General features: G+C 37.1%; 3 protein-coding genes and 2 gene segments (V, D, J or C); 4 read left to right on the top strand and 1 right to left on the bottom strand.

Moving 5' to 3' along the window:
* Nucleotides 1-974: 974 nt before the first annotated feature.
* otulinb (OTU deubiquitinase with linear linkage specificity b) lies at nucleotides 975-8,771 on the bottom strand. The gene is made up of 9 exons (XM_036596959.1): nucleotides 8,633-8,771; nucleotides 8,143-8,340; nucleotides 7,268-7,468; nucleotides 7,089-7,159; nucleotides 5,851-5,966; nucleotides 5,630-5,776; nucleotides 5,349-5,471; nucleotides 3,581-3,850; nucleotides 975-1,611 (listed from the first exon to the last, which is right to left on the bottom strand). The coding sequence occupies exons 2-9, from the start codon at nucleotides 8,295-8,297 to the stop codon at nucleotides 1,345-1,347; spliced, it is 1,350 nt and encodes a 449-aa protein (XP_036452852.1). The 5' UTR covers nucleotides 8,298-8,340; nucleotides 8,633-8,771; the 3' UTR covers nucleotides 975-1,344.
* A 7,824-nt stretch (nucleotides 8,772-16,595) lies between these two features.
* amph (amphiphysin) lies at nucleotides 16,596-69,856 on the top strand. 3 transcript variants are annotated; one of them, XM_036597090.1, is made up of 26 exons: nucleotides 16,596-16,776; nucleotides 28,465-28,545; nucleotides 34,357-34,411; nucleotides 34,511-34,605; nucleotides 40,513-40,608; nucleotides 40,776-40,883; nucleotides 41,024-41,109; nucleotides 49,455-49,530; nucleotides 52,180-52,262; nucleotides 53,226-53,364; nucleotides 54,194-54,316; nucleotides 54,431-54,532; nucleotides 54,740-54,763; nucleotides 55,000-55,020; nucleotides 55,269-55,436; nucleotides 57,795-57,827; nucleotides 58,498-58,539; nucleotides 59,859-60,059; nucleotides 60,423-60,476; nucleotides 61,040-61,090; nucleotides 61,357-61,407; nucleotides 62,472-62,513; nucleotides 65,337-65,687; nucleotides 66,059-66,235; nucleotides 67,253-67,354; nucleotides 68,619-69,856. In XM_036597090.1, exons 1-26 carry the CDS (start codon nucleotides 16,708-16,710, stop codon nucleotides 68,721-68,723), a joined length of 2,535 nt encoding a protein of 844 aa, XP_036452983.1. In that variant the 5' UTR covers nucleotides 16,596-16,707; the 3' UTR covers nucleotides 68,724-69,856. The 3 variants fall into 3 exon arrangements, with proteins under 3 accessions (XP_036452983.1, XP_036452984.1, XP_036452985.1); XM_036597091.1 differs by lacking the exon at nucleotides 57,795-57,827; XM_036597092.1 differs by lacking the exons at nucleotides 57,795-57,827; nucleotides 65,337-65,687 and having other exon boundaries at nucleotides 16,598-16,776.
* Nucleotides 69,857-72,937: 3,081 nt separating this feature from the next.
* LOC118825371 lies at nucleotides 72,938-88,901 on the top strand. The gene is made up of 7 exons (XM_036595958.1): nucleotides 72,938-73,169; nucleotides 73,261-73,676; nucleotides 78,527-78,848; nucleotides 81,947-81,979; nucleotides 85,719-86,027; nucleotides 87,810-87,932; nucleotides 88,581-88,901. The coding sequence occupies exons 1-7, from the start codon at nucleotides 73,124-73,126 to the stop codon at nucleotides 88,751-88,753; spliced, it is 1,422 nt and encodes a 473-aa protein (XP_036451851.1). The 5' UTR covers nucleotides 72,938-73,123; the 3' UTR covers nucleotides 88,754-88,901.
* Nucleotides 88,902-97,456: 8,555 nt separating this feature from the next.
* Nucleotides 97,457-110,129, top strand: LOC118826672. The segment is given in 4 exon segments: nucleotides 97,457-97,504; nucleotides 97,588-97,887; nucleotides 107,011-107,052; nucleotides 109,882-110,129. Coding segments are annotated over 4 exon segments (513 nt in total).
* Nucleotides 110,130-118,340: 8,211 nt separating this feature from the next.
* LOC118825370 lies at nucleotides 118,341-118,859 on the top strand. The segment is given in 2 exon segments: nucleotides 118,341-118,408; nucleotides 118,501-118,859. Coding segments are annotated over 2 exon segments (402 nt in total).
* Nucleotides 118,860-121,896: the final 3,037 nt, after the last annotated feature.

Below are 121,896 nucleotides of genomic sequence, written 5' to 3'. Positions count from 1 at the left end.
ACATTATTTAGATTATAATAAATATTGTCATACTCCCAGCTCTACTTAGAGGACACGAACGCTTTGCGCCAACTTATACACAAAAATAAACTGGGCTTGGTTTTCTGCGTTTTCGGTGCTCAGCTTCTCTCTGTGTTTCTGTAAACACACACACGCCCTCTGGTGGACGAGACCTGCTATGACGTTCTTGTGATACGAACGCTCAATCACAAGGCTGAGGATAATGATTAGGTTATGCCTGATACTGTTTCTTTACTGATTTACATACAGCCCATGATCAGAGTGAAAGTGCAGAAGGCTGGCGCTGTCCTTTACAGATCTTTGGTATATTTACACGTTTTTCTGCCTGATCTGGCAATCATTATCAAATATTTGAAGATTATGTAAATAATAGCCTCCGCAATTTAGCATGGCTGAAAAGTCCCTCATTTAAGCTGCTGTATTGCTGTATGCGGAGAACACCACATGCGGTACAAATGAACATTACAATTCAGACAGTTCTGGTCCTAAAATCTGATTGGCTGAGCCGCGTTCAAAGCCGTTGTAAAATACTCTACTAAGAAACAACATGAAAAATCCTTGTGCTGTTACGACTCTAATACTGCTCGCATTGGCCACCGAGTGTACTAATGAAGTAAAAACCCGGTTTTGTTTTTAACTGGGGAGATGACCTGTTACCTTAGCTAACGCCTCCTTCAGCTTTTGATTTCACTCAGGTTATACGAAAGTAAAAATGAAACTGAACCTGGCGTTTATCAGCTCTCCGTGCTGGCATCACGTCATCAACCGTGGTAACTGCCTTGGTTGAAAGTTCATCAACACCAAATCTTTACAAACACACATAGCAGCATAGCATATTTCCTAAAAAGTGAACCTAAGTCACATTTGCAAAAGAAATACATGACAATCGGAAAAGCTCTGCTTTACCGTTTAATTGGTACATACCAACAGTCATTGCCCTTAAAATGTACAAGTTTTAAAGCAGAATTGTTTTAGGTTTGACCATTTAATTTTTAAAATTCCCATTTCTTTCCATCCATATATATATATATTTTTTCAATGATTTTGTCATTTGTTTAGAAGAAAGTGGACCCTGAATTGTGCGCCAGCATTCATTTATAACTGTGAGACAACTGTGCAAGAAAGTGCTTAATAATAAACTGCCCCTGTTTCAGTCAAATAAACAACAGAATCTGAATGAAAACCACAAACAATGAAAAAGTAAACAGAAAATATTTTAAACATTAACTGCACATGGACGGCATTAAACATTATACAGTTCCCCTGGGCAAATTATCAGATAAAACTGCGCCTGAGAACATCTGTCAATGTATCCAGCTTTCTTTACAGATGTGTAACGTGTCTTTTTTGGGCGTGGCCATCTGAGGGGAGGTTCCATATAGGTCTGCCTGATGTGTCAAATTTGGATGTGTCATGTTTGGATACAAGTACGTTATAGTGCCTGTCATCTTCTGTGATAAGATTAAGGCAAGGCCAGTTTTTTTTGTGGTCATCTGGATAGTATGTGATAAACTCTTCAGTGTCAGTCTTGTAGAGGCGATAGACCTGGATTGTCTGTTGTAGAGAATACCCAAGCAGAAACATCTCCACCTGTATTAGACAGAAAAAGAGACAATGCTTTATCATCTTCACCCAACACAATGCACTGGTGGCTAATCTGCAAAAATCTAGAAATTATATGCAGGCAAACTATCGCTTGATCTCCTGTTGCTCGCTCATTCTGTGTCTGAACAAGTTTTGTAGTTTTTCCATTTATGCATTAACTTGTTTTCTTGCAAAAAAAAGACAATGAAACCCACAACAACAACAAAAATGGAACATATGGCCGTATGTGAAGTTGCTTGGTAGTACATGAAGTTTATAAAAAGGGCTAGGATGGATGCATGGAATTGCTCCACGGGCAATATCTTGCTCAGTATTTATTTCAGAAAGCCACATGACAGCTAATTGGGCCTTCTATTGGGCATCCTTAAGAGACTTTGCAAAAGAACTTTTACAGTAATACATGTACATGTACAACAATGTTCTCACACAGTCATATGCAAAAGTAAAATTACATTATTTTTATTTTATTAATGAAAATAAGTTACACATCCCCTACAGAGAACATGCTCAAATATGACATTTTTCTGCAAATTTTAGAGTACATTTTCTATTTATTTGCTCAGTTTAACATATCGGAAAAAAACAACAACAAAGAAATAAATAAATTGTGCCACAATGTTTGACTGTTTTCCCCCCCAATATGTTAAATTCAGCGAATAAACAGTAATTCTGCAGTAAAATGTGCCGAAGTGTATTCTTTGTAGAGAATGTGTAACATGTCATTTGACCAGAGGTGTTCATACGACAATACATGTCTTGATTTGATAACACATAGGTGACATATGTGATGTTGCTGAGATGGACTGGGGTAAAATTGATTATATGTATACTTCTGTACTACTGTCCAAATTTTATTACAGGAAAGGAACAGAATATTACAGGTAGTTTGTCACTGCTCATCTTTGAAGTTATATTTTAGGGTTTTTTTTTAGCCATACATTCCTGACAGAGATCAAAGATTATTTTGAGTTTATCTATTTGAGTATTGTGATGTTTACTGAATTTACCTCTTTGTCAAGAAAGACATATAAAGTTTGTCATACAATCACTGATTAAGTGCTAAATTTGTAAATACTTTTAAAGACATTCTTTCTAATTCCCTGCTTACAGAATAGTTCCTCATGCTTTAGTAGAGTCCTTGGGTAAGACTCCTAACAGTACCTTCACCTACCTGTGTAAAATGATCAAACTGTAAGTCACTCTGGATAAGAGCGTCTGCCAAATGCCATAAATGTAGGTGTAATTGCAAATTAAATGTGTACAGAGATTTAAGGATTATTCCACTATAAAGTTGTTTAAAGGAAATTATGCCAGAATCCTGCACTTACAATCAAAATCAATAATCAATCATTTTGAAATCATATGAATAATTGCTGTTATTTAATTCAATTGTTAATTTAATTGTTATTTAATAAACAATAACTCACAGTGTAGATTGAAATTCCATAACCTTCTATAAGATAGGTGCCTGAAGGTATCCTAGAATGTTTTAATTAATATTTCAACATGAAATTATTAACGGATAATAATATACAGTAATAATCTATTTACAGTCGTTTCAGTTATCTGCTTCGAGATTTCATCTCCACTTTTCAAATACAAGGCATTCTTGATGTTAATTTTTAGAATCATCAGAATCATCTACAGCTTTGTTAATCGTTCTGAGCACACCTGAACACAAACTAAATTCATTTTTACAGCTTCATACAAATTAGCTAACAGTAGTAGCATCTTGTTAGAATCATGTACTGCAAAAACTAGTTTTATGTTACAGAAAACAGTGATTCCCAGCTTTTGGTGATTCTAAGTAAAACTGAATGGTAATGTATTAATAGGGAGTTTTCCACAGAGGATGGCAGATCTGCACTGAAACATAACTCAAAACTTACCGCTAATATAAAATATACTGATGGTACAGTTCTTTTCTGTACCCAAGTGTAGATGGAGTTCTCACCTGTTCCAGTCCACCACTGAAGCCCACGTGTCTGAGATGATTGGTAAAGAAGCTTCTAGGGCACTTGGAGGTGTCTCTGGCGAAGAGGAGCCAGCAGAACTCAGGAACCTGTAAACCCTTCTCCATGTCTAGGTGAAGCTGGACAGCTGTTCTCAGCATCAGGAACTTCAGGGCCTCCAGCAGCTCATATTCCTCTCTTTTACCTACAAACACCTGCTGACTAATATGCTCCCTCTCTGCTGGACTCGCACACTGCACTGCCTCCTGCCACTGAAGTCGAGATGGTTGAAATAAGATTTTTTTTTTGGCCAGGAATCATGATTATTTTCCTTTAAGCGCAGTGACACATTAAAAACATAACATATGCATGTTGTAAATTTATATAAAAAATTCTCAATCATAGTTCATTGAAATAGAGAAGATCTGTCCAACATGCAAATTCTAAGCTTTCTATTGATACTGTAGTTATGCTTTCAAAGGGGAATTAAACAGATTTAAAAAACAATCTACGTAATGAAATAGTTAAGATGTAGACAAAGTCAGGGTGGTTTGATGTGAAATGGGCCATTCTTGAGAAACTTAGAGTCAAAGTTTTTCACAGCGATGGTGATGGGTATGGAAGCATATCAGCATCAAAATTAAAATGAAAACGTAATATGTAAAATGGCAATGTATTTGGTTGAAAGTGAGGCTGGACTTAGAGATTCCTGTTGTTGCCATGCAAGGATATCTTTTACAAAGTGAGAATCAAAGGTGGATATATTGCTCTGCCATCACCTCACCCGCTGATGCACTACATGAATTCTGAAGGGCTGCAGAATTAAGCTAGCTAAAAGCTATTGTTAATGCTAGCTAACGCTACATTCCCAAACAGGTTCCTCATCTGTTGTTTTTATCAGCTGGCTAATATGATCCAGCTCACTGTGACACACACATGTCTATGTGTTCCAGTACAATTACAACTAAATCATTTTATGAGTACACTTTAGGTAACAGATAAAGTGGAAGACAGAAATGTATCCTCATCTGATGCTCACTATGTAAGATAGAAAATAGCCCTCGATGCTAGATTAAGCTCTATCTTCCGCATCTGTATCCAATGGTCGGCTGATTAAAAAAGAAAAATCTCATTTGATTAAAAAACCATCACAAAATGATACACTGCTCTGTTTTGCTCCATCTTCTAAAGAAAGATCAGCCGCCATGTCTTCAGACAAAGCCTTATTGCAGTTATTGCATAGCCACGTTAAGCATAAATATGCAGTTCTGGAAATACATTTTAATTTAAATAAGGCTGCTCATAAAGCATCTAAATTTTTGTGTAAATGAAATATCAATACAAGTTTACCTAATGGCAAATAAAAATCACAGCATGGAATGTGAGTTATTTTGAGCTCAACATTGCATATATGAGCAGGAAATTTAAATATAAACATACAGAGTAAATATAATAGTAAAATATTTACATATTACATTTTCATTTTAAATTTGATACTGATATGCTTCCATAGATAGGAACCAGATGTCTGAAAGGTTTAAGGCCTCTAGAAGCTCCCTACTTTCCATACAGAAAGTTATTACACAACACAGTTTTGAATATTTTGATTGATACACAGTGATCAACTGTAAGTAAGCAGTGCAGTAAGCAAACTCACAGTGGCCTTAAAGTAAATACAGATCCTTTTTTTCACCCGTTGATATTAGTGCTGTGAAAAACCCTTGTATTAGCTGTGCTGAAAGCGGATAATGATGTACAGATGAAAGTTACCCTCTCTCTTAACCGCTTCAGACAGCATTCCAGCTGCTCTACTGCTCCTCCTTCGTTTTTGCAATCAAGTGGAAATCTCCACTGTTTTATTAAATCCAGCTCAGACTGCATTTGTTTTGGCCACTAGGAGAGAAAAGTAGAAATACACATAAGGAACTATGTAATATAATAGCAGCCAACACACACACACACACACACACACACACATTATATATATATATATATATATATATATATGTGGTAGTTTTAAGGTTACTGAAAAAAAAACGATGGGGTCAAACCTGACTCATATCAGGGTCTTGGAGCCAGGCCGGGAGCTTTTCAGATTGGCTGAGGATCTGGAAGAGGGTTGCCCTCAGAGCACAATAGTTATCACCTCTCACTCTGCGCAGACTCTCAAAAAATCTCTGAGCTACTGCCTCATAGCCCTAAAAGCAATGGCATAGAGGAGTATTGTGCTGCAAAGAAAGACATACGACAAAGACTGCAGTGGAAATCTTACCTTTTTTATTAGGCGACTTTTGAAGGTGTTGCCTTTCCACTCTCTCTCACTGTAGGGGAGCAGACTCTCAGGAGCAGCCACACTGTTCTGGTCCTCTAAATTAGGCGCCGAGGGCGCTGAATAAAATAACTAGTGTTCAAAAGTTTGAAATCACAATGCAAATGTTTGGATTCAATGGTTTTGTTGCAGGCAAGTGTACAAAATGATTCTAATATGATTCTACTGTTCTGCAACTTCATAGGTTTCAACTCATTTGTATGAAGCTGTAAAAATGTAATTAAACTGTACATGTTTCCAGAATAAACAGAGCTCTATATGAGTTGGTAATGGCTGAGAAAGCTGTAAAACACTGAGAATGAAGTTATAATAAATTTAACACTTAGAATATCTTATGATTGAAAAGTGGTGATCAAATCTTAGGCTGATAACTTATCAAGATCATTACAGTATATCATTTTTCATTTAATGTCACCTTGGTGTTTCTAAAAAACATGAAACATGTATTTTACTAAAACTAATGACTGAATATTCAATTTGTCCCTAAAAAAACAATCACAACACTACCAAAACTTTACCAAATGTTTTGGTAGTGACATTTTAACTTGTTTTTAGCACAACTAGCCAGTACATGACTAGCAAACACAGCTTTGAAATAAAATAATAAAATACTAATATTTTTCATTAGAACACAAAAACTAAAATGCTCTAAAATGCAGGGGCGTGGCTAAAATAAGCTCTACCTATGGACTAAAACTGTGTTTCGGTAGTGACATGAAATAGTGGAACAGCATTTTTTTATTTAAAAATTAAACTTATAATTCTAAATCTTTAAATTTCACTTTAAACAAATTAAAAAAGACAGCCACCTACTAATGCTGATTTTGTATATATTTAGCTTATTACTATCTCAATGAATGTCTTGAATTTAAATATTTCACAACATAATCCTTGTAAAGTCTTAATACTTGATTGTTGTAAACAGTTTTTTTTTTCACTGTGGGTCAGCAGTCTGCATTAATTCAGTATCTATATCTGACGATAATACAAGCTCCAACGAACTGTATTGCAGCAACAGAAAGTACTGGCTATGGTTAACTCTTTTCTTATGTTCAAGATTTCAGCTGGTTTGCTAGCTGAAATAGCGCCTGACTAAGAAACATCTTCATCACGCAAAAGACCAAACAGCTGAGCATTACTTGTACATATTCTGATTTCCTGAGCATGATAAACGCTCATACCTGCATATGACTGTTGCTTCTCTTGCCTTTCTTGTTCTATTTCCTCTGCTCCCCTGTACAGGTCCACCTCACTGTGAAGGGATTGACAGAATGCTGTCAAACTGCAGGATGTTTAAAGAACACAATGCTGCATAAATACTTGTTTATTTCACAAGACAAACATTCCAAACTTGTAGTACCTGTTTTCATCCTCAGCATCTGATACCCTTGTTGGACACTGCTGGCGTAGCTGGCGATTGTGACCTGAAAGCTTGGCTTCTTCTGTCTCAGACGTTGACTGCGTGTCGGAGGTCACCCCTCTGGCTTCCCCATGTTTAGGATGACTGGGATTCAGCTGACCTGCAGCTTTTACTGTTTGATTGGGATTCTCCAGAGCTGATCTAGGGGAGACGAGGTGCATGATGAGCATAATTCACTTAATGACATGGTGATGGAACTATGTTAAAGGGGCATTCCGGTGTGTGTGTGTGGGAGAGGGAGGAAGGACAGGAAGATGTGAGCTGGGTAACGAACAAGCTGTTAGAGAAAACTCTGCATATGTATAGCATAGTTGTGGCCAACTTAACCATTAGGCTAAACAGCCAATTACAAACACACACATGCACAGCTCAAGAACTCCTCTATCCTGAAATACAAGCCTGTAAAAACAAAAAAATAGAAATAAAAAATAGAAATAAAAGCTTGTTCTCACACCCAGTATTGTTTTAAATGTTTTAAATTTTTCAGAATTGTGAATTGTGCTTTTACAATTGTGTATTTTACTATTTGTTTAAAGGAGAGGTTAGTTAGATTTCTGTTTACACATTAAAAATAAGAGACAGCACTTTTGTCACATCCAGTCAGAGGCACACTTTTTGATAATAATTTAGCGCTTCTCATATCGCCATTGTGATATCCAAGAGCTTTATCGAGCGGTATCGTATGTCAGTATCATACAGCCCGACTCTGGCGACTGCTGCAGCACTGCTGTATGAGACAAGATAGCATGTTTACAACAGATGGTTAATTTTTTATTTTGGCTGAAATGTGCCCCTTTAAGGTAGTGTACACTTACCCTTGAACCTTTTTAGATTTTTTGCTCTGACTTTGACCACTGGACTCAGGACTGGGGTTCACAGTCTCCCGGGTTGCTTTGGCTTTGTTAGGCTTGTGATTTTGATTTTGTATTTGTGCACCTTTCCCTTTCCCACCTGACCGAGCGGGTCGCATGGTGAAAGTGCTCAGGGAGTCCCCTCCTTCATAGGTGACACACCTGGACAGGCAGAAAAGAAACGCGGGACTTCACAATAAGCACTAATTACTAAATAAATGATGCGCATTCAAAAACGTTTAAACTCCGTTTTCGGCAGTTAGCTGTACTTCCGCGAGCTATCAAGCTAAGGTAACTGATAAGCTTTACACAGCCAGCTAACGTAAGTAGCTAACTAACTTAGCTGTTTATGTAATGTTCGCCAGATAAATGGAACAAGTAAAGGTACGCAGTGTATCAGTATAACTAAGCCTCTAAGATAAGGGTATAATTCATTTTTTAAACGTTTATTTACCTGTTGACTGGCCACGAAACCAAATTGTCAACAAAGGTTAGCGACGAGCTGATAATCTTCAGCTTCCTGTTATGTGGGCATGCTGGGAATCGGAGTTCTCTAAGCGTCTGCTGGCCACACTTAGCACCTTTAGCTCTTACTCTCGCGCATTTTACTCAGTTATTTCATACAGCCAAGGAAAATAAAGGTAGATGACAAGTTCATGAAGTACGAGGGCATGAGTAAAAATCTTACTAATGATTTAGGCTGTGTGATATTCATGCTTTATCCCAGAGCTGGGCAATATGGCATAAATATAGAATACTTAAAGAAAATTTCATGATACACAATATTTCTTTTTTTCAGATTTTTGATCAGCTGGAACAGAGAAAAAAGAATCAGAAGTGCTACATTTAGAAAATTATTTCAACAACTGTGAGCACAATGATTTTCATTAAATATTTGGCATACTGTGTTGCAATAATTTAGTTAAACGGAACTAATTTTGCTCTCTTTATAATGAAACTGTTGGTCTGTGTTCTACAAGTACTGATGATATATGCAATATGTTCAGAAAAGCATATTGTACTGTATTGTGACATAACTAATCACAATAACAATACATATATTGTCGTATTGCCCAGCCTTATTTATCCACTTCTACAGTAGCCTCATGAAAGCCATGTGTTATTTGAGCATAAATACCTTTTTGCTGTTTCCAATGAACAAGTTTTGGGAGACCTTTGGTCAGATTCTTGATTTGTTTCCACCTTTACAGTTTTTCCATCACACTCAAGGCTCCTCACTTGGCATCGGTGCAGATCTTCTTCACTGTCTACATTGCCTGATGCAGTAATACAGAAGTTTCCCATTCCCACCTTCTGTCTTCATCTGCTGCTTACAAATACAGAACGGTCTGTCTTGTGTTTTTCAAGTTACCTGTAATCTCTTTCTTAGCAAATTAAGGCTAAGGTTTTTTAAAGTCTGCATCAGTTTATTTAACTCAGCCTTCAGCATTTGCTTGCTGTCAACTAATGTTTGTCTGCTGTGACAAACATCAGTTGACTGTGTCAATTTATAAACTTGCCTGGATAAAAATAGACGCTTGTGGCATTCGACTAGTTCCCTGAGCTGAGAATGTCATTCATTTTTTGTCCACTAGCTGGCAGGATTTTACCAAAAGGAAATGAAGAAAGAAAGAAAAACGCCAAGCCAGTTACTCTTCAACACATTTTGAAGCATTTTCATTGCTACAGTGATAATTAAAGCAGGTTCACAGCAAAATTTCCAGTGTTTAATTAACACTCAGTTGGACACATATAAACTGTAAGTGTTACTGTAAAAACACAGCTAAAGATTTACTGAACAAATATGTCCCGTATAGAAGCAGTACTGATCACCATTAAGTCTATGACCAGAAACTATATATTGCTTTCAGTGGTGTGAAATTAGATCCAACTAAAAGGATCCAGACCTGACTGTACCTTCTGAACTGACCAATCGGATCTCAAGATTGGCAATACAACTAGCAACTCAGATCACAAGATTGACAATATATTAAGCCAATCAGATAGCAATATTGACAGTACAACTAGCCAGTCAGATCCCAAGATGGATCAAAATTTTGGCACCTTGTATTGACATGGTTGTGCAAATGAATGTTGTGGAAATTGAGAGAAATATTGAGGGTATTATTAAGAGCAAATGATTCTTGGTCTAATTAAACTAAATTGAATCAATTCAGTAAACACTAAAAAGGCCTCAGCCAAAACATGTACAAACAAGCTTAAATAAAGTTATATTTATACTGTAGGAGAGACCAGGGGTACCTGTAACACTTTATGTCTTAGCACTAATAAATAAAAAGGGTTGGTTTTTCTGGACAGGGAAGTCTAGTCTGGCAGGGAAGTCTAGTCCTGGACTATTTGAATTGAGATCTCCATTTTGAATGGAGATTCTCCACTGAAAGGAACATGTAGTCCAGAAAAGGAATATGTAATCTCTGTCTGGGAAACTGACGCAAAAAGTCTTGGTGCTAAATCTTGGAAATTTTCAAGACGAACCCACATTTTAACCCACTAATTTTAAATTCTCTAAATGATGGCTGTTTTGGCTGTTTTAAGTATGTTTGGGTATACAGCAGAAAAAAATAAATAGAGTGGAACACACTACATTTTTTTTTATCTTACCCTTCTGTACCTTGTTCTTTAGTTCTGAACAGCAAGCTTAGCAGGTGGAGCTCATGTGAAGAGATAGAGAGGAATTTAAAACTAGCACAATCCATAGTGTGTTTTAAGATGAAGTGAATTTCAATCACATGATTTGAATAAAAATAAGCAGTTCCATGGAGTGCTTCACTGGTAAACAGAGAGAGATTGAAGTGATGACAACATTACATCATGCTGACAGGCAAAAAACCTGTTGGCATAGTGCAATTGCCTAACTGTGATGATACCGTGATGATGTCACATTTATTTACTAGTTTCTGGAGACTGGATTCTCATATTCTTTATGTTAGCATTTAAAATATACACTCATTTCTTGGTCTGTATGTAATAATGTTATAGTGTATGCAATTAATGAGACAAAGGACCAGTCCTACTATGATTAAGACAACTATATCCATTTCAAATGGAGACACATAATGTCTTTTAAATGTTTCAAATCAAACAGATTCATTTAATACATGTTCTTTAGATCATGATTACCATCTTACCCTGGCATTTAGAGTGGCCAGTCCTTCAGGAACCCTCCTGCCAGCCACTGAGACATAATTACAGTGTTCTGAGTTGCTCAGAACGGTCTACAAAATGGACGGTCAGAAAGGGAAGGACTGGAGAGATAATATAAATTTAAAAGAAGTGATCCTAAAATATTTTAAAATGTGCCACACTGACAGTGAAAGTGAGACACAGCACTGTCAGTCTAAGAGAAAAGTTGGCAATTTTGATAGTTGTGAGGTAGTAAGTGTGGAAATAGAGACATTTAACAAATGGCTTTTAAAATCAACACAAACCCCTCCATTTTTGCCATAAAAAGTTAAAAGTGTCGTACTATAGAGCTGACATGTCCCTGACCTCATTGCTACCTCCTTCTGCCTGTAATAGAAAAAAATCAGCACTTAGTATACTGAATTGAAGTTGGCTACATCTAATAACAGCAGAGCGTTTACATTTTCTTCAGGAGCACTCTGCTCAGCAGAGGTTTCCTGATGCTGGACTGCTAGGTGCTAGGTGTGCTAGGTTGAGAATAAGGATTAGAACTAGGCTCAGACTCTGGTTCAGTCTTAACAATTTCTGGGCCACCTATCCACCCATCATGGTCAATAGCAAGAACCTGATAGGTCTGGATTAACAACAGACATCCAGTAATGTGGTGCCCAATGTTCAGGAATACTATGGTGCATTGGCCACACAAAGTACTGTTGAGTAATTTAACACAGCATAACTAAGATTAAAATTTAGAAATGTATGAAAAACACAATTTCTATGAAACGATATAACCCAAAAACTAAGACGAGAAGACCACACACTGAATTTCGAATGTCAAAAAAGCATAAAATTTAATAAGAAAATGTTTTTTTCTGGATTACAAGAACATGAAAAGAAAACATAATAAAAAGAATGGACAAAAATAGAGAAAAACAATCTCAACAGATTATCACGTCCAAACAAACATAACCTCACACGCAAAGGCTAAACTGAGAGAAAAGCTTACAGAAAATCACCAGGCTAAAACTAAGAGGACAGAGAGAGCGAGAGAGAAAGTGATGGGGGTGAGAGCACCTACAGGTGTCTTCCCCATCTAACACAGACTTTATAAGCAGTTATAGCTTTATGCAAATTACACGTAAAAAAAATAGACAGTCAATTGCTGATTCATCATTACAAATCACAACTACTATAATGCACAAACAAAACTGTGTCATTGGTGAGATTCAGTCAACAAAGATGGTATCCCTCATATGCATCTTAAACACATCAGCAAGAGTTACTTTCAGTCAGGCCCAAGGCCTTGAAAGTTCCTGAATGGTCATCTTTCACCCAGTTATACTATGACGGAAATACCCAGTTCCATGTGCACCATTGTCCACCGCCATGTCTGATAGGATAGATTGGAGATGGGCATAAGCAAGTCCTTGTCTTATATCACAGCATCTCTCTCAAGGAGCATGGTCACAGGCCTCACAGAGACACGAAAGCAAAAGAACTATTATTTATAGGTGTAAGAAATTTGTAAGCAAAATATTCTACAAAAAAGAGCCAAATTTGATTATGCAAGATAATCTACAACCCTTCAGTATGTTATATAAGAACAAATAAAGAAGCCCTGTCTAGAACATGCTTAACTCAGCACTACTAGATGCTGAATTGGTGAAGTGCTCAGAGTTTACTCAAGACAGAATGAACAGATCCTCACATCAGCTTTACAGCGTCCATCAAGCTACAAGGCAAGGCCAGCTTAAGCTGAATAAATGCAGAATGGCACTGTTCTCAATGTGTAATATGTTCTTATACAAACCTCAATTCTAAAAAAGTTGGGACAGTAAGTGAAAAGGTAATAAAAACAGAAAACAGTGATTAGCAAATCCTGTTTGACCTGTATTAAATTGAAACCAGTACAAAAAACTTGACCAGTCTAGCACTCACACTCTCTGATTTTGCAGCTGTGCTTTTGTAACATGTGCAGAACATGGCTTAGCATTGTGTTTTTGTTATAAGCATTTTTGTTCCTGAAAAACACATTATCTGGATATGTTGATCCAAAATGTGTGTATATCTTTCAGTGTAAATGTTGCCTTTATAGATGTGCAATTGACCCATGTCATGGGTACTACTAAACTCCCATTCCATGACACTGACTTTTGAACTTTACACTTGTAACAGTGGACAGTCCTTTTCGTCTTAAGCCTGGAGAACACAATGGCCATCATTTCTATAAAAATTGGAAAGGCTGACTCTACTTTTACCTTAGCAAGTGTAACCCTATGTGTTGACTTGTTGGGGCTCTAGAAAAAAAAAAAGGTCCCCACAAAAAGGGCCTTTTACCTCAGCAGTGCATGCAAAGAAGTTGTTGGTGAGACTCCACCATTAGTGCAAGACCACCCTAAACACATAGCACAGCCTGGCATAAATCAACTGTTGTATACACAAGTACAAGTAAGACATCGCACAGCTATACCCATGACTGGTGTCATGTTAATAATATTGAATTTATACTGCTGAAATATTTGGAGGTGAATATTTCTTTAAAAGATGCCTTTCCAAGAGGAGCATACAGACCTGCAGTGTCTACTTTAAGGTGTGTCAGATAAGCCTCAAGTGCACATATGTGAAATTTGGAACTGTGTATATTTTTATTGTTTATTATTTGGATGTGTCTAGTGGATTATTTGGATGTGTCTTTGCACGCTGACCCAGAGCTGCATGCCAAAGTCTTGTATGTCGTGTTTTGTATCTGTATGTACACTTTTTGTACTATTTATCTAATTATAGTTTTTATTTTGTGCACCTTCGTAAAGCCAAAGACAAATTTCCAGAAATGGACAATAAAGTCTATTCTATTCTATTCTATTCTATTCTATTCTATTCTACATGGTCCCTGAACCTCAGCCCTCCAATCATGACTGCAGATGCCTTTAGCAGACAACATAAGAAGTCTTTTTTAAAAGGGAACTCTAACTTAAATTCATAACAATGACATTTGAGATGGAGCCATCTGAATAGAAGAAGATACAGTGGTGCATTTCATTTCACTTGCTTTTGTTTAAATGTAACACCCAATGTGTTTGAATTGGTCCATAGATTAGGTTAATGGAATGATATAGCCTCAAGTGGAACCCAATAAACTCCAGTGATATCGTTGCTGTGCTCCGAGGGCTTTTGACATAACTGAGGCAAAATGAAAATAGATATAGCAAAACAAGCAGAGTAATGCAATATCAAACATGAGAATAATGCATGCAGCTTTGAAGAAAGACTAAAGAAACAAAAGGCCTACATAAAAAATACTATGAAGAAAGAAGAATGATTAACAACTTTAAGTATAAAGTACAAAATGTCTTTACATTTTGTAAAAAGTGTGTGACTAACTGAGGAACTGTTCAATAATGAAACACCTCTGTCTTCATGATCAGACAGAGCATTATAAATGCTCTCGCACTGCACAGCTATTTTCACAGTGCGTGCACAGAGATATCCAAAGGATAATCTGAGAAGTGCAATGACACGAGTAAGATAGACAGAATCACTTAAGAGGTGGAACGTTGCAAGCTTGAATCAACCCCAAGTAGGTTAGCTTCAGAGGACACGTTGCTATGGTGATACAACTGGCTTGCATTATGGCATGCTGCATATCAGTAAGATGGCTGACTCTGGCTGCATGCTGGAATATTTGACCAAAGTTGTGCACGGTCTGGGCATGTCTGGCATAACACAGTTGAATTTTTTTTAGCAAATACACAAAATGTGGTTAACTAGCATCCACACTAATGACATAATGCCATAAAGGACATTCTCATGATTTATTTAAAATGTATTTTTTAAAGAATAATTTACTTTCTATCTATAATTTGGGTAACAGGGCTAAAAGTAAGCATGTCCATCATTATTACAATATTACTGAAAATAAAGAAAAATAAATTAGAGAACTCTTCTTTACATGATTTTTAGAAACTATGGATAATGCAAATTCCTGTTCAACATTTTGTTGAATATTCTGGATATTTAAATGTGTGAATATTCAGGTGACAGGGTTGAGTGAATGTTGTGGGACACAAAATTTCAAAAAACCTTACTGCCCCTTTCCCACAATCATTTTGCAGCCATGGACACAAGCAAACAAACTGGATCCTGACCTAAAAAGCTTCAGTATCCTTCTAAAAAGCTCCATGGCCAGAGACATAGTAATATGTGAGTAAATACTGGTGATGCATTTTAAAGATGAAGACAGTGTAGACCCCAGAAGGACTTTAGGAAAGATGCCAAGTTGACTAATTTTCTTCTGAATAGGTAAGCATTGAGCTTCTGTTAAGATAGCTATCCTTAACTCATTTATCACGGGTAATAGTAGGGATGAGAATTTTAAGTAATCTCAACATTGGAGTACTCACGTTCATACTGTGTGGTCCGTGTGCAGCCGGGTTACCAAGGCAAATGAGGCTGAAGTTTGCTGCCTGTTTACCAGCTTCTTGTTAGAACTTTCCTCTTCCACCTTAAATGGTGCAGCAATTACATTCTGGTACCTTAGGTTTGAATGAGAAAATTCAAACAAGAAGCTAGCGAATAGGCTGAGGTGCCAGAATGTAACTGCTGCACCATTTAAGGTGGAACAGGCAAATTCAAACAAAAAGCTGGTGAAGCTGACTTGTGTGTGTGTGTGTGTGTGTGTGTGTGTGAATCGCATTAGGAATCCATCAAATGCACTTAGAATTAGCCACTGGTCACCTGTTTACATTGTAATATCAACCCATTAAAAAGCCAAAACACGTTACAAACCCATCAGGAACCAATAGGAACACTTAATGGTTTCTATGGGTTTTTTCAGCTGGGATCCCAGTCATAGCGTCCATAAATCTCCTAATACTCTCAATACTCTTACACTAACCAACCTGTAAGCGCAGGTTTCTCCAATTAATTTGTATTTCTGTGTTGTCATTTAATTTTATTTGCGAACTGACATTCACAGTGGCTACTGTAACGGTTGCTTATCGTGATGCGTGGCCCTTTTACTGTAAGCTATGGCAGCCTGGTTGTAACGCCTCAGCCAGGCCAGAATAGCAGCAGCTCAGAGTGTGAGTCACTGGCAGCTACGAGCCTGAGCCGAGCTGAGCCGAGCCGAGCCGAGCCATACTCAGGCTTAAAGGGTGAGACGGACAGGGTTTGTCAAAACAAGCATTTTGGACAAAATAAGGCTTCAGTATCGTGTGTGTTTTATGATTGAGCGATAGCGCATTTGTGTCATTTAGCGAAATATGTCAGGAAAACGACGAGGGTTCATGTTGCATCCGGGTCCTGTCGCTTTAAGAGAGACTCCGCCCTCCCCCGCTTCGCCTTGGAGGTGCTGAAAACGCTCGGCTCGCTTCAGTACCAGCAGCCATGGCCGAAATAAAGACGGGGATTTTCGCCAAAAACGTCCAAAAGAGGCTCAGTCGGGCTCAAGAGAAGGTAACGGCATATTTCTTAAATGCTTCCTAGGCGTGTCTTGCTCGCTGGGAATTTCTCGGACAGGATAAGACAGCAGCTTTTATTTTCTCTGTCAGGAGGAGCTGTCAGGAAAGATGCTCTGGTAGGTTTAGGCGGAGCAGGTACAGCTTATGGTCGATGGTCATGAAAAAATTCTCATTCGACATGAAAACTGAGCTTTTTTCGCTGTGAACTGTGCCTTTGCGCGCACACAATGTGTTTTATGCCATGCTTATGCTTCTTCGTTTCGTGACCAAATAAATGTCTTCACATCTCCTGACAGTTGCAGTGTCAGCCTGCAATCTTCTCTAGCACTGCCAATGGAAAGATACAGATGTAAGGGTGCTTCATGGCAAGATTCCCTCACAAAGCTGAGCCATGTTAGGAAAAATCATACATTGGATAGCGTTTTTTAATTTCAGATGGCAAGTAGGATATCCTGAGGGCAGAAAGCTGACCCCAGTATGATTTCAGGGCACGTACGTAACAGCTTCAGCTGGGTATTATAGCATGTCAGGGAATGAATTGACACGGTAAACGGGGCTGGTGGACCCAGCAAGGCTGTTGCAATCCAAGCCAAAAGCCCTTATTTATTAATGCTGCTCTTCACCATTTGCTTAAAGATGCAGCTCGATACTGAAAGCTGTGCTTCAGAGCTGTATTATTCCTGCAAGGTCAGAGGAAGGGGAAGAGGAGGGGATCCCCTCGCCTATGCAGTGGTAGTGGTTGCTCATGGGTTTGTCATCCATTTGTAAATGCCCGGGCCTGGCTTGTCTCGTATGGTTGTAAAAATACTCTACAATTTATATTTAGAATGACCTATAAATAGTAGAGGAAATCGTCTAGGTGTATTCTGTTAGGATGGGACGTTGGGCCTGCCATCACTCTTTCTCTATATTTGGTTGTATCCTAGAATTCTGTGGTGGCCTTGCTGTTTTTTTTCCCAGCCCAGGTTACTGCCCAATAGGTTTTGAGATCCAGTAGCCGTCAAGCAAAGACAAGACAGTGCTGGTGTTCCCCACATGGTCCGAGCGTCATGTAAGAGGATTGCTTTTCTTTTAATATCCACGGTCCTCCCCAGCAGAGCAGGCAGAGTGAAGTGACAGGCTCGCCATGGCTGTTGTGCATTGTAGACGGGTACAGACAGTCAGCACAGTTTATTTTCCACCGCAGGGGTGGTAATGGTTTTATGTGAGCACATAAGATTAATGCCACATTCGCAACCATGACCTAGAACTCTGGGATGCTTTATCTGAGGCGTGAATTAATCTGTCTTTTTGAGCAGCTTCTTGATACTGATTCACTCTGATACATCACAATCATTACATCTCTCGGGGGAGCTGATTGACTATGTATTATTCGTCTGATGGTTCAGTCAGGGTTTGGGCAGTTCAGCAATATTTGGTTTATCTAAGAGGCCTAGGTTCCCATGATCACTATAAAATAACTGCAAATGAATGAGTTTGGAGTAGGGCTGCACAACATGCACTGATACTGTAAAAGGGTGCAAAAATAAAAATGATCCTGTAACAAATCACTGAATTAAGGCTGAACGATTTGGGGAAAATATCTAATAACGATTTTAAGAGATTTAATTTCAGTTATCCTCTATAAATGAGGCCTTTTTTGCCACAAAGACCAGCATATCCATTTTTTGTACTTGAGGCTTGAATGTTGAATGTAGTGTGACAAACTGCCAGTTCACAAGCCCTATGTTATAGGTTATATATCCCCTAAATAAAACTTGTTCAGACAATACTGAAGAATGTAGGATTTAGCTAGAGTTGCACTTTTCAAATTGTGATTTCGATATACAAACAATTAATTGTTTAGCCCTACACTGAATGAAACATTAACACAGGCCAATTTTTCAGCATGTCACATATTTTTTCAGTATATTGGAAGGTATATTGCAGTTGCAATATGTTAATTTTGACTCCATCTGTCATAGTATTTATTGCAAAAATTGCTAAAGTTTTTCCCCATCATTCAGCTCTAAGTTTCTACGCATAGTGCAGGCATGCAGTTCATCCTCATTGGAATGCCAAGTCTTGTGCCACGACAGATAATATGATAAGAGCTGTAAGAAATCTCTTTATCTGACCTCCAGCTGTGACAAAGTACATTCCATTCAAGAGGAAGCACTCAATTTGTCAGCAGTTTCCAACAATTTTACATCGCAAGGTTGTAACCGTGTTAATTTTACTGTATCACAGGAGCTGCATTTGAGAAAACAGCAGCATTTAAGATCTTTGGAATAATAATGAGTCACTAGTGATGTCAATCAGGCTAAATTTAGCAGAAATTCATGAAAATTGACTCAGCCTTTAAACCACCTCATTGTGTTTTGCATGGCGGATACAGGCTGCTCACAGAACACGAGACAACATGCATAATTAACACTTCATTTTGCCACTATTCCCTGTGGTGAGAATCAATGAATGCTTTTTATATTTTCAGCCAAAACCAACCATGTCTTTGTATTACACTTTTAGAAAAAGTGCTGTAGTGAGAATTGAAGCCGCTCCTCGGCGTGGATTAGACAGAAGGGCTCTGCAGTGGCCTATCTTCTTTTGGGGCCCAAGCACCGTTAATATTTCATAGGCTGGCTGCCTGTGCTGCACTGTGTCTCCAGGCAGTTGGACATAAGGTTAATGCCAGGCTGACATGTGGAAAGCAGCATTTCTGTTGAGTTCAACGCAACTTCTTCCTCAGGATTTAGAATTTTGAGACGTTTGTGGTTTCATATGAACTTACGGGCTAAAAAATCTACTTTTTTAAAGTTTGCCTGTTTATAAGGCTAATATAGCTGAGAAGTAATGGAAACTTTTCCCCAATTAGCGTCATGCAAACTGCATGACTGAACCATCACACACTTGCCTTAAATCATGTCAAGTTGTTAAGTAATCTCAAACATACTGTTAGCTATATGTGATCCAGAAAACAGTTTAAATTGCTGGCTTACATAAGTGTAAAAATAATTTCTGCATCTCAGAATAATCTCTGGTGTGTTGACCTCAAGCAGAATTCCAATAATCAAAAAGGGAGAAATCTGCCCTCATGGAATGCAGTCTTCAAGGATTTGTTTTCCATTTAGTTTCCCCCATAGGCTTTCTCAGGTCACTGAGCTTGCTAGTTGCTGTTTTTGTTAATATGGAAAATAATTCCATGACTGAAATGCATGAGTGCTGATTTCTCTTATTTTTTGATACCGTTATCTGTAAAAATGGACAAAAGTGTAAAACAAACTCAAGATGGCTGCCACTACTTTATTTATCTATGCAGTGTACTTTTGTCCTTTTTTTATAGGCACCAAACATGCCTTGGCTGATCAGCTATATTTGAGATAAGAGCTCAGTTTCATTTTGCTCAGTTATTGCTTTAAGAGCAAAGTGCTTCTCCAAGCGTATTTGTATATATTTCTTTTGTACTTTTGTATGTATTTCTTGGATTTAGAGAAATGTATCAGATTATGTATGTGTACGATAATAGTAGTGCATAATCTGTTTCGAATATTATCTTATGCCTGCTGAGATAATGACTTTACAATCTATTGATGCTTGCCATGTCCCCTGCAGATAGACATGTGTGACAGTGTGTGAAAGAGAGGCAGATACACAGATGGAATACGACTGTTAGCCTGCAGCTCTAGCTATGTTATTCCTGTTGTTTGTGTGTGTGTGACATTCATATCCACAGAGTGTGACGTGGTTTTATTGTACGCAACGCTTAAGGAAACACTTGTTAAGCACACTGAGCATTGTGTGTGTGTGTGTAGTGGCTGTTCAGTAATAGGAACACATTTTAATGATACAGTACTGTTCAAAAGTCAGAGGCCATTAAGTTCAAGTTAGTCATTTTTCAGTGTCAGGAAAAAAGCAGAAAACATGTATTTAACAGAAAATTACACAGAAGCCTTAACAACTAAATGTAACTTTTATTTTCAGTATTTAGTGCCCACTTATTACCCTTATTACAGCTTACATTCTGCTCAGAACACTTGCTTTCAGTTTTTCAAAGAAATCTGCAGGGATATTTTTCTGCACCACAGTTCAGTCTTAGAAGTTGGTTGCATTTTCTGCTTCTCATAATCCGAGTAACCCAAACACATATTGAAGTCTGGGCTCAAGGGTGGCCAGTCCTTTGTTCTGAACATACCAGCAGCTTCTTTTTTTCTTTGTAAGGGCTTTTTGACAGCTACTCATCCTTTCAGACTCATAGTGTTGAGTTGTCTTCTCACAGTGGAAGGATGGACAGAAACTCCTGTGGATTTTTTCAGATCTGATGCAGAGGAGCTGAGTGGAGATTGATTTTCTCCTCTCTCTCAAGATGAAAGTTTTAAGTACCGTTTTTTCTGATGGTGACATTATTAGTGGTCTGTGAATTCTGGCATGGTTGTTATGAGTCATTTTCTTTATAGCTTTTAATCATTTCTTGAACTTTTTTTTTTATAAACTCCTGTTTTCCTTCAACTTTCCCCTTCATTGTGTAAATTGATTATCTTATATTGAATCTCCTCAAGTAGCTCCTGAAAAATTTACTTTTTGCTTTGACTGGAAATTAAATGAGCAAAGGGTGGTCTCTGACTTTTGCTCACTACTGTATGTGTGATATCTGTGTAATGATGCCTATTCAGATTAATGACTGCAAGACTGTACCTGTACTGTATGCTGTACCAAACCTCAGGCAGGTTTGTCTTTTTAGAATGTGTGTAGTTTGGTTGGTAACTCCAGCTTGGTATAATTTTGATAATTTCGACAATAAAATTACATAAAATACAAGCAACGCTGAAATAAGGGTGGGTAATGTAATAATATCTTTTTCCTATTGTGATAAATGATGTCACAATACATATTTCAGAGTATATTGTTGGTATAATCAGTAATTCTTATGCTTTTACATGTCGGCAAATGGATAATCCATTGTTTACAATAGAGTTGCATCTGAAAACATTCCGCAGACTGCAACCAAAAAACAACAAAAAAAAAAGTCTGTCGAGAGTAAAATTTTCCTTACTTTTGCCATTGACTGCAGTGGTTGAATAAACTAGATGTTGATTTTTTGGGAGCCATAGATGCCAGATGTCTCGTTGTTGAATTTCAGACGAACCCAGTATTATTCAACAAAAAATAAAAGAATGCAGAGCGCCATTCTGTCTTTTTCCACCATGAATAAACAATCTACCCTCTCATAATCATCCATATTTGCTGGTAACGCAGTCAACATGTCCATCTTTATGTGGCTTCATGTCACTGTCAGGCAAGTACAGCTATGAGGTGCAGAATGGCTTTTGTTTCAAACATGTGAATGCTCAACAGGAGCATGTGTCATAAAAAAGACAGATTTAGATCAATTGTAGAGATCCTGTAAATAACCAGTGTATCTCGTAAGTGCATAAAATGCAATGAAACAAGTAACTGATTGGATATCCGATTAATTTACTTATTACCAGTTGTTAGATTTTTCAAATCAAAACTCCTGTTACTTCTTAAATAGCTTTCCAATAAATATTTTTCATAGCTAATATTTTTCACAGACTTTTTAAACATTTGTCTGTTTAATGGTTTGTCTGTTCTCAGTTGTTGGCAAACAAAATAAAATTTTATGATGTGTACTGTGTATGGTGAACAGGTGTTCAGTTGTCATAATATTATAGTTTTCCCATATCGGCCAAACCTCGGTCTGAATAGTACATTCTGCATATCCTAAATATCTTTAAGAATCAAGATACAATGAAGCTACAAGGCTTATTTCCAGAGTGGTCCTTAGTTTTGTAGCTTTTTGTGTGTGGGAGCTATTGCACAGCAGGATCAGCAGTGTTAAATTAACACCTACAGTGTTTACAGAAGAGCCTTGTAACAATATAGTGTGAGCCGAAGACCAGTTTAACACTCTAGGTGCTCATTTTAGCACTGCTGAATTTCACTGGCAGGCAGATATTCAAGACACATTTGCAAACAGACCTCTCTGTGCTTTAGCATTAGATTTGAGCGTTAGTATCTCTTGAAGGCAAGATATGTTGAGATGTTCATGAAATATGTGAAAGGTTTGATTATTTAAACTAGATCTGCATCATATGGACAAAATACCATATTGCAATTATACCATGTTGATATATCTACTGATGTTATAGAAACACATCAGTTAAGGCTTCACTTGACATGGTTAAAGGAATTCTCCAGCATTTTTAAACCTAATCTCTGTCTGCAGTATCTATAAAAATGATTATATTAGGCTTCTGCACTGGCCCATTGGCTTCTATTATAAATGTGTTTCAAGTCAACAGGTTTTTTGTTTGCTTAGTACTATTGTTAAAATTATTTGTCCATGATAATTGACTGTAGGGCAGTAGTTAAGACCACCTTTGTCGAGTCAAAGAATCAAACTTGAAAAAAACTCAAAACAAGACACACAAAAATAACTTTTCATCATTCAAATCATAATAAAATATCTCCTCTTCTACTTATAAACACAAATGTGGTATGAATTGCAAGTTTAGAGTAGTTCTACATTTAGTCAGGTCAGATGTGGGGACATTTTCTCAGTGTTTCCAAAGACAATCGTGCATGAGTGCCCTTAGTTTCTTGGCATTCATTGCCCACTCTGAATGACTCCAGCCAATACCAGTGCCAGCTGGCTAAATCAAACACAAACAGAGGCAGTGATTTGGTTTTGAGTTGCTTGAGTACGGGTCAGTGTTCATTGGTGATAGTTAAAAAAAATACTGTAACACTTCATTTGAACCCTGCTACATAGCATTGACATAACCATATCATAAACATGGCATAGCAGATGTCATATGCTGTCATGAGTTGCCACAACAGATTATATTCAGTAATATATCAGTGTCATGTTACCATTACCGCTGTCATGACAGACATCACAATGTTTGATGCCATGATAGCTAACTAGAGTATGTACCCAGCAAAAAGTAGTATGTGACACAAGCTGTCATGTCATCAAACATTATGGCATCTGTCACAGCTCAAGTCAGCATATGACATCTTCCATGACATGTTTACGGAATGGTTATGCCAGTGTTATGTTGCAGGGTTCAAGCAAACTGTTACGGAACATACAAATGAATCTAATTTTTGTAAAATGTAGTTGGTATCAGTCAAGACTGAAGACTACATTTGGTAAAACAAATGGCTGAGACCGAGACAAGTCCGTTACAAATATGATGGAGTCCAAGTCAGAGACAATAGAAAAAATGTCTGGGGTCTGAGACCAGACACAAGTACTGCAGCAGTAATAGACCCTACACTACAGCTGTAGCAGATGGAGATTAGGTTGAAAAATGCTGGAGTAATCCTTTAAAGATTGGCCTTATTTGGATTCAGATTATTTATGTTTGTTGGATCACATGAATGCCTTCAGTCATTGATATACACAAAAAAGTCATCTTGAATGTTTGAGATTGGTTGGGATGGTCACAGCACACAGTAAAAAACACTGTGATAACAGTTAACAAATGGTATATTATGTAGCCCCGACTGAGTAATTTACTGACAGTAGTTTACTGTGTATTTACAGGATTCATACTGTACTACACAATAAACACCCCTGTATTTCTAATGTAAAGACCATATGTGAACCTGTCTGAGGGTCCTCGGTTTTGCTGCTTTATTTAGTACAACATGTAAAGATGTAGACAAACAGGACAAATTTATCTAGCTAGCTTCTGCTAGCAAATGCTTGAACGTTCATGCATACTGTTGCATAGTAAAGAGAATGATTGTGATATTTGTCAGAACAAACTAGGACTATATATCAATCATACCATGGAGTGCACATCACATTGCAGCAGTTACTGCACTAATACCATTTATTAAAATCACAAAGCTGCCAGTAACCAAAAATCTTATAATTGTAACAACAGAATGAGCTTGTTAACTGAAACACAAAACACCATCATGCTATGAATACCAAGACATGCGTTCAAGAAATGCATTCAGACATAATTTTGTGGTAGGAATAACATATAAAAACAACAAATCCATATGAGCGAAACTTTAGCTGAAAAAGATAAAGGAAATTAAAAACTAACTAAACCACAATGAATGTTGGGATGCTCCTCCCCCTTGCTCAAGACTGCACAAAGTACAGACCACTTTCCCAATAAACTCTGCAAATAACAGCTAATTACAGTGAAATCCATCATTTTAACCTCTCAAACATGAAACTTGACCTGAATACAGTAGATTTACATCAGTTCTTTACTGTGTATCCTTGACAGGAGCATTTGACAGATTTTTATGAATGCCTTAGAATATCAGAACCCACAGATGCCACAGAATCTGCATCATTCACTGTGATGGCAGCAGTTGTCTTCTTTGTGGCAGCCATTTTCATGTGTTAGTCAGAGTGGGAGGAGGGGGAATGGTCTTGTAACTAGGGTCATCGTCTTGGCTGAGGGACATAACAGACTGGAAAGCCTGATTTCCGCCTCCCTTTTGTGTGTCTATGTGTCATGCTCTACAGAGAGTGTATCATCTCAGCCACCTTACTCTCCAGTGGAGTGCTTCCCTGATACCAATTCAATGTTCCACTGAGTCAGACTGAGTGTGATGGGGTTAGTATCGAGCTTTTGCATCCTGGTCGCTGTATATTTTCACACCTCACAACATCAGTCAACAAACAGCATTTTTACACCAGCCCATTCATTAGTGTCAGGAGGGGAAGGACATGCTGTGTCTAAGGATGTGTAATCTAACAGAACTGATTCTATGGTTGAGCTCATGAGAGGTAGAAAGCCTCCATTGGCTGGGCGTTTGGTATCTCAGACATTCTCTCGAATAGGATGGAATATATTGTGCTTTAATTATTATTGTACTATTGGCCTCTGCAATACTGATATTATCAGGCTGCAATGTGCAAATGAGCCCTCAAACCAATCACAGTTTGTTTTTTAATGTGTGCAGTTCTAAATGAGTGTTTCCGTGGGTGAATATACCATGTAACAGTATAAAAACATGTCAGTGAAGCCTTCAGGGTTAAAGGAATGGTTTGGCAGAAAATCAGACTACACAATTTTCCTCTCACTCCAGATGTCAATCAGCCAAGATGTGTTTGGTGTTCAAATTTAGCTTTTGTAGTTTAGCGTTGGAGCTACGAGACTAACAAACCAAATCCAGACCGTGCAGACTTGTCAGTGTGGTTTAAGATGCAGTACGATTTACTGTAAACTATAAAAATGAACAGAACTCCACTGCATAGCCAAAAGCCATTTTAGACAACAGGTGTTGTGCCGAATTCTAACTCTCTCCAGAGTCTGACTCCCCTTTGCGTGGGCACACGTTACACAGGCTAATTGACTCCAGATTAGATGTGTGATTTATGTTGTTTTGTTTTTAAATATACATCTTTTTACTGACATTCATGATTAACAGAATATACAGAAACAACATAATCCGTAGCATCTGTATGCCTGTGTGACGTGCATACACACGACAGGCAGTCAAAAAATATTGTCTAAATGGTGAAGCTTTGTTCATTATTATAGTTCACAGTAGGTCATGCTGTCCTCAACCACACTGACAAGTCTGTATGTCTTTAATTAGACCTGGATGTGGTTTTAATGGATTGAGAAAAGTTAGGATGCATTTTAAAGGATTTGAGTGTCTTTTGACTTCTAGTGTTTGTTAGCAACACTAGCTTTGTAGCTCCAAGTATAACAAACAAAGAAGCAAAATTTGGACACCAAATTTCAACTGCATCTGGGATAATGGAAAATTGCGTACAATTATTTTTTTGCCGTGCCGCTCCTTTAAAGAAACACTAGCATTTTTCAATCTATTCTCTATCTTCTGCATCTGTAAACACACTTATAATAGAAGCCACTGAGCAGCTGCTTCAGCACTGGCCAGCTGGCATCTATTATAAATATTTCTTAACCGATTTTCTTTTCTTTTAGCCAGCACTGGGAGACGGGTCAGAATTATTGTTTGTGGTTATTCACTGTGTGCAGCAAATAGAGATTAAGCAAGTGAGAATCTTGACCAGTCACAACACGTTGTTCATGTAATTCAATGAAAGTACATTGTTTTGATCAAAATAATGCAGGCAACTCTTTAATGTTCACAAAAGTTGTATAATTTAGTATAATTGCAGTAGTAGTATTTTGGCCATATCAAGCAGCCCTACAGTAGAACCCAACAGTTTGGCCCAGTCCCATTTCTTATTTTTACCTCTACCCTTTTTTTTTTTTGGTTTTAAGTGTCACCTTGCCCTGAGTTACAAGGGATAATGGTTGAAATCTTTCCCTATGAAAAGGGATAACCCTCAAATAAAAAAGAACATTATTAACAGGCTACTAGCTGTGCTCTGTAGGCAACCCTTCCGGTCTGCAGTGATGGCAGAGGAGGGTAAAGTTCAGCACCTCGCTGCTGGGCTTTGGTTACATTTAGGGCATCATATGCCTTCATGGAGGGGTGCGATAATTATTTATTAGTCAGCTGTTCACCAGCTTCTTGTTCGTATTTACACGTTTCACCTTAAACCATTTAAGCTAACTAACTACCGAGACATCATAGTACTAGCGTTTTTTTATGCTTGTTATGAAGAAAAGGACCAAAATCCATTGAAACGACACTAAACTAAGATAATACAATGGTTATTGTGAATGTTAGCAGAGAAAATACTCAGCTTTCCTTTTCTTTCTCATAACACTCCTTCGCCTCTGAAAAATCTCTGTTTGAAGGGCCAGATAGCCCTTACACTTTGTCCTACCTCTCTATCTCAACAAAAATCATCACACCCTACCCCCTAGGCGTGAGCACACAAAACAGAGTTTTGCAATAAAACTGCCAAACTAGGACAAATATGGGCTCCACCCACATGTATTATAAATATATGTTACATTACATAACTATACAGAACTACACTATAGGACAAAAAATGCTTACGTTAAATATTTAATGAACTATAATCGGCCTTTAACCATTTAAAAGATTATTATTAAGTTATTAACCTGATTTATTGTTCAGTAACTACTATCAGTCATTCACTAACTCTGTGAGGCTAAGATATACAGTACGTAGTTGTGAGAGTGAGGAAATGGAGCCACGTGTGGGCTCTTAGGGTTTATGGGGTTAGCATTGTTCTTATTTAAATTACCTATGTGTTGTGTATAAACTAACCATTTGCTTATTTAATTATGATGTAGTGTTATTATGTAGTGATAGTGCACAAGTCAAGTCAAGGATTTCTCAGCTCTGCTATCCCTTAACCATTCAACTGTTTCTTTTATATTATTGCTTAGAGGGCTGGCTGGTGCAAAAGCAGTAAAGCACACTTTCTAAGAGGATTTACTCCACGTGTCATTGGCTCTCTGCCATATGCTTTTTGTTTTCTCTCCAGTGATTCACTTTCCTATGAGACACCAGCTACTATGCTATTTGTTTTTAGGACAAAATGATTTAATGCAGTCATTTCAAAACCTATATTTATTTTCTCTTCACTGTAATATATTTACTTGTCCTTGTGTGCTTTGCGGTGGAGGTGATGATCCTAAGGCCATTTGTCAAATGTTCTGGACGCTATCAGCTTTATTGTGGATGACAGGGACATAACAGACACTGGTTTAATAGAACATTAAAGCATTACCTTGTTGTCGTGAAGTAGTGTCAGTTTATTAGTGTAGTGATTGATGTTCTCTCCTTCTTCCAGGTGCTGCAGAAGTTGGGGAAGGCTGACGAGACGAAAGATGAGCAGTTTGAACAGTGTGTGCAGAACTTCAAACGACAGGAGGTACAGCTCATATCCAAACATATACAGTGTTTCCTGCAGATTTGAAATGTACTTTGGCACTGGGTGGGGGGAGACACTGGCTCTAAAGCATCAACAAACAACAAAATTTATAACAGTAACTTTTTTTATGATTGATTTTTTGACTGATTGCACTCGGCTGTTACAAAAACAAACAGGTTTTCATTTACAAGACCATGTCCATTTCATACAAATATTAAAATACTTTTTTGATTAATTTATATATCTGTGCCTTCTTTTAGCGTGCGTGATGTATTTTTCACCTGTGAAGGTGCATACTATGAAGTAAATGCATCTAAAAAAATACATGGTCTTATCTGTTGAGTGCCTCAGTTTTTATCTGGCATTTTTGTTAGTACTGTCAAAGATGTTGATTGAGATCCATTTCTGAGCCTTTTTGTTCCAATAGGGTGCCCTACAGCCTACCAGCTGTTTTTATACACTCTGCAGGACAAGAACAGACAATAGCAGTTTTATGACTGGCACTTCTCTGACACTGTAAATTTGGACACATCTGGGTACCTGATGTATGAGTCTCTCATCCTTGTGAAGCTTCAAATTTTTTTTAAATGGGTAGAAATATGATATATGTTTAACAATTTGATATGCAATGTACTTGTATCCCTTTAAAATGTTGGGAACCTTAATCTGCATTTTCTTTCGATCTAAATCTTGTAGGTGAACAATATACATGTACAAACCATGTCTAATGAATTCTGGTCCAGTGGCCATTAACTTACCAATATATTTTGCCGAACGTGCTCCCTTTCCCTAAACTTGGGTAAAACTTCTGCAATCCTTATACTCACCAATCACTAGGCTGATGTGGCATGTCCTGCCCACACCATAGGAAGGGAGGTCTAAAATGCAATGTAGTGCTTGTTTCACTTATTTCTCCCTGCTCATGCAATTTATATACTTCAGTATGAGTGGCATAGCAGGCTGTGAGAGTTGGACTAAGGGATGTCAGTCAGCTGTGCTTGTTTGAATAATAGGCCATGTCCAGGCATTTCAGCATATTTTAAGCTGTGTTTATTGTATTTCTGTGGGCCAGCATGTCAATTCCTTACTCTCATAACTGCATAACTTGCATATTAGTTTCATAGTGTGTAATGAATAATAAGCCTGGTTCTGTAGTTGTTTGTGGGGTAATGCTGAGTTAATGTTTCAATACATTGATCTTAATTTTAAATGGGAAATATTCTTAAATTCTGTTAACTCATGTGTTAACTTTAAATGCACAGTAACATCTTCCCCATCCTCAAAATAAGTGTGTAATGTGTAAATGCTCATCAGAAAATAAGATGAGCATACATGGAGCCATGTCTTTTCAGGTGCAGCCATATTCCTGCTTCTTTTCTCTTCACTCTGAAAGCTTTCCAAATGGCTCTGCTGTAGCTTTGACACAGCATTAGTGCCACACTGCTCAGTTAACGACGCCAGGGATAAGATTCTCTCTCAGTGCCACATGGGAAGATTAAAGAGGCAGTTTGAACCCAACACATGTTCATCATATTCATATACAGTACTGTGCGAAAGTCAGAGATCCACCTGTTCATTTATTTAATTTCAAATCTAAACTGCCATTTGGTACAGGTTATTCAGTTTTCAGTGTCAGCAGAAAACATATATTTACTAGAAAATGACATAGAAGCCTCAACAACTCAATATTATATATATATTTTTTTTCAGGATTTCTTGTATCCACTTTTTGCTTTTATTACAGCTCCTATTCTTTTCATGAGACTTGTTTTTTAAATAAATCTGCAGGGATATTTTTTCCACACTACAAAATTCAGTTTTAGAAGTTGACTGCATTTCATGCATCTTACAATCCAAGTAGTCCCAAACGCATTCAGTCTGAGCTCTGACCATCTATTTCCTTTTCACAATAAAGGCTTCTTGAAAGCCACACGTCCTTTGAGACTCATAGCGTTAAGTTATCTTCTCACAGTGGAAGGTTGAACACAACCATTTGTGGATTTTTTCAGATCAGAAGAAAGAGCGGAGCTTGATTTTCTCCTGAAAACCTTTGTTTATCTGATGGTGGTAGTTTTGGTGTTCTACCAGGTCTTGCATGATTGTTCAGAGTTCCATTTTCTCTATATCTTTTAATCATTTTTTGAACTCCAGTTTTGTAAACACCTGTTTTCTCACTTATTGCACTTCATTCAAGTGGTTATTTTATATCTAATCTTAACAATATATTCTGAAGAATGAATTGCTTGTACTTAATGGCTGTTTTGAGTGGAAATCAAACTAATGAAGGCTGGTCTTACACTTTTGCACAGTGCTATATGTAAGGGTGGCTGAACTGTAGCCTCACATAGAGCCTTGTATAGTCTTTTACTAAGAACTCATAAATTTCAAGATGTGGAAAAATGTGATTCATTTTGATTCAAAGAGGTAAAGAAATGAGGAAAGAGAAGGAAAGAGAAAGTGTGTTTCTTGGTGATGGTGTATATGGTGGAGAAAATGCAGCAGTCTAATCCCGCCTTCTCCACCTGTCCTCACTAATCCTGATTAGAGTGCTTTATGCACCAGCCTGCTAGGGCTTAGAGCAAAATGTCTCCTCTCCTCTCCTGTTCTCCACTCCATTATGAATCACTGTCCTTCATTGTGCACTGTTGCTGAGTCCTCCGCAGTCCCTGCCACTGCTGCATCCTGTACAAAATCAGGATGAAGGAGACCAAGCCTAAAATCTGCTGAGTCAGAGTCTGTCACTGCTGCTGCTGCCACTGCTGCAAGAGGATCCCTGTCGCAGCCAAAAACACGTCCTACGCGCCAGCTAGTGCACCAGCCTGGCTCACACTAAATACCCCCCAGTGAAGCAGCAACCACCCACACTTTTAGAACAGCCTAGAAGAACAGAGATAGGCTAAGCCACACTGATGTGGATGAAAAAAAAACAGTGTAGATGGAATGTTGTGAAAGTTTGCTGTCATGATATCAGTGACCAAAATGATCATAGTTTTCAATGTTATCAAGTCCCAGGGAACACTATAAAATATTAAAAATGTGTGTATGATACTAAAATTAGGTGTAAAATTAAGCTTCCAGCAGCACTTGAATGAAAAGGACAGTACACAAATATAATAAAACATGGCCAGGCATGGCTAATGTTCTGATGAGCTCACCTGATTGACAGCCCTTAGTCCAACACTCAGTCTGCTATGTTACTGAAGCAGAACTAAACACAAACAGAAAGAAATGAATGAAATGGACTTTACATATCGTCACTGTCTGAACAAAACCTTGTATCTCCATTTTTGTTTTTGTTTTTTTATATTTTACTATTTTAATGATTGAATTTGAAAATAGGCCTTTACACTGTGTTAAAATTTCATAGAAAAGCTCTAAAATTACTTGGAAAAAATATTTTCCATTAACTTCTATTCAAAGTTATAAAGTTTTTTTCCTTCCTCTGTAAAGTTACCATTTTGGAGGTTTGAGGGTTTAACCTACTTAGGAACAGAACATGGATTTAGGTTTCCTGGGGCTTTAAGAATCACTAATACACCTTGTTGTTTCATCACAGGTATCATATATTTTTAACACCAAAAATCAAATACAAAAGATAAGAAAACAACTCCATCTGCCCTGTTTTTTACAAACTAGCAAGTTAGTAAACACCTAACACATATTGTTCTGCCTCCATTGTTCTGATACGTGCTTTGCAGGGAGGCTGTAGGCTACTTACTTCTGCTGTGACTTGTTAAAAAGATGACAGTAATACGCGGTTATTGGAGATATTTGCAATAGTGTGATTATCACTGGGTTTTATATTGCAGGGTATCATTAAACCTGGTAACTGTCTCATCCCCACTCCCCAGTACAATCACACTCAATCGAGTTTCCCATTAACATGCACTGGAAATAAGAATGCATTTTCCTTCCTTAATGTGATGCGTTTCAGAATGAAACAGGATATTTGGGCAAAAAAAAAATTATAATCATATATTATAGTAATGATATTACTGATATTACTGCTGACATTGGGAGAGAGGACAAAATCATGGTAGTATGCAGGAGGAATAGGAGCAGGGAAAAACATGCTATGATATTATTGGTTAATATAATTTTTGCCTGCCTGTGTTGCATGGTAACATAATCAAGTGTCAGAGGGTGTTTAGAGGGGCCAAAAGTCGTTGTACTTGAATCAGAGATTACAGAGAAGCTATATTGTCTTTTATATGCTACAATCTCAGAGAAAAAGGTACTAAACTGCCACAGTAGTGGTACCCTCAAGAGTATGCCTTTAGTATTTTTAGTTAGGGAACAGAATTGTACCATATTTCATTGCAGTACTTTTTAAGTTGCATTGAGCACATAGACCTTGTCTCGAGCCAGATTTTTATTTTCTTGTTCTGTTTTAAAATAAAAGGTTATGAAAAAGCACAAAAATGCCCCTTATTCCTCGGAAAAACTTATTTAAGGCACACAGTTGGACCTTAAGAGCATTGTTGTACCTTTGAGGATACATCTACATTGTTTGTATCTTGTTCAACAGAAGTGTAACCTGTACAGTCCCCTTTTATTCTGACAGTGTATGGTGTGATGCGGTGTACTTGTAGCATAGACTAAGAAAGTGCTAATACTATCCAAATGACACTACAGCGTTTAGACACTACAGCATTTAGACTAACATTAGACCTAAGAAATCAAGCTTGGAGGTGATAGAACAAGTAATTTGTCCTAAAATGACAAAGAATTTTTCCTGCAAACCTCCACAAACACCTGACACACCACAGGTGCTTAGTACATTTCCTATAATAGTAGCTGTCACCACTTTCAGAATATAATAACACACAGAACATAACAATCAGTGTTGAGAAAGCTTCCTAAAAATATAACAAGCTGAGCTACCAGTTACTCCACAGAAACGGGGAAAATTGTCTTCTGACTTTGCAAGGTAGGAAATGCCAGGAATGAAACCTTGTTAGCAACTGTAACCAAGGGAGTGGGGCTTAGCGAAGGGTCAGATCCAATCAGACGACTCAGAATGCATGACTTGATTGATTAAAATATATGTTTTTATGTAATGTACACGGAATTGAAACAGTATAGTTTGTCAGCGCTACCCCACATTATTCACTGAACATGTAGTTGATTTGATGCTGTGATAGTAGAGACACTACTATCAGGCTACTGGAAAATATAGTTAAACTAATAGCTTAACTACTTGTAGGGATGCTACTGCACAGCACTAATTTCAATCTACCATTTTTGAGCTTTTATGTATGATACATAAAGCTGTCATTATGGATGAGTGTATCATTTTGACTCTTCAATACATTTTTGACTGTGCTACGAATCAAACATTGTATTTCACCACAAAAACCCTCCATGCAAAATGTTTAGCATCTGAATTTAATGACTGCCTTTTACAGCGCAGTGTTCTTGTTAGGGCCTCTTGCTGTGGAAGCAACAGTTCAGCACCAGGGACAGCAATCATTCACTGACTTGCTGTCATCATGCTGGCAAGCAAGCACTTCAATTTCCCATGCAGTCCAAAGTCGCCAGAGGCTGTCTAATCGTAAACCTGGATGTTGACATTCATTTGGTGGATAAAATCAACTGACTGCACAGTTTTAATGTTATTCTCTCAGGCTTTCATTATTGAATCGGTAGCTCCGAATGTAAGTCACTCAAGTGCTTGTTAATAAAAATGCAGTCTGTTGGTGCCAAATTTGATAAGCAGCATGGCTTCTGTCCACTGCTTGACAAGTCATATGTAATTATTGATCTGCAGGTGCTTTGTGTTCTGAGGCTCATTTTCTTTTGTCTCCACAGTCAGAGGGTGCCAGGCTACAGAGAGAGATGAAGGCTTATATAGCAGCTGTGAAAGGTGACTCATCCTAACACACACACATACACATGCAGCTGAATATGCTGGAGTGATGGGTGGGAGGGGTTTAGCTGACTCCTCTCTGTGTTAATACTGCAGGAATGCAGCAGGCCTCCATGAATCTGACAGAATCGCTCCATGAAGTCTATGAGCCTGACTGGCATGGCAAGGATGATGTTATGTCCATTGGAAAGGTTAGTGTCATTTCAGTTGTTAAAACTATCAGTACAGTTGGAAATGTTGGGGGCTGTATTTTGCATCTTTGTTGTATTTTCTTTTTTATGATAATGTTTATGTGGTTTATATACTCAAAACAGTTATTGTTCATTCTTACATCACTATCTTTCAGCATCTCTTTATCTCTTACTATTAAACTTGATGGTTTTGTTGCTGATACGTTGCATACTGATATATGTAAATGGCCTCGGAACTTGGCTGCCCTGTATTGTGCCTCATTCAAAAAGTAACTGTTAGAGGTGGGCAACATTGCAAAAATTCACAAAACACGACATGTTTATGCCACGTTAAGAAGATAATTTCAACAATTATGAATCCAATGATTTAACATTTTACGTACCATTCTGCACTAAATTCAATTTTTTAATGATTCAATGATTCCTTGAAATTACATATTAAGGCTTATTATTCAGTAAATACGGGGACTTCAGTACAAACTCGCTGAGCTATTCTTAGGTTATAGAAGTGTGTAATAAAACTTCGGGCCCACCCATGGGCCCTGGCCATTTAAGGGTTTAAACAGGATTAATTGTGCTCTCTTTGTAATCAAACATGCAGTTGATAAGTAGTGTTGATATCCGCAACATGTTTAGAAAAGCATATTGTCGAATAACAATAAACGTTGTCATATTGTACAGCCCTATTAACAGTTATTATCATTGAAATTCTCAGAGATGTCAGTCACTTGCTTCAAATGTTTGAGTCCTTGCAGTGATACATGTGCCTCCTGACAGCCAGGAACAGCACAACGTTTAATCGTTTTCCCCACATCTTTACAGTCAGGAACTTTTACACAGACTCTCCTTATCACTTCAACGTGAATGGGTGGGACTAACCTGTTATAGGCTGAATGGCAGTGAAATGGAAATATGCTTATGGTTTTGACATCCTTATTTATATTAAGTGCCATCAAGTCAATTCTGACTCCTGGCAACCATATCAGTAGTGTTTCTCCAGAATAACTCATCTTCTTTTTGGGTCCTGCGGCTACTGGCTTGTTTTTGACATCACAACCATCATGAATTCAAAGCAGGTTGTTTTTGCAGGTTAGTTTTCATATATAGACTGTAATGGTCTAGGCAATGTACAGCTACTTTTGGAACTTTAATAAAGTTTGCATCAGCCTCTTTTTCAAAATGGCAAAGAAAACAATCTGTTTTTCTACGACACAAGCCCTTTAAATCAACACTTAATGCGCAGTAAGTGCATTTGCTGGCAGTGGATACCACACAGTTGGAAGTGATAGAGAGAAATGTCTTGGTCCCTGAGAAAGGCTTTGCTAACTAGTCAGCCACATCTCAGATATTGGTGTCAACTTACTGGGCCATGAGAAACCTGCCTGTGAATGACTTGAGGGAGGCCCTTAGGCTTTGCATTTCAAACGTGCCTAAGAAAAGGAGCTGCCGAAAGATCAAGGTGAGGCGCTATTGAATTTCCCCATGCACGTTGTGTATGCACAAGGACTTAGTCATCCGCTGAGAGAAAATTGCATGCTTGTTCTTAATGTAGCCTGAGATCTACATTCTTCTGGAAAAAAGTGAGAAAACATCTCTAGTGTTAGTTTTAAGCCAAAAATAGAGCTGTTCAGAGAAGAGTAGGCAGGCTTGGCAGGCTTGCCTCGGTCAATAGAGGACAGGACGATTTGTTCTTTCTGCCTGAGCCAAAGCCTTAATGTTGTGGCTTTCAGTGAAATGCAGGTAAGGTCACTGAGTCATAAAAGACGCTATAGTGTGAGAATGACTTGTGCATCACCGATAGGGGTGTCAGCAGAGTGGGCTCAAAGGGATTCATGCCCGTTGGTTTAATCCAACCACATACTGGGATTTTAATAGCATATATTATAGCCCGCAGCTTCAGTAAGCTGTTCTCCAGCACAGAATATAGTGCAACGTGACATTGCTTTGCTTCACACTGAAAACATAATGCATTGAATTTACTTGATTCAAATGTCTGAATTAATTCAACATAACTAAAACATAATATAAAAATAATATAAATATAAATATAATATAAAAATCAACAGATTTATTGCTAAAAAATAAAGTAAATGACAAAATTTATTGATTAGGGATGTATCAATCCAGCCTTTCCTCTTCTAGTACCAATTACAATATCTGAATATCTGCCAATGAAAAGTAACATTTTTGATGCCAGAGCTTGTATTTTATAGCAAAGCACAAAAACACAGTACTATCTAATTGTGACATTTTCTATTATTTTGTTCTTGAAGGCTCATAAATCTGTGCTGTTCAAATTTTACAATATTACAAATATTACAACCATGCCTAACAAACAGTATCTCTTATTAGGCCGATATCCGATCTGCTCTCAAGTACTCAGATAACAGTTAAAGGTGCCACAATTCAAATATTGAAATCACTATTCAGATGTTTGTGATGTACGCTTTAGTGAAATACTTATTTTATGTGTTTACAGTACTTTAAAAAGTTTGCTCGTATTTGGGAGAAGGTATATAGACTGTTTTGCCACATCATTAAGTATACCTCCTTGTATCTCCACTCATTGTCCAATTTATCAGCTCCACTTACCATATAGGTACACTTTCTAGTTGTACAATTGCAGACTGTAGTCTGTCTGTTTCTCTGCATACATTATTATTATATACATGATGTTTTTCAATGGTCAGGACCCCCACAGAGCAGATACATAAGAGTGGAGACAAGTCAGAGACAACAGCTCATCTGTTTGCTCCTCACTTTGTGTTAATCATCCTTTAATCCTTCTTCAGTGGTCATAGAACCCTGCCCACAGAATACTGTTGGCTGGATATTTTTGGGTTGGTGGACTATTCTCAGTCCAGCAGTGAAAATGAAGTGTTTAAAAATTCCAGCAGCACTGCGCTGTGTCTGATCCACTAACACACACTAACATACCATCACACACACTAAAACACCACCACCACGTCAGTGTCACTGCAGCACTTTGAATGATACCCCTGCTCTGTGGTGGTCCTGTGGCGGTCCTGACCATTGAAGAATAGGGTGAAAGGGGTCTTTTGAACCTGCAATGTGTACGTAAATATATATATATATATATATATATATCAACACTGACTTCAGCATATAGTTTGAATGTGGACGTGGCGCATGATGTTATTCATTGCGAAACATTTTAACAATATAATTGGCTTCTCATCTACAGAAAGTTGAGAAAAGCTCAGCCTTTGGATGCTCTCTCCATGTGCTTGGTGTCACTCTTGCTCCCATAATCCCCAATGCACAACTGCCGTCTGTCTCCATAGAAATGAATGAGAAATGAATCGAAAATCATCTTGCATTACTGTATGCAAATGCAGCATTAAGGGTGTTACTGAGAAGGCAGAGATAGTGTGACATTATTGCTAATGTGGCTAAATATGTTCTTCTAGCTGGTGTTAGCTAGGTCCAGAAACAGTCGATATATATTTCTCTGATAAACTAACATATTGGTACATGACACACCTAGAAGAAAAAAGTTTTTTCAGTTTTTACTGTTTTTTTTTTCCATTCATTGTTCATCTTTACAGATCCTCCAATATCAAATTTAGTTGTAATGTACAAGAATAATCTGATCTGTTTAATATACATCAGGTCAGTGTAATGATAATTGTTGATGCAATAATGTGGAAATGATGTACACGTTGGGATCAAGTAAATTCAATGTACTACTTATCCCAAAATCAGCTCACAAATGAGACTGATTGTATTATTCAGTGATAGTTTGATTTGCATGCACAAATCTGTAATTATGGGATGAAAATAAACTGTTGGGAAGAGGTCAATGCACTGATAATCCTGGAAAAATCAAACTATGCCATCTCTCCCTCTGTCTGCTAACCCCCAGATGATGCTGATGGAAGCAGACAGCTATTGATAGCGTCTGTTGAAACGTGTTCTCTTAAGAGCTCAGATATGACTAAGCACTGCCCTCCGAGTATTCTGCTTTCATTTACCCAAAGCATCATCATTTTTGTTATTTGCGTCTGTAATATTTGCTTTCAAGCCCCTGAGGAGGAGTAGAGTGGATGCTGTATTCAAAGCCTTATTTTCAACAATCCTTGCTTATGTAAAAGAAGTGTAATTAAATGTTGATTTTATTGTTTTGTGAGTCATACATCCCACACCACTAGTAGTTTAGGCTAAAAAACAAGGGGAAACAATCAAGTTCTGGAAAAAAGCTTGATTAAGGTTGGCAGTTTCTTTAATGCTGACTGCTAGGCAGAATAGGCTGAAATCATTCTGGGTATTGACATTCAATATTTTTATGGTACCAACAGAATTACTTAAATACTACTGAGTACTGAATAATTCCATGTCATTCAATATCAAGTTTCAGTACCATAATAGTCAGTCTTATCAGCATTTGTGAGCCAATATGAGCCGATAGACATGAAAATTGCAAAAAAAAGTTAAAAATCTGTTCATTGGGATCAGTAAATACTCCCACGTATTCTCGTTTAGGCCTGGACAATATCTAAAAATAATTAGTATGATATTTTCTGGTAAAATATCACAATTATTGATAATATCACAAAAAATACATGTGGTCTGCGGCAGCTATAACCTGCTTTTCTTACATTAACTGTTTTAATGCAAATCTTTAATAAAACTCATATATTAAATAATATGATACTGAGTAGCCCAACGTCTTTTGAGACCTGCGTCATCTGTCATTATAATAAACCTACTCTCGTTTCTGGTTTAAGCTTTCTGTTTGTAAAAAAAATGGTACCAGAAAAGTCCTATTTCAAGCATGGTACCTTTTCTTTTGTGATACTGAAACCTTCAGTATTACTGATACTGGTACTGATGCCAATCTGATATTTTTTCTTCGAAGACCACTAAAATGAACTAATTGAACTAAAATGTTTAATTGAAGCACATGTCTTGGCCATCTAAAAGTACCATGCTCAAACTACTCAAACACTCTACCACCATACAGCAAGAAATGCATAACCATGAACATGTCCTGTACAAAACCCCAATCAAACTAGGAAAATAAGCAGGAACATCATTTACAGTGCAAATATGTGGATGACTATTTAAAATAAAGGAATTATAATTCTGGTACAGTAGTATAATAGCTACTTGTTATTCTTCTATTAACATCATTCATGGCTACTGTAATGTTCTTTCTTGAACTCAATTCCAAGCATATGGACCAAATGCACTCATACATTTCTCAAGAGATACTTTTTAGTGTGCCTTCTCTCATAGCATCTCTGTGAGCTCTGCTGTGCTACTGCTGACTGCCCTGCGTTAAGGCAAATCATGCAACAGATTATTAAGTGAGAAATTAATCCAGCGAGTATAGACACATGGAAGAGATATATATGTTCACATTACAACTACTATGGGTCTTGGCAAATACTGATACTGATCTAATCTTTCTTCTTTAAAAACTATTATGCTTTCAAATAAGTTATTATTAACTGAATCACTTCACTTCAGATGAAGATCTAAAAGTAGACTATTATGATTAAACTACCCAAACACTCTACTAACCCACAGGAAAAACTACACAACTAACAATGTCACATCTCACAGCTTGGACCTGTGCTATTTCAGGATAGATTTCTTACAGGTTTGGATCGGATCATTTTTTTCTTGCATTTTTTTCTTGTCTTTTTTTTGGCATGATACCAGTACCTGGTATTGGATTGGTGCCATCTCTAGCTACAAGTAATTCTGTGATAGATTTGTCTTATAGAATTGGACTTATTCATTCTTTTCTCTACTATCTGATAAAGTATTTTCTTTAGGCGTCGGACTCAAACTGATACTGGGTATTAAAATGGTGCCATCACTAATCGTTTCTTTTAAAATGGTTTTCACTCAAAAGCAGCACTCTTCACTCTCCTCTAGAACTGTGATGAATTATGGGAAGACTTCCATCAGAAGCTGGTGGACTCCACAATTATCGCACTGGACACATATTTGGCCCAGTTCCCTGATATCAAGGTATCCTGTAATTATTATAATGTTTTATAGTTCATGTTTAGTTAATATTAGATTCTCCACATTAGCTCTGTGGTCAAAGGAGAACTGTATAGCTAATCTCTGCTGCTTAGCAGAGGCCAACTAGAATGGTATGGCAAAGGTCTAATAATGTTCTTTCTTTTTTCTAGGTTCGAGTAGCAAAGCGAAGCAGAAAGTTAATTGACTATGACAGTGCACGGCACCATCTCGAGACCCTGCAGACTTCCACTGTGAGGAATGAAAAAAAGATTGCAAAGGTACAGAAGAACATGCTTGATTCACTTTACAGTCTATATGGTGGATTGAAGTTAGTATTGTATTCAAAGCACACAACTTGAATGAATGTGTGGAGCTTGCAGTGTTCTCTCCTGAAACCACAAACTTTGTTTTCACACAGGCAGAGGAAGACTTGAAAAAAGCCCAGAAGGTGTTTGATGATCTGAACGTGGATCTTCAGGATGAGCTGCCCACTCTTTGGGACAGGTGAGTCATCAGTGCAGAAAGCTGTCAAGCTGTAATAGCTGTAGTAATAACTAATAATAAGTAATAAGTCATAGTTGAAGGCTGTGTGTGTTATTTAGTGGTTTACTGCTAATGCTTTTTGTTTGTAGTTTTATCTTTATTGTCTGCCTAGGAGAAAATTGCTTTGCAGACAATCTAAAAGTTATAAGACATAAAAACTCTCCTTTTAATTTGGCTGTAGATGACAAAAATTACTAGTAATAAAAATGCCTATATATAATTTACCAACCGTTAGTGTACTTAAATAGATCCTTATTATTGATTAGCATGATTTCAATGTGAATAAGAGAATGTTTCATTCTGTTACCCTTATCTATTGGAGAAGGCTGTTTGGGGCAGATTTACTAACATTTTCCACCATCACAAATCCTGTTTTAGAATTAACATGTAGCTGCTGCGATTTACTAAATAGGCACATCGACTCTTTAGCGCATATAATAATATCAAAGGGATTGTTGCTGCTCTTTTGCGCTTTTGCCTCATTACATATACAAAATGCTTGGTGGTGGAGGAGTGATTATTATAATGAAGCACCCACTCTGGTTTACCAAGACTGATGCGCTATTTAACGCCTGTAAAAAACGTAATTTTTTTTGCACTTTGGTATTTTTTTTTATAAAAATGTCATATGTTCCTTTATGTAGGCCTGCCATATTTAATTATTTTTGATTTGATGAAGGAAATAAAAAAACTAAAAATCATTGTAGTAAAACAATTTAAAAAAGTATGTATTTTACAATACTGATTAAATGGTCTTAGGAGTAGTGCCTAAAGAATAATTTCAGAGTCATCTTTTCCTGCCCATGCAATAATTTAGACACAATTGTTGGAGTCCAGTCAACTCACTACTTGTTTTGACGATTCCTTGAAGAATTTTGTTCTGATCTGTCATTAATGATTTCCTCCAAGATACTTATTGTTATTTATCACACGCTCTACCCTTGTTGACTGTCACTATGTCCTTGGTTTTAGTAACATGAAGCTTTAAAATTAGCTTTCTCAACATGGATTAGTCTCAGCAACAGGACCATGACAATTTTCATTGTTCTGAAGAAGATTTATAATACCATTTGCACAATTTATAACGTCCTTGTATATACTATGACCCTTGTTTGTGTACAAAGTAAAAAGGAGGGGAGAGAGAGGACATCCCTGGGGATCCGGTACAAGAGACAAGACAATGAGTAGTTTAGCCTCAGTCTGTGAATGATTTGTTCAAAAATCAATAATTCCACCCAACTAATTAAATCCAGTGACCTTAATTGCCAGCTTTTTCTCTAGACGTGGCTGAATAGTAAGTGACCAAAAGTCATGTGTGGGTTTTATGTCCTTCCAGATAAATATTTACATCAGCTCCTAGCCAGCACTGCATGATGATTTTCCTGCTCAGACACGTATGATTCAACTCAGCAGTGTCAGTGGTTTAATGTGAAATGGTTCATGATAGAGAAACATACTATTTTCTGTACAGTGGTAGTAATAAGAACCAGGGGTCGCAATGTCTACAACAAGAATATGGTCGTTTTATTTCCTATTCAAAATGACTGGTGAACCCACACCTGTCTTTTCAGTGTTTATATATAATTCTGATGATGGTAAAATAGTGGTAAATCTGAAACATATACTTTCTTTGGGGGCTATTTTGCATTGTGATGACCTGCATGTATTCCTCCACCATGAATGAATTTTATGAAATGTGTTTTTGGCCAAAAGTATATCACAAAACTTGTCTAAGGCATCAGATGGGTAACTCTGTGAAGAAGCTTTTAGAGGTAAAAACTCATTGGACATCTTGTTCCTGTCATCACCGCTGAGAACCATTCTGACTCGATACGTTTCTCTAGAACAAAAGATTACACATCAAACCACTCTGAATGACTTTGTCTACACCTTAACCATTTAATATGCAAAAATATTGAAAATCGTTGAAATTTCTGTTTTAAAAAGTAAACAAAATGTCTATCTTAAAATCAGTGAGTTCATTGAACATCAGCAGTGAGTTAACAGAACAATAATCTGACTGTGGATCACATTCTGTTAAGCTACTTTGTAAAATTCAATAAAAGTAAAAATTTGAGGCAGCCTGGTTGCTTAATTTTTATGGTAACACTATCCTGCTGTTAGATCTAACAGTAACATTAATTAAAACTGTAGCTGTGAAATTATAATTGGCTTGCATAAGAAGCTCTAACAGGTATTAGTCATACTAACATAGAGTCTGACATTGAGATCATATTTATTTGAAAAAGCAGATTTCAGCAGACAGACTGAAAATGGGTTGATATAATTCTGCTTTCGCTGCTCTATTATTAATAGTTTGTCTCTCTCATCATTCCATAAGACAAAAGATAAAAAGACTTAATTAAGCTGGAATGAAAGACACAAGCATGCTGAGTGTTATCTGCTCTACATGCTGCAGAGATAAAGCTTGTGTGCCATGCATGAGATTCTGCATGGTAAAGAAACAAAGGGAAAAAAGAAAGAAAAGCAGACATTCATTTGCATTTGGACAGGAGCACCCAACACTAGCACTTTAACCCATTGTTCTTTTTTACTGCAGCTGTCTTATATTACATTAAAAAGGCTCAATCAATAATTAGCTGTGTGTGTCTTATGTAACAGAAGCTTCAGTGCATTGCCCCCGAGGGGATTCCCATCCTGGCTATGACGAGGACATGATGATTTAACAGTCAGATCCTCCAACAGCGTGCTGCTACTGTCAATAATATTGAACTCATTTGGCCAGTTGTTCTCTCGGGAGTTCAGTACAGTAAGAGTAACTCCCGAGAGTCCCAGCAGTTAGCTGTGTGACATGGCAGCTGTGCACTCATGGCACCATCACAGTAGCAGAGGACAGGTAGGATGCTGAGATATGCTGATGTATGCTGGTCTGGCCTGTTAACATCAAATCGCTGTAGCAGGAGATTGTTTTTCTGCTGCTGTTTGTTATGTATGTATTCTTGTGTATGCTGACAGGCATGTTAGTGGTTTGTAGCAGTACTGAGTTGTTCTATCAGTCTTTTTAATGATCCATGGAAACCATATGGCTTGATGTTTTAGAAGCCGTGGATTAGGGCTGGATGATATGGACAAAGTACCATATTACGTGAGTGATGTGGCTCGCGATCAGGGCACAGAGCCGTTTCTGTTTCTGATTTCTTTATACTAAATAAACTGATATGCAAATTTTGGCAAATTTTTATTAGCCATTTTTAATATCAAGCTCACACTGTGTGAACACAACACATTAGTTAATTTCTAGTACTGTTATTAGCCAAATTTGAAATATAAACAACTTTATTTGCCTTTTAGTGCTTCAAACTGGCATTTTAAATTTGTTGCGTGTTTAAATTGCATGAATTTAATAAAATGCCATATTGAAAGTAAGAAGCAGTGAGAAGTAAGATGTGGCTGTTTAGCACAATTAGGCATACGTAATTAAGGTACCGTATTTTAGTACAGGTGTAGCATTCCCTCTCACACAATGCTAGCAAGCTTGGGAGATGAAGGCTAGCATGTGCTTCCTCCGAGACACGTTAAGCGCCACCACATCTTGACACTGCCGCAAAAGCGTTCTCATTGGATAACTCAACACACTTGGATGAAAATGCTAATTGCTAATTCTGTTATGTCAGCTAATAGACGCCCATGTTGGCTGGCATTGTGCTGAGTGATGGGGGGGTAGATGGAGGGCCCCCCTACCAACCCAGGGAGAGCGAATCTAGTTACGCTGTCTTGCAATCCCGGTGTAACGAAAATAGTTGATGCTGTCAAAAGTTGACGTGAGATTCTTGTCAGATCAGCTTCTCACGTGTAGAACTGTGAATGTTAAAAGTTATTGCTGAAGAAATTGACACTGTACGTCTGTTTAGGGTAGCAATCTTTTATTTAATTCAGCAATAAAAGGTACAAAACTGGTGTACCTTAAAAACCAGCAGCTCTGTGCCTTTTCACTCAGTGAAATGTCTTATTACTGTATATTAACTTTGCTTTACTAGGTTACTACAAAACATGGGCACCTTAATGTGATTCAGAAGTCTGAAGGAACTTAGTGAAACTAGGCTGACTATGATAGCTGAAGTTAGAAGTTATATATATTTCTCTCTTCTCAGTGTTATATCGACAAGCCAACATGTTTCCACATCGTCCACTGAGTAGAAAACAGTTTACCTTGTGTAGAAGACGATGACTGCCTCTCATCAAACCTTAAAACTGTTCCAGCATTAGCTCATGTCCTGATTTAATGGAAAAGTGGCTAAAAGATCTCCTTTCACTTTTAAATGACTGAGGCAGTTAAAAAAAAAAAGTTTATAAACCTCTGTCTGCTTTGTTATTCTACCGAATTTGTTGAGTATTTGGTTGATTCTCAGTGGTTGAATGTAAACTGTACCTAAATAAGTTAACCTCATACAATGCCAGGCTTATTACATGCAAAGGCTTATTATCCTGTAACTACAGGGACTTCAATGGAAACTGATTGAGCTATTCTTAGGTAATAGAAGTTTGTAATAAACTTTGGGACCGCTGGCAGGCCTTGGCCATTTAAGGGGTTATTTGAGTGGTCTTTTTTTTGGTTCTGTGACAGCTAGCTAATTCTTTCCCCGAAGATAGGGGTATCCAATCTTATCTGCAAAGGACCGGTGTGGTTGCAGGTTTTCACTGTAAACAAGCTGGAGCACACCTGACTCCACTTGTTTAATCAGTTGGTCTTAGTCTTCAAACATCTCATCAGATGATCTCCTGCTTTGTTGTAGTGAAATCTTCAGCTACACCGGCCCTTTGTGAATAAGACTGGACACCCCTGCCTTAGGATAACGTCTTCCTCCCCAGCCTTAACAGAGCGTAATTAGACACATTGCTACACAGGCTAGCACTGAATTTTTATGTAAGTTTAGACATATGTACACTGTGCATGCACAAACCTCTACTGAATGAGTCAACTTTTGAAAGCATTTGACCGCATCTCTTTTTGTTACACCGGCCAAAGATGACTATGGCATCGCTGCGGATTAAACTTGCGATCACACCACAATAGGGCCAGCACCAAGGTGCCACTCATTAGTTCAAAAAAGTAGCAAATTAGTTGTTTTTGATTGGAAGTTTGGAGCAAAAATCTGCCTATTTTCTTCTTGGTCAAGTCCGATCACACATTCCTACCTGTAATGTATTGCAGTTATTCTTAATGTTGCTTAATGTGAAATGGGTAAACATAGACCTGCATTATTTTGCATGATTTTGAATATTAATCATTGTTAGATCACCTGAACAGCTTTAATCTTCAAAACATCTGAGGTTGGTCAAAAATGCTCATAGCACACAGTAAAACTGTTAGGGGGCTCATTTGCATTTTGCTGTATTGCAAAAGCCAAAACAATGATTATATATAGCAAATTAAATGTTATGCAGTCCTACTGTAGATGGACATGATGTATGCTTGTAAGTGAAACTGGAACTGTCAAAGTCACAAGAATAAGAGTATGTGTGCATTGCAGATAATGGACTGGTCTGTGTTTTTGGACCCACATTGTTCTGTACTACACTGTCTAATAAATTATATCTTGCGTGTTACTGATTTGTGAAAGAAATATCTCTTCACAATGAAATTAGCAGGCTGCAAAACTGCACAAAGGTACACTCTGTAAAATGTGGGTAATGATGTGGCTGTGCTGTGAGTCACTAGAGCTTATCCTGCAGTTAAACTGTAAAACAGCAGAGGTTCAGCTATATGATACAGCCCTAGTTCCACAGTGCTGTACAGAACTATTGCACAGTATAGCAGTGTATGGAAGTAACACAGTAATGGGGACTGAGGTCTTACACATATTTTATGCACAGTTACAGCTACACAGGATCTAAATGATGTGATTGGTGAGTAGTTATCATTGTTGGGGCTAATGCAGTGTGAAGTAACTCCTTACAGTGATGTCTTTATTTTGTCCCGTGACAAGGTAGGGTAACATTTAAATTCTTGTAATCACATTAGAGCTTTACTCATGTCTGTAAGACAACAACATTAACAATATATTATACAGTAATAATATATTTACAATATATAACGTAAACTCAACAAGCAACCTATTGAAGCATCTACTCTTGCAGATATAAAACTTATGGATAATGATCACTGTGCTGAATAGAGAGTTTAATCCTCACCTATGCAGACAAGATTTTCTTTCAGAAACAAGAAAGGTTTTAATTCAAGGCTGCTGTTTTTGGACTGTTTCTAGTGGTTAGTTTTTGGGTTTAAAATAGCATTGGCAATTAATAAATTTAATTAAGCATAACTGACTAAATGTCTTTACTGTGATTGGCTATTTCTTTCTAAATAATGTACTGAAAGAACTACTGGGTTTTCTTATGCACTTTCCAGTTGTAACAGTATCTGAGTAACTTAGAAATAATGTAGTGAGTAGTAAGATTATTTCTTTCAGGTAGTAATCAGTAAAGCAATCTCATTATATTTTGAATGAAGTACTAAGTAATTTGTAATGGATTACTTTTTGCCCGTCAAAAGTTTGGGGGAAGCTTGATTTCTTTTGAAAGTTGAATTTAGTTGCAGATATTTTTTGAAATATTTAACCAACATACCTGCTAAAACATAAAACAGCTAATTACTACATTCAATTTCATGTTCATCGCAGTGTTGCTAGAATAACTGGACAGTTTTCTGTTGTTACAAGGGCATTTTGAAAATCCTTTGACCTAAAGGTGATTTAAACAGCTGGAAGCTTTGAGTGCTGATGAGTGCAGACATCATAACAAGGGTCTGAAATGTGTGGATTTTGTCCTTAGTCCCAAGGCAAAATTGTCATAAACCCTGTCACCTATACTGTCACAAATATTTACTTATACATATATTTGCATAAACTCTACTCTATATATTGTGAGTTATTGAAAACAACTTAAATCAAATAAAACATGCAAATTTGTAATAAAACATTTTGAAAATCTAAGTGTCTCTCGCCTTTTAATGTATGTGTAATATTATAATATTATAGTGATGCACCAGTATCACTGTCTCTGGTATGCGGTCTGATATGCACAGTTATTAGTATTTAAGACACTAGTATGGAAAAAATGTGTTTGCACTGATGTTTGGAATCTTTCTGTGTAGTTTAGTAGGTTGCTGTGCTGGGAAGCATGTTTAATAAGTGATGGGTTTTGGTAAGTGCAGCATTTGTGTCAGCCGTATGCTGAGTACAGTGCTGAGCTGATCACGTCTGGCTGCTCACTAAAGGAGCAGCAGTCTGATTACATAATCTATCCAATCATGAGTGGCCTTACAGTGCCTCTAACCCTGCTCAGTCCTGTTTAGACCTAAGCAGTGTATAGTATCAGCTCTCTCCACTTTTAGCTTCACAGTCTAATTTTTAACCACTTAAACTTTAGGCTTTTTTTCATTTACTAATCTTAAAGTCCCAGGGAATGGAATGTAAAATATTATATAATTTTTATGATACTAAAATTGAATGTTACATTAAACATCCTGAAATGTTTTCATGAAAAAACAAGATAGAACTAGAACTAGAACAATCTGAGAGGAATGATTTTGGTAGTTTTTAGCCTGCCTAGTGTGATCATTTGTATACGTCCATATATATACCATTCATCTTGAAATGTTCACACAGTATAAACAGGAGCTGAAAAAGTGCCACTTCTTTGAGCTCTTTGAGCAGTGCCGTAGGTGAACCACTTTTGGTGTCCTAAAGCAGTGCTTCTCAGACTGGTCCTCAGGGACCCCCAGATGGTCTGCATTTTTGCTCTATGCCTGTGTTTTGCAAGTTAGAGTGGAGCAAAAATCTGGACTATTTTGAGATTTTTGACTGTGAAGAACCATTTAAAGGTTTAAAGATTCACACAAGGTAAAGGGATCTTCCTAGAACCTGTACATTATATGGAGGTTCTATAAACTTTAAAAAGGTTCTTAACACTCACAAGTGTCACATATCACATTTATAAGAGTTTAAGTGTGTATGACCTGTAACAAGGCTATGTTTTCTTTAACAGAGCTTTTTTGTGCATTAATATTTCACTTCATTACTTTTCTGTAATATTTTTGTCACCCCAAATGTGCACTTTAAAACAGAAGAGGTGTTTCCTTAACTTAAATTCTAGCATTGGGTGATCATGTGGTGTGTTATTTATGCAGTCTTACTGGATAAGATAAGACAAGACAAGATCAATTCAAGAAAAGTCTTTTATTTGCTAATGTATCATCTACAATGATGGATGTATTCTAATGGACATGTGATAACAAACATGAGTGCTTCATGTGTTCTAACAGACTTCTCCTCATGTCTTTGCAGTCGAGTGGGGTTTTATGTGGACACCTTCAAGAGTGTCAGCAGCCTGGAAGCCAAATTCCACAGGGAAATCTCCTTTGTAAGTCACTCTGCCACTTTCTGTCACTCTTGTTAAAAAAACTTGACCCTTAAATCAGTAACTTTATAGAGGAAAAAAACGTAGAAATGTAACCTGGATGGTTTATTTTTCAAAGTTTCCGTTAAACCATTTATCTTGAAAGGTTCACGCAATGTAAGCTAGTGTTTTCAAATCGTGTAAAACAATTAGGAACTAGAACCCAGGAACTAGAATATTGGCCATATTCTTGCTTGCAGGCAGACACTGTGTTATGTGGCAAGCTTGCTGCTGAATGACCTACAGTGATCACAGTATATCAGTGAGCCCAGGGCAGATATTATGGCCTATTTAACTCCCTAACAGTTCTGCACATCTGCTAAAATCTCTATGAAAGATAGACAGACATGCTTCAGAACAGCACATGTACTGTACGTGTACATATAACTGTCTGCAGATTATCCATTTGTCTATTTTGAAATATGACTCTGAATCCTTTATATGTACATAATATCATATGTAATATTCCCCCTGTAAAGCTGTTTATTAACATATCAGATTAAAAAAAACTGAATTACAAGCAGAGTTTGACAGGCGTTGCTTTCATGCTGTAAAGAAAAAAAACCTACTTGATTTGTGGACAGGGAGTCTTTCTCCACAGAGCCAGAGACTGTTAAGAGACTGTTTTTACCCACTCACTCTCATCTTCCTCTCAGCTGGTTTCTGCAGCTGATGATTAGAAATGAAAGGCTGGCATTCTGGCATGTGTGAGTTCACTAAATTGCAGAGCAGGCATCAGTGAGCCCAGGGGAGATATTTATGGCCTATTTAACTCTCTAACAATGCTGCACATCTGCTGAAATTTCCATGAAAAAGGAACGGACACGCTTCAGCAACAGTGCATGTGCTATTTACGTTGCTAAGTCTACATTAAGCAAGAAAAAGGCCTATTTTAATTTCCTCTCATGTAGAATTTTGAGTGGAGATTAAAGGCACAAGTATGTTATGATCCATTAGATATCATTCATTAGTGTGCCAAGCTCTGTGAGATGAGTCCCAATATGTATGTCATTAATATAGGGTGAGTCAAACAGTTCATAAAGATCTCATTACCACTATTAATTTGACAACAGGTTCCCAACCCTGGTCCTGGATTAGTTCGTGCTCTGCACTTTTTGTTTTGGCCCAGGACCAGGGTTAGGAACCCATTATATTAGACCAATGGGTAGCATATGTCATAGGTAGACAATACATTAAAGGGCAGATATACAACCCCATTGTGTTTATGTCCATATTTTTACTTCTTAAGTCACAAGTATGAAGGATATGTTAACTTACTTCCACTTAGAAAATCAACAAAACGTTATTTGACCCGGGTGCCCAAACTTTTGCACACACCTATATTATCAGCATTCATTATAATAATCTTCTTTATTTTGTGCTTTGAGAGGGAAACCATAAATGCATATGTAATTAGGCAAAAGTGCAGAATAGTTGTAGCCGCTACATTGATCTTATTTTGGGCACTAAAATAGCCATTGCACCTCTAGTAAATTGCAACATTTACTTTTTAATAAGGTTTGCAGTGGTACAAAACTTTAGTAAATCTGTCCTCATAAGTCTTACATATCTTTGGGTAGCTCCCTTAGTTTTGACCCTGAGAAGTGCAACAAGCACATTTTCGAGAGCTGTTCCTTGCATATAATCTGGCTTATAGATCTGCATTTATATATATTGAGCTTTATATTTAGGTCCTTCAGTTTGGAAAACACTCATCAGTCAGTTCACCTGTCACTCAAGCAGCCTTTATATTAGCTCTAGAGGTCATGATGTAGCTTCTGATGATTGCACGTGGTGCATTGTGCTTATTTTAGCAGTAGCTCAGTGGGCGTCTGTGCCGTGGGCATCAGTGCATGGCTAAAGACTGCCATAGCCAGCAGGGAGCTGAAGTGAAGCTCAGCACAGACACTGCTTTATCTGCTTTATCACACTATCACTCACTATTACTCTCTCTCTCTCTCTGTCTGTGTTTGCTTTTCCACATGTAGACATAACAGCAGTGCAGAGAGAGGGGTTTTACATTGTTTGTGTATGTATGTTTGTGTCTGCTGGTATTGGCGGTGTAACTCAGGGTCACTTATACAGCCATCTGATGTCAGAGCTCTTTAAATTCTTGTCACAGCAGCCTGTACAATGTAGACTGGGCTACTCTGAGTTGTTTTGCTGCTCCTCCATTTTGACTTTAAGAGTGACAAACATCCTCTTTGCTGCCTTCTGCTGGATAACTGATGTGTTGCACTAACAATATGCTTTTGTGCTAATCATGCATTGAAGATCAAATGTATTCATATTCAATGTGCCAAATTGGTATCCTCAGAGGTGGAAATGGACAAGATGGATGGATGGATGGATGGATGGATGGATAGATAGATAGATAGATAGATAGATAGATAGATAGATAGATAGATAAGACTTTCACTCCCAGAATGGTCCATTTCCACCCCTGGGTATACTTCATTTATGACAGAGGGTTTTTATGGCACTGTCATAAAAGTCAAATCAAAAACCAAGTGCCAGTGACAGATCTAATTTGTTCTTTTCTTCAGCCCATTGCTTTTTCATGAATTCCCTTATGGTTGACTTCCCCATTTTGTTGTTCATTTGTTTCACTAGCTCTGTCACAAGCTGTATGAGGTGATGAACAAACTCGCAGAGCAACACTCAGACAAAATGTTCACCATACAAGGAGCACCCAGGTGAGCTTTTATGATCTATAGATTCCTGAATAGAATTTGTATTCTCCTAAATAAAATTGTCCAAGTCTAGATAGTCATGTGAAATTAATGGTGTCATGATGTTTGCTTTTTAACTGAAAAGATTGAGAAACATTGTGCAAGAGCATTTATTTCAGAATTTTAGATCAGAAAAGAAACAAAATATTGTAGGAACCTGTTTGTTTCCAAAATATTTGAAAATGTGTGGTTCTACCTGTGAATCAACTGTTCATACTATGGTTCTTGTTTTTCTCTTATAGCAGAAAGAGAAAGTAGGTGACAGACAATAGACAGATAACTTGGGGCTGTAGTGTAGAGTGCTTGTACTGCTTGTCTCTGCAATATACTCCATTATAGTAAATGCTAGCAGCATTGTAGTGGTTAGTTGTATATTGTGTGCGCTGTAGCAGAGAGTAGATATTAGATTAATTAGATAATGTTATAATGATCCCTAAGTATAGTATTCTTATAGTTATTGATCAGTTTGTAAGCAGAAATCATAACATTTTTCCCTTCTGTACTGTGCTGTATTTATGAGTTAAACACAATGTCAGCAGGGGCATTTAACTGCTGTCATGGATGAAAAAACAAAAATCAGAAAACAGAATGTTTGATTTATGAAATTAATTAAGTGGTTAGGGTGCTGTAAATCTTTACCTTCACAACAAATTGACTTAATTCTTTAGGAAACAATTAATGTATCATGTAATGCCAAATTTCATTATGATTCGATTCAATTTGATTATTTTGGAAAAATTCTGAATTATTTTTTAAAATACACCATATCTTATAGAATATTATTGTTATCAATTAAAATCAACATTCATATTCCAAAATCAGTGCAGTTGAATTGTCATCTTAATTAACGCATTATGGAGGACTGATCCAGTTTTTACAACCCTAGTAATGGCTGTAGTTAATAGCAGACTATGTTTTTATTCACAGTGACTCGGGGCCCCTGCGCCTGGCCAGGACTCCAACGCCTCCCGAGGATGAGAGTCCAGAGGGCAGCCCTGCTGTCAGTCCCAACCACACACTGAGACCTACTTCACCTGGTCCTCCTCGACCCAAATCCCCCTCACAGGTGGGTTCTGGAACCCCTGTAATGTGCTGTCAGCGTACACTACGATATGAACCAAACAACATTCACTGTGGGGTACAAACTCAAGCTCTAAAACTTGTCAGCATTCTGAAAATATTTACTTAAAGAACACTACTGTGTCAACAATTAAAAGCTAAAACACAATCTGAAAGTACAGTGCTGTTCAGACTGCACTATACCCATGTGGATGTGCGAATGTCCTTTGAATAAATACATCCAGGATGTTGATGTGAGATGGCACAGTATTTGTTCTTTTGGCTCTAGGACACTGAATTTGAAAAACTCTAATTTAAAAGTAAATTCATGTTACGTGAACCTCAGAGGAATCACAGTCCTTCCTATACACAGACACTTATGCTTAATACTTGGTGGTAAAAAAGAAAGATGGCAATTTTAAGTATGGTATTAATTATTCAATTACTTTTCAGGAACGGTTTGTAAAAAAGTTTCTTTTGTGGTTTACTGAGTATAGAAGAAAAAAATTGTTCCAATTAAATCACTATGTTTTAGTCTTAGTGCATATGAATACAGACAAAGGACTCTGCTAATCATGTTTGCTTTATTTCTCTCTTGCATGGTACAGAGTGAAGATGTAAGTGGAACTGTAGCCTGCAGACTTTAAAATGTAGCCATCTGTTTCTTTTTAGATAACTTTTGGTAGACGTAGCAGTTACAGGTGGACACTTAGAGATTTCTGAGCTGTATTGTGAATTTGTACGTTTGTGAATTTGTGTAGTGATAATACATGAGGCTGAAGCTGGATGATAAGTTAATTAAGTATATGTATGTGTCCATGACATGTCATTACCAGCTCAAGATGGGGCCTCCAAAGCCTCCTCCTCCCAAAGTCACTCCAACCAAGGAACTGGCACAGGAGCAAATCATTGACCTGTTTGACGGAGGCTTTCCTGAGATCAGTGTCACTTCACCACAGGTGCTTACACATTTGAAACAACCTTATAAACAGCAGTTGTTTTAGAATAACTGCTTTGAAATTTCCATGAAGTTTCACCATGCACTTTTTTTTCCTTTTCATTGTTTTCTCCAGCCGAATGAGAAACCTGGAGAATCTCTCCTGGACTTGGACTTTGATCCGTTCAAACCGGACAGCAATACACCCATTGGTCAAACCCAATCACCTGCATCTCAGGTCCTTATCTGCCTCACTTCTTAGTCAATGGCATAAATGGACAAGGCCTTGATTATGAATAAACCTCATGATGAATTATTCTGTGATCTTAGGCTTTTAGTAGCACATGTTAATTAGTTCTGGCTGTAATTAATGAATGATTTAAATATATTTTATGAAATAATGTGAATCTGATACAATACATTTTTGTACTTTGCTCTTGCGCAGGCACTACCCTGGGATCTATGGGCGGTGAGAAAGCTTTTTAGTTCTGTGTTTATTGAAATAAATGGAATTCCTCTGTTCTGGTTCCAAAAGAACCAAATGACTCACCTTTGTTCTTACTGATACTTACTTAATTCAAGTAGTTCTAATGCATGTGAACAGCTTTGAGATCACATTTGTAAGATTCTCATAACAATTTGTATTAAATTTCTGGTGTAGATGATTTGTTAAAAGAGTTTGACGGAAACGTCTCTGTTTTTTAGGCAAATACTGAGGCCCAGCCTGTAAGTAACAACAGAATTATAGCTTATATGTGCAGTCACAGAGCAAGTAATTACAGTTTTGTGCAATGATAATGATAATGATTTCTGGTATGTGTTTCTATACTGTATGATCTGAGATTATGTAAAGTCTTTGTATTCTCTTTACCTTCGCCCTCTGCCTCAAGGCAGACTCTGGGTTTGTTGGTACTTTGGCCATGAGGGATAATGGTTCAGACAGTAACCCTTCACTAATTACCTTCCTTGATCAGGCTCCTGATGCTGGCTTCACTGCCAACTGGACAGCTGACTTTGGTTCTGCTGGAGCCAGTGCTGAAGATTCGGGAGCTGTTCAGCCTGCGACTGATGGGCAAGGCTGGCCTCCAGCAGACGGATGGCCCACAGAGGCAGCACCTCAAGGAGAAGCAACCACAGACGAGGTTAGAAGCTGGGATATGGAACACAACCCAGAGACAAACCCAGACTCTGATCCCTGTGCTGTGGGGGTTGGCGAGGCCAAGCAGCAGCTGGGTCAGAAGGTCACAGAGGCAGGCTGCACCACAGATCAGTCTCAGTGGGCAGGGGGCCAAGAAAGGTGGGGACAAAGGAGAACCAACTGCAGTGTTAGAGGAGAGAAGACAGTCCATGCCAGGGATCATATTCACAAATGAGTTTGGGCAAGAGGTACCAGAGGCCGCAGAGGGTAGTGGGCAGGAACTGTACACAGCACAGGATGGGGGAGACAGCTCCAAGTGGTATTTATCAGGTCAGACAGATGTGGATGGGTCAGGATCTGAGTATGAGACTGCTGAAGAGTGGGGGGATGCACCAGGTCAAAATGGAGGATGGATTAGTGCGGATGACGAGCTTGACTCTGCAGAGAATGAGGGGCCAAACACAATATCAAATCAGAGTGTTGCTAGAAGCAGTGTGACCCAAGAGGGTTTTGTGGACTGGGGTACAGCTAATACTGCTTCACCCCTCCAAGAACAGAGCACTCCAGCTGGTGTAGACTTTAGTGGGAATACATTCACAGTTAATTGGGACCAGCCAGCTATGACAGAGCCAGTGAAACCTAATGAAGTTACAGGGTTTGTTCAACAGAGTTCAGTGTCCAGCACATCAGATCCTACAGAGCAGAAAGAGAGTGTAGGCAGTTCATTGTTAAATGTTTCAGAATCCACTCTGAGCTCAGACCCATTCAGCATCTCAGAGAGTGACCCATTTGGTAATGATCCCTTTGCCACATCAGGGAGTGATCCATTTGGCACTGGGAATGACCCATTTGCCAACTCAGAAAAAGATCCATTTGGGCAATCAGAGGCAGATGCATCAGAGTTGCCTAAGAAAGATGCCAGTGCCCCAGAGGGTGATCTTTTTGCCCCTCGGTGTTCAAGCACAGAGGACCAGACAACTGGTTTTGCTTCAGATCCATTTGCATCCCAAGCAGGAGATGCAGGAAGGTGGGCAGGAGATCCTTTTGCTGATGAGATCACGCCAGACCATTTTGACAGTGTGAGCACACAAGACCCTTTTACTAGTGAGACTAACCAAGACCCCTTTGCTAGCAACCGTAGCCAGGACCCTTTTGCGAAAGAGACTAACCAAGATCATTTTCCAAATGAAGCCACACAAGATCCTTTTGAAACTGAGGCTACACAAGATCCTTTTGAAACTGAGGCTACGCAAGATCCTTTTGCAAGCGAGACCACACAAGACCCTTTTGCAAATGAGACTAACCAAGATCCTTTTGCAAGTGAGGTTGCACAAGATCTTTTTGCAAGTGAGACCACACAAGACCCTTTTGCAAATGAAACTAACCAAGATCCTTTTGCAAGTGAGGCCACACAAGATCCTTTTGAATGTGAGACTACACAAGATCTTTTTGCAAGTGAGACCACACAGGACATTTTTGCTAGTGAGACAAACCCAGACCCTTTTGCAAGTGGGGTCACACAAGACCTTTTTGATGGTGAGCCTAACCAAGAAAGTGAGGCCGGACAGGATCCCAATGCCAGTGACACAAACCAAGACCCCTTTTTTAGTGAAACAACCCAAGACCCATTTGCTAGTGAGAGTACCCAAGATCCTTTTGCCAGTGAGAGCAACCAGGGATGGGCAGGGGGCTGGGAGTCTGCAAGCATTGGGGAAACAGGTGGGGAAGGGACAGTATCTAGTGGACAGTCTAATGGGTTTGCCCAGTGGGCAGCCTTCCCTCCCCCTGATGTTGATATAGAGAGATCCAGTAAGGGTTCCTGGCAGGAGGTGAGTGGTAGCAGTGGCTTCTTCTCCTCTGATGGCCAAGGGGACTTCATTGCAGGCTGGCCTGGTGAAAGTGGTCAGACTCAAGACCAGTTTGCTTCCTTTCCTGGTCAAAACAACGTCCCTGGTCCAAAGACTACAGCTGCAGAAATCCCAGCCGGTCTTAAAGAGCCAGAGAACTCTGACCTGTCTGAAGATGAGGTTGCGAATCGGAGATACGGAAAGTTGTACCAAGAAATAGATACAGAGAGAGACGAGGTACCTGAATTCCTTCCCTTGTGTAGTGTAGCATAGAGTAGATCTCAGTGAGAGATCCCCTCTTTTCCTGCCCGCGGATGCAGTACCGATTTCCTGCTACAAACCCCCTCAGACCCCGTAAATCCCCACAGTCTACAGACCCTAGTCCTCTGCTCCTCTCTGTCCTGCGCTTGCTTTAAATATTTGTTAGTTTTGTTGACAATTTGACAACTCCCTTTTTAATCATACAATCCAAGTGTGTTGAGGGACATGCTAACCCTTTCTTTGATTTGGTTTAGGTGACCAACAAAGCTTTTAATGGATTTGCTCAGGTAACTAGGCTATTGGGTGTATTGATTAAGCATGTAAGGCAATTAAGACATAGTGACAGCTGTAAAAATGTTTCTTGATTAATTTCAGGGTAACCTGTCTGCAAAGAGACATAAGTTGCATAGTCCAGCATTAATGCACAAACTTAATTCCTAATAAATCTATCTATCTATCTATCTATCTATCTATATCTGTCTGTATATTTATAACTATATGGCACTCTCCTGGACATATTTGAACTTGTGCTAGTGTCTTAGTGTCTTTAGTTAATGCACCTAGCACTGTCTAGAACAGGGGTTTTCAACAGTTCTACCGACCCACTGCTCTGCATAGTTTCAGGTATTACCTGCTCTGTTATTCCTAATCGAACTAATAAAGGGCTGATGAGTGGGATCAGGAGTGCTAGAACAGGGACAACCTGAAACTGTTCAGGGCAGTGGGTCCCCTGGACTGGAATTGAAAAACCATGGTCTAGATTACTGCTATAATGATCCCTACTAATACCTTTTCCTGAATGATCCCCTCAAAATATTTCTCTCTAGAAACTATTTTGAAGATGTCTAAGCTTGACAACTAACCTTGATGTTAATACTATATGTTTAAGATGTCATAAAAACATACCTCTTTTGTTAAAAAGCCTTCCTTTTATATTCTGTCCTGTGGCTTCCAAAGACGGATGCGTCAGCACCATTTGTGGCAGACTTTGATAAAATGGTGAGTGACTGCTGTTTTATGATTACAAGTAGAAGTGTATTAATTATCCTGTCCTTTGCATATAGTAATTCATGCTTGATATAACACCTTGCTGCAATTGAAAACATATATTCTTTATTTATTTTGTGTAGTGCAAATATAGTATAGTCATCTTATTTATTTAGTACAGCGTCCATTTGTGTTGACAGTCAGATAGCATTACACAGATGCATGTGTGCAACTTTGTGTAGAATATTTGACCTGAAATGAATACCTGGGTGTAAAGGTAAGTGCATGATTTAGACTTGTTTGTGTTGACCTAAACATTCATTGTGGCCAATTTGTAATGCTGCTTCCCTGTGAAAGGAACCGGTGTGTGTCTGCTCTCACAATGCAGTGTTGCTAATCTAATTGGGAGTGTCCTGAAACCTTAAAGATCCTGAAATGTTCTGTATTAGAGCAAGCCACACTTTACACCATATCAGCTATTTTTGGCTTTTCTCTGTTATGCTCTATTTATGCTACTGTTGTGGAATTAACATACAAACAGTATCCACTAAATGTATGCTATGTGGAACTATTTGTAAGTGGAAAGTGAAAACAGCCCAACAGCCATTTCAAATCTACAGTATTTCAGCTGTGGTTTAGCTATTTACCTTTTTTAAAAAACAGTTGTCCATTTTTTATGTTATGTTTATAATATATACAGTAATATATACATGAAAAAGTTGATGTTTTGTTGATTTTCTAAGTGAAAATAAGTTAACACATCCTCAACAGAGAACACACTTCTGCACATTATGTTTTTATTTTTTCCAATAAGTTAAACTCAGTAAATAAACAGAAAGTAAAATTAGCAAAAGAAGTTTTATTTTCCCTGTAGAGGATTAACGTAATGTAATTTGCCAAGGAGTGTTAAAATGTTTGCATATCACTCTATTGCAAATTTCATACATTTGTAACAGCACGTTGAAGAGAGACAAAAAAGACTGCTTTGCAGTTTATTAAACTGATTTAAAATATAAAAGCAATTTTTTTGAGACACCATAACATGATACACCAAAAAACAAGAGTCCAGAGTATGTGACACACAATGCACATACTAAAAGAGAAGTGATTTTTCTGTAGCATTTTAAAATAGTTGTCAGCCTAGCATATTATATCTAAATTTGTTTTGCTAACTTTAATACTTGTGTGTGGCTGTATTATCTATGACAATACAAATATCAGATTAGGATATTATTACGCAGATACACAATATGAAATGGGATCAAGGAAAAGCTTGACTGAGACTTCTCTAATTCTAATTCCTGTACTGCATGTGTTGTGTATATGTAAAGCCTGAGGCCCCAGAGGGGGCAGAGGCTGGTACAGAGGCAGCCCCAGAAGGTGAGGGGGTCCTAGCACCAGAGGGTGAGGGGGCCCCTGCACCAGTCGCTGAGGTTGGCGAGGGGGGCCCTGTCACTACTCCTCCTGCAGAGACCACAACTGAACCAGCAGAGTCCACTGCTGCTTCTAGCCCTCCTGCAGAGACAGCTCCTGTGAGTGCTTTAATGCGCCCCAAATATTATCATCATCGATAAGATGGCATAATTTTTCATCATCATCATCGTCACCATCGCCATCATCGCCTTCTTCATTCTGCCACCACCACCATTATCTTCATTACTTCCATCATGTCATCAGCATCACCATGGTCATCTGTGTCACTGTAATCATCTTTTTGCTTTTATATCATCTTTGTTGGATCATCCTCCCATTCATCTTCTTGTTTTGTTTGTTGTTTTCTACATTTTTTTCACCCACAAACTACTTTTTTTGTATTTTAAAAATGAAATGATCAAAGTGCAATGCTGAGAGCAGTAGCTAATGATGTTTTCCTGTGTGCTGTGCTGCTTATTAAGAGCACAGTGGAGTCTCCTACGGCTGCTGAGACTGAGGCAGCAGAGCAGACTGAGGTATGTGCATTTCTCCCTTTTATCAGCCTCACACAGCCTGCGAAGCTTATTTGAACCCTATTATTATGCTTTAAGAGATATGCTACAGCAATAACATTCTTTTTTCTTTTCTTTTTTACTATATATGAAAATGAATGTGTAAAAATATATATTGTTTTGTTTTTTTCATTTATGCATATTTTGATGTAATTAATTTTTGAAATATATTTGGAATATATATTTAGTCTCTTTTTATGTGATTTGTTTTAATTTAATTCAGTTAGATGCCAAAGAATGATAAGCAAACTTTCTTGGTGATTACTAATTGTATTCATTTTAGTCATTGTTGTATTTATCTCATTGCCTACTGTGAAAAAATGGTATTAGATGTGCAGTACATTATCACAAGACCGTGTCCAGATATGTAATTTTTATGGTGCACACACAACATTTTAATATTTAATTTTTTTTTTAATTTGCGTTTCATCATTCTGTATTTCATACGTTATAATTGCCTCCATATCTGGGGAAGCCTGTAGTAATTGGGGTAAAAACAGAAGTCTTTGACCTCCTTTTATGTGTAGACAACTCCAGCTGAAGACACAGAGAAAGAGCAAGTCAGTCAAGAGGCGCTGGTAACTATGATTTATGATGTCATGAATGACTTAAGAGAAGTTCAAATCATATGTAGCACTGCTTCATATGAACTTGGCTTCATACAGTGCAAATCCTCTATGTGATGGAGCATTCCTACAGTTTTTGTGCATCTGTGATTTGCTGGTGCAAATGAATTCAACAGCAACAACTTATGCACTAAGTAAAAGAACAGATTATGTTGTTTATTGAGAATGTGTAGATGTAGATCATAGCAGTGTGAGGTTTCTTTTTTTGCTGTATGTAGGAATCTGCTCCAGCGGCAGAAGCAGGACAGGAGTCACCTGCAGAGGTTTTGGTAATACTTCACTAAATCTTATGTATGATGCAGTACAACCCCAGTACAGTCTATAGGCAATTCTCCAAGTGTTTACTTTTTCTTTTGGGTAGCTAATAACAAAGCAAAGCAATCTAGTTTATTCTTTTATGTCATAATGAGGATATTTGGGAAAGTGATGCATTCTTCACTTTTATGTGTGCTGAATTTCATTATTGTGTTAAAAGTGTTGAAACAAAAATATTATTTCCTTCTGTCAAGCTAAATGCAACTGTATGTATATATAATGCTATGAAAAAGTATTTGCCCCCACCTGATTTGTTCTGTATTTGCATATTTGCCACACTTAATTGGTAGTAAGTAAGTACCCAGACAAATATCTAAGGAACCAAAGGACTCGCTCACCCCTGATAAGGTCAGCACTCATGATTTCGTCATTAGAAACACTCAGGACAAAAATGGTATCAATGGCAGAGCTGCAAGAAGAAAACCTGTGGTAACCTTGATGACTCCCCCAAAGCCTTTTTGGCCCAAAAGAAATAAATTTGAGTTGTTGTGGCAGGCCCATAAACAGGCAGTTCATGGTTGAAAACCCTCCAGTGTGGCTGAATTGAAGCAATTCTGCAAAGAGTGGGCTAAATTTCCTCCACTGCGATATCAAAGATTGATCTCGTAATAGGAAGCATTTGTTTACAGTAGTTGTAGCAACTGGTACAACCAGTTATTAAGTTTAGGGGGAGGATTACTTTTTGACATGGGAGTTTCCTCATGTTCTTGTCTTAAATTACATTCTGTATGAGGATCTGAAGCAGTTTAGTGTGGCATTTAATCAAAAATAAAAGCATTCAGGAGAGGGCAAATATATTTTCATGGCACTATGTACTATATAGATATATTTATTGTTGTATTTGTTTGTTTGATTTTTGTTTGTTTTAGAAATAGACCATTTAAAGTGTTTAATCTGAAACATTTAAAACACACTTAAACTGTGGAGATTTATTTGAGAGGGATCCCCACACTTTTCATTTGTGATTCTGCTGACTGTGTGTATGGAATGATCATTCACATGTTTCTTTTGTGTGTAGGCCTCTGCAGAAGATAAAGAGTCTCCTATTGAAGAGACTCCGGTAACTAAACACTGATTAATCTCAATACTACTTCCCCGGTACAAACAGCCCACAGCTCTAAAGTGTTATTTCAGTGTTGCTCAGAAAATATCACTGAGAATTAACACTTTTAGCTGTTGTCTGCTGTATATACTGTCTCAGCATCAAGTCAGGCATGTCTTCTTTGTATATAAAGAGATAAAAGGCTGTACCACATGGCCTGGCAGGTCATGCCGTGATGTCTATGCGGCTGTAACAGCCTTCACTCTTCTTGGAAGGCTTTCAACAACATTTTGGAGTCTGGGAATCAGAATTGTTGCCCATTCAGTCAAAGTATTTGTAAGGTCAGGCAATGATGTTAGAGTACAAGGCCTGACTTGCAATCAACATTGAAATTCATATCAAAGGTGTTCAGTGGGGTTGAGGTCAGGGTATAGGGGAACAGTCATGCTGGAAAAAGAAAGGGCCTTTCCCAAACTGTTGCAGCAAAGAGCATATAATTATCTAAAATGGATTTGTGTGCTGTAGCATTAACATTACCCTTCACTGGAACTAAGGCATCTAGCCTAAACCCTGAAAAACAGCCCCAGGCCATTCTCCCTACTCCACCAAACTTTAATGTTGGCACTATGCATTTTGGTAGGGAGCACTTTTCTTGTGCTGATGTTGCTTCCAGAGGCAGCTTGGAATGCTGTAGCAAGTGATGCAACATAGGATAGGTATTTTGGCTGTGGTGTGTGATTTTGTATACCACTTTATCTGCCATTACTCTTCGATTTCACAACAATAGCTCTTATAGTTGACACTGTCAAAGGATAGGGCATACTTTAAAATTCATAACAAAAAACTATTTGGAGTACAGTTCTGAAATTTTTCATGAATCAAATAGAAGATTTTGCTTGAAACTTCAAATTCAAATAAAGCTTCAGCAGAGACAGTATATATTAACAGACTAAAGTGGATACTTTTGTGTTTTTGATAAAATGAGTGTTTTATTTCATTTGCAACACTTGTGGATGGAGACTATATAACATTCATTTAAAGTATATTTAATTTTCTGATTGCGCCATTATTCACTATAGCTCAGAAAACCATTTAAAGTTTAGTTTTAAACTTTAAGTGGATATAAAATCCACTTGAGTTTTCTGAGCTAAGCCCTTACTGATATGAACATTCTTTTTTATTTCTTTTCTTTATTTGTCATTTATTGGTTATATAGTTTTTTTTTTAATTATCCCAGGTGCATATTACCCAAATTATTTAACCATGACACCACAAGGTCAAGTGTGACAATAAAGGCTGAAGCCAAAAATTTTGAAATAATGTGAAAAGCCATTCAAATTTGAAAAGCAATTATGTTGTTTACTAGGTCAAATTCTGATTCTCACTCAACTGTTAACTATATGATTTGTTGGCACTGATGACCTTTTTTGGTTTCAATGGTGACCCTTTTCCCTTTTCATTGTAATGAACTATTTGCTGTTATGTTGTGTTAAGATATAGACATTCAAAAACTGTAAATGTCTGGTACATTTTGCTGCTTTTTGCTTGTCAGTTTCAAAGAAGAATGTGACAACATACTTCAGGTATAAAGGCCCAGTCACTTTTTGTGATTTTGTTGGTGCAAGTATATTCATTTAAATGGAATTGGCGGCAATGAGCGTTTTCGTGTCAGACTTCTGGGGTGAATATATTTTACGTGCGAAATTTCATGCTGACTTCAATTTGGTGAACTCTGAATTCAGGTGAATTCAGGTCTTCAGGACAGCTTTGGCTGTGTTGATCTCTAAAGGAGCAGCACTTCAGAGCAACATTAAATATCCAAATTGGATAAAACACTATTAAACCAGAGTTTAAACATGAACTGTTTACTATTTCCTCCCCACTGGCTGTATTATTGTCATTACTTTTGTTGTTTTACTGTATGTATTAGAGGAGTTATTCTGCTTGCTAACTGCAATGTTAGCTGCCTGGCTCACTGCAGCTGCACACAACTCACCCCACTGCTGCCAACCTGGCCAGTTATCTACACTTTTTGCTACACTGTGCTGTGGCAAACATATAGTTATCTAACATAATTTCCTCAATGTTGTGTAGTTAATATTTATGGTTAGTGAGGATCACACCCAATTTGCAAAGCGACCCAAACTGCAAATATCTAGTGTGACTGCAGCTTAAGGCTAAAGTGTTGAGTAAAAAAAGTATTTCTTAAGTGCATGAAGTGTATTTTTCTAAAGCACAAAAAAGAACAGAATTTTGTCTCTTGGTTTTTTATAGGGGTTATTTGACATGAACTGAACATAGCATAGCAACCCAAACTTGGACATTTTTGGGATGTGAACTGATTGAAAATGTCATTATAACAGAGGACATTTAGATATGTATATGTAGAAGTATGAATTGAGGATGGGAATGACCACAAAAACTACTATTGGGTTAAGCCTATCGATCATACCCTAAGTTTATGTTTATAGAGGTAGCTCTGAAGTCAGGAGTCTTGGCTCTAGAGGTCACACACCTCCAAGCTGATGACCACACTGCCTTCAGCAAGGCACCTACCATGACATCTGTGCTCCCCAGAACCCTTCATTGTGCCTAGTGAACCTTTCCCAACTCAAATGACTTGACTGTTGGTGAAACACTAGTCAGTTTACCACTAAACTGACACTCATCTCCTCCTCATTGAGGACAGTTTCAACCACAGCAGTTAAACTGGTCCCTGCTCCCTTCATCGTGATTCACGCTGAGTGCTCTCCCATGTGCTGCTCTGCAGCGATCCATCCAAATGAGTGGCTGTTATTGAGTGTTCAATTACTGGCTCTCACATCTGGATGCGTCTTTTAGACCATAGAGACCAAACCAGAAGATGAAGCTGGTAAAGTAGAAACCAAACCAGAAGATGAAGTTGGCACAGTAGAAACCAAGCCAGAAGATGAGGTTGGCACAGTAGAAACCAAGCCAGAAGACGAAGCTGGTACTGTAGAAACCAAACCAGAAGATGAGGCTGACACAGTAGAAACTAAGCCAGAGGATGAGGCTGGTACATTAGAGACTAAACCAAAGGATGAGGCTGGTACAGTAGAGACCAAACCAGAAGATGAGGCTGGTACAGTAGAGACCAACCCAGAAGATGAGGCTGGTACAGTAGTGGTCAAACCAGCCAATGAAACCAGTAAGGAGGGTGCAGAAAAGGAGGTAGATATTCAGCCATGATTTTGTACGTTGGTACAAATGTCTGATGAGAACCAGCTTGTTTGTATAAGTGCTCTGGACTTAGCTTAAAGACTGTCCGATGAATATTCATTAATGAACTTTTTGTGTGACTGTTTATTTTCAGTTATACAATGTGATGTTTTGTTTACAAACTTATGTTTTTCTTTCATCTTATGACTATATTTTTATGAATTGTGTTTATGAGTTTAGTATATCACTTCAGTTGGTCAAGAACTACCTTAAATTTATTGAAAATTCTGCACCACAAAAGGTAATGGAAGTGTAAGTTTGCTCTGTGATCACAGATTAGTACACTGTGTGGTAATGTACTGTTGTCTATTATTTTGTCTCAGGAGAAGATGCCTATTCCTTCTGTAGTAATTGAACCTGCATCCAGCAATGAGGGCGATGATGACCGTGATGGTGACATAACATCTCCAACAGCAACCAGTGGAAATGACGTGACACCAGACAGCCAAATAGCCAAAGACATCTCTTCCTCTGGCATGCCTCCAGGCTTCATATTCAAGGTGATGAAGCCTTCAAGAAATGATAAATTATACTTAAAATACAGACTTTTTTTTATAATTAATCAGAAATCTAGCTAACGTAACAGTAGCCATTACTGCTTCTCACATCTCACCCCCAACCCTGACGTTATGAATAGTTATCATGTTTATAGTAATAATGCATTTTTTACTGTCTAGTAGTTAAGGATAGAGTAGTTTTTGAGCTGTGCATGTGTGTGTGTTTTGTAAGTGACTCTATAGCACAGTGGTTAAGTCACTTGCTCTTCTCGTGAGAGTGATGTTTGAGCCCAGCTCAGGGAAGCACACCTCTGCTCTAATAATAGGCATAGCTTCATGCCCAATCTAAGTATGTCCCTCTTGTACTAGTGTGGCAGTCTTTACCAATGTGTTCATTGTGGAATTTTTATTTATCAATAAAAATGCTATAAAGACTGCGAATAACAGCCTTACTGTCTAATAGCATGTTGTGCCTCTTAGGGTCTTGAATTCACCATGTATTCAATGTCTTTGGATTCTGAGGTTGTCAAACTGTTGTAGCTCATTATAGACAATGTCTGACAAGTAATGCATTCTGAGATGTTGTTAATCAGCCTTGAATTTGGGAGAGATTTCCATCTTTGTGGCTGGTGTCAGTTTGCTTGCACAATTATCACTGTTCTTTGATCCACAGGATCACAGATTGCTGACTTTTTTGCTTTTTTATACCGTTCTTGTTAAACCCTTTAAATGGTTATATGTGAAAGGCGCAGGATGTTTGGAGATGCTAGGACCTACATGCCTGGTTCTTTCATGCCACATTCAAAGTGGCCAGGGTCACTAGTTTTGCCTGTTCCAGCACACACCTGAACACTAACAGATGCTAGAAATGCAAGTCTACATGATTCATACCACACCTTGCAGTGACATAATGTATGACTTTTTTGGATATGTAATTTGTGTGATGGCTGTAGGTGTCGCCTAATAAAGTGGCAACTACCTGAAATACACGTTCACTCATACTTGGCTTCTTTCTTGCAGGTTGAAACAATGCACGATTTTGAGGCCGCAAACCCTGATGAGCTTGAGCTGAAGAGAGGAGACATAGTTCTTGTTGTTCCTACAGAGCTAGTGGAAGATCAGGTATTAACAGTTTTGTTAGGGAATCCATTTGACTGTTCTGAAGCATTTACTGACACATTTATATATGGACAAGTTTTTTTTTCCAAATACATAGTCATTTGTACCTGGATTATTAAGTATACCCTGTGAGACTTAAGAGACTATAAGTACACTCTCATGAGAATAAAATTAGGTTATGTTCACATTACCAGGTTGAAGTGGCACAAATCTGATTTTTTGCCCTAATAAGACAGATCTGATGTTTTCAAAGCTGTGTGAACAAAAAAAATCTGGCTAGATTCCTTTTTTTTGTGCTAAAATGTGTCTCCTGTTTGACCACATGAGATCTGATTTTACTTTCCTGTAAAAAGCACATCACAGATATCACTTCTGTTTTTACTTCCATTTACTTTTTCTCTTGTTACGATACGAATTGACAAGCTTGGCTGGAACACTTTCAACAGCCCAGAGTGCAGAAAAGGCACTTTTCTGCTTACCTTACTGTTTGCAGATACTGAAGACGCACTCCATTTACACTTGTACTGAATGTGGTCAAGATATGTCTCTGAATCTGCCTAAGAATGTGGTTTGATGATCTGAGTGTTATCTGATCACGAATACATTTACATGTACATAATAATGAGATAGCTAAAGAAAATCTGATTTTGTTCAACATGTTTACAGTAATAATGACAAAACTCAGTAATCACATAGTACCTGACATGCAGTTCTACTGAAACCATTCTTGAGTTTATTTACTGGTAAATATTTACTAGAGAGGCTTTATATGGCTTCAGACTGCAAACAGTGCGTTCATTATGTCGCCATTTTGCAGTTGTAAAGTTGATGCTAGTGTTTTTTGGTCAGCTCTTCTCTGTCTGGTTCTGTTTTCGCACATATGCAGATGTAGAAAAACGGAAGAAATCAGAGTAAGAGTATAAATCTGCTAAAAAAAAGGGTGATGGATGTGATGAGATATTTTTACTGAGCTACAATCCAAGTCTCTTAATCTGATTTCTTGAAATCTGATAACTGCTTTAATCCGACCCAGGAAAAATGAGTATGCTGTTTTCATGACCACTTAAGTAATCAGATAACCGCAGAAGTCAGATAATAATCATATTTGTGTGCATGTTAATTGCTCAGATTTCAGCAGTAAGGCTTGAAATGTGAAGGTGGCCTTATTTCCTCTCTTTTGTGTATTTTTTAATCCCTGGCTCACACTATCAGTGTCCTCAGAGCGACTGGCTTGTACTGACTATCTCTCTCTCTGCTGGCTCTGCAGGATGCTGGTTGGCTCACTGGCATTAAGGAGAGTGACTGGCTACAGCACGGCGCCTCTGCTCAGAAAGGACTGTTTCCAGAGAACTTCACACAGCGTGTGGGCTAAAGCCTCAAAGCATGCCGGAGCAGGGCATGCAGCAGCCGAGAGCTACAGACAGACCCACTAGCATGGAGTCTGGCGCCCTGACTGACAACCGTCAATCGGAGCGAACAAGGCAAACTATATCCAAGAGGACAAAACACAATCAACAAAACGAGTGGATACACGAACCCCTACTCAGAGCTTAAAGAAAATAACAGAGCATGATGCGATAGTATGGTCTACCTTCCTCTCGAACCAAGACCTCTCTGTTTTTGTTTGTTTACCTGTAAGCAGCAGCGAATTGATGTGTGCTTTGTTGGAACTGTGGTGACCTCCACATGTAACCCCTATCTGTTTAAAGGAAAACTAAAAATGGGAGTTCTCCTCTAAAGACAAAAAAATTAACCTTATCTTCTCTGCACCAAGTGTATTGTATTGAGTTTGTTGCTCTGCAGCAAATTTTATCAGAATTTGTAGTGATATGATCTATTTAACCGTTCTAAGTGTTAACGCGAGACTTCAATGTTTTCTTTGAGACATTTCAGACCTAAATGTTACCTTGCATCATTGTTAGTGTTCTCTGTAGTTTTCCTGGCTGGGCGTGTACAGCTGTGGTGAAAACATTTGGCATAACTGACATCGACACTTGTTTATTGACAAGAGTGCTCTTTGCCAAATGAATTAAATCCTTAGTATGTTGAGTTATGAGCATGCAAAATGTTTCAAGAAGAATGGCTGGGACCTGGCATTTGGCAAATACAGCTTTGCAAAATACTAAACGTTGTTCCCTACTACAGAAACGTCCGTATATCCACAATTAGATAAAATACTGAAATTATCCTGTGAACATGTATGGAAAAAACAAGATGTTGAATGCAATTTTATGTGTTGAGAAATTCTATTTATTTAACTTTATATTTTTTAAGCTGAAGCTCACTGGGAGAGTTCTGGGGTGGGGTATCTGCAAAATATGCAATATATGTCATTTGGTTTAAAAGGTAACCATTGTCTTGATTGTTTAGTTTTAGAGGGTAAAGGTCACTCCTGTGTTTGTACTGTTACTCTTCACTGTAGAGATTTTCGTGATGTACATATCCGTGTTAATTTATCTATAAAGTGAATAAAGAATACTTCATATGGTTATATGTTCATCTTAAGAGATTGAAGCTTGTTTTTAGCAAAATCACGCATCACCTGGCACAACACAACAGACCTACAGACTGATTCGGCCCTCTAAAGCTCAACATGGGCCGTTTCTGAACACGTGGGGACCCTCCAGTGCATTCAATAATGCAGTGGCAAATGTGCAGCCACCAGGGGGAGCCACTGGCCTGTGTCTTGTCACGTACTGTTCAGCAAATCCTTCAGTTTTGTCAGTAGGCGTATGGTCACCTGCTGGCCCTCAGTATTACCACAGGCTGCAGTGGCCACACGAGTCAGCCTTTGACCAAAGTCCAATCTGGATTAAAGTTTAGGGCTGAAGAACAACAAACTGGCTCAAATAAAAAAAATACTGAAGGATGGAGTTGAGGGTCTGTTGCCAAGCATGTGTAGACGTTCAGTGACATATAGAACCAAACTTAATTGTTTACACTAGTTGGTTTGTACAGGCATTTATTTTGTGTAACTTTAATTATATTCTATACAGTTAAAGTTGTTCTGTAGTTCTAGCTAAGACTGTAGAGCATGTTCTTACAAGATCACAGCTATCTATGTCAAGGATTACCTAATTTCAGTATGTTGCTACATAATAGTACATATGCCTACTACTGCTAACTAAATTGGTGTATTTATTTATTTATTCATTCTATTTTATTGGGAATTTACAGTTACATGACTTACAGTGAGGAGAAAGATTGCTCTTATCAGACACAAGCACATATATGGAAATGACTACAAAAATATAGGAAATAGGAAAACATTAAAATAATATGTTAAATACATAAAGTAGGAAACATCACATCTCACTAGATAAATATAGAAAAGCCTCATTTTAGGGGATCCCAACACAATGCTCAAAAAGAACGAAATTAAACATAATTGGCGGACTGCTTGTGTTAATTCATTTCTGGCCAATCGTAGCGCAGGAGGCAGGGCTTGTCTGAGTACAGGTGGGAAAGTGACTGCGTTGTTTTGTTAACGTTATGCAGTATAGTGGGCTGTTTTTCCTACCCTTACACTTGTTTCTGTTCATTAACAGTTCTGCTCAAGTGGCTGATAATATCTAGGTAAAAAGCACGGTTAGAAAAAATTTTTTTGACAACCTACACGTCAGTTGGTGACTTACCAATAAAAATTAGTTTAAATTTCCACAATTCACTGTTTAAATGGCTCATGAGTATCTAAACATGCATAGTTATTATGTGCTAACTGGAAAAGACATAAAAACACTTAAGGGTCAGCAATCTGACAATATTTACCATTATATAATAAACTCATTGCAATAGGTCACACAGTGCTTTTCTGAGTGTATCGTGGATATTGTCAATAGTGTTGTAGTACATGAGTCTGGTCTCAGCCTCTAGAGCAGGAGTGTCAAACTCAACCACCAAAAGGGCCATATTAAAAAATCTCAACAAATCTGTGGGCCAAAGAACGCCTATGATTTTATTTCATGTTTAATGAATGTTGTGCTGTAACCCGAACTGGCCATTGTTAATTCAAGATACATAAAAACTTCCACAGTAAAATACAGGCACTTGTAGTAGACATTAACCGAGTAAGAGGGTCAGAGCGCACATTACGTTGCAGTGCATGCTGGGGACTGAACTGCAGGGCATTGTGAAACAGGCTAATATTAATAGAAAATTGTGATCTGGCCCGCGGGCCTTGTGTTTGACACATGGGCTCTAGAGCATTAATGAACGGTCTCGGTCATGTCTCAGTATCATTTGGACTCGACTTGTCTCGGTGTCAGAGTAAGGTGGAAATCATTCTTGAGACCACCCAAGTACAATGTCTCCATCTGAAGTAACTGGAAACTAAACTTTATTATCATTGCTGAATATCAACAACACCTTTAAAAAGAATAAAACAGCCCTTTCCCTACATGTTTAAACGAAAGGCACTGCTGGTTGAGGATCTAATTGATCCTTTCCATGATGGCTTAACTGGATATTATTTGTTTGTTGATGTTTATTGGTTGAAGAATTCATTTGGACATCTCTTGAGGGCAGATCTATGGAGCCCCTAAGGTGACATGGTGATTATTTTTTAATAAGGTGTGGCTAGAAATTAATACTTTGAGACAACGTGTTAATATTTTGAGGCTACAAGTTAGTATATTGAGGCCACGAGTTAAGTGTGGCTATGTGGTCTTAATATGTAAATTTGAGGCCTCAATATATTAACACATGGCTGTTATCCACCCCTCCACCTAAACCCCCTTGGGGATGTAGAATAACCCGTGACACTGAGCTGAAGACATAATCAGTGTTGTACACGATCAGTGTTGGAACCACCAGGGTCTGTGGAAACTAATCCTTCAGTAAAGCTCTATGCTGTAACATAGATGTGCAATGGCAAAAATGCGACCACCAGGGGGAGCCACTGGCTTTTGTCTTGTCACATACTGTTCAGCAAATCCCTCAGTTTGCCAATAGGCCTGTGGTAACCTGCTGGCTCTCAGTATTGTCACAGGCTGCAGTGGTCACACCAGTCAGCCTTTGACCAAAGTCCAATCTGGATTAAAGTTTAGGGCTCAAGAACAACAAACTGGCTCAAATTCAAAAACAGAGTTGAGGGTCTGTTGCCAAGCATGTATAGACGTTCGGTGATATACATACATACATACATACATATATATATATATATATATATATATATAAAACCAAACTTAGTTGGCTTGTACAGGCATTTATTATTATATACAGTTATAGTTATTATGCAACAGTTCTATAGAGAACACTAAAGTTTAGTCTATGTAAAAGATTACTTAAATGAAGTATACTGTTACATTATAGTTCAGTATATAATACATACAACTAACTCTTGGTCCTTTTATTTATATCTTATTTATTTGGAATACACGTTGTTGCGCCACATACAGTAAGAAGATAATAAGGGGGAAATCACATTTTACCAGATATGAATAAAAAGGCGCATTTTAGAGGATCCATACACGCTTATAATCTCCCTCTTTGTCCTTTAAGATAAAATAAATGGCGGACTGCTTGTGTTAATTAATTTCTGGCCAGTCGTAGCGCAGGGGGCGGGGCTTGTCCGAGTACGGGTGGGAAAGTGACTGCTCGTCTCTGTGAGCGTATTCGATATAGTGAGCTGTTTTTTCAAACCTCACTCTTGTTTCTGTTCATTAACGGTTCTACCTGTCCCCAAATCTGCAGTTCAGTTTATTTAACTCCAGCACAGCGGAACAGCTCATAACGTTAAAAAAGGCTTGAGAAAGTTGGAAGAAAAATCTGACCATGTCCCAAATAACAACAACCTGCTTTATTGCGCTTCTGTTTTTCGGTGAGATTGTGTTTGTTAATCGTAGTTAAGAGTTTTACTAGGAATGTGGTTCACTCGGGCGCACTTCATGCGCTTTTTTTGTTCCTTTTAGGTTGTATTACTGCGCAGATTTCCCATGAGAAATGGCTGGAGACCGTGCGGGCCGGGAGAAACAAAATCATCAAGTGCAACGTGGACTCCTCGGTGTCCCCCAGCTCCACTGTTCTCCACCTGTACAGACAGAGGCCGGGAGAAGCTATCCGCCGCATTATGCACTTTGCAGCTGGGGCTACATCGGCCACCAACGAGAATGACATTCCCAGCAGGTTAAACGGGAGGATTCGGGGCCAGACGGTGTCTCTAACTATCTCTAGCGCACAGAGAGAGGACGAGGCCACTTATTACTGCGCCCTGTGGAAGGGCGACACCGTGCTGAAGAGCGGCGGGGAAGCAGTACACAAACCTGGGGGCGCGTCTCAAATCGAACACTGCGCACTACACCCTTACTCTCGCTACTTACTCTCTATGGTGGGACGCACTATTCTCCTGGCTTAGGCTACAGCACAGCATCTGGGGAAATGTAGGACTTTTCAGACAGGCTACAATAGACCAGAGAACTCTAATATTAATGACAAATATACCCAACTAGTTAACCTGTGCTCTTTTGAGTGGCTTAATGTGCGGTGATCATGCAGTGGACGCCCAAAGACAGAGTTTTTTCTTGTAGGAAATTAATGGCAGAATCACATCTAACTGCCAGAAATGATGTCACAATGGAAACCTCTCTCCTCACAGACATGCAGATGCAGACATACAGTACTGCATAGTAATTAAACAGTAGTTACACAGTGAATACACACTACACACACCTGCACACCCAGACACACACTTATACACAGTAATAAAACAGTTAAAACAAAAATGTATTAAATTCATCCTACAAGCACACACTGATAACAGACACACACAACCCCCCCCCCACACACACACACACCCATCATCACCAGAGATAATAACAGTGGCCCATAGCAACACCCTTGCAAACAGATGCCATATCAATGGCCTAGCAACACTTTAGCAACCACTTGGGACACTGTAGCAATGCTCTTGCAACATCTTGACAACCACCTGGTATAGCATATCCATGGGCCAGCAACACTTTAGCAACCACATGGAGGACCATAGCAACGGCCTAGAAACATCTTAGCATCCTCTAGGGATACCATAGCGACGGCCTGTCAACACCTATGCAACTACCTGGGAAACGATAGCAATGGCCTAGCAACATCTTAGCAACACATTAGTAACCACCTGGAGGACCATAGCAACCACCTAGAAACATCTTAGCAGCCACCAGGGATTGCACAGCAATGGTCTAATAAAACCTTGTGAACCACCTAGGATACCATTGCCACAGCCGAGCAACACCTTTGCAACCACCAAACAACCACCAAGCAACAGCCTAACAGCAAGCTGAAGCACCACAGCAATTTTGTAGAAACACCATCACAACTACCTTGAATTATAAAAGAAATAAAATAATCAAAAACAATTAACAGTGTTCTGCAACTGCTTTAACTTCTGAAACATTATTAACTGGCTTTGTCAATCCAACTTAAAATTTGTTCACTTTCCTGTTGTAGTTAAATATATCATTTTACTTTGAAAAAAATATATAGTTCCATTAGATAGGTTGTCTGTACTGGATATTACAGTGTGTGTACAAACCCAATTCCAAAAAAGTTGGGACAGTACGTGAAATGCTAGTAAAAACAGAAAGCAGTGATTAATAAGCTCTATTTGATTTTGAAAATTGAAAACGGTACAAAAAAACATTTTATGTTTCACCCAATGAGCTTTACTGTTTTTGTAAATGCACCCTCATTATGAATTTGATGCCTGCAAGAGGTTACAGCTTTTGGATAGTGACTGAACAATGAACCGATTTAGGAAAGTACTTTTTAGTGTAGCGAAACACAATGCTCGATTTGCTTAGCCAACAATGTTTCATATGTTCGTATGTTCTTTGTAACATGTTCTCGGTGCAGAAATAAAGTTTAGGATTAAACAGGTGAAGGCTAACATCTTGCTATATTAGCACCATAAAGAGTGTGAACAGGGCAGCATGGAAAGTTTATCCAGATTAAAAACCAATTCTGATTTTGATTTTGTATGAAAGCATTATATGATGAATAAACAGGGTTGGGATGTAATGAAATACAAGTATTGGGAATGCATGTTCATAATATTTAAACTAAGTATCTGTATTCAGTTACATTTTGGAAAGGCTGTATTCAGAATACAGTTACTTTTTATATTTTTAAAAGGATACTTTCGGAGCACCCACCGAAAAAACAAACAAACAAACAAACAAACAAAAAAACGTACATACAATCTTCAAAAGAAACATCATCAGTGCTTGCTTGTTAACCCTTTACATTTTATTATAAACTTCCATAACCTAAGAATAGCTCAGTTCATTTAGACTAAAGCCCCTGTAGTTACTGAATAATAAGCCTTTGTATGAAATAAACTTGTAACGTTATGAGGCTAACTATTTTAAAATCTGCTGATGGCATGTAATATGTAGCATGAAGTTCCTGCAAAAGTCTGAGTAGACTGATAAATCAAGGTGATGTGATCAGGTATTTACCTCAGCATGCCCGTCCCTCAGCTGAGATCTTTGGAATCTCCCCAGTAGATGTGTTCTAAATGTATTCTGAATATGTTCTGAATATCTTTTTAATATCTTTTTAATGTATTGTAACAGAATACAGTACAAAACAAATTTAGAACAGTGTACGTACTCCAAGTTCAGCCATCACTACTTTTGTAGTGTATTTTGCCCAACTTTGCGAATAAATTTCTTATTTTTTTGTCATGCTTTGCACATTTTCCAGATTTTTGTACTAATAATAAAATAATTGAAATCAGCTAATGGACCTTTCATTATAGATACAAATTACAAAATACAATTACTTTATTTTCCACTCCTGCTCATCCATTATATTAAAGCTTTCTGATACTGTGTGAATGAAATGAACATCATTATAAAGTCACATCAAAGACTATTAATCTGGAAAGGCTTAGCATCACGTATAAAAAGCTGTAATAGTCTTGTTTCCCTTTAAAAAACCCTCCCTCACTACCAACTCTCTGGGGATCTCGTCTGTGCATTAAATTTGATGTTTCTATGTATGTTCTATAATAAGTTTCTATATATATGTTTCTCTATCTCTGAGACAATACAGCACAGAAATACAATTCAAATTGAGCATATTGACATGAAACACGTGAGTATCATGTGAATTTAAGAAAATATGCAAAAATCGAGAAAATGCCCTCAAACCCCAGAGGGTTATTCACCTTTTCTCACCTCTCTCTATTTACATTATAATTTTTAAATCCATTTTGTTTTGTTTTTTTTTCATATGTTCATATGTTTCGTATGTTTCTTTTTTGGTCCTAAGATTTTGGTTGCTATTTATTTTCTTGTCTCCACTTTGTGAAAAATAAATAAATTAATGATCAGCTTTCTTTGTGGCTCTGCACTGTTCTGTCTCTGTAGTCTCCCACAGACTGCTGAGAGAAACACACATAAGTAAAGCTGCCGTTAACAGCACACAGGTGCAGATTATTACTCATTACCCACTCCAGCCGTCGCTCCACCACACCCCCTCTGCATTACTACCAGCGAAACTGACGTTGCCCATTAACAAAGGAAATTATGAGGATTAATAACACAAACTCAAATAAAGGTCTGAAATACATGCAAGTACTATGAATCCTCACAGTAACCTTGGCTTTATTTAGCTAACAAGTCATTTACATGCCTTTTGTATGGCAGTAGTGTCACAAATTGTAGATCATGCTCTTAGTCAAAAGCAATTTATGTGCAAACCCAGCACTACATTGTTCACTGATTCCAATAGAGTCAACTGCAATACATTCCTAGCAGAAAGCCAACAAAGGCAGGAATATTAACGTCATAACTGAAGGACAGCTACTATTTCTAATACTGCCTTTTGGCAGCTGATGGTAGATGCACAGCCAGCTACAGCACATGTAAAGGAGAGTTCCACTGAGATAATCTAATTCATAGTGAAAAGCTTTGTATTAAATGAGAGGAGAATGCAAAATAAAAGCATTCTCACTGGTGGTCTCAGCCTTTTGGACCCCACTGTATTTCTATATCTATTTATGTACAGTCACTCTTGTCAGGGCATCAGCCTCCAGATTTCATCACGTTTCAAATAAGAGGAATTCTGGATGTTCACTTTATTATAACTTTATTCCTTGTGTTCTCCAGCTTTCTCAGTTATTATGGAACCCTTTACAGCTCTATTTATCATTCTGGACACATCTACCTTTTCTTCATTACAGGTTTCTACAAATGAGTTGAACCCTACTGAGTAGTAGCATCGTAATAGAATCATTTTATACATGTACATGCCACCAAATTGTTTTTATATTATTGGAAACAGTGATTCAGACTTTCGAGCAGTGTTCCAAACTTTGAAACAGTCATGCATTGATTGCATGTTTAACGTACTGCATATCGCTGTTGTCGGAACAAAACCTCAAATCTCCAAAATGGTAACTTTACAGGTTTACTTTACTTTACTTTTCCAAGGCCATTTCTTTTGGTCCCTTTATCATGAAATTTACACACAATGTAAAGGACAGCAGGCATTTTCAAATTATGCCAAAAACCGAAAAACGGCAAAAATGGAGATACAAGGTTTTGTTCCGACAGCAGCGATATGCTTTGTAGATGAACATCTTCCAGTGAGGACTGGTCAGCTTTCCTGTGCTGTTTCCTCTCCCTTGCTTGTCTGTAAATATTGCTGTGTGTTTCCTCTGATGAGCACAGCGTCACAGTGTTCCCACAACAATGCTTCTTCTACCCATCTCATCATCTTTGCTGGTTATTACAGTCATTACCACAGGTATGGCTTTGTCTTTGCACTATGCTTTGATATTGTGCTGAGTATGGATGCTGTGATTTATCATTAGGTAGAACAACTACCCTTTGATACACAAAGGTTTGGTTGCCCTTGATCAAATGACATGTCTTGTTGAATTTCTGAATGGAAATAAGTGACTCATCCTCTGCAGAGAACACACTTCTGCACATTTTAATACACAATTACTGTTTATTTGCTGAATTTTACCAAATGGAAAAAAGGAAGATGGGCTGGGGCAAAAGTTATGGAACATTTCATATTTTATGTTTCATTGTCATGTTAAACTGTGTTAATGTCTTAACTCATTTTCACTTAGAAAATCAACAAAGTTTAGTAATTCATCTTTTGCATACGTCTGTTACCTGTTCAGTGATGCTACATGTGTTATTTAATGTGCTTTGCTTCACTCAGAGTTTTCTCTTTCCATCAGTACACAGTGCCGAGAAGCTCGAGCAGAAGGTCTTAATGACCAAAGCTGCAGCTAAGCTAGCCATCATAGAATGCAGGTTCTCGGCAAACTGTCTCAATTATGTCCACTGGTACCAGAAGAAGGAGGATGAACTTAAGAGGGTCCAGTATGTGGACATCAACGATGGAACTACCAGAAACAACCCTGTTTTTGAGTACCTGAAATCCGCAAGGAAAGGAATCCGCACTTTTGTTTTGAAAATCCCTGATTTAAAGCCAGAGCATTCAGCAACTTATTACTGCGCCTGCTGGACTGGTTACCACAGTGAGATGTAGCACATATACCACATGCAAAAAGCACTGAGTGTAAAGACTTTCACTTCAGGAAATGACATCAGGATGTTATAGGCTAGAGACAGTGATAAGACTGCAGTTCACGCAGCAGGGGTATAAGAGAGCGCTTCATTAAACGTATATATTACCTTTCTTAAACATATAAGCACAACTGTTGTCATTCTCTTACCAAATTCTCTTTCAATGTATTGAAAATGCATAGCAAATAATCCACCATGACTAATTTCCGTTTTAACACTGATCACAGTGGCTGCACTGGGACGGACAGTGGAGCAAACCGAGCTCTCGATGGCAAAGCCAGTGGGTAAAAGAGCCTTTACCAGCTGCAAAATGACTGGTCTGTCCAGGGGCAGTTACATCCACTGACCCACTACATCCCAGCAGAAAGACGGTGAAGCTCTTACTAGAATTCTCTACATTAAGGAAGATGGCATTGACCTCACGCATGACTCCAACCATCCCCAGGCAAAAGACTTCACTGTGAAGGTGGATAAGAAGTCTAATGCTTACAATCTGATGGTGGTCACACTGAAAGAGAGCCATTCTGCAGTTTATTACTGCGCCTGCTGGGATGGCCCACAGTGCCAGTAATTCTTCACATCCTGCACAAAAACTCAAATAATATTAAACTTTAATAAAAAACCAAGCAGTTACATGTGAGAAAATGTTTGCTGACCCAAGATCAATGATTCATAATGCTTTTTGTTCTTTTGAACCCACAGAACAAGGATTTGAAAATGGGTGCATGTAAAAGTATTGTGACATTGGTGCAGAGTAAGACATAGGACAGGTCATGATTCTGCAACCAGTAGTGATCTTTTATTAAAACACCAAGCAGCAAAGTGCATAAACACAGCTGCTCAAGGCAAGGTCACTACCAGCCATAGCTCTTCACTCTATGGTAGATGCAAACTCACCCTAACTAACCCCACTGCTCAACACAAATGACACAAGAAGCACATACCACATGCTTTAACTGACGGACAACAACATAAATGACATTAATGTCCCTTTTTATGGGGGACGTGCAACTCCCATGAGCCTCTGAGTGGCCACGCTACCCAAGCCTTTCACCATGTGCGGTCAATAGCCATATGTGGTCAATAGCGGAACACTACAGTATAAAGAATGAAACCACTACAACACAACTGTGGTCTCAGCAATATGTATTTAAAAATGTAAGCACTCTTAAAAAGGATGGTTCTTTAATGGTTCTTTAGTAAAGAAAATGGCACCAAATATAACACCAAAAAGGCAATAGAAAATAGAAGATCCTGTTTTGGTGCTATATAGAACCATTTTCAATAAGATAAGATTTTCCAAGCTCAACCTGAGGTGCATTTTCACACTTTGCCTCATGCACACATTTTAGAACAGACAAAAACAACTATACATGGTTCCCCTATAAAAAATATCTGAGTTAAAATGCTGTTTTATTTTTCCCACCAGACCAGAAGGCCCATTTCCACCCCTGCATCTCATACCTTTCTGATCCAATAACATATCAATGTAGGCAATCATACTTTTATGCAACAGCACAATGCAACAATTTTCAGAAGTGCCCTGTACTTCAACAGGAAACAGAGTATTCAGACAATGATTGTCTTGTAGCACCCAGCCCATGATGTTCCCCACTGTACTCATCCCAAAAACCTGATGGTAACTTTTCTGTTCTGTACTTATTACAGACAGATTCATACAATGATGGCTGGATGGAGGGATGTTCCAAAGTCTCTTGAACCATTCATCTGGAGATGCCCTTAACTCTTGCTTACCTGAGTGATGGGGTGATTAATTCAGATATTTGGGATCGACACCTACACCTTTTAGAACATTTCGGTTGTGGAAGGATGCTGTCTTTGACCCTGTTTGCACCTGGTCACTTCACGTGACTAGTGTCTGGATTGTATCCTAGTACAATTTTAGCCACTTACACTTGGTAGTCAAATGCGTCTCACGTTAGTCAGACTGAAATTCAGTTGCTTTGTCGGGATGGAATATTCAAATCCACTCATGGTGACATGGCAACCAATTACCAGTTATTTTTCTGTTTAGCCTCTTCGTGCTCGTTTTGCACAGTAGTGTCTGTCTATATTGCTATTAAGCATTTTGTTGTGTCTGGTCCCCAACTATGTGTGTCTTCCGTGTTTATCTTCCTGGTAGACACGGATCACGTGCCCAGTGACATGCTCCATGTGGAGGAGTCTCAGTTGTACCGGGAGGATTTTTGGTTGTACTAGGAGGTTTTTTTTTGTTGAATATGTCTTGGAGAGACGTATACGTTTACACTGCTATAATGTGGCGTTTGGATTTGTATCAGTTTTAAATGCATCTTGGATGCGTCTACACTTGCATTTTTATGTGGTTTGGCCTTATCCATATATATCCTGATACTCAAGACACACGAAGTGTAAACGGGGTCTTTGTTTAGTCGTTTGCTTGGCAGTCATTGCATTGTTATTGCTGAGTAGTTCCCCAGTATTCTCTGCTCATGGCTTTGATAAGCCTGAAATTGATGCTAGTAATCCTGGGGCAGGTTCTGCACTCCAACCAGTGACTCATAAGCAGGTTTTTTGATTATTCAGAGCTTTAATTTAATTATAGTGTGCATAAAAAGGGGTAAAGCAGAATGACTGGTAATCCCTAATCAGACAAATGATGTTTCATTGTACCAGGTGGGGGTTGTCCCAGAACAATTTCTATTTGTACCACCATAAAAACATTCTGATCCATTCCTGGTGCAATAAACAGATGAAAAAAACAATGAAGAAGAAGAGTATACACTTTGTGCACAGATTAAGGGCTTGTATGGCAACACCTAGTGGTCAGATTAATATTTATTTTAACAGGAATGTGTTTGGTTTTTGACTACTCTTAGTCTTCTGTTAAGACACACTTGTTTCAAATCAACCTGAAATTTAAATCCATTTTGATTCTTGCTTTCTAAAAAAATTAATAAGAAAAGAAGTCTCAATGAATATACTCACTGAACATGACGGGACCCGAAGACGACTGAAAATCAATTCAGCACTTTTTGTTCTTGAATGTCACACTGTGGCAATGAGAAAGTCTTCGGATCAGGGACAAGACTTTATGTCTCAGGTAAGAAAATGGCATTATTTATACTGTTTATTCATGTGAATGAGAGACCATGAGAACTTGAGAGTAAAAAAAAATTGCACCTGACTCTAAATCTAAAGCTGGAATCTTTCAGTCACTTTGGATGAGGCTGTATTTATTTCATTTGCAGGATTAGTATTTTGACCAAAAGTGTTTCTTACAGAATATGGGTGGAACAAGTGTAACGGCTGATATTGCTATATAAATATATCAAACTATTTCAAAGTATAACTCAACTAATTATGAACATGATTTATGTGCAAAGTGTTCCTGCAAAACTGATCAAATGTATGTTTTCTGACTTAATACTAAAATAGTTTTCAGAATCAGCTCTGGATCAGAACTAGTATCAGTTTACTTCTAAATGTATAGTCCATTCTCAACATGGCAAAGAAACAAATATGACGTTATTGCACTTTTGCAGTAGAGCAAAACAACTGTTTACAGTCAAATGCGAAGGTTTGGGCGCCCCTGGTCGAATGACATGTTTGGTTGATTTTCTCAGTGAAAATAAGTTACACATCCTCTACAGAGAACACACTTTTAATGCATAACTAGTGTTTATTTGCTGAAGTTAATATACTGTGAGAAAATAAAGCATAAAACGTGGCCTTTGCAAAAGTTATGGCACATTTTATATAATATGTTTTGCAGTATGTTAAATTCAACAAATAAATAGAATTTGTGCACTAAAATGTGCAGAAAGATGCCATATTTAAGTGTGTTCTCTGTAGAGAATGCGTTATGTTCACAGTGTTATTGTCACTTAGAAAAACAACAAAAGATGTAATTTGATCAGGGATGTCACTTTTGCATACGACTGTATGTGTATATACTTATTTGTAATGATGAAAGTAAAGACTATTCCAGTTCAACTGTTACTCTGAATGACTTCATTACATTGTAAAATAACAAAAAACACGAATTCATCTGAAGGCTTCTTCTAAAACTGGATATGGGAATACTTATGCAGTCCTCTAAGAAGTGGAAAATAATTTTTAAAAAGTTAGAAAGAAAACAAGGAAAAAAACAAGCAAAAATGTAATAGAAGTTAAACTAAGCAAGTCAGCAAAACAAAACAAACCCCATGAATGATTGCAAAGGACTGAAAAAAATTGTGTAAGTTTTCCAAACAAAGCTTTGTGTAAAACTATGCTGAAGGTGGCTTACAAGTACATATTTATACATGATTTCATTTATATATATAAATTGAGTTCACTTCAGTGTAACGTTCTTTACCTTAGAATTTCCATCTGAGCTTGAACTCGAAGTAAGCACAGGAGATTGGAAGTTTTATTGTTGCAATAGTCTTTACTTGACTTATTAAAGTGCTATCAAATGAAGGAAAAATTTACAGGCCTAGTATTTATAAATTAAATTAATAAAGAAAAGAATGCACAAACTGTTGCATGAAATGGCACTGTTTTAATTACGTAAAACCAAGATTCAACATATAAAATGAATTCAGTATACTAGTTTGTATTTCACAACTTTCAAAAAATTAGCAGGAGGCTGTATCATATCAATAATGAAGTTAATTTATAATAAATGTAACTACCAGAGGGCCACCTGTGCGAAAAGTGGTGAAACTTGTAGAAAATTCCATGAAATGTTACTGTACATAGAGAATTACGGTGTCTGCTTTATAATATATAGTAGTGAAATAGTGAATACAATGTCTAAAATACTTTCACTGTGTAGTTTACAAGATTTAAAGTTGTTGTATATAAAATAACAGATTATTATGAATTAATATGTTTAACTAATATATTAATAACAAGTGATTACAAATCCACGGTAATGGTAGTATATATACTTTTTATTTTATTAATCAGCCGAGTCTGTTAGTAATAGTCATTGCTTCAGTCTGTTAGTAAATGTTTTCATTCTGCGAGCAGAATGGTAAATTATATTTTTATATGATCAAACAGGATTTTATTTCAAAATTTAAATAAAGTATATACCTGAAATGTTTAAAATGTAAATTTTTTTTGAAAAAATTGATTAAAACACAAGGCTGAACTGGGGACCTCAGTTGTAGCATCCTGACACACTCACAGTTCCCCAGAAGTGGGACATAATAAAATACATTACTTCTGTTTCTCTATGATTTGTAAAAATCTGTACTTTGTTTTACTAACTCCTTTATTATCTAACTCCTCTATCTATTTCTCTGTTGTCTTCTCTTTCTATATTTCAGAGCATATCATGTTTTTGGAAATCATATTGGACCTTATTTTTTCACAGAGACATAAGGTTCAATCTGATTGTAAAGTTTGCAAATTGCATTGACAATTTTGTTGTTCATTAATTTCCTCCTTGGTGTGCAAATTTGAGCCTAAACATTCAACAACCTGGAATTTTTTTTTTTCATATGGAGTTAAGTAACAAAAATTGTTGTCAGTATCATCTATAATACCAACAATAAGAACAAATATAGAAAATAACAATAATACTAATAATTTGTGCAAAAGTATCTAATAGGGGTGGGGGGAAAAATCGATTCTTAGATGCATTGCAATATGGACGTGGATAATTCTGAATTGATTCACAAATGTCAAAAATCGATTTTCTAAATTTTAATTGATAACGCAATGTTGACGGAACGCAAAAGGCGGAACTTTGCAAAGTGCGGAAGTGCAACGCCCGGACAGTCTGTGGCGGCACACTGCATTAAAAGCTAGTGCAGTAACCCAAATGTTAATAAAAGTCATTTTGTCCTTTCAATAAAAATCAAACCACGTTGGGAGCCACAACATTTTGAGTCCAATTAGAAGTGATTAGGACCATGTTCTCTGTATAGAGTGAATTATCTAAAGTAGTGATTAGGGAACTTCTCTGTATAGAGTGAATTATCTAAAGTAGTGATTAGGGAACTTCTCTGTATAGAGTGAATTATCTAAAGTAGTGATTAGGGAACTTCTCTGTATAGAGTGAATTATCTAAAGTACTGATTAGGGAACTTCTCTGTATAGAGTGAATTAGCTAAAGTAGTGATTAGGGAACTTCTCTGTATAGAGTGAATTAGCTAAAGTACTGGTTAGGGAACTTCTCTGTGTAGAGTGAATTAGCTAAAGAAGCAATTAGGGAACTTCTCTGTATAGAGTGACTTATCTAAAGTAGTGATTAGGGAACTTCTCTGTATAGGGTACATTATCTAAAGTAGTGATTAGGGAACTTCTCTGTATAGAGTGAATTATCTAAAGTACTGATTAGGGAACTTCTCTGTATAGAGTGAATTAGCTAAAGAAGTCGATTAGGGAACTTCTCTGTATAGGGTACATTATCTAATGTAGTGATTAGGGAACTTCTCTGTATAGGGTACATTATCTAATGTAGTGATTAGGGAACTTCTCTGTATAGAGTGAATTATCTAAAGTACTGATTAGGGTACTTCTCTGTATAGAGTGAATTATCTAAAGTAGTGATTAGGGAACTTCTCTGTATAGGGTACATTGTCTAAAGTAGTGATTAGGGAACTTCTCTGTATAGAGTGAATTATCTAAAGTAGTGATTAGGGAACTTCTCTGTATAGGGTACATTATCTAAGGTAGTGATTAGGGAACTTCTCTGTATAGGGTAAATTATCTAATGTAGTGATTAGGGAACTTCTCTGTATAGGGTACATTATCTAAAGAAGTGACTGGGGAACTTAACATTTCAGCAGGCCAGAAACCAGTTGTTGATCACTCAGTTTTTGCAACATTCTGTGTTGAGACAGATTCTCTAGTACAGCCACCTAAGCTGTCAGCGTACCCCATCTCTAGACCAAACAATGGGAAGCGCACACTGCTCTGTCAGGCCAGAGGCATGTTTCCAGATCAGGTGAAGTTCACCTGGAAGGATGAAAGTGGCACAGAGGTGAAGCAGTCAGACACCTATGACCTGCTGGAGCAGAAAGACGAGGGTCAGGAGGTCAGAGTGACCAGCATGCTCATCATAGACCCACAGAAAGCAAGTTCTAAAACTTATACCTGCTTTGTCCAACACGAACATGAGAAGGATATCGTCATCTCAACGAGTAGCTCCGGTAAATGACGTGTTTCATTACATTGGATTTGTAACTACTGTCACAGAAACAACACATATATCTTAATATATTCAATCAGTCCAACCCTGTTAGCAGATTACAGTACGCTATGCTCTTCAGAATTGTTTGCACCCCTGCTAAATATGGGCAAAACATTAAGTATGAGTAAAATCAAACCTTTCGGTGAGGTAAAATTAAAAGAAAAAAAGGGTGCCAATATTTATGAAAGGCAGTGAAAGATTACTAGTACTTACAGTACTGTGCCGAACTACTGTTTTTTATATTTTCATTCTGTTTCATTTTAAAGTCTGCTCCTTAACAATTACTAAGTTATTAGCAAGCAATTAATAAAGGCCTAGTAAATAGAACAATGTCATTTGTAAGCAGGCTTAGAGATTTGTTATGTGTTTAAATAATGTATTAATAAGGTCTTCTGTAAAATAGTTGTTAACTGTGTTGATGAATATGTTAGATGTTAATTAATGGTAATATTTGCAAGTATACTTGAAATATCTTTAAATATATGTGATATGTTAAATAAGATATATGAACAGGTAATAATTGAACAAATCTGAATTCATGATGACCAAACCAACAAGTAAATGTTAGTAATTGGTCACATTACAGTTTCCTGTAATGTGTTTCCTGTAACATAACAGCTTCCAAAGACCTAGATATATTTAAAACATGTTCATTAATTAATCTGCAAGACTGCAACTAAGGTAAAACGTATTCAATCTTAATAACCACTGCCTTAATAAGTGCTAACAAATAAGATCTCCATGTTGTAAACTGTTAAGAATAGACATTAGTGCCTAGACTGTATTTATGGGGAAATACAATGACATACCGCAATTTAAGAAAACAATGTTGTCATAAAGTGTATCATAGGTTACTGTTACATTTACAGTGTTCAGGCATCTGCAATGTATGAAACCTGAACATTCCTGTTCATTAACGTCATTTCAACTATGCTTGCAACCAAAAGATTACAATTAATTAACTCCTTAGTCAACAAACACTTGAGAAACTATTTTTGAGATGCTCTCAGTAACGCATTATATAAATACATTTAGACCACATTTCTAAGCTTTTTACACATATGTTCCTATTTATTACGGCATTCATAAAGTCTTTGCTAATAGTTAATAAGCTGTTAAGAAGCAGACCTTACAATAAAGTGTTACCAACACTGTACTGTACTATTAGTTTTTACTGATTCCTGTTAAGACAAATAGTTTGTCATATTATTTTCTCTTGGACTTGTTTGCAAGTTCTGTAACTTCCTATTAATTAGTAACTGTATAACTTTAGCCAGACTGTAATCCAGTTATTTAGGTTATTCAAGCATTCCAAGCTTGAGAAAGAAGTTCATAACACTTAAAATGATGGTTCTTTAGTAAAGGCAGTGGTTCTATTTGGAACCATGAGTTCTATATAGAACCATTTGCACACTTAAACGTTTCTTTGCATGATGAAATGGTGCTTCAGACTGATGAAGATTGTGTTTTTTAAAGAACCTTTTTGAAAATGGTTCTATGTAGGACCAAAAATGGTTCTGCTATTGTTACGACGTCAAGCTTTTTCGGTGCTATAGAAAACCATATATTACACATTCTCCATCAATCTGAAGAACCATTTCACCATGCAAAGAACCACATAAATATGCAAATAGTTCTACATAGAACTCATGGTTCTAAATAAAACCATTGCCTTTACTAAAGAACTTGTGAAGAACCATCTTGTATGCAAAAATGACACTGCTGTTTTAATATTTCTTAGATGAAGAGAAAAAAGATGATGTTGAACCAAGTCCTGGCCCTGCCCCAACCTGCGCACCCTCACAAAACAAACAGCAAGACCAAGAAGATGAAAATGAAGAACATGAACAAGAGGAAAATGATGGTAAAAAGAAAAAAACTGACAGCTAATGTAATGATTTACATTTCTGGCATGTTTATAATGAGTGAAATATTATTTCAGTGTTCGCCTCAGTGTTAATTTATATACTGTTAAGGGTGCAGTGTGTAAGATTTAGAGGGATATACTAGTAGAAATGGAATAAAGTGTACAAAACCATGTTTTCATTAGTGTATAATCACCTGTAACTACAAATCATTGTGTTTTGCAGAGAGTTCTTCCACTGATAGCAAAAAGCAAGGTGAAAGCCAATCACATGGCAGAAATTTTAGGGTGGCATTTGGGGTGACCAATCAGATTTTAGCATCAGCGCTGGACACCTTGGCCACCATTTTAAAACTGCACATGTGGAGAATCATACTTATTATTTAGCACAAGAAAATGCAAGGGAGGGTGAATCCTCATTGAGAAAGAAGTGAAAATATGATGGCCACCATAGGTTCTTCTGCACTTGGAAAGGGAGGGGTGAGGGAGGGGTATTCAGTTGGCTGCAATCTGCAACCTCACCACTAGATGCCACTAAATCTTACACACTGCAGCTTTAATTCTTGCAGTGTAGTTCCTAAACACTATTTTAACTGCATTTGCATTGTTTGAAAATGAACTGAAGTCCTGTGTTCCTCTTCTCTGCAGGTTCAGAGGCGCTGGTGCACAGAACGTACCTGTTCAGTCTTACGTATCTGACACTGCTTGGTAAGAACGTGCTGTACTTCTTCGCTGTGTGTGTCATACTGTACAAGAAGAGAGCCGGAAACAGCGAGACTGTCAGCCAACCAGGACAAGTGAACAAACCAAGAGCTTCATAAAAGAGAGCTATACGGATGTATGCAAAGGTTTGGGCATCCCTGGCTAAATGACATGTTGGGTGGATTTTCTAAGTGAAATAAGTTACACATCATCTACAGAGAACACACTTCTGCACATTTTAATGCACAATCACTGTTTATTTGCTGGATTTAACCTACTGGAAAAAAATAAAACATAAAATGTGGCCTGTGCAAAAGTTACTGCACATTTATGTTTTATTTTTCAAAATATGTTAAACTCAGCAAATGAATAGAAATTATGCACTTAAATATGCATAACAATGCCATATCTCAATATGTTCTGTAGAGGCTGTGTAACTTATTCTTACTTAGAAAATCAACAAAACGTGTCATTTGATCAGGGGTGCTCAAACTTTTGCATATGACTATACTGAATATATTTTCTTGTCTTTATTGGGATATTTTTGTCTAAGTTTTCCAGAGTTGATTAGCCAGAGCTAAGACTGTTTATTTTGGATTACAGTTTTTTTTAAGTTTCTCTTACATTTAATATAAAGTATATCATGACAAACTAGTGAAGATTTTCTCTTCCTGTATTAGTCATTTTATATGTTACATTTAAAAATCTCATTTATCACCTTTCACAGTTGCTTTAACCACCGGTGGTTCCAAAACGTACTTTGTCATATTCTTCATAACTTTCATATTTCATAAGCTACATTCAAAAAGTGGGTGTCATATGAGAGCTGTAACTGTTTTCTTTCCAGTCAAATAGATGGGTGATGTAATTTTAAACCCTTATAATAGAAGAAGCTGAACTCAATTTTTCCACAAATCTGGGCTATAAACTATAAACAGATGACGTCTCTTCAGTGATCTGCTCTGTAAAAACTATTTTTATAAAATAATACAAACAGCGCCAAAGATTTTTGGCTTTCAGCAGTAAATTGTAAGCATATAGCAATATGTGTATGATCATAAAACACATTTTCTGTTAATTTGAGGGGAGCTTTTACAATAATAATAATACGAGGTAAGGAGTCAGTGATACTTATTAAAAACAACACTTTTTTGTCAGCTGTTGTGCATCAAGATTTAATCACCTCTTTTGACATATGAGGCATTCTTGATGCTGATGTTATGGTAATTTCATTCTCAATATAATACAGCTTTTCGACAGCGCTGTTCATCATGCTGTACAACTCTAAACTGTCTTAATTTTTGTTTTTTTTATTTTGTAAATTTTGTTTCTACACATTGCTATCAATCATATCACATTAGAATATTTTTAAACAAGTACCTACAATAGAGATCAGTCAGTGAAAACTTTAGAAGACTAATTTCAAACTTTTGAATGGTAGTGTACGTTAAAGGCCTTTTCTACTTGACTTTTTATTATTATTCTGTATATTGTGTACCTTACACTGATCTATGAGACAGTATTTGTACTTGGAATAAATGAATAAGTAAAACCTAAGGCTTTGTTCTTTCCCTTTAAAAAAAAATACAAAAATGACACCACTAAATAAATAAATAAATAAATAAATAAATAAATGAATAAATGGAAAAAAAAAATTTGATTACTTATTAAGTATAGTAGAATTTAAACAGGTGAGGCAATTTGTCTCATTAAGTACAGCAGAATCTACACAGGTGGGGCAATTTGTCTCATTAAGTATGGTAGAATCTACACAGGGGAGGCAGTTTGTCTTATTAAGTACAGTAGAGTCTACACAGGTAAGGGGTCTTTGTTTAGGTCTTCAAAAGATGTAGGTTTATAGCGTTAACCTCTGCTTGGTTCAGATTTGTTTATTTGGACTCAACTTATTGGAATAAAACATACTTTTTTACCAGGCCTGTCTTATTTTTCTTGCAGTGTAAGGGCAATACTTTTCACACCTGCAGCAACTTACTTTTTATGTTTTATGGAGCACAAAAATCCCTTTAAATACAAAAAATATGTATATAAAAAATAAATATGTAAGTAAGTACATACATGTATAAACAAACTCATCATGTATTAAATTTCCCCCAGATTAATCAATATCTTTAGTAGACTTATCTGTCTGCTGTCTCATTAATGAATACTGTACTTTGCTTCTATCTCTATTCTATTAATTATGAGTGCAGTTTAATGCTTTAATTATGTTTCTGTTGGAAAGTTCTGTGGTAGGAAAGTGTGGTGAAGGTCTGCATGCAGTGCAGCTGAAGGTGTTTACCGTAAAAACAAACAGAGCAGCTTCAGCACAGTTTGCAGAGCTGATGAGCTGATTAGCTGTTAGCTGCTGCAGAGTGACTGATGCTCTCTGATCTTATTTGTGGCTGCAGTGGTTACAGACAGCAAGCGGCACATAACACACACACACACACATCTCTGCATGACTTTCCTTCACCTTCAGCATGCACTAATATTCTAAAAATAACAGAAATTACTGCCAGTTTTATGACTAATTCACAACTAAGTGGAGGATGTTAATTAGGTTCTAATGCTCAGTAAAAAGACCAATGTTTATTTGACTGTATGACTTCAACAGCAGCTTTTTAGAACTTATTTGTGGCCCAGTCGTCCTACTCACATACAGTACGCATACCTTACCCTGCAGTATAGCCAGAATTACTATGGTAAAACCAAAAAGCAGGCTGGCCTCATGGTAAAGTTTCGTTCTGCGCTATTGTAATGAGGTTAGATCTGGTCTAATTCTAATTCAAAATCTGGTAACTCTATAGAATTTAGCTCCATAAAGAACAATGAACAACAATGATACATAACTGAAGAAACATACTTGCTATATAATGAGCAGAAAACAGCTGACCTACCTTGTCTATTATATATATATGTGTGTGTGTATAAGTGGACATACCTATATACTATGATATGCAAAAGTGTGAACACCTCAAGAAAGATCATGTTTTGTTGATCTACACATCCTCTACAGAGAACACACTTATGACATTTTTCTGCTAATTCTAATACACATTAAAGCTGTAAGTGACCTGGCTGGCTTGCAATTGAGTGTATTTGAGTTTTTTGAACTTTAACAGAATTTAACAGAACAATAATTGCATTCTGTCACTCTGTCACAATCTAAATTTTAAGATTTTCAAGTACTTTTTTTTACAGCTAAGCTGTAAAATTCTCATATAGGCAAAAAAGAATAAGGTCATATTGAGCATGGTTATGAGTGCTGAAGCTCTGGATGTAGTTAACATTCAGTGCAATCTCCTCAAATAACAGCAGAAAATGATTTTACATGAAAAAGAAAAAAAGCAATCATAAAGCAAAAGGAAATGGGCCTCAAAGTCATACAGTCATATCCAGAAGTTTAAACATCTCTGGTCAAAGGGCATGTTTTGTTAATTTTCTATGAATAAAAAACACATCTTCTACAGAGAACACACTAAAATATGGCTTTTTATTGCAAATTTTAGTGCACTGTTCTATTTATTTAGAGATTCTGAGTTTAACATATTGAAAAAATCTATAAAACATATAAAATGTGCTATAATGTTTGCACAGGACACATTTTATGTTTTACCTTTTTCCCAAAATGTGCAGAAGTGTGTTGTCTGTAGAGGATGTGTTAGCTTATTTTTATGTCAACAAACACATCAACAAAGCATGTAATTTGACAAGCAGGCACCAACATTTTTGCACACGACTATGTGTGTGTGTGGGTGTGTGTGTATGTGTGTGGTCTTATTAGAAACTTACTAAACTTTCTAAACTTTAACTTTATACTTCATGTGGATATGTGTAAAGCTAATGTGTAAATGCGTTCATCAGTTCTTCAATTAAACATTCATATTTGTTAATAATTTGATTTACCTTTATTAGTTCTCATGAATTCACAGGGTTCAGATGTGTGTGACCAACACAGAAAGATAGACATTTCCTTTAATTTGATTTTAGTTGAGATGTTGTTTTCTGTTTTGTGAGTGATACTCTGTAACATACACTACTGCTGCAAGGTTTGAAATTAATATTTAATATGTATTAAAAATTCAAGAATATAAAGCTAATTTTGTTGCAGACACAAATATCAACTGATTCTAATATCATGCTAGTGCTATGCAATGTATGCAACGACACATCCTAGGTTTCAAAAAGTTTGTAGGAAGCTGTAAAAAAGAAGAAATTTGAGAATGATATGATAAGAAAATTAACATCTGTTATTTGCAAAGTGATGAGTAAATATTGAAACTTCATAGTGAGGTGAGGGCTTACCATAGAGAAGTAGAGTATTATTTATCAGTTCAAAATTTTAAATTCGAACAACTAAAATACACTGGGGTGTCAGATTCATATGATTTAAATCTTCACTGTAAAGAATATTACTGAAAAAAATATTACAGTACTATGTGATTCCAATCTTTTGAAAAGTAATGTATAATTGTGCATAATGTTTCTAAACATTACCTGTGGAAATCTATAAAGGTAATGCACAACATTGGAAGTAATAGCTGTGTCCATACTTTAAATAAAAACTTGCTATTATAACTCATAGTAAGCAATCTGGCTGCCTTATAATTGGGTTTATTTGAGTTGAAGTTAACTGTAAGTTAAATGAAATGTAAATTAGTCAATAAGGTTTTTTTTTGTCTTTAAACAATCACTTTTACAGTGCAAAACATAGATTTCATGTTTCACTATGAATATTCTACCCTGTAAAATTCTCAATTATGCAAAAACAAGCAGATTTTAGGGAATAAGGCCTTTGTAAATATGGTTAAATGAATGCTGGTGCTCTGGAAGTAGTTAACATTCAAGAAGCAAACAGAAGAGGAAATACTTCCCGGCCTTGAAGTCTGAAAAACACTTCTGGTGAAATGGAATGTTTTGTTGATTTTATAAGTGAAAATAAGTTACACATCCTCTACAGAGAACACACTTAAATATGATATTTTCTGCTAATTTTGGTACACAATTTCTATTTATTTGCTGAATTTAACATATTAGAAAAAAACATAAAATATAAAATGTGCTATTACTCTTGATTTATTTTTTTTGGTTGCTAAATTAAGCAGTAATTGTGTATTAAAATGTGCAGAAGTGTGTTTTCTGCAGAGCATGTGTAAATTATTTTCACAAATAAAATCAACTAAACATGTCATTTGATCAGGGGTGCCTACACTTTTGAATATAACTGTATTTAATATAAAGCCCTCCATTCTGTAAATTATGAAAAGTTCCTCTGATTTGAAAGACGTCTGAAATTGAAGGGAGGATCTGTCTCAGCATACATTCATCATAACTGACGACATCTTAAATGTTACATTACAAGATCTAAGTTTAATCTCCATTCAAGTTAAGAGATATAATATAATAAATGCTCCTTTATGAACAAAGAAAACACTGAAGCGTCGTGTTCAGTAAAGCTGATGCAACGTCTCTTCTCAGGGATCGGATGTTGATCAGTGCGTGTGCACCTGAACTCTCACGCTGGGGTTTCCATGAAATCATCTCTGTGGTTTAACAGTAATTTAATAATACAGCGTGTATTCTTGGTCACACAGAAGATTATGTCTGTGATCTATCTAACTGTAACCTGAGGAAACGTGCCTGAGAGAATCGTTTGGGTTTTCCGTAAATACTTCGGTAACTAATGAAAATTTGTGTGGTTCAGTGAAGTCAGGTGTTTGACTACTGTTATACTCAATAAAATGTGCTCTTTTATCTTATTTATTTATTTATTTATTTATTTATTTATTTTCTGTCAAGGTTAGAGCAAATTCATAAGAACAGAGAATTATACACAATAATAATTAGGTTTAGTGTATATCATTTATTATAAATATTCACCTGAGATACTTTGGTTCTAATTATTTTCTCTTTGTTTTTAACTTATTAATCATTGTTAATATAAAATATTGTCACAGTAATTTTGTATTTCGACCTGTAAGGTCAGTGTTCTCAGTAAAAAATCCCAGAGACAGAACCATACTCTGAAAACGTGATTTGTTGTCAGCAACTCGGTTACCTTTTATGTAGATTGAAGCTCAAGCAGTAAATTAAACAGCAAAAAACTGATTACTTAGTTACCTAAACAGTAGTAGTGAATCTAAGATGCCTTAATGTATAGCAAAAGTTAAGACACAATCATGTTTTACGTAGTAACCCTGTCAGTACCCAGCTCATTGATATAATAAATTTAATGGTTTTATTTAGATTAAAATATTGTAGTTGTGTGACATCACCATTGTCTAGTAGCAATGAACATTAAAATAGAAGGATAAAAACATTAATTAGTACATAGCTTCTATTACTGAAAATTTTCCATTTAGTTATATGGCATCACCATTACGAACTAAAACAGCTTCACTACCTTTTGTATGTTTTTAAGATTTTTTTTTGCTGTCGGGACAAAACCTAGTATCTCCATTTTTGTTTTATTTTACATTTTTTGACATAATCTGAAAAGGCCAGCTGCCCCTTATGTTGTGTCAAAATTTCATGATGAATGGGCCAACAGAAATGGCCCAAAATTACATGGACAAAATATTGGAGATATAAGTTATCTTGGATATATATTGGAGATATAAGTTATCTCCAATAACTTTCATTAAAAGTTAAGAAGGAAGAGATATGAGGTTTTGTTCCAACAGCAGCGATTTGCTTTAATATTAATATATAAATCATTAGACATCATGGGAACATGGCTCTGTGTACCTCTATGTAATCTGCTCCTATGTATGAAATGTGCAGCTTTTTTGTGGTGCTAGTATTATATGTAGGCCACAGCTTTGTCAGACCAAATTTGCACCCCTGGACCGACAAACAGACAGACAGTCAGTCAGACACACAGAGTCATATGCAAAAGTTTGAACACGTTTATTTTCCAGTTAAATTCAGCATATTTCCCAGTTAAATTTAAACTTTTGCCTACGACTTTAAGTGCAAAATTATATATGCAATCAAAAAGTCAGTTGTGAGTGGTACATGAATTATTATTTATGTGGAAAGTGGTCCCCTATTGTTCATTCTGAAAGATGATGTTGATGAGAGAGAGCATTGTGGAGGAACATAAAGCATAAAGCACAATCATAATAGTTTTTCATGTTTTGCAACATGTCTAACCGAGTGTGTCATGAGAGCTTGACCATGACTCTGTATCAGGGCACATCTGTGTAGTGCTACACTGTTCATTCTTACTCATGAACTTTTTACTGCTCCTCTGATCAGACTATAGAAGAAAAAGGGAGTAAACACTGGGAACGAAACACATAACACTGTTACCCTCTAGTGTCAGAATAAACACCGCCTGTTAAGCTGCTTTAAGACTCTTGTGGGAGTCGATGATGGCCCATCAGTGGCGCAGTTTACACACTGATATAAAAACACGTCACAAAATAGATATAAGATCAGAGGTGGGTAGAGCAGCCAAACCCATACACAAATAAAAGTATTTATACTGGAGTAAAATAATGACTACTAAACGTAAAGGACCATGTCAAAAAATGTTGATGTTGCACTCTATTCTTCTCTTTTTCTTCTCTTTCTGGGATTCTTTTGGTCTAAAATGAAATGCTAAAGCTCAGAGGTGTGACAAATCTCAAAGCTGTACAGATATCGGCATCAGCAAAATAGTCAAATTAAACACAAAAAGGAATCAGTGCCTAAATATAAACGGCTAAAATGTAATAGAGTAAAAAATATATGCTTGAGTGTATTAACAATCTGGATGGTCCTTTTTTTCTTTGGCCCAGAGAAGACAATGTCTGTAATTTCCATAAATAATCTGAAAGGTTGACTTCCCAGACCACAATATGATTTTAGATGAGCTTGAGCCCAGAGAAGTCGGCAGTGTTTCTGGACATTATTGATATATGGCTTCTGCTGTGCATAGTAGTCTTAACTTACATTTGTGTATGCAGTGACAGACAGTGTCCCTTGACCGCGGTTTTTCAAAGCATTCCTAAGTCCATATGGTGGTATCCTTCACAGAAGCATGCCAGTTTTTAAGGCAGTGCCTTCTGAGAGATCAAAGATACCTGCATGTGGTTGTGGTTTTTATCTGGATTCCTTGGATGTTTTGATGATATTATGCACTGTAGAGCGTTTCTGAGGCATTCTTGGCAAAATGGAGACCGTCCTTAACCATCCCTTGTTAAGAAAGGACTACACTTTTCCTGTATGTTCTTTTTATATCCAAGCATGACTGCATCACCTGTTTGAGATGTTTTTTGAACATTTCACAATAATCCTAGTCTGGAATGTGTTCCAGGCATCAGTTTCTGAATGAGTGTATATTTATTAAAAAGAAACAATGAAGTTGAAAAGATAAAACATTATGTATCTTGTCTTTGTACTGTTTTTGTTCAAATATGGGCCACAGTGGATTTATAAATCAGTGCTTTCTGTTTTATTTGCACTTTACCTACTGTCCCAACATTTTTGGAAGTTTTGTACTTGAATAAATGTAACTAGTTTCTACCCACCTCTCTACAGGAATAAAAGTAATAAAAGAGGGTTGCCCCAGATTACAGTGTTATTTAATAATAAACATAGCCTCAATAAGAAAACCAGTAATTCCATACATTAACTACATATTAGTCAATATTATCATAAAGTACCAAATATAAGAAATACAATATTGGCTGCTAGTCTAGCCTAATCTCCACCTCAGGAAGTGACATCATTAGTTTGCAGCTGAAAGAGTCCTTCAGTAATAATGTTCATGCAAACACAGAAAAGGTGTAACAGAGAGCTGTTATATATATATTAAGTGTATATATTCACAAAAATGAAAATGCTTACAGTTGTATACACTTTTCTCTTCTCTTTGAGCATAGGTAAGTACCATGCCAAACACAAGACATTCAAATTTCTAAATTAAAAAAATATATTAGATTTTTGACTTTATTTTTGATCACAGAAACTGTGCTGGGACTGACCATAAAGCAAAGCGAACTCTCCTGGACAAAGACAGAAGGAAAAAGTATTTATATTAAGTGTGAAGTGGAGGGACTGAGTGGCAGCAGTTATCTCCACTGGTACCAACAGAAAGACGGCGAAGCTCTCAAAAGGATTCTGTATTTCAGTAAAAATGGTGGCACTGTTACTGATGGTAACCATCCTGAAAAAGATGACTTCACTGTGACAAAAGACTATGATCTGAAAATAAATTCACTGAAGAAAAGTCATTCTGCAGTTTATTACTGCGCCAGCTGGAGTGGTGCACAGTGACAGCAACTATTCACATCCTGTACAAAAACAGCTTGAAACCTTAAGCAGAGCCCAGAGACCCACAACAGGAAACTATATTAGGCAAATGGTTGATTCACAAGAAACTCACAGTTACACCTATGTTCACATCATGCACATCAAATGACATACGATGAAGGTGAAAATCAGGCTGAAAATGAAATTCAGTCAGTGAAGACCAAATCAGGCCTTAAAACAGAAAATTCACTCAGTGCATAAATACGTTTGTTACCTGATATCTGCAAATGTACATTTTGTATTCCAAGTAGCTCCACACTTTACACTATTCACCTTTAAAGGCCTCACACATTGCGTTTGTATTACTGTATCAGCATCACGCTTACCCAGGGTTGCCGGAACCACAGGTGCGAGCGGGTATTTTTTAAGCACCACTTTTTAAAGTACTGGGGTGACTACCCACCACTATTTGATTGAGTTTAGGAGGCTTACATAAAAACTGCTGTCTCTTAACTGTACAGAACACAACAGTGGCACAAACAAACAGTTAAACTCCCCAGCAGGACCAATCAAAATCCCCATTTCAGGAGTCACAGTATGTGTTACTACACTGTGTGAATTTTTTGAATGTCAGTTTGAATATTTCTTACTGCTACCACTAAACTAAGGGTTCTTTCACTCTTACCTTGTTTGGTGTGGCCCTTTTGAACTTTTTTTCTTTAGTTTGGTCTGTTTAGTGTGTAAACACTTGCATTCAGGCCTGCACTAAAGAACTGTTCAGGAGGAAATTCAATTTATTCCTCATCATTAATCATTAATAAACAGATATCAAGTAAAGTTTAAGGTTTAGTACTGTTGCTATGATTGTAATACATTTAGATAATAAGTGTCTCTTTGTGTATTTTTCTATTGTCATGGTGGCCAATGTGAGAGTAACAGCACTTGCTTCCCTCCAAAAATGATGCGGACCTTAGAAAATGAACTAGTTTTGAAAATAGCCTGATGTTCTTCAGAGATGTTAACTAGCAGAGTTTGCTATCTAAGGCTGAACTTAGCGAAGTGCAGGGCCAAACAAACACTGACACTGTTCATCGTCAATGGATCTATGGAGACATGTTATCAGCGTGACATGAAAGATTTTAGTCTGTTGACTAATTGCATTTTGCCAGCTGTGAGTTTTTTACATTTTTTGGAAACAATAAGTTTGTGTTTATCATATTAGCGATGCTAATATTATGCTAATCTTTTGTAAATTCCTTTAATGTTAACGCATCCTATATAGGGAACATATGAAATCTATATGCTATAACTTTTGCTCAGGCCCCAATTTATGTTTTCTTTTCCAATGCATTAAATCCAGCACATAACTGTGCATTAAAATGTGCAGAAGTGTGTTGTCTGTAGAGGATGTGTAACTTATTTCACTTAAAAACTCAACAAAACATCATTTGGCCAGGGTGCCCAAACTTTTGCACACAAAAGCCGCTCTATTGTTCATTCTTTAGGATGATTTTTAAGATGTTGATGAGAGAGAGCATTGTGGAGAAACATAAAGCATAAAACACAATGGTAACTGTTTTTCATGTTTTCCTCAACATGTTTAACTGAGTGTGTAATTGTGTGAGCTTGACCATGACTCCTTATCAGGACACAGCTGGGTAGCACTATACAAAGCAGTACAGATGCTGTCACCAACAAAACAATTAAATTAAAGACAAAAAAGGAATCAGTAACTACATAGGAATGGCTACAACATAACTGAGTAAAAATTTGATTCTTTTATTCACTAATACACTTGAGTAGAGGTAAAACTATGATTTGAAAATACTCAAGAGAGTACAAATCGATCAGTATTTTACTTGAGTAAGTTACAAAAATAAGAAATACAATATTGGCTGCCAGTCTAGCCGCACTAATCTCCACCCCAGGAAGTGACATCATTAGTTTGGAGCTGAAAGAGTTCTTCAGTAATAATGTTCATGCAAACACAGAAAAGGTGTAACAGAGAGCTGTATTGAGTGTATATATTCTGTTTCACAAAAATGAAAATGCTTATATTTGTATACACTTTTCTCTTCTCTTTGAACATAGGTAAGTACCATGCCAACGAGAGGCCATTCAAATTTCTAAATTAAAAAAAAGCATATTAGATTTACTGATCTTTGAGTTTTTTGTTGATTACAGAAACTGTGCTGGGACTGACCATAAAGCAAATTGACCTCTCCTTGACAAAGAGAGAAGGAAAAAGTGCTTTTATTAAGTGTGAAGTGGAGGGTGTAAGTGACAGCGATTATGTCCACTGGTACCAACAGAAAGATGGTGAAGCTCTCAAAAGAATTCTGTATGTCAATAAAGATGGTAGCTTAGTTCCAGATGGTAACCATCTTGAAAGAGACGACTTCACTGTGACAAAAGGCTCCTATGATCTGAAGGTGAAGAAACTGAAGAAGAGCCATTCTGCAGTTTATTACTGCGCCAGCTGGAGTGGTGCACAGTGACAGTAATTATTCATATCCTGTACAAAAACTCTGACAGTATGAAACCATAAGCAGAGCCAAGAGACCCACAACAGGAAACTGTATTAAGCAAATGGTTGATTCAAGCTCACAATACACATACAGTGCCTTAAAAGAGGTTTCGCCTATGATCATGTAAGCCAGGCATACACTGTGCGATTTTATAAATCTTGTTCTTTAGAGATTCACACTGCACATCTGAATCACCTATCGTTTACAGCGAAATTTAGACCAATACTGAAGTTTAGTTATTGAAGACCAAAATGGATTTAAAAATAGGCTAAAATTGCAGTGCATGCATACCTGATATCAGCTACTATACATTCTATATTAGACTTAAGTTTACACCTTACCCTTAACACCGTTAAAGGCCTCACATGTTGTCTTTGCATTTCTGTCAACAACACAGATGGCAACCATTTCTTACATTCCAGTATTAGGCCTTAAAAAGAATTTTCTCTGTTGACTTTTCTCATTCTGCAGTGTGGATATGAACACAAATGTATTGACAGGGTGTGCATCAAACACAACAAGCCAGATCTCTGCTTCAAATGTAGCACAGGGTAGAAACAGCATTACGTTCACCCAACCTCACATATACGAGACCAAAGAGAAAACTGAGTTTGAGAATGAATGAGAAGGATAGGCTTGGTTATTCACATATACAGATTTGCACTTGGTATTCAAAGTTAAATGCCGAACACCGTACTAAATTTAGAACACAACATCATGGTTAACAAGCAATAGAGAGCTAACAAATTCACAGGCTATTCAAAGTTAGTGTTCAAAGAGATCAGAATATATACAAAATGACTCACTAAGAAATGGCAGCTTCAAGCTTCGAAGCTTCATTTTTTTCAACCAGAGAAGTTTTAAGATCCCATAAGTAGCCTTAATGTAAAGTATCAAACTGTTTTAGCACAGTAATGTACACCATCGTTAGCTTGGTGCTAGCATAAAATTGTAATTGGATAAACAAATGCCAAATTAGCAAGATGGCAGTGGTGCTAATAGGATGAACAAAGGCTGCTTACAAAGTGAACATAAAACACTGCTATACAATGAAATTTATGTGTTCTAGCACGGCAGGCACATGTTCATGAGTATATGACCACCCATGAACTAACCACCCAACTTACTAACTGATTAAATGAATGAATTAGAGCAATATTAAACAAATAAATAAATAAATGCAGGAATTTAGACTATCCCTTGCTTTATTTTATGCTGGTTTTGGAGAAACAGCACCACTGAGCACCAGGTAAAAAAGCACTTGGAGTCCAGAGTAAACCTTTCTGTCCAGACACTTGTAGTGTTTGGCAATTTAACCCCTGAAAGTAGTTTAAGCTATTTTAGTTTGGTCTTATTGTTTAAAAGTGAGTGTAGACAGTCACCCTACTCGGTGTTGTATCTCAACAACAAACATTTGTAAAACCATCTCATACTGCAGCCCAGAGATGGGAGTTGATCCCAAAAAGACTTCATTCCCAGATTCCAGGCATTGGTGCACATGCACTTGCCCACTTCTGGGGATTATGGTGAAGGATAACTTCACTTTTTTTTCTACATCTTTATGCCTTTAACTTATATCCCACTGAACATTGCGTGCTGCATTGCTGTCCAAAAAAAAAAACAAAAAAGAAAAAACCCAACTATCTCTTACGGAATCACTTTAAAGGAGAAGGGGTACATCCTTTACTTTTCATGTAAGTTACTTTAAAGAGATTTTATTCCACACAATGTTGGAGCCCTTCTATCAGTCCATTCATCATGAAATGTTCACACAATGTAAAGTGCGGCTGCTGCGTTCAAATGAGGTCGAGCTTTTTTGGACAGTGACAATGTACTACCTTGAAATCAATAAGCAGAAAACATTGACTTTGTCACTGGCCTGGCATTTTACACAGTGTAAGCTGTATTACAGTTCTTTTGGACTTGTGAGAGTTGATATACTGCAATGGCCAGCTAGTGGGTGCCACTCTTCACCCCAGGAAATTACATCAATATTTTAAAGGCTTATGCTGCACAAGTGCTAATGTTTGCACTGGGAAAGGGTGTCATAGACAGTGGTGTATTAACCATATATTTCACTTTATAGCCACATGAAAATGTTCATAGTCTCATATACTTTTCTCTTCTCTTTTAGTGTTGGTAAGTACCATATCGAAGCCACTATTGGCCACTAAATATCATATTAGCCAATAAATGAGTGCAATAAATATTACACTGGCTTATTCAGTGTTTAATGAAGATTGTAGTAGCTGTCATGGGAGCAGTAATGAAGCAAAATGAAAGAAAGTGAAAGAAAGTTTATGAAAAAAAAAGGGTATAGCAATGAATTAGCAATACAGGACTAAAATAAGTTGCGGACAAAGGCATGTCTTAACTACCTCCTCCCACCTAAAATACTATTACTACACTTTTTGCAACTATCAATGTTACTGGTAGTTCTACTACTATTACTACTAATACTACTAGTAATAATATCTGCCACCATTAGTACTGCTAGCTACTATTAATCTTGGTCCTTACTGTTATGTATTATTGTTATTATTCTTAGTCACTAATCATACAGTACAGGCTGCCAAAGAACCCAATCTCTGCCCCAGGATATGACATCACTGTTTCACAGCTGAGAGATTTCTGCAACACACGTTCATGCAAACACACAGAAAGGGTGTAACAGAGAGTGCTGTATTAAGCAAATCCATTATTTTACAACAAAATGAAAATGTTCACCATCATAGATGTTTTCTTCTTTTTGAGTGCAGGTAAGTATCAAATCAAAGAGAGGCTATTCGAATTAGTTTAAAAATTAAATACTGACAATAAAAAAATGCTAATTCTAATATATTTTTGGTCACAGAAAATGTACTGGCACTGACAATGGAGCAAAGTGAACTGTCCTGGACAAAGCCAGAAACAAAAAGTGCTTATATCAGCTGCAAAGTGACCGATCTGAGCAGAGGCAATTACGTTCACTGGTACCAAAAGAAAGACGGTGAAGCTCTCAAAAGGATTCTGTACGTTAATACAGATGGTACAAACATCATTCGTGACACTGACCATCCTGATAGAGAGGACTTCACTGTGCCAAACGGCTCCAATGATCTAAAGGTGCAATCACTGAAGAGGAGCCATTCTGCAGTTTATTACTGTGCCAGCTGGGATGGAGCACAGTGACAGCAACTGTTCACATCCTGTACAAAAACTCTGACAGTATGCAACCAGAAGCAGAACAAATCAATTTTAATCACACAAAACTCATGGATTACTCATATAGCCAGTTCCAAAGGAGTCTAACAGTTCATAGTAGTGTGTGGCATTTGAAACAATAACAGGGTTATGAAAAAAGTTTCTTAAAAAAGAGTTCTTACAAATTTACACTATAAAGCAGAGGCAGAACAAAGGTATAATAACTGCTCCATCATTTAAGGAGGATTGGGGAAATTCAAAGAGAGCTCAGAAAGCTGGTGAATAAGAAGCAGCCTTCAGCTTCATAGTTTTTAATGCTGGTAGTATTTTTAAAAAGATGATTTAAGTTATCAAAATATCCTGCTTAGAGGTTTTGTGTGTGCACTACCTATAAATATCCACTATGGTACGACATTTTGACAAGCCTTACTTTTGTGTAGCTTAGTGAGGTGAAATTGATGTGCAGCAGCATTAACTTGCATGTAGCAATATTATCATTACAACTCCTGTAATGTACACAGGACAAAATGTATCGGGTAATGTGTCATTTCTGTTTACCACCAAGCGTGATGGAGGTGATTTTTTGAAAACCTCATTCATTCTAGCCATAAAGAATTTGAGCTTAGAGAATGCAGATAGAGCCCAGAGAATGCAATGCCACAGCCATCTGTGGCTGGAAGTCCAAGAGAGCATCATTTTACTTTCTCTCCCTCTATCATTCAGTGTGATGCTGTTTGAGTGTTTCCTGTCCCTCTGTGATTCAGTGTGATGCTCTTTGAGTGTTTCCTCTCTCTCTTTGATTCAGTGTGACCCTCTTTGGGTGTTTCCTCTCCCTCTTTATTTCAGTGTGATGCTGTTTGAGTGTTTCCTCTCTCTCTTTCATAAAGTGTGATGCTCTTTGAGTGTTTTCTCTCCCTCTATCATTCAGTGTGATGCTCTTTGAGTGTTTCCTCTCTCTCTTTGATTCAGTGTGACCCTCTTTGGGTGTTTCCTCTCCCTCTTTATTTCAGTGTGATGCTGTTTGAGTGTTTCCTCTCTCTCTTTCATTCAGTGTGATGCTCTTTGGGTGTTTTCTCTCTCTCTTTCATTCAGTGTGATGCTCTTTGGGTGTTTTCTCTCTCTCTTTGATTCAGTGTGATGCTCTTTGAGTGTTTCCTCTCCCTCCAACATCCAGTATGATGGTCACTAAGTGTCTCCTGTCCCTCTGTTATTCCATGTGACAGTCTTTCTGCTCTCTCTGTCATTCCATGTGATGCTCTCTATTTGTTTCTTTTCTATCTGTCCTTCCATATGATGCCTTCTAGGTTGGTAGCAGCACCAGGTTTGCTGTTTTGGATGGATAAGACAAATTTGCATGCAAACTGAACCTTGAAATTTACTCCTGCCACTAACCAGGTCATTAACCAGATTCCACCATATTTTCTTAGCTAAGCAGACAGAAATGGGGTGGAGTTATGTGACACTGGGAAATGTCTTACAAAATGACTGTCAGGAGGTCAGTGTAAACACAGACTCTCTACTCTGCAGCGCAGCTTTCTAAATGGGATTTTTCAGGCACAAACTACACTACGCCCTGATGCCATTACTAAAACAATATATTTTAACATGTTCCCTGTATGTTCCAAGTTATTTATCCTAGTAAGAAAAGAAATAAATCAACTAATGAACATTTGGGAGCCTCCTTAACATGTTAGTGGTAAAATCAAACCTTACATGGAGAATGCTCTACGTTACCCTACACAAACTGTTTGGGTCTAACACACTTGGTGTAATACCTTACAGATCCACACATTAACACATTTTTGTAACTGTGTTAACCTGACGCAGAGGCTGACACAAAGCATTAATTAATCTGCAGTCTGTATTGTTTACAATGTTTGTGATAGGAACCAGACATCTGATGAGTTTAATGTCTCCAAAAGCTCCATCACAGAAAAGACAGAAATAGTTATGAATACATAGCCTGATGTCTGAGACATTGTTTTACAGAAGTTTTGTGATGAGGTCTAAAAACAAGAAGGGTGTTCTAAGGCAAAAAGATCCCTAAAGAAAATGCATTTTTTCACATTTACCATTATTTTGCCATCATCAACATTACATAAAAAAAATCTGAATATATATATATATATATATATATATATATATATATATACACCAACTAAAGAGAGAGAGAGAGAGAGACAGAGAGAGAGAGAGAGAGTGCAAGAGATTTTCACTCACCTTTGCACCTGTGTAAATGTGATGTGATATTAAACGTGATTTGATTTGATTTGAAATGTCTATATTTGTTTTATAGACATTGGGAAACCTGAGTCTGTAAGTTTCTCTAAAGTGAACCATTTCAATCAAACCACTCTGAATGATTTTATTTACATCTCAACCACTGTGTTATGCAGAACATTTCAAATCAGTGAAATTCCCCTTTGACCGCTTAAAAACCTGGAATTATTACATACTTATTATTATAAAAGGCTTACTATTCAGTAACTACACAGGTTTTAATTCAGACTCGTGGCCAAGTGTGTAAGAAAACTTTGGGCCCACTGGTTAACCCCTTTTAAGGTGACCAGTTCTATTGATGATGACCGTCAAAAAGTGACTCAACATTTTAGAACAACATACTGTATTACCAGTTCCTGTTTTCCATTTTTTTCAGGACATTGCATGCTGAATTTTTAATTGTAATTCAATATCAGCAACATTCAGCCTAAGTAGTAAATCAGTATCTCACAGTGAGACAGTAGGCATAGTGTAGTGTACCATATTAAGGTATTGTGTAGTTACTATTAATGAAGATACAGTTGAAACAAGGCCCCCTGGCCATTACATAGCTTGCTGTACCACAGGATCTTTAAAAGCTCACTCAGCACCTCTGTGGATCTCTCTGTAGTTATAGATAGATAGATAAATACTTTATTGATCTCAAAGGAAATTTAGCAATTTAACAAAGTATATTTTTTAATGTACCCCACTCTCAATAAAAACAGGAATGAATGATTACATTTCACGTATGTGACTTTCACTCACAACCATAGATCAACAAACATGCCATATAGCTTAGGAAAGGTCTGGTTCCCCTATTCAGCTCATGTTCTGTTACTGTGCTCCTAGGGCAAAATAGCTCTGAGTATTTATGAAGAGAAAAAAATCATTTAGGATTTGGCGTATAATGTGCTGTAGAGAACACCATGATAACCACAGGAGTTCCTGGTGGTAAGATCAGGACAGGCTTGTTTTCTGAAAATCCTACATTTCTTAATTCTAAACTGAATCTCTTGCAGTTACATGACTGAAGTCAAGCTGAAATTCAGATTCACTTTCTGTCTGAAATAAACTCTCTGTGTATGTTCTCAGTGAGCCTGACAGGAACCTGTATCTGTGAAGACTGTGAGGTGTTTTTGTCTCTGAATAATATACAGTGGGAGGTGTGAAAGTCTTTGGATCAGGCACAAGACTTTATGTGGAAGGTAAGTAAAATGTCTTTTCAAACTCTTTCAGAAACTGTAAGAACTTTTTAAACAACCTCATGACAACATAGTCAAAAAACTGGACTAACCATATGGCAGCACATAAATTAACTCTTTGCATCAGTGTCTTCAACATGAACAGGAAAAGTAATATTGTTTGTGATTTGGATCTGCAGCTTGTACACGCTAGATGAGGCTCTATTTTGTACATTTGCCAGATTGTTAGTGGTTAAGACGTTTCTGTTGTAGTCTGGTTCTAAGTCTGGATATGTCTACAGAGTGTTTGTATATGGAACAGGGCTAATCGCTGATGGTATGAGTATATTTCTCAATCATTTTATTGCCTACATTCATTTAGTAGTTCATTTTTAAAGCTCAGTTCAAATGAACATGCCCTCCTTCCATATACAAACCTTAAATTCTCTAGAGAAATTGCTTACTATACATTGCTTAGAAAAACTGGAATCAAAATCTCTAATAATACGTGTGTCATTGAAAAATCAGGTAAGTCATAATGAAAATTAGCCTAAAATAGGCTAACAGAATATGAATTTGTTTATGTATATATCACACAAATGTAGATTAATTACTATGTAAGCACGAGTATTTATAATTACATTTTAAGTCATTATAAATGTTTTTTGAGTGCACACTGTAAATCTGTAAAACGTGACGCATTTGTAATCTATAAACCAGCATTTAAACCTGAAAAAAATAAACCTTTTCTTCTTTAACACTCATGCTTTTTTGGTGCTGCAGTCAAACTTTACCTTGTTTGTTCTCAAATAAGGGATCAACAGCTGAAATAACATGGTAATGCAAATGTTAGGAAAAATGACATGAACATTTCAATACAGTGTACTGTTTGTATGTATGAAAAGCTTCACAGTTCCTCATACGTATATCAACAAAATTGATACAAATGCCGTGCCTTCAGAATTATTGACATTTTTGGTAAGGACGGTCAAAAATGCCATGCATTTTTTTTTTTTTGCTTATGAGTCTTGACTTACACTGGACCTCTAGCTCAAAGTGATAAAAATGTAAAAATGTTCAAAACAACAACTACAAAATCATTAAGAAATTCAAATAAAAAAACAAGACTTGTCTCAATTACTGGCCCTCGAAGTTCTTATGAACAAATTCCAATAGAATTAACTTCTAATGTGCTTTGTTCAAGATTATCAGAGTTTGTAAGAATTTTTAGGCAATCATCCATCACTTCATAAAATATGATAAACTGTATGTCTTTACTATATAACTATCAATGTAGTAACTGAGTTTAAAACTAAAAAACAACTACTCCTTGGAAAAGGACATAAATCTGTTCCCACCATGCGGGACGATCGTTCATATGAAGAACATTCTGGGTTTTAGAGAATAAGGAGGCTGGTTAGATCTTGAAGCCACCAAGTCACAATGGCTGATATATATATATTATATATATACACATATAATAATATAATAATATATTTTTATACAGTGAGATTTTTAGAAAATGATTATATTGTGCATTTGCTCTACATTATACATATTATATACATACATATATATGAAATACATCAAATACATCAGTATTTGAATGAATCAAATCAAATCCAATCAAATCACATTTATTGTCACATCACATTTACACAGGTATGAAGCTGAGTGAAAATAAATCTTAGGTGCGTAGCCCTGTGTACAGTGTGTACACTGTGATAAACTACCATCAAAAAAATATCAGGCAGTACAGCATGTACTTCCCTGCTTTGTATTACAGTGCTTTACACTTTACACATGCTTATCTTGGCAGTAAATTTGTTTTTTTACCAGTAAAACTCTACATAACATTACAATAAATACAAACAAATTTAAATATAGTAAAACATAAAGAAAGGTCTGAGCATCCTCCAAGCCAACGTGCTGACACAAGAAATCACAGTGTATGTTTTTGGTCTAAAGAAAATTTTCCTAATATACAGGAATATATGCCAGTAGCCATCACAGTCCACTGAACTGGCAGGCCAGAGAGATTGACTGTTGCACCCTGAATGAAATCCATGCCTGTGTTTTAAAAAGTATTACATCAACTTCATGAAAACAGTTTGCAAAGTCAAGCCAGAACAAAGACTCTACTGCAAGTAAACTACATGTAAACATCTTAACAGGATTGTATATTTAGAACAAGCATCTATGGTCAGATAGGAGTAAATCAGATAGTGGTTTCTGGACATAAACACCATTACTTCACTATTTAGTTCTTAAGGTACACGGCATCAACCATCAGCATCATTCAAGAGTTCAAAACTGGCTTTTCATTGAAAGCATTCAATCAGATACCAGCCACATAAATGGCTCAAAGATAACTGTATTAAGGATTTGTGTGTGTGCAATGGCCATCACCGTCTTCTGATCCAATTCACACTGAAACCTGTTAACTAAAGGTCTTAAATGACTCCCCTTGTTCTCCAAGCTTAAACATTATGGGACAGTAGTCAGTGCTGCAATCTTGTTACATGGTGCTCAGCATTGTTATCTGTGTGTTATCCAGCACATTTCCAGAGACTTGTAGAATCTACACCAAGGTGGACTGAAGCTGTGGGGGCAGCTTGTGATGACTCAACACTTTACTTTATGTTGGTTTGGGCTTTAGTTTGTCACCCATCTCTTGTCACTTATAGTGCACAGCTGCCTCTCAGGGTGTCCTTTTAAATGCTGAGAGGAAGGGTTAAGCGCTAGTATACCCAACATGTGCCCTTTGGGTGTATAAACCTTTGAACATAACTATAAACTACTAGCTCAATGTGCCAGCCTTTCAATGTCTGGATCATTCTGTGTTAAACACAGCTGATGCACCACGGGAACCTGCAGCTGTCAGCGTACTCAGTCCTCAAACCAAACAATGGAAAGAGCGTACTGGCGTGTCAGGCCAGAGGCATGTTTCCAAACCTGGTGAGGTTCACATGGAAGAATGAAAGTAACACAGAGGTGACGCTGTCAGAGACATATGACCTGCTGGAGCAGAAAGATGAGGGTGAGGAGGCCAGAGTGACCAGCATGCTCATCATAGACCAACAGAAAGCAAGTTCTAAAACTTACACCTGCTCTGTCCAACACGAGGATAAGCACCATCCCATCAAAATTTCAGCAGGTAAACCAATGAGGATTAGAATGTGTTTAAAACCACTATCAAAATAGTTTCATTAGCTATTATTAATTTCAGAAGTGCTGTAGCTCTTGTAGTTATATGAAATAAATAAATGAACATTTAGATAATAAACATTAAATTCACTCAAGGATTCTGCATTAATGTTTCTGCTAATTACATCTACACTGTTGGATCTTCTTAGAACCTTCGAAGGGCTCTGATTCTGACCCTGTCCAACCCTGCCCACCCCCAAAAGAAGTGGATGATCAAAAACATGGTAAAGAGAAAAAAACTTAGCTTATATAATAATACATATTTGGAAAACCCTATTTTATGTTGTAAAATTATGTTTAGACATTTAGTGTGAGGACAAAGCAAAACACATCCTCTATAGAGAACACACTGCACATTTTAATACACAATTACTGATCATTTACTGAATTTGACATGATGGGGTCTAAAGTATAAAAGATACATTATATATATATATATATATATATATATATATATATATATATATATATATATATATATATATATATACATATATAAAAATGGTGCACAAAAATGCAGAAATGGTGCAGAAAAAATGTCATATTTAGGTGTGTTCACTATACAGGATGTGTTAACTCATTTTAACTTGGAAAATCAGCAAAACAAGTCATTTGACCAGGGGTGTTTAAACTTTTGCATACGACTTCTTGATGTCTTCGGCAGGTTCGTCGGAGCTGATGCACAGACTGTATCTGTTCAATCTCACGTACGTGTCTCTGCTGATGAAGAACGTGCTGTATTTCTGTGCTGTGGGGTTCTTACTCTACAAGAGGAGAGCTGAGAACAACAAGACTTTCAGCAAAACCAGTCCAACATCAAACCAGGACAAATGAAGAGTTTCAGATTTTTTTTACATGTATTTCCTTTTTTTTGTTTTTCTTATTTCACTTACTAAACAGAGTTATTTCTTTTAATAGCATGCTTCAACCAGCTCTTATACATATAAATACACCTGCAAATTACCTTTGATTGCATTTGTCATGTTTTCATTTGCTACTTTTAAAATATCACTTATCATACTGGAATAAGTTTGCATTGTTTTAGGAAAGTGTTAGTGTTTGATACCTCAGTTTAAATCAGTCTAAATAAGTAACACATTATAGTTAGTAGATGTTTTGTTGAGCTTTCTTGCATTTCTGTAGCTTTCTTGCTGGTATCTGTAATAAAGTTACTGTTGGATTTTTATTTTTATTATTGTCTTTTTTTATTGGACATAAAACAAGTAAAACAAAACTCATTTCAGCAGCAGCTTTTTCACATATTTTTTTTGGCTATACATGTTCTTGAACCTTTGGTAATACATATTCTCTTTATTTCACACAGGTGATCTGGTGCTGAGGTTATATCACCTTACAGAGACTTCCCAAAATTACAAGTGTGAATTTCCTAACTTAAGTTTTTTATTGAGATTAAAATCATTCTAATGTAATGCTAACACTGCACAACTTCAAATAATTTGCAAGACACAAAGTCATAAAATAATGTATAATATAAATAATAAAAAATAAACCAAAATGATGAACTCATAATGAGTGAGAAAGCTGTAGAACATGGAGAATGAACATTTTATAAAATGAACATTCAGAATTCGCATTTCAAGGCAGAAAACCTTTACACTACTACTGTACACACTTAAAAAGGATGGATCAAATGTTCTTAATAAAGACAGTGGTTCTATGTAGAACACTCAAAGAACCATTTGCATGATAAAAGGGATGAAATTGTTCTTCAGATTAATGGAGAATGTGTTGTATGTGGTTCTATATAGCACCAAAAAGACTTGTTCTATCGTTACAATGTCAAGCTTGTAAAAATAGAAGAACCCTTTTTGGTGCTATATAGAATACTTTTCAAAATGGTTCTCTACAGAACCATATACAACACATTCTTCATCAATCTGAAGAACCATTTCACCATGCAAAGAACCCTTTAATCATGCAAATGGTTCTTTGAGTGTTCTATATAGAACCATTGTCTTTACTTAAAGCCTTACTTGAAGAACTGAAGTGTACAGTGAAGAAGTGTATATTTATCAGTAACCTCATGTTGCCAAAACTGAAATATTGATGTCAAATTTACGACATCAGTCTAGACTGTATAAATTGCTGTTGAATAAAATAACAAAAATATTAATATGCCAAGTGATTCCAAATTTTTAACAATAATGTAATCAATATATATATATTTTAATATATTTATATCCAGTACTAACACTAAAGCTGGCCAAAACTATTATATCTAAATTAAGGTACAAAAATGTTTTAATTAAAACACTATTAAACTCAGTTTTACTGAGTTTATCATTTAGTTTTATGTTATTCTGTGCTACTTTGGGAAGTTACTCTTAATGTAGGTTCAAGGAAACACAAACAGGTTTATTATTAACATTATGCAATGAAATGCAATTAAATAATAACAACAATAGATGCAGTTGTTTGCAAAAGTTTGGGCGCTCTGGTGAAATTATGTTTTGTTGATTTTCTAAGTGAAAGTAATTTACACAGCCTCTACAGAGAACACACTTCTGCACATTTCCATCCTCTCTTACTGTTTATTTGCTGAATTGAATGTATAGTGGAAGCTATGGCACATTTTATAGTGTAAGTTTTATTTCTTGTTTTGTTAAACTTACCAGATAAACAAATCGTGCACTAAAGTTTGACCAGGCCACCCAAATGTTTGCATAAGCCTTTATATAATATTGTAAATAATAAACAGCCATAGTTAATGCACAGTTGACCTAATCTTGACTGTAACCCCCTCTGTTGCACTTTAATGATGTGCATCTACTGGAAAGTTCTGTGGTAGGAAAGTGTGGTGAAGGTCTGCATGCAGTGCAGCTGAATGTGTTTACTGGAAAACAAACGGAGCAGCTTCAGCACAGTTTGCAGAGCTGATGAGCTGATTAGCCGTTAGCTGCTGCAGAGTGACTGATGCTCTCTGATCTTATTTGTGGCTGCAGTGGTTTACACCCCCCACCCGCCACCCCCCATCCTCTTCTCTGCATGGCTTTCCTTCTCTTTTCATATGCACTGATGAAATGATAAAAAAAATAAATAAAGTTATCTTATTTTATAATGCAGCTATTCAATTGAGAGTAAATGACTTAGTGGGGCATCATATTGACCGATATCAGTTCTATTCATCATTATTGTTTTTTTAGTATTACTAGTTCAACACTGCTCCTAATTGAGGCCTTAATCAACTGGATAAGATCTGATGGTGGTGAAATGGATCATATATGGTTGGTGTGGATCTCTGATTTTATCTAATAAGTCTTTTAGTTAAGTTATTGGAAATAAGACACATGAAGGCAAAGTAAATGCTGAACATGTCACAGTAATATCAGTAAACAGTAACCAGTAACAGCCCTACGAACACACGCAAAAGGCAGAGGTGTTTTTCTGAGTAACCTGCTGTGAAGTTCCTCTCAGTGTCGCTAAATGAATGTTCATCAGCGATGATGCACCTGGGCTGATGGTGGTATTTCCATGAAAACTTAAAAAAATAACTGCAGCTCAAAAGTTATTTGATTTTACAGTTTGATTTCTTGATCACACAGAATGTTAGTTTAATATTACACTGTCAAAAGTAGAAAACAGGTTGATTTGAAGTGCTTTAGATTTGGTCTGCTTCATTCGGATTTGTTTCATTTCAATCTTTATTAAACACAGTTAAACTGCCTGTTATCAAATTTGGTGTAATTCTTTAGACTGAACCACAAAATGCTTTTACAGTGTATGTTTGTGTGTAACTCAATGAAAATAACCTAAATAATTAATTAATTATACCAATATAGTGTGACTTAAAGGTTTTGGGTTTTAATTGGCAGAGTGGGCCACAAACTAACATGGGGTAAAATGTAATGTGGAAGTTATATGTAGTTAATTAGGTTCCAAAACCCACTTTATGTCTCATAGCATCATCTATGATTTGACGTGTTGACTGTGTTTCCCACACATAAGCTATACTTTCAGCTGGATTTCACAGAAACTGAAAGCGCTAGAAACAAAATTTATACTTTCATTTATAATGGAGATGTGTAAGTTTCTTGTTCATATAAAAATATTTATTTTGCTTGCATAGTTTTAAAATTGTTAAGTAAAAAACAAAATGTTACACTGTACTTTTCCCCAGTATTTTTAAGTAAACATTTAATGTTTTGTAAATGTATTAGACTTTTTGTTTTTACTGAAATCTCCCATACAGTTTGTCATGTTTCATATCTCTACACTTTGTGTTAGGATGATTGACACATTTGGATGCATTCAAGTTATTAAAAGCATAACAGCAATCGATTGTTAACATGTAAACCATGTCTGCCCGCCTTTCTTTTTCTTGCTCCCTTAACTACAAAAATTATCTATGCTTTTAAGAAGTGACTGACTAATTCATTTTATGTAGTGATATTTCATGCACAGAGAAAAAGTGTATCTTTGTGATATACTGAACCTTTTGCAATTAACAATGTTTTCAATAAAGCTGCACTGTGTAGGTTTTGTGGATCTGGAGACCCCTCTGGAGGAAATGTGTAACTGCACACAATTGCGGAAGAACATTTTGTAACATGGGTTGTGTTTTGAACCTTTTCCAGGAGCAGATACATGGATAAGCTCCGACTACCATGTACCCAAAAAGCACTGTTCTTTACTGCTTGAGTTTTTGTATTCAAGGAAAATAAAAAAAGCAGCAAACAGATTAAGCTTTTTTGCAAATGTGTGTGCAGAAAAGTGGCATATGGAATTGTGCAACTGATCCATGGTTTTGATGGAATTCTTGTATGTGAAAGCAAACCAGTGATAATGAGCCCCTTCCCCCAAATGAGCCCAGAATCAGTCCTGGGAGCGGACTCACATATGTAAAAACACCCTAAGATAGAAAAATACCTTCGAAGAGGGGTTCTAAATCCTGCTGCAAAAGGTTTAGCTTCAAATCTAGCACAGCTGATCCAGGTAACAAAGGCCTTCTGGGCCATCCAAACATTAGAGCCAAGTGTGTTCAATCTGGACTCTCCAGGGTAGATCTCCCAGGGCCAGCTACCCCAGCTGTACATAAGTTCAAATGTAGGCTAGTTGTAATGTAAGTGTTTACTGAGTTTGGGTTTATGAATTACTGAATCAAAACGGGTTGCAGAACACAAACAAGTTTAAACATTGAGCTTAGTTCTTACCAAATATTTACACCTCCCTCTCAGCAAGTGTATTAGGGAAACCATTGGAAAACACACAGAGAGCACAAAGAAGACCAAAAATATAATTTTTTGGTTAACTAAGCTAAAAACATGGCATGCTATGTGCTGTGATTTTACTTACAGCTCTAATCATCATCCTGGCTTTAACTCTGAACATGAAGCTAACACCCACAGCTCCACAGCTCCAGTTCAGTGAGACCCAAATGTCTAAGCTGAGGCTCCTATGGTTAAAAGTAGTTAATAGTCACTATCTTCAAAACAAATGGTTTTAGGTGACACCTCTGTATGTAAACTCAGTATTAGTAAGTATTAGCTAAATTCATTTTATCCTCTGCACTACTAGTCAAGAAAACATTTTAACATTCATGAAAAGAGCCACAACCACCTTCTTTAACTGCATAGAAAAATATTCTACTGGAAAATGTATTACAGGAGTGAGTGCCCTATTCTTTCAGTCCAAAATGTAAATTATAGTATAAAATGTGGAACAAAACTGAAGAGTATTTAAATTTGATAGACTTGTAGCTCTATAATACTTTACAATACTTCTGTATCGATTTGGTTATTTATTTTAACAAGAACTTGAACAAATTTATTTCTATTCTCCTAGATTCGCTATTATTAAATGTACTTGTTTGTGTGTTAAGATGGATTCATATGCTGTATTCTTCTACATAAAACTATTACAGTGAAAACAATAAAAAATGTTATTGTAAAAGTGACGTCCACATTATTTCTAGTTAATACATGACTTACTTATTTGTAGTGCAACCAAATGAGCTTTATGGACAGCCTTCAGTTTACTAGTGTAAACTAAGACTCAGTAAAGACTTTACACATAAACTTAAGTGTAAACTTGCACAAAACTGGAGCAACCCAGTCCAGGACCAGGAATAGGCACCCGACCTTAGAATAGCCACTCACAAATGTCAATTAACAGCAGACAACATAAATTAGAATTTTCTTTTTCCTACTGAACAAACAGTGTGTATCTTCTCCTAAAGTTGCAGCCGACTAGTGCATCCTGTAAATTATATTTTTGGACTTGTCAAAGCCATAACGCAGAACAATGTTACCCTCTGGTGTTAGTCAGAATAAGCACCACTTTTTACAGTGCTTACCATAATGCTCCACTAGTGGCGCAGTTCACACGGGAAAGCTTGGATTAAAGCAGAACACGGCCAAGATCTGGAGATGCAGCTGGGAGCTCAAACTGAAGAGACAATATATGCTAAAACAATGTATATAGAGTGTAATAAAGCTCAAGAATATTCTAAACTGTTAAAAATCACTTCAGTTAAGAGGCTCCTGCTAATCTGCAAGTTTTTTAAGATCCTTAGCAACTTTAATTATTGAGTTGTAAAAAGTAAAAGAGCTCAGGAACAGTGCAAGAAAAGGACCAGAGGAAAAACAGAAAAAGCGGAATACCTACATTACTTTACATTACAAGAGTCTACGCCTAGCTTTATTTATAGATCTGTCCTAAAATGCTCCTGTCTTTTATTTCCTTGATCTTAAGCTAGATTTGCTGTTTACTTCTTTTAGCACTGCATTTTAGTGTTGAGGCAGTGTTTCAGTGTAAAAGGCTTAAGTGTGGTGACATTATTATTACATGCCACTTTAAGAAGGCCTATTCAGTGTATATGAGTGTACTGACACCAGGAAGTGACATCACTACGCCCTACAGATGACACTGAAGTTCATGCAAGAAAAGAGAAAAAGAGCAATCCATAGCATTTTATGAAGTACAGACTTCATTTCTACCCAAAGATGCTTATGAAAGTGTGTGCTGTTTTTTTTTCTTTAATTGTAGGTAAGTATCGTAACAGTGTGAGACTTTCTTAAAGTTACAATGAAAATGTCTTGTATTATTAACTTTATATTGATTACAGTAGGTGTGCTGGGAGTTACAGTGGAGCAAAGTCAACTCCTCTGGACAAAGAAAGAGGGCAAAAGAGCTTATATCAGCTGTAAAGTGACTGGACTGAGGACAACATATGTCCACTGGTACCACCAGAAAGACGGTGAAGCTCTCAAAAGGATTCTCTACGTGAATGAAGCCGGCACTACCCCTGTCTCTGAGACAAAAGACTTCACTGTAGAGCTAGAGAACCGTAACAATTATGTTCTGAGGATAGATGCAGTGAAGATAAGTCATTCAGGAGTTTATTACTGTGCCTGCTGGGAGTCAGGCAGACACAGTGAGACAAACTGCTCACATCCTCTGCAATAACTCTGCTACAGTTAAAGCTGAAAAGTTTCCTCAATATTCATTCCAGTGTTAATTTTGAATAAATGCATTAGACCTACATATTTTAAAAAGGAGTACTAATCATACTGACCACCGCACCTAAACAGTTTTTCTCCCTGTTCACCTAAAACTCCAGTCCAGTAGAATTATTAGCTTTTAATTTATCTGCCCACTCTTCCAACAGAGAAAGACTCACAGTGTTAGACTCACACCAAAGTTAGGTTTAGGACCAGGGTTGGGGTTAGGTTTTACATTTGCTTTGAGTTGTAGGTTAGGGTAAGGCAGTGCTGGGTTGAGGGTTAGGAAAAAGGGATGGTACATTTTATAAATATTTAGTTAAAAGTAACTGAATGCAAGGGAAACACACACAAAGCTTATGTATTATAATTTATAAATAATGCATATACTTCTCTCAGAAACCGTTTTGAATCATTTTGTGCAGCACTGTGTTATGGAGGAATTAGTCTGTGAACTGTTCATGTGAGGACAGATGGAGGCACAGAGGGCAGCAGGTTTCAACACACTCCTCTTTCAGTGCAGGAGTGGCCAATCAAAGAACATACATTGTTACTGCTGCTAAACCCACAGGAAATGACATCAGCACATTTTTATAGCAGAGATATTTTGAAACTGCAAGAAAATCCAAGTATGTACAAGTCAGCCTTGTACTTAACACTCCAGTTAAAGATGCTTATTGATATGTTTATTATTCTTTTCTCATTGACTCAAGGTGAGTACAATATCAAACAAGGTTATTAAATATGATTTCAACAAACAATAAGCTTTTATAGTGACTGATTTCCAGTTTAATGCTGATTACAGTAGCTGTGCTGGGACTGACAGTGGAGCAAAGTGAACTCATCTGGACAAAGCCAGTGGGAAAAAGTGTTTACATCAGCTGCAAAGTGACCGATCTGCGCACTGACTACATCCACTGGTACCAGCAGAAAGACGGTGAAGCTCTCAAAAGAATACTCTATATTAAGCAGGATGAAACTCGCCCCACACATGACCCCAACCATCAGGAGGCAAAAGAGTTTGGCGTGAAGGTGGACAAGAAGTCTAATTCCTATGATCTGAAGGTGCAAACACTGAAGACGAGCCATTCTGCAGTTTATTACTGCGCCTGCTGGGACAGCCACAGTGACAGTACTTCTTCACATCCTGTACAAAAACTCTGACAGTATGAACCCTGAAGCAGAAACCAGAGGAGGAAGAAGTACACACATTCATCACTCAAGTAAAAGCAGCTATCTTTCTAAACATATCCTGCTAAATGTTGGAAATTCTTTACTCAAGTTGAAGAACAAAGTCTCAAATTTACTTAGTGTAAAAGTTCCCCTTACAATATTTTTTAATTAATGTATTCTCTGTTGAACATTAATCTGACTAAGAAAAAAAACAAAGGAAAACATAGTTGAACTTTGAAAACGGAATGTCTCTTCCACAGCATTGACTAGCTTACTATAGGCAGGCCCAAATCATCCAATGGATTTTATGGACACGTGACCAGGGGCCCAAGCCACTAGGGGGCCCCTGTGAGCAATTATGAGAAAATAATTGTTTTGACTTACGATGAGTTCCCTACACAGAGCTCCCTACACTGACTTACAACAGCCATGCGTCTTCCACTGCAGTTAATATTTTTGCTCATTTTGCTCATTTTTATAATTGGTGCAGGTAAGTTTAACTTTGCCAGGTCAGGGTTTTCTATTCTGTCTCATAATGTCTTATTTGTTGTGTTCATGACATATTTTCCATGTTTTACTTGTTTAGCCATCATGTACTGGACTCTTTTCTCTTCACCAGTGCACAGTGCTGTGGAGCTGCATCAGAAGTTCTTAATGACTAAAGCTGCTACAAAGACTGCCATCATAGAATGCACATTCACTACAGACTGTTGGAGTTACATTCACTGGTATCAGAAGAAAGACAGTGAAACATTGAAGAGAGTTCAGTATGTGGGAATCAGTGATGGAACCATAGAGAATGAACCTGGTTTTGAGTTCTTAAAATCAGAGAAGAAAGCAGATGATCAGTTTCTTTTGAAAATTCCCAATTTAAAGACAGAACATTCAGCAATGTATTACTGTGTCTACTGGACTGGAGTGACACACTGAGAAAACAAGCTGAAGTTCTGTACAAAAATTGCTCAGTCAGATCCCACCAGACCTTATAGAGCTGCATCTACATCATTTCAGTTCTTTAATTCAGGGTTATGCATCAACAATATAAACACACATATTAGCTGTTGAAATACATTCCCAAAAAAAGTTAGATAGAATGTAATGATATGCAAACCATGTAAACCATATTTTAAAAAAAAATACTACAAAGACAACATATCAAATGTTGAAACTGAGAAATTTTATTGCTTTTTGAAAAATATTTGCCCATTATGAATTTGATGCCAACAACATATTCCAAAGTTGGGACGGCGCCATGTTTACCACTATGTTTCATCACCTCTTCTCTGTAAGCGTTTGGGAACTGAGGAGACCAACTGCTGTAGTTTTGAAAGTGAAATGTTTTCCCATTCTTGCTTAACATAGGATTTCAGCAGCTCAGGGTCTCCTTTGTCATATTTTTCATTTCATAATGCACCAAATGTTTTTAGTGGTGACAGGTCTGATTTGCAGGCAGGCCAGTTTAGTGCCTGGACTCTTTTAATACGGAGCAATGCTGCTGTAATATATGCAGAAATGTGGTTTGGCATGGTCTTGCTGAAATAAGCAAGGCCTTCCCTGAAAAAGATGCCATCTGGAGCCTTCACAGATGTGCACGTCACCCATACCATGTGCAGTAATGCACCTCTATACCATCATGAATACTGGCTTTTGAACTGTATTATGATAACAAGCTGAGTTGTCTTTAGCTCGGAGGACACAGTGTCCATGATTTCCAAAAAGAACTTCAAATGTTGATTTGTCAGACCACAGGACACTTTTCCACTTCCCCTCAGTCCATTTTAAATGAGCTCGGGCCCAGAGAAGGTGGCAGCGTTTCTGGATCCTGTTTATATATGGTTTTCTTTGCATTTTAGCATTTTAATTTGCAATAGAAGATGCAGCAACTAACGTTTTCATAGACAGTGTTTTTCAGAAGTGTTTCTGAGCCCATGCAGTTTCCACTACAGAATCATGTCTGTTTTTAATGCAGTGCAGGCTGGGGTTGTATATATGTACCTTCACTTGCTTCATCTTGTACTCCAGCAGTAAATAAAACAAGTGCTAAACTCTATATGGCTTTATTTCATGAAAGAAGAGCAATATATATTTGATAATGTTTGTAGTCATGATGACACATTACCAGCTCTCTGTAACAAATACATGGAAATAACTAATAAAAATAACTGACATTAACTTGTATGTGTGGAAGAAAACAGACTTAAACGTAAGTGACATCAGCCACCATTCTTAACTGTTAACATAAATAGATAGATAGATGGATAGATAGATAGATAGATAGATAGATAGATAGATAGATAGATAGATACTTTATTAATCCCGAAGGAAATTTAGCAAAACAGTCAGTAAATTATTATCAGTAAAATATATCAGCATACAGAAAAAAGAAAAAGTAAGGAAAAAGTGCAAAAACAGTACACAAAAGAGTTACTGGAAAGGCTGCCACTCACAGCGGCGCTGGAAGACGACATGTACTGAAATATCTCTTTAAGCATGTCCTGTTGAGTAAATAGTACTGATTTCAGAGCAGGACAAACCCAGTGCAACAAGAATCACCAGCTAAATGGTATTGAAGTTCAAACTGCTTGAGAACAAAAAGTTCCAACCTTGAAACTTAAACCATAACACAGAACACTGTTACTCTTTTTGGTGTCAAACACTGCCTGTTATGCTGTTTTAGGTCTTTAGGACTTGGGGTGATGGACCACCAGTGTCCCAGTTTATATTCTGCATACGCCAGCATCAAACTACAAACTAGAACACAGCCAACAATATTCCACATTATTAAACATGCACTGTAGTGTACACAGTGGAAACAGAGTTTTAGTCTAGTACAAAAACTCAACCTAATGCTTAATAATATTACAACCACCATCACAACTATTATTATTATTATTATTATTATTATTATTATTATTATGAGCAATCTCTTCAATAGACTACTTTGGAAGAACCAGAATGCTAATTGATATCCAGGAAGTGACATCACTGAGTCACAGCTGAGAGATTTATGTTGTAGATTACACAGCTC

Source organism: Colossoma macropomum, unplaced genomic scaffold, assembly GCF_904425465.1.
Source record: "Colossoma macropomum unplaced genomic scaffold, Colossoma_macropomum, whole genome shotgun sequence".
Taxonomy (NCBI): Eukaryota; Metazoa; Chordata; class Actinopteri; order Characiformes; family Serrasalmidae; genus Colossoma; species Colossoma macropomum.
This window is presented reverse-complemented; position numbering and strand designations above follow the sequence as displayed.

Bases quoted from the DNA above. Each gene is read 5' to 3' on its own strand.
- otulinb (XM_036596959.1), bottom strand. From the start codon at position 8,297: ATGCGACCCGCTCGGTCAGGTGGGAAAGGGAAAGGTGCACAAATACAA. The intron at 7,160-7,267 runs GTACTACAAGTT...ATCCCTTCACAG, and splicing joins GATGCTGAGGATGAAAACAG to TGAGGTGGACCTGTACAGGG. The intron at 1,612-3,580 runs GTGAGAACTCCA...TGTCTAATACAG, and splicing joins TCAGTGGTGGACTGGAACAG to GTGGAGATGTTTCTGCTTGG.
- amph (XM_036597090.1), top strand. From the start codon at position 16,708: ATGGCCGAAATAAAGACGGGGATTTTCGCCAAAAACGTCCAAAAGAGG. The intron at 52,263-53,225 runs GTGAGCTTTTAT...TTTTATTCACAG, and splicing joins ACCATACAAGGAGCACCCAG to TGACTCGGGGCCCCTGCGCC. The intron at 60,477-61,039 runs GTATGTGCATTT...TTTTATGTGTAG, and splicing joins AGGCAGCAGAGCAGACTGAG to ACAACTCCAGCTGAAGACAC.
- LOC118825371 (XM_036595958.1), top strand. From the start codon at position 73,124: ATGTCCCAAATAACAACAACCTGCTTTATTGCGCTTCTGTTTTTCG. The intron at 73,677-78,526 runs GTGGGACGCACT...TGCTTCACTCAG, and splicing joins CTCGCTACTTACTCTCTATG to AGTTTTCTCTTTCCATCAGT. The intron at 86,028-87,809 runs GTAAATGACGTG...AATATTTCTTAG, and splicing joins CATCTCAACGAGTAGCTCCG to ATGAAGAGAAAAAAGATGAT.